At 63.8% G+C, this 135,077-nt stretch overlaps 6 protein-coding genes across 7 annotated transcripts in view; 1 reads left to right on the top strand and 5 right to left on the bottom strand.

Annotated features, from left to right (window-relative positions):
- Positions 1 to 2,451: 2,451 nt before the first annotated feature.
- Positions 2,452 to 12,478, bottom strand: LOC136992235 (shootin-1-like). Its single transcript, XM_067297264.1, has 16 exons — positions 12,442 to 12,478; positions 9,692 to 9,768; positions 9,377 to 9,437; positions 8,495 to 8,589; positions 7,447 to 7,564; positions 6,423 to 6,520; positions 6,098 to 6,179; positions 5,906 to 6,033; positions 5,525 to 5,671; positions 5,233 to 5,386; positions 4,998 to 5,115; positions 4,654 to 4,703; positions 4,374 to 4,492; positions 3,990 to 4,019; positions 3,380 to 3,566; positions 2,452 to 2,597 (listed from the first exon to the last, which is right to left on the bottom strand). Exons 1-16 carry the CDS (start codon positions 12,476 to 12,478, stop codon positions 2,452 to 2,454), a joined length of 1,647 nt encoding a protein of 548 aa, XP_067153365.1.
- A 756-nt stretch (positions 12,479 to 13,234) lies between these two features.
- ATP6V1B1 (ATPase H+ transporting V1 subunit B1) lies at positions 13,235 to 20,147 on the bottom strand. 2 transcript variants are annotated; one of them, XM_067297234.1, is made up of 12 exons: positions 20,094 to 20,147; positions 18,295 to 18,393; positions 17,748 to 17,841; positions 16,652 to 16,729; positions 16,193 to 16,332; positions 15,887 to 16,086; positions 15,627 to 15,750; positions 15,248 to 15,398; positions 14,522 to 14,614; positions 14,238 to 14,410; positions 13,522 to 13,651; positions 13,235 to 13,422 (listed from the first exon to the last, which is right to left on the bottom strand). In XM_067297234.1, the coding sequence occupies exons 3-12, from the start codon at positions 17,752 to 17,754 to the stop codon at positions 13,256 to 13,258; spliced, it is 1,263 nt and encodes a 420-aa protein (XP_067153335.1). In that variant the 5' UTR covers positions 17,755 to 17,841; positions 18,295 to 18,393; positions 20,094 to 20,147; the 3' UTR covers positions 13,235 to 13,255. The 2 variants fall into 2 exon arrangements, with proteins under 2 accessions (XP_067153335.1, XP_067153334.1); XM_067297233.1 differs by lacking the exons at positions 18,295 to 18,393; positions 20,094 to 20,147 and having other exon boundaries at positions 14,238 to 14,342; positions 14,532 to 14,614; positions 17,748 to 17,809.
- A 13,650-nt stretch (positions 20,148 to 33,797) lies between these two features.
- On the bottom strand, positions 33,798 to 57,327 carry VAX2 (ventral anterior homeobox 2). Its single transcript, XM_067297235.1, has 3 exons — positions 57,048 to 57,327; positions 50,982 to 51,169; positions 33,798 to 34,271 (listed from the first exon to the last, which is right to left on the bottom strand). The coding sequence occupies exons 1-3, from the start codon at positions 57,325 to 57,327 to the stop codon at positions 33,798 to 33,800; spliced, it is 942 nt and encodes a 313-aa protein (XP_067153336.1).
- Positions 57,328 to 69,797: 12,470 nt separating this feature from the next.
- Positions 69,798 to 90,312, bottom strand: SIGLEC1 (sialic acid binding Ig like lectin 1). The gene is made up of 21 exons (XM_067297236.1): positions 90,256 to 90,312; positions 89,478 to 89,837; positions 89,096 to 89,392; positions 88,350 to 88,613; positions 87,881 to 88,135; positions 86,936 to 87,235; positions 85,529 to 85,783; positions 83,777 to 84,079; positions 82,325 to 82,579; positions 81,187 to 81,486; positions 79,513 to 79,773; positions 78,203 to 78,505; positions 77,267 to 77,521; positions 75,864 to 76,151; positions 74,875 to 75,126; positions 73,940 to 74,239; positions 73,190 to 73,444; positions 72,385 to 72,699; positions 71,515 to 71,614; positions 71,099 to 71,171; positions 69,798 to 70,321 (listed from the first exon to the last, which is right to left on the bottom strand). The coding sequence occupies exons 1-21, from the start codon at positions 90,302 to 90,304 to the stop codon at positions 70,304 to 70,306; spliced, it is 5,058 nt and encodes a 1,685-aa protein (XP_067153337.1). The 5' UTR covers positions 90,305 to 90,312; the 3' UTR covers positions 69,798 to 70,303.
- A 14,986-nt stretch (positions 90,313 to 105,298) lies between these two features.
- HSPA12B (heat shock protein family A (Hsp70) member 12B) lies at positions 105,299 to 116,687 on the top strand. The gene is made up of 13 exons (XM_067298418.1): positions 105,299 to 105,468; positions 106,066 to 106,113; positions 107,455 to 107,552; positions 108,629 to 108,753; positions 109,378 to 109,564; positions 109,762 to 109,866; positions 110,005 to 110,121; positions 110,701 to 110,872; positions 112,257 to 112,343; positions 113,490 to 113,594; positions 114,671 to 114,929; positions 115,075 to 115,178; positions 115,620 to 116,687. The coding sequence occupies exons 2-13, from the start codon at positions 106,071 to 106,073 to the stop codon at positions 116,261 to 116,263; spliced, it is 2,046 nt and encodes a 681-aa protein (XP_067154519.1). The 5' UTR covers positions 105,299 to 105,468; positions 106,066 to 106,070; the 3' UTR covers positions 116,264 to 116,687.
- Positions 116,688 to 116,871: 184 nt separating this feature from the next.
- The window catches only part of ADISSP (adipose secreted signaling protein), a 20,292-nt gene continuing 2,086 nt past the window's right edge, over positions 116,872 to 135,077 (bottom strand). The window contains exons 2-6 of the mRNA XM_067298419.1: positions 132,004 to 132,118; positions 128,402 to 128,544; positions 123,372 to 123,510; positions 119,119 to 119,241; positions 116,872 to 117,916 (exon numbers count right to left, since the gene is read on the bottom strand). Of these exons, the coding sequence (XP_067154520.1) occupies positions 117,816 to 117,916; positions 119,119 to 119,241; positions 123,372 to 123,510; positions 128,402 to 128,544; positions 132,004 to 132,022 (525 nt within the window). The 5' untranslated portion in view covers positions 132,023 to 132,118 and the 3' untranslated portion in view covers positions 116,872 to 117,815. The remainder of the gene's footprint in view (positions 117,917 to 119,118; positions 119,242 to 123,371; positions 123,511 to 128,401; positions 128,545 to 132,003; positions 132,119 to 135,077) is intronic.

Below are 135,077 nucleotides of genomic sequence, written 5' to 3' on the forward strand. Positions count from 1 at the left end.
AAACCACAACCCTAAACCCATAATAGCAAAGAATAATAATAGTAGATGCAACCCGCAACGCCAGGCTGGGGCCGGGCTGTCTCTCCTTCCCCCTCCCAGCGCACAGCGTTGCAGCCGTCCTGCCGTCGCGGCAGACCCTCCTCCCTGCGCCGAGCCAGGCGCCGCTCGCTTCCAGCCCCGGCCTCGGAAAACGGGGTGAAATCCCCCTTCCCTGGCAGGAAGGTGCAGCCCCGGCGCCACGCGCTGCGATACCCCGCAGGGCCGGAGGGCTCCTCATTCCCACGCACCTAAACACTGCGCCAAAGCTGTTGGGAAAGAACTGCCCTCGCTGAGCAGCTACGTATCCCTGGGTATCTCCCCAGGGAATTATATACCTGGAATCGGGACTAAAACGCAGGGTCGGATGGTTCAGAGCAGGGGTTTTGCTGGGGGCAGCTGTGACCCCCGGCGTGAGCGTCCCTCCCGCAGCCCCACGAAAAGCAGATCTGTCCGACCTGCTCGATAGTCTCGGAGCTAGCAGCTAGGGAAAAAAAGGGCAAAACCCATCTCCTACGGATCTGCGGACTCAAAAGCAAGCTTACGCTTAAATGCCTCGTCAATCAGAGGAACCAGGATCCGCGAGCTCTCTGCAGACCCAGCCTGAGAACTGATTGTTGGACACGGACCGTTCTCGGCTCTGTTGCAGCTTCGAATCGGAAAGATCCCTTTGATGGGTGTCTGGTGGACCAGAAATGACCTGCACTGGGCCAGGAACGTTATCCCACAACCATGTGCGGGCTCATCGGATCCAGAAGGAGAGGGAAGAGCGATCCTGGTCCCACCGAGCCTCCTGGGCCAGGCTGTGGGCAACGTTGCACCCGCCAAGGACCAGCTATTCCTGGGGCAAATCCAGGATGGAGCGTGGGTTAGCTGGCTCCTTCGGAAAAGCTGAGAAGGGATGCAATTTAGCTTGGCCGTCGCCACAACCGTGCAGGTGTTTCTGCCAACTCTGAGGGTTTTTTTCCTTCGCCAGAAGCAAAATGTTCTTCTGGTCTGGGTTTAGCTAAGCTTTTCAGGTCACTTTTTGCTCCCTTCATCCAGGTTAACGTCTCAGGGGAAGACGTGGCTTTGGCATGAAAAGCCAAGGAGCTGCGGTGGGAAAAGAATAAAAATCACCAGCTGGCGTTTCTGCAGGGAAGCGTTTATCAGGGCACAGATAAAAGAGATTTTCCTGCTCTTGGTTCCTTCAGCCCCTTTTCGGGGCGACAGGATTTGACCCAAATGCATGGCTCATCTAGGCCTCCTTCACTCCTGGGAATCCCAAGGGAGACCCCAAAGCCTGCAGAGATGCTCCCCATCTCTGCAGACCTCCAGTCCAGACCAGCCCGGTCACCGGTCCTGGGTCTGCTGCCCACCCACCAGGTAGGGCCGAGAGCTTTCCAGGTTGCTTCACTGCCAACGGAAAGGAGGGATCATGCCCTCTCCTGAGCCACCGGCGGCACCTGCTTATGGGACGCTTAAGTCTTCCCACGCTGGTGGGAAGGAGCTGACGGACGTCGGCAAGGGAAGGGGACAGCACGCGGGCGGTCGCCCATGCAGGAGCCACGGTGCGGGCAGGAGAGCTTGCCCATCCGAAGAGCGGCTCGGTGCCGGCGGGACGATGGGCGCCCTGCTACGGTCCTGCTGGCCCAGGACCAGCTGGCAGCAGCCCTCCGTGTTTTCCCCCGTACATCCAAGCCCGGTTTCACACGCAGAGCTGAGCGTCCGCAAAGGAGCCGGCGGAGGAGTCGGGGCTCTGCCCGCGACGTGCTCCATCCCGTCCCGTCCCGTCCCCACCACCCCGTCCGCCACGGTGGTGGCCCCCCCAGTCCCTTGCCCGGCCGAATTACCCCGCGGGACAGCTGAGACGGAGCAAGCAAACGCGGGGCGTGGGGGAGCCCAGCGTGGCCTCGCTTTTAATTAAAGCGCAGGAGGATACAGGTGGTTAGAAAACCGGCGTAACAGCCCGCAGCAGATGATGTCCTCAAGGCAACGCCCGCCTGCCGTTGTCCCTGCCTTGCCTTTCCAGCGCATTCATCCGTGTTTAGGGAGAAGCAGCTCAAGTTTGTCCTCTCACACCCGGATGAGCCCTGCGGTGACCTTGCTTCGGACTTGCTTCTTCAGCTCTCGTCATCTCCTCGCTGCTCCGAACGCCGCCCATCAGACGAAAGAAGTACTTTCTCGAATCTCTAGCAAACTTCTGCTCCGGAGGTGATTTTTTTTGAGCTGTCTGCTGGGCTGGCAGAGAGGTGGCACCGTCCTGCAGCCCTGGAGGACACGTCCAGATGGAGACGCCCGGGGAGGCGGCAGTTTGCGGGGTGGCTGTTTCTTTGCTTTTCGTGGTCTCCCTAAGCGGTACGGACAGGTTGCTCTTCTCCTCCGACTTCTTGCAGACGCGTTTTTGCGGAAGGGCTGGCTTTCGGGTGGCTCCTTCTACGCCGGCTTGAACCTTCCCTCGACCAAGCGGACGGTGGGCCGGTTCTTCGGGAGGCTTCCCGCTGACCTGGGTCGGAAGCGGACCGCGTCGCCGTTCTCCTGCGAGCTCCTGGTGGACGGAGCCGCGCGCACGGCGCCGTCCCCTGCGGACAGACGGACAGGGACAGCACGTGGGGAAGGGCAACACGACCTCGGGGAGCGGAGCATGGAGAGCAGGGCAGAGCCCGCCGGGACGTGGGGACCTGCCGGCGCCCGGGAGCGGGCTAGCGGGAGATGGGGACAGGGAGGACCTTGGTGCATCAAGCTCGCGGTTTGGGACTGGGGACGCGTGCAGGTGTCACCCCCTGAGCTAATCCCCAGGGAAGCTCCTGCCCCTGGGAGGCTCCAACCCGTCCTGCTTCTCGCAGGTGAGACAAATCTCACCACGAAGCAGGGGCCACCCGTAAGTACCCCGTGCCCTTTCCAATGCCCCGAGTGCCCCGGACACACGCGTGGGGCTGGCAGAGGTGACACGGGACCTACGGGAGCCACCTGGAGCATCCGAGGGGGTGGATAATCCCTGCTCGGGCACCCGAAGCGCATCCCTGGTGGGATGCAGCAGGCTGGGTGCAGCCGGCACCGAGGGGTGCGCCAAGGGGTGAGAGCGCTTTGGCTCACCCCAAAGCGGTGACCCACATTTGGGGAGCCCTCGGCGCCCCTGACCGCACGCACCGGTCTCACGGGGCGTACGGGGAGCTGCGGCACGTCGGGAGGGCTCTGAGCCGCGCGGACCGGCCCCGCACGGACGATGCATTAAAACCGAGGGAGCTCTTCCCAAAGGGATGATCCGGAGGCTCATCCAGACGCTGGCAGCCCAGACCAAGCCCCCCACGTCCCCCCTGCACCAACCCCGACCCCGTACCAGGGCGAGAAGGGCTCCCCGCACCCGGAGCCTGCGCGGGGCTCCCGGCGGCGGCGGCGGCTGGCTCGGAGCCGGGCAGCGAGGCCGGAGTGGATGCGGAGGAGTCCAGCGCCTTGCGTCGCCGCTGCAGGATGGAGTCCAGCTGGCTGTCCCTGCCCTTCACGCTGCTCTTCCGCCAGCTCGGCGTCCTGCTCGTCTTCCTCATGGTGCCCTAGGAAACGACAGCCGAGACGCTGACGTCGGGATGTCCGGACCGTCCCAGAGACCCCCAAGGGGCAAATACCGCGACCGACCCCTGCCTGCAGCCCTGCACGGCCAGAGCGTCGCTGGATGCTGCTGGGGATGATGCCCACCAGCCCCGGCACTAACGACGTGGCTCCGTTAGCGCGGCAGGCGCGCGTCCGCCGGCGAGGGACCGGTTGTGTGCGTGCAGGTGGTGCTGCACGTCCGAGCCCGGGCAGACCTAGCGCAGCCCACGCGGGGCTGCTGCAAACGGTTGCAAAGGCATCGAGGTTCTTTGCACGACGCAAAAGTCAGCTTGGGGAAGGGCCCGGCGCCAAGGTGCGCGGCGTGGGGACAGGGAAGGTCCCATCTGTGCTGGTTTTGCCCCGGGGCTGGGGACGGCGATGCTCACCAGGATGCTCCGCAGCTCCATCGCGGCGCTCTTCCGCTTGCCGGCCGCTGCGGACGGACCCTGCGGAGGACGGGAGGAGATGCAACCGCGTCCGGCCACCCCGTCGGGTCCTGGGGGGGTGAAGGACCCCCCCTTCCCACGCCTTGGGACAGGCAACGCTGCCACGGCTCGGAGCTACCTGCCCTATAAACCCAACCCGCAAGGTGCAAGACCCCGTCCTCGCTCCCCTTTCCTTTGACATCAGTCCCTAAAAGGGGGCACAGGGAGTTGGATGCTGCCAGGAGCAGACGATGCCCCAACCCCGCTGAGTCCCGGGGCTCGCCGGACACCCGGAGACGTTCCCCCATGGGACAGGGGATGTCTGGAAGGGGCCAACGCCGGGACCCTGCGTACCTGGCCCGGGGGTGCCCGCTCCTTCGCCGGCCTCAGGACCACCCCGCTCTTTATCCGGTCCATCATCTCCTGCACGGCTCGAGCTTTGACATCGTCGGCATCCGGCTTGCCTGCGCGGAGGGAGGGAGGCGAGCGGGTGCTCTGAGCGGGTTTTTGGGGAGGGGGGGGGCCACGCTGAGACCCCACGCACCTCGTGGCAGGTCTCGGGGGCCCTGCCGGAGGACGCTGCGGTGCCAGGCACCCTCGGGTGCAGCGGGGCGGCCGGACTCACCGCGTTTCCCGTTTGCCAGCCCTTTCCTCTGCCGGATCGCCGAGAGGGGGCTGGAAAGCAGAGAGGAGCCTGAGTGCCCGGCCCCCACCTCCCCCCCAAAAATCGCCTGGCTCCCGCTGCCTCTGCCCCGTCGCGGGGCAGCAAAAAGCAATAAGCAAAGTCCTGCCAGCTCGTGTCCTCCTGCCTGCACGGCCTCAGCGTGGGCAAGGACCCGCCTGGGCGCCCCCAGCCCCCCCCCCCCCCCCCCGTGCAGCGTTGGACCTTCTGCATCTGCCCCTGCTGCTCCGGCAGCTCCCGGGCTGGCTGCGGGGCCGGCCGGGGACACCAGCGCCGCCGGTGCTTACTCCACGGGGACGGCGGGTCCCGGCGGTGGCAGCGGTGGTGGCGGCGGTGGTGGCGGTGGCGGCACAGCCGGCTCCAGGGGGTCGGTCCGCGACGGCAGCGTCTCCTCCAGCGCCCGCACTGCAACGGGAGGCGGCGGGCGCCGGTGGTTAGCGAGAGCGGCGCAGGGTGCCGGGGACGGCGAGCGGCACCGGTGCAGGGAGCCGGGGCGGGGGGGCACCGCGGGCATCTGGCCACCTTTTTGCTCCAGCTCCGCGAGCTGCTTCTGGGCTTCGTGCAGCCGCCGCCGCAGCCGCCCGTTCTCCTCCTCCGCCGCGGCCAGAGCAGCTCGGGCCGCGTCCAGCTCCTCCCGCTCCGGTCTCGTCTCCAGCTGCTCCTCCAGCGTCTTCACCTGCGGGAGCATGTGGGGCAGAGGCAGGGCGAACCGGCGCCTTCCCCGAATCCAGCCCCCGTTGAGGACACGGCTCCCGGGAGAGCCGCGGAGGGGGCGGCGGCGGTGGCGGGACCCCCACCTCCCCCCAAAAAAAACCTGCCGCTGATGCTCCTGCTTGGCTTCCTCCAGCAGGCGGGTGAGGTTGCCCACGTCCTCCAGGGCCCGGAGCAGCTGCGCGTTGGGTCCCACGCTCTGCATCAGGATGCTGCTCTGCCTGTTGGCTTCCTTCTTCTCCACCAGCATCTGCCCGAGGCGCCGGGAGGGATCAGAGGGGGACGGACCCCCCCCCCCCCCTCCGCCCACCCCGCGGGGTAAAAACGCCCCCGCTGCAAGGACGAGTCGCCCCTTCCTCTGCGCCGGGGCCAAGGCACGGGGTTTTACGCAGCGGGGCGCTCCGCTTTGGGGGCAGCTCGTGTCCATCCATCTCCCCCCGGCTCCGCTCGCAAGTGGCCGGCGAGCCCCGCGGCCCGGCCGTACCTGGTGGGCGAAGGCTTCGGCGTGCAGCCGCAGCTCCTGCTCCAGCTCCAGCTGCTGCACCGCCTCGCGGTAATCCTGCGTGACGATCTGCGACGCTGCCGGGGGGGACGGGGACAGCGGGGACTCAGCTCGGGCCGGCCGGCGGCACCGCGCGGCCAAGGGGGGCTCGCCGCAGCGCTCGCTCCCGCTCACCTCTCTTGAAGGACTTCAGAGCCCGCTGGTTCCTGTCCAGCGTCGCCCGCAGCGTCTGCTTCTCCCCGTTTTCCCTCTCCAGCTGCGGCGCAGGACACGCTCCTAGCGCCCGGCTCAGCCCAGCGGGTCCCGCCGTGCCCGGCCCGACCCCCCCCCCCGCCTCCAGCCACCGGGGACACAGCGGCTGCCTGCCGGGGAAGGATCCGCCGGGAAAGGGGGGGGTGTCTGCTCCCCAAAACGACTGTGCACAGCTCCGGGTGCAGCCGGGAGCCGGAGGGTCCGGCTCGGAGCCGAGGTTGCCCATCTCGGGGCTGCCGGCCGGTACCTGCTCCTGCAGCTCCCTGTTGTGGCTCTGCAGCTCCCGAACCTCCGCGGCGAGATCCTTCTTCTCCGCCAGCAGCCGGGAGAGCCTCTCCTGCAGGTCTTGGAGCCAAAGCGGGAGAAACAGCGTGGGAAAAGGGGACGGCAGCCCCCAACCCCGCCGCGGCTCCCGCGCCAAATCCCGGGGGCTAATCCCAGCTAGCGGGGGGCTGTAGCAAGCCCCATCCCACGCTGGGTGTCCCCAGGCCCTTCCTGGCCCTGTCACCAGTGTCCTCGTTGGAAGCCAGTTCCGGGAGCTGATCCGGGGGGGGGGGGGGAACATTAACCCGGCAGAAATCACGTTGAGTTTTCCAGTGGTTTGTGGAGCAGCAGGGCTGTGCTCAGGGATTCAGCCCTAAGGGATGCAACATCCCCCGGACGGGGGTTACCACTGGAGCGGAATGACGCCCCGGCCCGGCCCCGGCTCTGAGCTGAGCCATAACGACGGGAAAGTCAGCAGAAACGCTGAGCATGGAAAAAGAGGATGGAAAAGAAGAAGTTTGGGCAGCGGCGTTTTCATTTCATCTTTTTTTTTTTTCCCCGGTATCGTTTTCTTTTCGCTAACCCGCAACGAGGCCAGGACACAAAGCGAAACCGCGGGACCAAACCGGGCTACGTTTAGGTGACACCGGGCCCAAGGGAGACGGAAGCGGCTCGGCTGCCAACGCACCGTTGCTCCGGCAAAGGCCCTTGCACGGCACCGTGCCACCGGCCTCGGCAGCGGCTTGGTTTTCCCTGCGATTTGCTGATTTTACTCTCTGCTCAGCAGTTGTTAATTTGGGATTAATTTAGGGTACGCCATGATTACTGTTAATTAGTTAATTTGAGCGCGTCGTGAAGTGGAACCGCCTAGGTCCATGCGTCGCGCGCGTGCCGCAGTGACCCTCTCCCGATGGGCTAGGGCCGAATTCGGGCTTTGGAAAATGGTCCAAAACGGGATCACTCGGGGGGCGGAGAGGCAAAATCGGAGCTGGCCCAGCTCGTCTCACCTCGGAGCTGCTGCCCGTAGTGCCAGGCCGGATCGGGGCCGGGGTCTTGCTCGCCGGCCGCCTCCTCGGGCGGCAGCATCAGGCTGAGCCGCTTGAGTTTCGCGTTCTCCTGGTTCACCTGGGGGCGAGACGGAGCCCGGCCGTGACCGGCGGCACCCGGAGGAAGGGCAGGAATCGAGGCCGCAGGAGGGGACGCGCGGCCGCAGCCCGGGCAGCGCCGCCCCGACAGCTACATCCCGAACTGCCGGGAAAAGCCGGCGAGGAGCCCTGGTCGCGGACGGAAACTTCTCGCCCCGATGGTCAAATCCCGGTGCCAAAAAAAAAAAATCCTTCCCCTGCAGCAACGAGCTCGGCTCAGTGGGAAAAATGTTTCCCTGTTGCGTTTCTCCTTCCCGGCTTTCCGTTTTGGGAGGGTAGCAGGGAGGAGGGGAAGCGGGCAGCCGGGTGCCATGCTGCTCCGTGCCCGGGGTCGGAGCCTGGCGTGTCCGCGGGGCTCCCGGGCCCCGGAGGGAGCAGAGCTGGGAAAAAAAACGGGGTTTCCTCCGTGCAGAAAATGCCAGTGAAAATAATGGAAAGTTACTCCCTCTTCCAAATTTTTTCCATGCACAACATAAAACTGGAATTCTAATTCCAGCCCCATTTTTTTGCCAGAAAAATGACACATTTCTGCCTGGAGACGTTGCTGAAACATCCCCTCGAGAAACCCCAGGTCCGCTTTCCCGGCTGCGAGGCCTGTCTGCAATGAGGAGCACGGGATGTCACGGGGACATCGGGCTTGGGGACAACGCAGGAGACACGGTCCAGGCCAGAGCAGGAGGCAGCGAGGGCCTGGGAGCAGGATGCTCCCACGCCGCCGTGTCCAGGAGCCAGAAGAGCAGCGCTTCCGGATCAGCGCTTTGCGCTCGCTGGCTGTTCTACCTATTTCAGTAGAAACTTGTCACCAAAAAAAAAAAACCCCAAAAAAAGGTGCAAAGCGGCCACGAAGAGCGCGGGAGTGAAAAGCCGCTCGGCCCCGTTCCCAGCGCGCGGCGGGCGCCGCCGGCCGTACCTGGGCCGCGTACGCCTCGGCTTGCTGGCGACACGTTTTCTCGATCTCGAACTGGGTCTCCAGCGCCGAGAGCTCGGCCAGCAGCGCCTGCGAGGCTGTTAACGAGGGAAGGGGCCCGGGCTCAGGCGCCCGCTCCGGCCTCGCTTCCCAGCGCACGTCCCGCCCGGGCACCACCCGGACCCTTGCCCGGGGCTCGGCCGGCCCTGGACGCTAGACGATGGTGATTGCTACCAGCAAAGGGTGGGATTTGCTTTTCACTGGCTGCCGGTGCAGGCGACGTTTTCTCCCTTGGGAATGAGATCCTGGGTGCTTGGGATGAAGGAAGGTGCTGCGGCACCTGGGGGGGGGCTCACGGCAACTGGGGGGGTGAGGGGTAGGAGAGATGCGTATGCACCGTGGGAAGGGAAGAGGAAACCCCACGGGCTTCGTGGGAACCATCCCACTATGCCAGGCACAGCTTGACCGGGTCGAGTGGGACCCATCCCGGGGCCGGAGCGGTCTTCAGCCTGCTCTTACCCATCGCGCCTGCTGCTCTTGTCCCCGTGGGGAAGGACGTGTTTTGGAAAAGTCTAACCGGCTCTGAGTGCCACCTCCCCGAGGGGACATCTTCTCGGGGGTCAGATGGATTTGTCACGCTTGGCATGACGGGGCCGTGGCGGGTCCCGGGGCAGAGCCGGTTCCTTCCCTCTCCAGGGCCCTGGCTAGAGACTTGAGTGACGCATCTACCAGAGCTTTCCTGCTGGGGCTCCCTGGTGAGCTGGGGAGACCCTGGGTGGACTGTGTTTCTTCTCCTCCGAGATGGAGGTGGAAACCAGCACCCACATCAGAAGCAGGACCTTGCAGTGCCCGGAGCCGAAGAGGGGCGGCGGAGGGAGGACTCACCTTGCTCGAACTCGGACAGCTTCTCCTTCGCTTCGTCCATCTCCTGGATCAGGGTCAGATGCTGCTGGGGGAGAGAAGCGTTGCACAGCGTTTCGTTCGCACCGCGCCGCCGGAGCCCCGAGAGCCCGGACCGAGTCCGTGGCCGCTGGGACGCTGCCAGCCGCAGCGGGGGGGGGGGGGGGGGGATGCAGCAGCCCCAAGGTGCCCCGCATCTCGGCAGCTCTGGGTCACGCTGGCCAGAGGAGGATGTAAAACTGAACGTGAGCCTGTGGGAGATACCTGCACCATAGCCCCTTCTGCCTCCTCCTCCTCTGCCTCCTCTTCTTCTGCCTCCTCGTCCTCTTCCTCTTCCTCCTCCTCCTCCGCCTCGTTACCTTCTGACTCCAGGATGGCTGCAGGGGAACCGAAAGCACAGCAGAAAGCTGCTGTTGCAGGCAGAAACCCAAGGGATCTTCCTGCATGTTCGCACTTGCTTTTCTCAGCCTCCTCCTAGCTGGCAGCGCTTCGCACCGCCCTGCAGCCGGGGAAGGTGCTGAGCGCGGCCGGACACCGCGAACCGAAGGGGCTGAGGATGCTCAGCACCTCCGGAGGCCAAACGTGCGAGCCGGGCCTGGAGCAGCGCGGCCTCCGAGCGCGGCTGCCACCCAAAAAGGGGCTCTGCCGGGCGCCCGGTTTAATTAAACAAGCGATGGTTGGAGCTCATGCACCAGCCGGGACGTGGGCGCTGGCGCGGTGGCACCGTGCAGCCCGCCGGGGCGCCGGAGCTGCCTCCAGCCTGGTGTCGCCGCGTTGCAGCGCTCGCTCGCGGTTCCCGAAATCCCCAGCTCCCAGCGGTGCCCGAGGAGGGAGAATTGCAGATGCCGCTTAAAAGAAAAAAAAAAAAAAAAAAAAAAAAAACACCTCGAACTTCACTGCCAACCTGCAGCAGCTTGAAGAAAAAGGGTTTGGAAAACCGTTGTACGAAGCGTGTTGGGGTGGGAATCTCTTCGCCGTGTCCGGGCGCCAAAAAGGTGCGTGTCCTGGGCAAGGGCAAAGCAACCACCGGAGGAGCCGGTTTTTTAACCGCTTCAAAAGAAAAGCACAGAGCCGAGACCGCGAACGTCCCATGTCTAGCCCGGGCTCGTGATTTCTGCGTGACTGGTTTCCTGCCTTTTCCACGGTTTCTTCCCTATTTGTAAAACCTCTCTCCGCTGTGCGAGCAGAGCGGCCGGGGAGCCTCCCGGCTGCCAGCCCGCGGGAAGGAAGCCGTCTGCCCAAATCCAGCGCGATTCGACAGCAGGGTAAGGGAGGCCCCGCAGGTGTTTGTTAGACCTTGCCTGCGAGACCGTGGAAGTCGTGTCCTCATAAAAAAAAAATCGAAAACATGAAATCAATAAGGTAGAACAGCAAAAAAAAAAAAGGCTTTTGCAGGACATCTTGCAAAAATCAGAACTGATAATAACAAGTTCCTTAAAAAAAAAAAGGCAACTTGGACATGGAATCGACGGCGATCTGGAGTAAAAGGGTTGCTCAGAGAAGATGGGTGCTCGGAGGAAATAAGAGCGTAGCAAAAAAAAAAGCTAAGTGACCTTTTCTGGATGAGTTTCCTTCCTGAAACGGAAGCGCCTGTTAGAGGAGCTCGTTACAGAGCGGACGGACGAGGCGACCCGCAGGAAATCGCCAAGCCCAGGCAGCGTCCCGGTGCTGCTCAGGGATGAAACCGCGGAGCTGCTCACGGCGGCTTGGAGCCGCTGGCTTAGGGCGGCCCCTGGCCAAAGGGCTCTTCAAGAGCCTGAGCTGCGCCGGGGTGAAGTCCTCGAGGAGGCAGACAGCTGGGGACGGGCACGAGATGAAGGGCAGGAGCAAGAGGCTGGTTTACCCAGCAGTGGTGGTGGGACATTCCCCCAGGACCTGCGCCAAGTGGCATGTTTGTGTGGCAGGCGCAACGCGAGCAGAAGGAGATGAGCTTCAGAGGGTCCGTGGTCATGCTCTGGTGCTCACTGCCGTGGGAACCGGGGAAAACTTTGTCCGAAGAGACATCGCACAGGTTTTTTTTGGAGGAAAAGGCCACCACAGACCGTGAAAGACAAAGCCGCCGCTGCTGCCCTGGGAAGCCCTCGCCCTGTGGCTCGCTGGAGGTTGGAGACGTGCCTCCGCGTATCTGCCCTTGCTGGGCCGTGGCCTTGTGAAGCCCGGCACGGCCGTTTCTGCAGTGACCACCACCACCGGTGAGTCCCCGCGTGGGGAGCGGGCTCTGAGAGCAGATGCCTCTGACGTACCAAGGAAGGTGGAAAAGCTCCAGGGATGAGAAGATAGAACTAGAGCAATTCATGCGTGAAATAATAACATGGTTTTCCCAGCAGTTGTTGGAACCGCTGTCCTAAGGACGCGGTGGACTCACCACCGTCAAATGAGCATAGCTGGTTGCATCGAAAGGAGATGCTTCAGGAGGCCCAGAAGGTGCAAGCAGCGGTGGGAAGCTGGGGCTGAGCACCAGCACCAACCAGCTCCCCCCACGGAGCAGGCTCTGCCTCGGGGCCACGGTCCCAAGTCTCTCTCCCCCTTTTATTGCTTTACCCGGGAAATATCCGGGGGGGGGGGGGGGGGGGAACACAGCTAGGCGGGTCTGGGGGTGCCGCCCGGCTGGAGAGCGCGACGTCGCATCCAGATTTCACGCTTACGGGCCGTGCAACAGCCTGCAATCCTCCGTCTGGCAGGGGGGGACGAGCGGAGTTTGTCACCTCGACTGCACGAGCACACGCGAGCCCTTGAGGCAACGCTGGCAGCCGGGCCGCGCGCGTCCTGCAGCGCGGAGCAGCGGACGGATGGACGGACAGACGCGCACCGTGGCCGGGAGCCGGACGCACGTGCTGAGCTATAACTCGCCCTTTAACTCCCCTCTCCCTCGGCACGGAGAAAATACCCCCCCCCCCCCCGGCCCAGCTCTTCCCCAGCAGCACTGCCCCCAGCCAGCCCAGAGGCCCCGGTGATGGCCGCGGAGCCCCCCTCCGCCCTCCCTCGCGGGAATGCCCCAACCCCGCCGCCCCCCGCCAGCGCGTGTTTGGGGGGGGGGGGGGGGGTCTCACCTGCGAGCGGCCTCACGCTTTCCCCAGCCCAATCCATGGTGCCGGTCCAGTGCCCGCAGCCCTTCGGAGCCGCCTGCCGCCCTCGCCCTCGCCGGCTTTCCGGCCCCGCGCCCGGCCCAGGGAAGTGAAACTCTCCCCGGTCCCCGTGCAAGCTCCGCTGCCGGGGCTGCGCAGAGCGCTGCAGCGACCGAAACGGGATCCCAGCGTCCGCCTCCAGCCGGGGCCCTTCCTGCTCCTGCTGCTGCTGCTGGCAGCACCGGGAACTGAAACCCGCTCGCCGGGATGCGCCGCTTTGTCGCGCCGCCTTGCAGCAACGGCACTGGCCCGGCTGCCTGCATTGCGTCTTCGGTGCCCGCTGAGCCCTGCTGCTCCCGGGCTGCTCCGTGCTCCTCAGCACCGGCGGGTGGATTCATCCCGCCATGCCCCTCGCAGCTTCCCTGCATGGCACCTCTGGGAGAGCAGCTCCCGTCCCCCGAGAGCAAAGCTGCAGAGAGGAGCCGGGCAGGACGGGCACCGTCCCGGGGTGCTCGGGGGACACGAGGCAGGGAAACCACTCCGGGGGGGGGGGGGGGTATGTGCAAGAGCGCAGACCCATTTTTGGCAACCGCACGGTTTTTATTGGATTTGGATAAGGACAAGGCGTTTCTCGCATTTGGGGGATCCTGGCGCAGGGGAGCGGCAGAGCCCGCAGGCGCTCGAAGCTCGCGGCTGCTCTCTCCAGCAGCAGGAAACACCGGCCAAGGGTTTGCGGGAGGCAACGGGGCTGAGGCTGGCGCTGACCTTCCTCCCCCCCCTCGCAGCCGCGGTGCCGGCATCACAGCGCGGTGCCGGCGGGCTGCGGGGCCGGCGCCTTGGCGTCGCGCGGGTAGTACTCGGCCAGGACGCTCTCGGGGATGCGCTTCAGCAGCTGCCGCGGGAAGATGCGCAGCAGCTGCCAGCCGAGGTCCAGCGACTCGAAGATGCTCCGGTTCTCGTAGGGGCCTGCGGAAGGGGGAGCGGAGAGGCGTGGGGCGGGTGGGGGGCGCGCGGTGCGGGGGGGGGGGGGTGCGCGGTGCACGCGGGCTGCCCGGCGGCCCTCACCCTGCGCGATGAACTGCTTCTCGAACTTGTGCAGGAACTCCAGGTAGAGCAGGTCGTCGGCCGAGAGTGCCTCCTCGCCCACCACCGCCTTCATCGCCTGCACGTCCTTCCCGATGGCGTAGCAGGCGTACTGCGGGCCAGGCGGGCGCTGTCAGGACCGGCCCCGCGCACCCGGAGCGCAGGAGCCCCCCCGCTCCGACGACGGTGCCAGCAGGAGCAGAGGGAAACCCCAGCTTCTGCCCGGGATGCCGGGGATTTGCAGATGCTGCTCGGTCTCTGCAGCGTGCACGGTGCAAACACGGCACACACGTGGTGCAAACACAGTGCATGGTGCAAACATGGTGCAAACACGCTGCACGGTGCAAATACAGCACACACACAGTGCAAACACGCTGCATGGTGCAAACACAGAGCACACATGGTGCAAACACGGTGCAAATACGCTGCACGGTGCAAACAGCGCACACATGGTGCAAACACGGTGCAAATACGCTGCACGGTGCAAACAGCGCACACATGGTGCAAACACGGTGCAAATACGCTGCACGGTGCAAACAGCGCACACATGGTGCAAACACGGTGCAAATACGCTGCACGGTGCAAACACAGCGCACACATGGTGCAAACACGCTGCACGGTGCAAACACGGCGCACGGTGGGGAGGGTCTGAAGCGGCAAATGGCCCCCGTCCACCAAACTCCCTGCTCGGTCCTCACCAGCTGGTTGGAGACGTCCCCGTGGTCCTTCCTGGTCATGCCCTCCCCGATGGCCGACTTCATCAGGCGGGACAGGGAGGGCAGCACGTTTATGGGGGGGTAGATCTGCTGGCGACAGGCGGGCTCAGCGGGCGATCCGGGCTCTTTGCAAGGCGGGGGGGCTGCAGAAACCCCTGCGCAGCCGGTTCCCCTGCAGGGAGCAAACCCAGGCCCCACGACGCGGAGCCCCCCGCTCCCCCCCCCCCCCCCGGCAGACCCAAGCCCCTGCATGGCCGCCCGGACACGGGAACAGACCTGTCTGTTGTGGAGCTGCCGATCCACGTAGATCTGCCCCTCTGTGATGAAGCCAGTCAGGTCGGGGATGGGGTGGGTGATATCTGGGGGGGGGGGAGCAGGGTGCCGTGAGCCCCGCCAGCTCGGCCGGCTGCTCCTTGGGGCATGGCGGCAGCGGCCAGCGCGCCCCGAACGCGGCAGCCAACGGAGCGGCGCGTCCCCGGGGAACAGCAGCAGGGCTGCAGGCACGGGGAGGAGCGGTTTTCCCTGGCCCCGGGGCAACGAATTCCTGCTTTGGGCTTGTACGCGAGCGTGCACACACGGGTGTGCATGTACACGTACGCACGTGCCAGCTTGCACATGCATGCACATGTATGCACATGCATGCACACACACTTGCACACATGCGTGCATGCACGAATGCATGCTCACACACGCACCCCCAGTTTTGGGGTCACCCAAAACACGTTCTCCGGCCAAACGCAGCGTACTGCTCTGCTCGGGGGGAAAGAGCAAGCCAGGAACTTGCTCTATAAAAGCCTCCCAAATAAAACCACGAAAGGTCCCATGAAACCCCCCTCAAACGCTTGGGCATTCGCGCGCTCTCGCCCTGCTGCCGAGGCCGATAAGCTCCTCTCCCTGTGGCACGCCAGGAGCCGCGCTGGCTGGCTCCCGCCCGGCACCCGGGAACGCAGGTGCGGGAGCAGGGGCTGCAGCCGTCAGCCCGCGCCGCTCACCGTCGTTGGGCATGGTCAGGATGGGGATCTGCGTGATGGAGCCGTTCCTGCCTTCCACGCGCCCGGCCCGCTCGTAGATGGTGGCCAGGTCGGTGTACATGTAGCCGGGGAAGCCGCGGCGCCCGGGCACCTCCTCTCTGGCCGCCGAGACCTGCGGGACGGGACGGGAGGCTGCGTCGGGGGGTCGGGGGGGTCCCTGCTGCAGCGCTGCTCCTGCACAGAGCCGGGAGCAGCATCTCCGCAGGGGACTTGCCCCAGGGGAGCAATGCAAATGCAATGCAAAAAAGGAGCCGTTGCACCCGTCCGTGCAGGATGGGGCTGGGGGGGGGGGGTGCAGCAGACCCCCCCCACCCCGGGCAGCCGGGGGGTGCACGCTGACCTCCCGCAGCGCCTCGGCGTAGGAGCTCATGTCGGTCAGGATCACCAGCACGTGCTTCTCGCACTGGTAGGCCAGGAACTCGGCGGTGGTCAGCGCCAGCCGCGGCGTGATGATGCGCTCGATCCTGCAACGGGGGCGAAAGGACCGGCCCCGTGGCATCTCCTAAATCCCATTCCCACCCGGAGAACCCCCTCACCACGAGGCCACCAAGCTGCCAAATCCCAGGGCATCCGGGCTCGGGGGGTCCCGCGCTCACTCACGTGGGGTCGTTGGCCAGGTTGAGGAAGAGGCAGACGTTCTCCATGGAGCCGTTCTCCTCGAAGTCGGCCTTGAAGAAGCGGGCCGTTTCCATGTTCACCCCCATGGCGGCGAAGACGATGGCGAAGTTGTCCTCGTGGTAGTCCATCACGCCCTTGGACTTCTTCACCAGGCCGGCCTGGCGGCAGATCTGCGCGGCGATCTGCAGCGGGACGGGCACTGGGTTGGGGGCCGCGCCGGCATCCCGCACCCCCCCCTCCACTCGGCGGGCGGATGGGGAAACCGAGGCACGGGGCGAAGCGACCCACCTCGTTGTGGGGCAGGCCGGCGGCGGAGAAGATGGGGATCTTCTGGCCCCGGGCGATGCTGTTCATCACGTCGATGGGCGAGATGCCGGTCTGGATCATCTCCTCGGGGTAGATGCGGCCGTGGGGGTTGATGGGCTGCCCTGCGGCGGGGAGGCAGCGCCGAGCGGCGCCCGATGCCCGTCGTCGGAGGCGAACGCGGCTTTGCGCCGGCGTCCGGCTGCATCCCTGCGTGCTCCGAGGGGATGCGGCTGATCCGGAGCGCGTCCCTCCGCTGGCATCCCGCCAAAGGGGCCGGGGCTGAGCCCGCACCGCCGCCTGGACGGGGTGCCGCGCTGCCCGTGCATGGAGCCGGGAGCAGCCTTTGGGATCCCCCCCCCCCCGTGTGGAAGCAGGATGCTCGGCGCCTAAGGGTGAGCAGAGAAACGGCCGCCCCCGGGACCGCGGAGCCCCCGGCCTCACCGTTAATGTCGAGGAAGTCCTCGGCCATCACCGGCGGGCCGCTGTCGATGGGCTTCGCGGAGCCGTTGAAGACCCGACCTGCAAAGCCGAGGACAGGCACGTTCCCCCCCCACCCCGCGGCCGCGGCAGCCCTTCGGGGTGGTGGGGGGGAACGGTCCGGGTCCCGAGCTGCGGGAGGGGGGCATTCGCGGAAAAGCACAGCTTTGGGATGCTCGGAGGCAAATCCCACCAGGACATATCCCAGGGGGAGGGATTTCCCCCCAGCGCTTCCAGCTCCGGCCAGAGCAGACGCCTGCAACGCCGCCGGGGCTTTCTAAGGGGGAAAACCCTAGGAAGAGCGAGCACCCAAGGGTGCCACAGGATACCCCGACTGCTGCAGGTACCGCACTGGGCATCGCTGGGTACCGCACCGGGAATTGCCGGGTGCCACATTGGGCATCGCCGGGTGCAAACGAGGGGACCTGGCACCCAGCACGGCCGTGGGAACCTGCAGCCTTGCCGGTGCCAGCCGGGAGCGAGCGTGGGTGACACGCTCAGGAGCACCCAGGTCCCCGGGGAGACCTCTCAGTGCCACCCAAGCCACCGGCCGTCTCCTTTCCCTGGGGGTGCGTGGGCAGGGTGACGCCAGGACCTGCATCCCCGCATCACCCTGCTGGGCTCCGGGTGGGGGGGGACGAGGCTCCGAGCAGCCGGCTCCACGGGGGTCCCCGGGAGGGGGAGATCTGCCCCGCGTCGCCCAGCATCAATTAAAAACACCAATTAAAAAGCCACGTCCTCCCTCCCTCCCTCCCCACGGCACAGCCTTCGGGCCACTGCTTGGATGCTTCTGCCGTGACTGTGATGAGTTCTCCAGGCTCAGCACAGGCGTGGAAGATCCTGGGAAGCCCCTGGCTCTTCTCAGCTCAAAATAGTAATAATAGTAATAATAGTAATAATAATAATAATAATGTGACTGCATGCTGCAGGTAACACGGGGCTGAGCGCCATCAACACAGAAGCGACCAACACCAGCGCAGCACCAGGCCGCCGGCCCCCAAGCCCCTTGCACCACCCGTGCACCGAGATGCGCCCGTTCTCAGCCGGGAGCGGGGCTCACCGAGCATGTCTTCGGAGACGGGCGTGCGGAGGATGTCCCCGGTGAACTCGCAGGAGGTCTGCTTGGCATCGATGCCCGAGGTGCCCTCAAACACCTGCGGAGGAGCCCGGGGACGAGAGTGGCGATTAGTGAGGATGAAGGGCAAACGGCCCGCTGGGAAGGACGGGGCGGGATGGGATGGGACGGGACAGGTTGGAAGCAGCGGAGGGGAAGGGAGCATCGCTGCCGACCCCCGGCCCCCCGCGGCACTTTCCCTGCCCGTTAGCGCAGCAGCTCCGGAGAGGCGGATTTGGGGGCCGGAGCGGCACACCTAGCGGAGACGGGCGGCCAAAGGCACTTCGATCCGTATAATATTTGACGCCGCTTGGAGGAATTAACCTCCAAGGCCGCTGCTTTAATTAGATCCGCGCGGCCCCTCGGAGAAGCAGCCCCGGCCCGAGGCGCCCCTGCAAAAGGGGCTTGTGCTCGGAGGCGCTAAGGGGATTAAGAAGTGGGGGGGGGGGGGCGGCATCGGGGGAGGGGGGGTGAAGTTGGGCGCCGCGCTCACCTGCACGATGGCCTTGGAGCCCAGCACCTCCAGGACCTGCCCGCTGCGGCCGGTGCCGTCGGGCAGCGTGAAGTTCACGATCTCGGCGTACTGGGCGAACTGGAGGGGGGGAGCACGGGCGGATTGGGGCCGCGTGGCGGATCCGGCCTCCGGGCGCTGCTCCGTGCCTCAGTTTCCCCAAGGCACGCGCGGGGCTCCCCTCCCCTCCCCTCCCCTCCGCCGCGGGGGGGCCCTCAGCGCTGCCCCCCGGCACCGCGGGCCTGGGGCTCGGCCGGGGGCGATGCAAGGGCCAGTTCTCCCGTGCTTGAGCCCGATCCTGCTCGGAGTGAGGGTCCCCTCCGCGGCTGCAGGAGCGCGTGGGGCTCAGCCCCGCTGCATGCGCCGTCTCCGGCGGGAGGAACCGAAGAGGGTGGCAGAGGAGTGGGCTCACGTCCTGCTCTGGGGGCCTCCAAATGATGGCGGAGGCAGCTTGCTCCGGTGCAACACCCTGCTCCGCTGCAGCACCCTGATCCAGCACAGCATCCCGACCCCACTCCGGTGCAGCACCCTGATCCTGCTCCGGTGCAGCACCCTGCTCCAGCACAGCACCCTGACCCCGCTCCGGTGCAGCACCCTGATCCTGCTCCGGTGCAGCACCCTGATCCAGAGCAGCATCCTGACCCCACTCCGGTGCAGCACCCTGCTCCAGCACAGCACCCTGACCCCGCTCCGGTGCAGCACCCTGCTCCAGCACAGCACCCTGACCCCGCTCCGGTGCAGCACCCTGCTCCAGCACAGCACCCTGACCCCGCTCCGGTGCAGCACCCTGACCCCGCTCCGGTGCTCCAGGCCCCCCACCAACATCCACCTCCTCTTCCACCCCACAAATCCCAGCTCATTCTCAGCCTCCAGGCCCGGCTCCGGTGCTGTGAACTTTGGACTTTAATTCCTCGCTAAAGACCTTTGCATAAAGGGCAGCAAAGCACAGGAAGCGCCTGCCAGGGCCGAGCTCTGCAGCTGAGCTCATCCCTTCCCATCCTGCTGGGATCTGCGGGAAAGGGGCTACAGAAGCGGGGCCCTGGCCGACGAAGCCTCGCCAGGGACGGCGCCTTCGCCCCGGGCGCGCTCCGCTCCTGGCCGCTCCTCGGCCGCGGGGGCAGCGACGGGGACGCAGGTGACCTGAGCAGCCCCTGGGCGCCGCTATCGAATGTGCTGCCTCGTCCGGGGCAGTTCGGATCGGGGCGGCGTGGCAGGGACAGGGCAGCGGTCGCTCACCGCGCGGCCACCTCTGCCGGGCCAAGGCGCTCGCAAAAAGCCTGCTGAAGTGTCACCAAGGTGCACGGACTCACACGTGCACACCCACACTCACATGCATGTGCATGCATGTATACTCACACACATGCATGCATGCACACACGCATGCACGTATACTCACACACATGCATGCATGCACACACGCATGCACACACATGCATGCACACACGCATGCACACACATGCATGCACACACGCATGCACACATGCACGTGCATGCACGTATGCACACACACTTCCATGCACGTGCATGCACATATGCACACACACTTCCATGCACATGCATGCTCTCGCGTGTACGCATGCCCTCACACACACAAAGGTGCACGTGCACATGCAAGCACACACAGTCGCGTGTGTTCACACACGGGCTCCGCGCGCGCGGCTGAGCCCGGCGCAGGACGAGGCGCTGCACCGCCACCGCCCCTCGGAAGAGGCTCCGCTGCAGCCTCTGTCCGGAGGAGGGAGCTCGGCGGCCTGAGCGCCGCTCGGCGAAGCGTCTCTTACCTTAACGTTGTCCAGCACCACGAGGGGCCCGTTGACGCCGCACACGGTCCTGTAGGCTGCGGGGAGAAGGACGCGGCGTCAGTGGGGCACGTGCTCCGGGGCCCCCGCTGGGCTCTGACCCGTCCTGCCGCGGGGATCCGGCTTCGAGCCCTTTCCGCCCCCCCCCCCCCGGGTTTATCCCAGAACCGGGAAACCCTCCTGGATCCTCTGCTAAACGGCAAAATTTCCATTCTGCAGGAAACACCCATTTTACTGAATTACTGTCATTCCAGTCCAAATGGAAACATTTAAATAGAGGGAAAAAAAATTGCAGAGAGAAAAGGAACAGAAACACTCGAACGGGACACGCCGAAGTGATTGCAAAGGGGGGGGGCATTTTTGTGAAAAGAAAACGAAACTTGTCCCCCCAGATCATTTCCAACCTCGGGTGTCTTTCGTCTCATTTCTGCACGCGCCGCAGAAGCAAAGCAAAAAGACACCTCAAGCCAGGAGCGACGCAGCGAGAGCAGCTGGCCTCGCTTAACGCCCAAAGCCTCCACGCCGCCGCTCCTTGCCGGCAAACGCAAAGCTGCTGCCCGAGTCAGTGTTTTCCCCTTCCAACTGTAGGTTTCTCTTCTTCGCTGTATTTTCGGTTTAAAACACAACACGGCGGCATGGGGCGAGCAGGGCCCCCAGGAAAGGGGAGCGCGGCCGGAGCTGCCGCAGCACTGGGCATCCCCGCTCTACCCACTCGCTCGCGCACGCGCCGGCGCGGCTCCTCACCACCCTCCAGCACCTCCTTGACCTCCCTGGTCCTAGCCCAGCTTGTAGCCAGGAGTCTCCAGGCTGGCAGGGAAGATGCTTTTCCCCCCAAAAAAGCCTGGGAACCCTTTGGATGCGGGACAGGAACAAAAATCCCCCAACCTCGAACCTACCCGGGGGAGCTGCAACCCCCTTTTCCCCTTCCAGCCCCGCAAGCGAAGCCCCAGGTCTCCTCGTCCTCGCTGGAGAAGGTCTCACGCACCCTCCGAGCCCGGAGAGGGTCCCGCTAATAACAGCCCGGCGTCCCCTCCGTCCCCGGGAAGGGGAATTACCCGCATGGCCACCACCACCACCACCACCACCAAGGCGGACGCGGTCCCGGCGCCCAGGCTCTGCCTGCAGCAGCGGTGCTGCTCGGCGCCCGCTCGCTTGAGGAGGAGGAGGAGGAAGGCAAAGGAGGAAGGGAGGGCGGAGAAGGGCTGCCGGGGCCGCGCGCGCGCCTGCGAGCCCCTCGTGGAGGAGACACGCGAGCGTGGTGGGATTAGGCCAAGAAAACGAGGTTCCCGAGGGACACGACTGCTCCGAAGCGGCTACGAGGCCATCAGGGATGAACCCCCGGCAGGGGAAAGCCACCTGTGAAGTTAAACACAGGGAAAACAAATGGAAATAAACGGGATTACAAATCCACGTTAGCAGGGGAAGGTCTCCAAGGCTCCGGAGAGCAAGGGTCAGGAAGGAGCTCCCAGGCAGGGCGCAGGTGCCGAGGAACCGAGCGGGTTTTAAGCTGCTCCTTGATCATTTCACCGATGTGTCAAAACGCCGTAACGCCTGCCACGGCGGGAGCCGGCTTCGCTGACCCCCGAGGGCCCTTTCGTCCCGCTGCCCTCTCTTCTCACGCCGGCTCCTCCGGTTTGCTCACGATCCTAATAGGATTGGAGAGGTCCTGGGCAGCTGGCGGGCTTGCGGGTCTCCCCCCGCCCCGGCGGGGATGGGGACGGGTGGTCTGCGCCGCGGGTGTCCGCACCAGGCTGGGTTAAGGCCGCTATCGCGACGGACCCGCGGATGTTCCCTTCTGCGAAATGGGCTCCTGCTTGCCCAGCGAGCGGCCGAACGGGACGCTCGGCGCCCTGATACCCGGGGTGGGAGCTGCGGCCGCAGCCCAGCTCGAGCACCGGGGTCACCCTGGGTGGTGGGACCGGGAACGTGGATGTTTCCCTGGAAAACCCGGCCCCGGGCACGCGCCCACCTCCCCTGGTGCGGTGCTGGCACCTCTCCGCGCTCTCCGGGCCCGCGGGTCCACGCGCCTCGGCGAGACGCTCGCCTTCCCGGTGATCCCTGCCACTTTTGCAATTAGCCTTCCCTGCGGTCCCCAATTACGCCGGCCGCCCATTCAGCGCCGGGGGGGCCGGCGCTAAGCCGCCAATCTCCCCGCCTTTTGTCTCCTTTATTCCCAAAGTGACCATTCCGCCTTTTCTTCCCCCTTCCCCACTTCTTCACAAATATCCGCCGCTGCCGCTTCGCCCGCTTCCCTTCCCCCGGGAGGTTTTGTTGGGCTCTTTTCTTCTCGGCCTCCTCTTCCTCCCCAGCCCCAGCTGTTCGGAAACCACCCACACGGGACGCCGGGGCATCCCTGCCCCCCTGAGCGAGGTGGTCTCCGTCCCAGCCCCGACGGCTGCCAGCCCCTGCGGCACCCTCCTGCTTCCCTCCCGCCGCACCGGGCGGTCTGCTCCCACCAAAGGTGTCCGGGGCTCCGGCATTCATCAGGGAAGCGTTATTCCCATCATTTTCTCATGGGGAAACTGAGGCGATGAAGCCACCCTTGCCCGGACTCACGGGGAGTCTCAGCGCTGGGTTTCCCGCGTGCAGGAGAACATCTCGTGCTCTCACCACGCTGGTCTTTGCAGTGGAGCTGCCCTTCCTCTCCTCACCGTGCCTTGGCTTTTGGGACCAGTTGTTGGGCGATGGTCCCAAAGCACCAGTTGTCCACATAGACAAGGGCACAGGTTAACTCGGAGAAACACCCTCAGGAGGACACCAACGTGCCCAGGACAGAGGGGGGAATTTAACCCAAGGGTCACTGCGGTCCTCCAGCTCCACTGCTGGGGTCCTGGGCTTGCTCTCCTCAAACGCTGGCTCTCGATCAGCCAGAGGAGATCGGGACAGACCAGAGAGGGACTATGCCCGGGAAACGCTACAGAGCTTTGCTCCTCTGTGCCCCCAAAAGCAGTTCTCAGCCCTGACACTCCCTTCGTCTCATGAACTTCAGCCCAGCATCCAAGAAAAGGAAAACATCTACGGCGAGACTAATCCAACACAAAAACCCTGCCCAGCAAAACGTCGGCCCTAGAAAAAGCTAAAGCTTCTGAGACCTGTACAAGGAACTTTGCTAGATACCCCGACACCATGACGACGGGGATAAAACCCCTAGATGCGGAGATGCAGCCTTGAAAACGGACTCTGGAAGAGGAGCGAGAAGCCGCTTAAAGGGCAAGTCCCAGGAGGGCACGGCTCGCATAGCGGCTCAGTGGTACCTAAGCGCCAGGAGAAGGCATGAAAATACCATGGGGCAAGCAGATCATGAGAAGCGACGTGCTGAACTTTAAACCGTAAAACGCGTTCGGAGGCAGCCGAGTGCCTCGGGTGTCTCAGGTAAGGGCAGGCGGATGGGTCTCCAGAGGACGGACAGACGGAAGGACAGCTAGCAAGGCACGATTACAGAGGTGGAGACAGGAATGGGGGCTGGTACATGGAGACCAAAAAATGCTGAAAAAAAAAAAGCTCCGCAATTCTCTGTTCTTCACAGTTTCCACTGAAAAAGTCAGGTGCAAATCTCTCGGGAACAGGTCACCTCCCGCCCTGCTGCGCCACTGGGTGCACACGGGACCCCACCGTGCGCCTGGGACCCCGCTGCCACCGCGCGCCTGTTGCTCCGAGCGCGGCTCCGGCTCCGTTCCCGCGGCCACCTCCTGACTCGGGCGCTGCTCTGCAAAGAGCCCTAACCCCGATAAAAAAGCAAACCACAGCAATAGGTGACAGCGCGCTGAAAGGGTGCCGGGGCGATGCCGAAACTCCTCGCCGGGTCCCTAGGAAAAAGGGAGCGGAGGGATGCAGGGAGGGAGGGAAACCACCAGGAGGAGGAGGAGGAGGAGAGGGAAGGGGAGCCCCAGCTACCGGAAAACACTAATTCACATAATTAAGATGTTGAGCTGTTATGAACAAGCCGGGCCGGAGCGGCGGGGTGGGTGGGCTGCGGCCCCCGGCGAGCCGGGCGGAGGGGCACCGCCTGCCCCCGCGGAGGGGGAGGAAAAGAAAAGAAGAAAAAAAAAGAGAGAAAAGAAAGTCTTTCAACGTGGCCTTTTCCACACTCCCCGTCCCCAAATTCACAGCTCCTGTCACATGCAATCGCGGTGAGCCCCGGCGCTCACGCGCTCTTAACCCCCGCGGCGGAGGAGGGCCCCGAGGGCGGAGGAAATTGGCCGCGGTGACAAAGCCGCCGCGACCCAGCGACACCGCGGCGCTAATTGTTCCCCCCCCCCCCCGGCCGCCCTCTTCCCCCCCCCCCGACCCCCCCCCCCCCGGCCCGGCCCAGCCTGGCCCAGCGGCTCCTCCGGCCGGAGCTCCCAGGGCTCTGCTGCAAAGTGCCCACCGGCGGGGACGGATGGACGGACAGACGGGCGGACACCACCAGCGGACCTCAGGGAGGACGTGCTGACCCAAGAGCTGGGACAGATGCATCCCGAAACCTTCCCCGCCTGCGCCCTGGGATGCCCTCGTCCTCCTCGCGGGGCGGAGGGAGATGCTCTCCCCATCCCGCATCCCCCCGCAGCGAGCACCCGGCAGGCACCCGCTCGCGGCGCCCTTGGGTGAGCACCGCCCCAAAGAGCCGGCAGCAAAAAGCCCTCAGATAACCTCTCCTGCCTCGATTTGCAAGGATGCAATCTGGGAAGAACCCAGCACCCTAGGAGGGAGCCCCCAGCACCCAGGACGACCAACTCCAGCTGGGCCAAGGTCTCTCCCAGACGTTCTCCCAGGCCAGGCAGGGCTGAGCAAGCCGCGGAGAAGCGCAAAGCAAGCGCTGGTGGCCCGTCTGGCTTGCAGCCGGGTGGCATTTCTCCTGGTTTTGTTGCCCTGGTGCCATCTCACATAGTGTCACCAAGGGGGAAGGTTCCTCTTGTAGCTCGGGGCCGCCCTGGTTTGGCCACGACGGTCTGGTTTGGCCTCCAGGACGAGAGCTGCTGCAAGGGAAGGGCTCCACAGCCCCTTGCCACGTCCCCGAGTCACCCGCGTCTCAGTGCTCGCAAGCGCGTTCAGAGCCTCGACACCCCGAACCTTCTCACGCTTTCAGCCTCACGTGTAGAGCAAACACTAGAAAAGGGGAAAATCCGAGTCTTTGGCTTCCCCTCTCCGTGCTGAGGGAAGCGTGAAGGTAGGAAACGCGGTGGGAAGGCAGCGGTGAAGTTAGCCCAGCTCCGCTCCTCCAGCCCAGCCCAGGTACCGGAGAGGACCCCAAGACAGGGTGCAAATCCAGCACCGGAGTCGCGATGGAGACTTCTTGGAGCACAAAGCCTTGCTCAGCAGCCGCAGCTCTGCCTTCCCCCTCCGACACCGGGGATGCAGGCTTGAGCCCCGCTCCTAGTGACGGTGGCCAAGCCGCTTCTCCAGCGCTTGCCCCAATTTCCCCATCTGCTGCATGGGAAGAGTGATTCCCAGCATCCCGCCGCTCCGGGGACCTGTGGCAGGACCGGAGCAGCAGATCCGGACAGGGGGAAAGACAACAGTGCCACCAGGAAGGACCAGCCTGGAGATGCCTCCTGGAGGTCTCGAAGCTCTGTCCATCACCACCTTCTCCCGCAAAGGAGCCCAGCTCTCTGCTTAACTCCAGCAGCCCCCGCGCATCCGGGGCCGGCGGGCGCTTTCCTCAAACTTTTCCGACAGTCCCTAAGCGACCGCTATTCCCCCCCCCACCCGCCGCAACCTGCCCAGTGTCAGTTTGGGCAGCGCTGCCGAAGGCACGGGGCCGCCGGGGCCGTGAAAAGCCCGGCGGGGGGCCGCGCGCTATGCCACTAATTAGGGCCCCCGGCCGCGGGTTCCCATACACACCTGCACGGTCATGCGGGGAAGGGCAAAGAATGGCAGCGGCAGCCGAGCGTGAAGCGAACAAGGCGGCCCGGAGGAGGAAGAAAGGGAAAAAGGGAGGGGGGGAAGGAAAAAGGAGAAAAAAAAAAAAAGGAATGCTGGGCTTGCTCGCTGTCACGTTTTCTATCACACAAAACAGGGCTTGGGCCCTGGGCCGGTGGGGGCGGCGCGGAGTGGAGCAGGGCTGCCGGACCCTTTCCCGGCCGGCTGCTAACACAGGCACCGGCTGGGCCAAGGGCCTTCGACCGCCAAAAATAAATTAATAATAATAATAATAATAAATAATAACAACGCATCGCCGCCGGGCTCGGGATGGCTGTGAGTCCGCCCCGAGGACAGCTTTCCAGGCTGCCCGGATATCTCGTGCCGGGCGGGAAGCTGGCCGGTTCGGCGCCACAGGGGCGGGTGGCAGCCTGTTCCCGCACCGCCGGCCCATCTCCCGCTTCACACCCACAGGAGCGGCATTATACTGCCCTTAAGCTTCCAAGTGCCTTAAGCTCTATGGCAATTTGCTACCAGTTTGGGGGGCAATTCCACTAAAGTATCTTAGTTTCGCTGATAATGACCCAAACCCGCATCCGAAATGAGCGGTTCTGTGCAATACGCGTCCGCTGGGCGACGGGATCCTCTTCAACTGTTTCAGACTCCCAGTGAACAAATTCGGGAGCACCACGAACACCACGGAGGCTCCCTGCGACGCTGTGATTGGCACCGGAGCCGGCACAGCCGGGCACGGTGCTTTGCACAGGCGGCCGCCAGGTCCACGTGCGGCGGCGGCACTGAGCCCACGTGCGGCGGCAGCAGCAGCAGCGTTATTTGCTGGCTGTTTTTTTTTCTTTCCTTTTTTGCAAAGATGGGTCAAGCCAAAGGCCAGAAGGTGATAAGTGCTTCTTCCACTCGCTCGTGCTAATGGATTCGCAGCGCTCAGGAGCAGCTGCTAATACCTCTGCCGCCTCTCAGGAGAGCCGGCGGCAGCCGAGCAGCGGGCGGCGCGGGCAGCTCCGGCCAGGGATGCCCTCCCGCCCCTGCTGCCAGTCGCGGGAGTTGTGCCGGGATCCCAGGCGCTCCGTGGGGCTGCAGCACGGCCGCGGGGTGCACAGGGCTGCAGCTGACCCAGTTGCATACGTTAGCGACCTCTGCAACGCCGGGACAGCCCAGCTCCCCGTGGGTGCCGGGACCTGCCTCTCCCGTGTCTCCACCTTGCCCCAGTGCACGGCGCTGCACGGCGCGAGGGGACACGTGCAATGTCCCAGGAGCACGGACACGCTCCCAGCACGCGTCCCGCCACAGCCCCAGTGCCAGGAATCAAGTGATTTGGGGCAAAATGCAGCTCCCTCTTTAAAAAGCAGGGCGGGCACTTGGCAGCGCTCAGGGCAGAGAGGAAGAAGCTGAAGATGAGCATTTCTTCCTTGAAAAAGCCAAGAAGGCGGCAACAGCCTCCTCCAGGCTACTGCGTTGGGACGGGGCCGGCTGGGAGCCCGGGGCAGACCAGGGTGCAAGGGGGGCTGCAGCCGGGAGCCAGAGCCCCTTGCAGCCCGCTCCCCAACGGCCCTGCCGGCCTTCAGCCCCTGCCCCCTCCTCCTCCTCCTCCCAGCTGGTGCTGCAGTTTCCTCTTTACGAGCACAACGGGGACACGGGCGAGAGGCCGGATGGGCAGGAGAAAGGACCGCGGCTCCACCGGGAGATGCTCATCCCACTGCACACCCGTCACCCCTCCTCAGGGCAAAGTCCGGCACAAAACCCCACGGCCAGGGGGAAGAGGGGGCGGAGAGGGCCCCACGGCCAGGGGGAAGAGGGGGCGGAGAGGGCCCCACGGCCAGGGGGAAGAGGGGGCGGAGAGGGCCCCACGGCCAGGGGGAAGAGGGGGCGGCGAGGGCCGCGTGCCCGCTCGGCTGGCGCGGAGCCCTTCCCTTGCTCCTCGCTCCCCGTGTTGACAGCAAACAAGGGCGACCGGCGCCAGCCTGGGTGCAGCCGGCTCAGCTCAGCCTCGCCTGCCCGGAGCCGTCCGGATTGGGGCCGAGGACACAGAGCGAAGCTCTCCCCAGCCTTCCTGACCTTGCAGCGATGGCCCAAACCCTGCAGATTTGCATGCGTGCGCATGCACACGCGCATGCACTCTTTGACCCCCCCCCCCCGTGCACACCTCGACTGTGTCACCCGCACGAATAACCCTCAGGGTGCCGGGGCAGGGCTGGCTCTGCAGCCCGGAGCAGCACCCAGACCCCCAGCCACCCCGCCGTGAGCTCGGCCTCAGCACGGCATGGGCAGCCCCGAGGGCAGCGCGAGCCCCCCAGCTCTGGCGGCAGAGACCTCGCTCGGCCCCGGCCCAGCCCCTTCCCACGGCCACGCTCTGCATGGACCCCGGAGGCAGATGGAAGGTCCCCGTCCTGGAGAACGGTCCCCCCCACATCCCCGAGAGCAGCAGCAACCCCCCTGCAGCCCTTATGAGGCACGCACAGCTCCGTGCACCTGCGCTGGGGATCTCAGCGCCCTGCTCGGGGGTCTCAGCCGCCCCCGGAGGGGACCCGGCCCGGAGCAGCCCCGGCTCCCCCCAACCCTGCCCAGGCTGCAGCTGCCTCCGGAGGGGACCCGGCCCGGAGCAGCCCCCGCTCCGCGCTCCCCCCGGCTCAGCCTCCCCGGAGGGGACCCGGCCCGGAGCAGCTCCTGCTCCCCCCGCACTCACTGAGCCGGGAGCTGCCGGCGTAGCTGCGGGTGGCGGCGTGCAGGTGCTCGCGGAGCCCGGCGGCGGCGGCCGGTGGCGCTGGCGGCCGCCCCTTCGCAGCCATGGCCCGGACGGCTGCGCGCCGCCGCCCCGCGCCGCTTTTGTACCCGGCCCCGGCCCCGGCCCCGGCCCCGTTCCCGGCCCGCAGCACCCGGCCGGCTCCGGCCCCGGCTCCCCCCCCCCCCCCCCGGGCTCCGCCCGTGTTGACTGTAAACAGCGCGAGCGGCAGCGCCGGCCCCGGCCCTCACCTTGGCAGCGGGGCTGGAGGGCAGCGGGGGGGCCCCGGGGGTGGGGGGACGGGAGGGGGCAAGGGGAAGGGGGGAGTAGGGGTAGGAGCAGGGGTAGGGATAAGGGTAGGGGTGGGGATAGGGATAAGGGTAAGGGTAAAGATAAAGGTAGGGATAAGGGTAGGGGTAAGGGTGGGGGTAGGGGAAGGGCCTGGGGTGGGATTAGGATTAGGGTTAGGATTAGGGGCAGGACTGGGGTTATGCGCAGGGGCAGGGTAGGGGTAGGGTCGGAATCAGGAGCAGGGGTGGGATTAGGGGCAGGGTTAGGGTCAGGGGCAGGAGCAGGGGTAGAGGTAGGGCCGGGGAGGGGTCGGGTCGGGGTGGGGGTAGGGCTGGCAGTGGGGTCAGGGGTGGGTGTAGGGGTGGGGGCAGGAGCAGGGGTGGGGGCAGAGGTAGGGGTGGGGGGCAGGTGGCGGTAGGGGGCTCCGTGCCCCCTCCTGCTGGCCGGGCTGGGGTAGGGGGCAGGGCAGGGGGGCAGGCTGGGGAGGAGAGCAGGGGACGATGGCACCCAAAATACTTCCCTTCAAAGCCACCCTGAAGCCAGAAGGGCTGCTGATACGGTGCGGCAGGGAGGCAGCTCTGCCGCGGGGTGCCGGGGGCGGCACGGCTCCCGAAAGCGAGGCGAGAGGAGGCAGCCAGGAGGCGGGACATAACTTTTATTCACCAGAAGAAACCATGAGAAATCACATCATTCATTAAAGTTTTACATACGGTATTTTTGGTATTTCCCCCTACCCCCCCCCAATTTTACAAGTCAAGTTGTATTTCTGGGAGGCGGCACAGGAGCTGCCCCACCGGCCCGGCCGAATCCCCTCCCGGGAAAGGCCCGAAGCCGATCCGTGGGGATGTTTGTTCCGAAAGAAGAGACTTCAGAGAAGCAGCAGCTTTGGGTCAGATTTTGGGGGGGGGGGGGGTTCTGCAAAAGTAGCATTTGAGCTTAAGTTGTGGCAAGCATTTGCCATCTCGTTCCGCCGCCTCTCCTTTCCCACCGCTGGGCAACGGGAGGGAGGGAAGCGGGAGGAGAAACCCTGCAACGCCTCCAGCTTTGGGGGCTCTTTTGCAAACAAATCTGGCCCTTTCTTTCCCAGGAACGACCCCGAATCTCTCCCACCCTTGAAGGGTGTGGGGAGATCACTTCCCCTTTGCCAAACTGGATCCAAGTTTCCTCCCACGGGAGACTGAGCTGGGAGAAACGGGGCTCGGATATCCTCGGATACCCAGCTTGTCCCGGCTGGATCCCGGGCTCTCATGGGAGGTGGCTGCTTCAGGGAAAGAGGAGAAACCAAAGCCAGACAAGAGCTCGGGGGACGGATTTACGGCAAATCCTACCTGTCGGCAGGTTTTTCCCTGTCTGCAAGTACAAGAAAAGAGTTTCCCTGGAGCGGGACGGTTCGCTGTGGCTTCCCATGGTTTTGCTGCTCTTGCCCAATGCAGATCACAACTGCTTCCCGGGGGATACGGCCGCCCGGGAACTGCATCAGCTCGCTGCACGCTCTGCACGCCACCGTTTTCTTTCTTTCAGTAAGAAGTTTGCAGATCAGGGAGGGTGGAGAACGGCAATATAAATATAAATTAAGTGAGGAAGGGAAGGGAGTGGACTTCTGTCCTGTCAGAATCCAAAACCGCAGTCGAAAATGTCATCACAACATCAAACCTTGCAGCTCGTGCTGGTGGAGACGGGGTCGGGGGGAGAGCAAGGAGCAGGAGTGTGAATGCTTCCCTACCGGTTCCCCACGTCCCGGGGATTCCTGCGAATATCACCTTTAGGGAAACACAGGGCAGCAAGCCCGTCGCCGGCCTCTGCAGCCTTGGGCAAACCCCGCGTCCTGCCTCAGTTTCCCCGCCTGCGGCGTGGGGCCGGCGATGCCTCCTGAGCTCAGCAGAGCCGTGCGAGACACGGCCGCTCGCTCCCATAAAGTGCTCCAGAAGTGATACGATCGATAAATAACTATTTCATAGAAACACTTGATTTAAAGGAAGAAAAAAAAAATCACCGAAACCTTTTTATAAAATCATTTATTTTAAATATTTCCCTGCAAAACAGTGGGAGGGGTGGAGCGCTCCGGCTGAGGGCTGTGTCCTCCTTCAGAGGCTGGTGCACGGGGAGAAGCAGCAGTCCGCGGCGGGGAGCGGCGCTCGGGCTCCCTGCACGTGCGTGTGCAAACCCGACTCAGCTGCGGGGTTTGGAAACCCCACAGCTGACCCCAGTATTGCGCAGCGGTAATTAATATTACTGTCATTACTATGCTCCGAGCCACAGAGCAGCGGGGAGGCGGCAGGAGCCACCAGCCCCTTTGCAGAAACCCGCAGAGATCCGCTTTACCCCGGGGCTGGGCCTTTCTGGGAGGTTTCTTGTATTACTTTCATTTTCTTCCTCCCCATCTTCCCAAAATAACATATTTGTTCCAAGAAAAACAGAATGTGAGGATCTTTTAAAGCCGGTTTTCCTTCCACGCTTGCAAGCCTGACTCTGGTTCCAGCTTTCATTTTTCCTCCTTTTTCCCTTTCCCCCGGTGCTTTTTCCCGGCAGCGGGCAGCGGCGCTACCGCACGCCCCTGCCGCCGCATCGCACCGGAGCGATGCTCCCCGCGCCGCCGGGCTGCCCCGGGCCCAGGGCATTGCACGCACGGGGCTTGCTGAGAGATGACGTGCCCTGGTGCCTGCGCTCTGCGTCCTCTCCTTCCCCCACCACCTGCAGCCTGGTCCCCACCAGGCCAGGAGGTCCCCGTGCTCCAGTTTGGCCCCTTCCTGCTAGGTCTGCAGTTTGGGCGCGCGTCGGGGAGGAAGAGCCTCTCGGCAGCACCGGGGAGCTCCCAGAGCTGGGAGGTAGCTCAGGGCATCACCCCTGGTCCTGCCGAGGCGATGGCACCGCGGGGCATCCCGCCAAGGCGGCACCACCAAAGGATATCCAGCAAGGCGATGCCACTGCAGGGCATCCCGCCAAGGCGGCACCACCAAAGGATATCCCAGCAAGGCGATGGCACTGCAGGGCATCCCGCCAAGGCGGCACCACCAAAGGATATCCCAGCAAGGCGATGCCACTGCAGGGCATCCCGCTAAGGTGATGCTACCGCTGGGTGTCCCGCCAAGGTGACACTGCCGCAGGGTATCCCACCAAGGCAATGCCACCACAGGCTGTCCTACCAGGACAACATCACCACAGAGTGTCCTACCAAGGTGACACCACTGCAGAGCGTTCTGCCCAAGTGACGCTACCAGAGCATCCTGCCCAGGTGACGTTCACACCACATTGGGGCCAGGCACTGCCTGGAGCAGACCCCCCCCCCCGCAGATCCTAGAGGGGCCCCGTGCTGCCCCTCTCCCCAAGGACATGCAATGCCCCCCCCCTGTGCACTGCCCGTGGGGCTCCAAGCCCACCTTCAGCCTTGCAGGACTCGCTCCCCCAGAGACCCCCCTGGCCATCCACAAGCCATGCCCTGCACAAGTGCCGCCTAGCCCAGCACGCCTAAGGCTGAATGCCGCCCACCAGAAAGCCACCAGAAAGCTGTGGCCTTGGTCACACTCTGGGCTTGGGTCTCCTTTACAGTGGGAATAGCAGCAGAACAGCACCTGGGACTGCCCGAGGGTCTTTGGAGCCTGATCCTTCCATCGAAGTCACTGGGGCTCAGCACCTCACAGGATTAAACCCTGGATCTGCAAGGGGGAGGAAGCAAGAGGAGCACCGCTGCTAGACCAGCACAAGAGGAGCATTGCTGCTAGGCCAGCGCTCGGGATGGGATTCGCTTTGGTGCTAGGTCTGATGGCACCTGGACGGTGCTGGTGTGCGAAGAGCTCACACGTCCGCACCCCCTCGGTGGGGTTTCCCTGCTGGGGGGGGGCAGGAGGACAGCTTGGCCCCAGCTCTCCATGAGGAGGAGGTGCCCACAGAAGAAGGAGGCTGAAGGCTCCTCCAGCATCAGCAAAGGCTTCGTCAGGGCTTGGACAGCCCAGCCCAGCCTGAGCAGTCCCTCGCTGGGCAGCGCAGTCTAGAGAGGTGGGGTGAGGACGGGAGATGTTCCCCATCACTCCCTGCAGTCACCTGGGTTTTATAAACTCAGCCCAAAAAGGTGGCAGAAGCTGCTGGTGGGGGGGGGGGAGGCTGAAAAGACCATCAGCACCACCACCAACGCACGGACTTTCTTACGCTTTTGTCTCCCCTGCCCCAGGCTGGTGGTCCAGGGGGACCACGCAGCCCATGGGAGTCCTAGCAGATGGGACCTGGACCCTTTTGCCACCGGGATGCTCCGAAACCCCCTCAGCCGAAACACAAAGCCCTTCGCGGGGGGGGGGGGAACCGAGGCCCAGCGTCACGACTTGCCCGAGGCCACCGCAGCGGGGAGCGGCCGGGATGCAGATCCCGCTCCTGCCCTGCGCACCTCACCCTGCCCCGGACCGCACGGCTCCGGGCCCAGCATCGGCTTACGAGCACTGAACGGGCGATACCTGGGAAGGGGAAAGCCGGCCCCTCGGCGATCCGGCGGGGTCGGAGCGGGGAGCGCAGGCAGCAGTGCCCCTGGGACGCCCGGGGAAGCCAGGTCCAGCGGCAGGCGCAGCCGGAGGACGGGAGGGATGCCGTCCGCAGCCGCGCTCTCGTCTCCGCGCAAGGAAGCCCAGGTGCACGTGCACAAGCGTGTGCACACGGACACGCGCACGCACCCGCACTCCCGTCACCTGGGCGCTCCGTAAAACAGTCTCTGCGGCTGCGCTTGCAAAATAACTCCCCCCCCCCCCACGAAGGGCAGGGAGTGCGTGTGTGCGCGGGAGAGAGGGAGGGAGCGGGGGGGGGGGGCAGCATCTCTTTTGACACTCGTTTTTAATTTAAGGGCTCGGCTTCTTGCTGGGTAGAGAACCGTCTTTCCTTTCCAGGCGCGCGTACGGCTCGAAAGCGGAGGCGCCCAGTCCGTAGCCGCCGGGTGACTCGTGCAGGCTGCCCAGGAGCGGCCCGCCGAAGCACAGCGGGGCGGCGGGCAGCCGGGGCGAGGAGGACGAGGCCAGCGACGGGACCTGCAGGCTGAAGGCTCCCGGCCCGGGGGGGCTGCCACCGCCGAGACCAGGGGAGGTGGCGCCCGGCGCAGCTAAGCCGGCTCCGTTCCCAGCGGGACTCCCAACGGGATTCGCGCTCGGAGAGAGGAGGTTGGGAGGGGCCGGGACGGATAAAAGTCTGCCTTGCTCCAGGAGCCGGAGGATGTTACAGGTGGCGAAGGATTCGGAGGTGGAGGTGGAGCGTTTCTCAGAGTCCCTGCTCTGGTCCTTCTTCTGCTTGGTGCGCCGGTTCTGGAACCAGACCTTGACCTGGGGCAGGGAAAGCGGGGGCGAGGAGGAGCAGCGGGACGGGGCAGGAGGGAAAGACAGGCGTGGACGGAAAGAGAGCACAACAGGGGATTAGCGAAAGAGAAACAAGAACCAGGAGAGAGTGAGAGATATAAGAGAGAGAGAGAGAGAGAGAGAGAGAGACGTATTAAAATAAACGCCCATGTGCAGACCCATCCACTGCCACATGACTACGGAGATGGCGTTCCCGCTGCTGCTTCCAAGGAAGCAGCCCATTTCTGGAAGGGCAGAAGCTGCCCCTGGGGTCTCAGGCAGCGGGGCTGCGGGAGGGCCGGGGCGAGGGAGATGCCCCAGGGCCCGTTCTCCTAACCTGCGCTGGTCCCAGGGTCCCACCACCAGCCGAGGGATGGCTGGGCTCCCCTTAGCTGCCTGGCAGCGTGCGGAAAAACAGGAAGGGACCCAGGAGCCTGAGCCATCCCGTTGCTGCGTGGATCAGCTCCTGCGCTGGTGAACGCTCTCCTGGGCGGGCTGCTCTATGGGACGTGCTGGATTTCCCTCTGCGAGTGGTCCTTAAATGAAGATTTTGTCTCCTCCTAGGAGCCCTTCCCTTGCTGGCCCACGGCACAGGGCAGCTGGGGGGTCCCTGACCTTGCCGTTGCGCAGGGGGACACTTTGGGGGACTGCACAGTCTCTGCTGACCCTGAAATCTCTCGAGACATAGAGCAGCTTCGCAGGTCCAGACCCACCGGGGGAGACATCCCCAAGCTCCATCTGCCTCTAGCCCAACCAAGGAGCAAGGAGGGGCCACCGTGGGACCCCCCCCCGCTCCAAAACTGGAGAATCACCCGGGCGAGACGTCTTCCCCGTCTCCAGCCGTGCATCCCCCCCCCCCGAGGCACGTGTGTGGGGCTGACGTAGGACTCGGTGTCCGACCCAGGGCTGCCTCTAGCATCCCCTAACCTCTCCTCCCCGAGCCTAGGAGGCCAGGAAGACACTCCTGTCCCTCCCTGGAAGAACAGAGGGGTAGGAGAGACAGAGAGAGAGATGCAAGGGACAGAGAGACGGGCAGAGAGACGGACGGTAGGGGAAGGACACGAATGGGAAGATACTCCGATTAGACTGGTGGCAGAAGGGGGTGGCGCACGCACGGATGAAGAGCCAAGCTCCAGGTCTTGAATGTATGAGTAAATCCCAGTGCATCAACACAAGCCTTGCCCCCGTTCGCGCTGAGGCCAGCGGGGTCTCTAACTCATGCAAGTCATTGAAAAAAACCATTCCAGCAGGACGGACAGTCAGTCACTGACACAGCCCTGGCGCATCCCCCAGCACAATAGACCCACAGTACAGAGCTAATGGACCGTGGGGGTGGAGGAGGTCTCAGCCCCCCCGGCCCCTTTCCGGCATCATAAGAGGAGGGGTGTCCCCACAGCTCCTCCACGACCCAGCCTGATGGGCTGGGAGACTCCTAGAAACACAGGGCTGGAAGGGATCGCCCCACCGCTGAGTTTCTGCATCCGGATGTTTCTGCATCAAGTTCGCTCACCGCAAAAAAGGACCGTTTTATGCCTTCAGACAAGCCCACGGCCTTCAGCATGAGCAACCAAGCAGCCCCCAAAGTGGACCATGCCCTAGGAGAGAGCAGAAGGATGCCAGGACACCTCTTAGGCAGAGCGCAGCTGCCTGGAAACACCCAAATCATCCGATTCGCTGTGCATTTTTCTAGGGTCGGGGAGACGCCGGGACCACGGGGCTGAGCTGACATCCCCCATCCAAAGCGGATGCGGGAAGCAAGAAGTGGAGGGCTGGGGAGAAGCTGTTCCCCGACCAGCACACTGTTTGCTGCTCCGCTGAAGGCTACTTTGAGATAGAGCCAGGGTCTGCACCCAGCGTTAACCGCAGAAGTCCCCGTCACCCAAACCGCTCCCAGGGAAGGCCCTGGTCCCTGCTCCATGCCCCCCCCGCACCTCCGCGACCCCCTGGGGCTAGGGGCAGCACGGCCCGGTGAGCTGCTTTGGGGTTTCACCGGCTCCGTCTCCCACCGACCCATCTCACGCGGACAGCAGGACTGACGGGGACTCGCACAGAGCCACACGACCCTGTGCCGTTACCCAGCTCTTAACGAAGGCTCCATGCAGAAATACGCTCTTTATTCGAAAAAAAGTTGCCCCCTCCAGGCTAGCCCCATCCACTCAACCCTATGAGAACATCAGCTCAGAAAAAACCCTTAACATGCTAATATCTTTGAGGAATAGGAATTTTTCCCAGCGGCAGAAGGAAGGCGCTTCCCCAGCCTCGCTTGTCTTTGCCCCATATGTTACGCAGTCGAACTGATTCACCGCCGCTCTGTTATCCATGAAGATGGCAAGACGGAGCAATGCAGCTACAGGCACCTACCGACCGGCACCATCTGCCCCGGATTTTTGGACAGCCTAAAACCAAGGGATTTCAACGGGGACGCTTGCACGCCCTCGGTGCCTCACCCAGGACAGCAGCACACTGCCGTTCCAAGGAAATCGTTGCCGACGTAGCAAAACGAGGGGCGGCGAATTCAAAAGTCAAAATCTGCGAGATTAAATTATTGGTCTGGAAGTGAGCAGAGTCCACTGCTTGGCTAAAAACTGCTCTAAAAATGCATCTCCTACTTCTGCCAGAAATCAGCTGGGCTCTGCCTCTGACCTGGGCTAGCTGGGAATCTGCTCTCGTGGTCCTCTGCCTGGATGTGTCCCCGGGGTGCACAAGGCTCTGCACCCACGGTCAGGCCCCAAACCTGCATTTTTGTGACCCTTCTTTTAGAAAACGCTTGCCAGCAGACCGCACAGCCTGGGCTATGGGAGAGCTGCTGGCCGCCGACAGCCTGAGCCCGGCTGGTTTTCGCTGCTGCCGCTCGGGGCGGACGCAGCCTCAGCGGGCTGCAGACCCACGTCCAGGCAAGGGTCTTCACAGGCCCACGCAGCGTGTAGCAGCCAAGAACGGGGGAATAAAGAGCAGACCAGGGACGAGAACATCCTAATCTGGTCTGGTTTTGCACAGGGACCTCTGACTTTACCCGCCAAAGCTGGTCCCTAAATGGGCAATGCAGCAACTCACTAGGGGAAAACATTTGCTTCCCCCAGCAGGTCAAGTCTGAGCTTCATCGTATAAACGAGGCCTGAGTTCCTGCAAAAGGTAGCGGTCATCTGTTCTTCAGAGCTACAGGGATGGGACACGAGGTGATGAGCTCAAATTGCAGCAAAGGAGATGAGATGAAATGCAGATAGAGGTATATCGCTGGCCAGGACCGGGTGTTAGCGCTGGAGCAGTGTTCCCACCCTCCCAGGTCTTTCAGACCAAGCTCAACAGACACCGGTCAGGAAGGCACAAGCGGTTTTTCCTCCTGCCTTCATGTCCCACCCCAAAGCTTTCCATTGGTCCCCAAAAAGGCAGGAGCCTCAGGATGGGCACAGTTTCACATGGGGAGCCAAAAAAACTCAAGCAAACAGGGATACACATTCCTCCTAAAGTTGTAAAAGTGGCATTTACTGAGGTTCAGATGCTGCCTGGAGTCTGACACCATCCTTAGAGAAGTCCTTGCTCTGGTCCTTGCTCTGATGGGGCGTCCATGCAGACACCAACTTGAGATGATGCTCAGGGGATGTGTCCTCCAAAGTCAGATGTCAGTAGCTTGCCATATTCACTTACTTTAGAGCCAGCTACCCGAGCAGAGGCACAACCCCGTTACGGTATGTCCGAGAAGGGCGAGAAGAGCCATCAGAGATCAGAGCCAGCAAGTGTGCCACCCTCCTTGACGAGAGGTTTGCCTGGGAGAAGCACACGCACCTGCCAACCCTTTCAGGGTTCACCGGAAAAATGGCAGGACGAGATCAGCTGGGCTCCCCCGAGGCACCCACCGATCCCGGGGAGCGCAGACCCTGCAGTGCCCCTTCCACAGATTAATTAGCTCTGCCTTAAGGAGCTCATTGTGTTCTTCGCTCCCACTGCTCCTGCTGGGAGCCTCTCCCAGGACCAACCGCTTCCAGGCAGCAGATGCCTCCTCATCCCCAGCCTGAATATATTCTTGTCTCACTCCGCTTTTGCCAGGGTTGTCTGATGCCATTGATAATGATTGTACCCCCATTTTTAGTTTATAGATCAGAAACTTCCCATGGATCTCTTTCCAGACCTTTCTTCCAGTGTCCTAACTGAGCTCTTGTATGAGGTTCACCCTTCCCCAACACACCTCTGCGGGTCTTCTCTGAGCCCATCACCCTTGAACACCACGGCCCAAGCTGAACATGCTATGCTAGATAAGGTTTCCTCACGCTTCGTAGACTGACATGAGCTCTCCCCTATCTGTGCTGATGACAAATCAGATGAGCAGGATCACATTTGCCTTCGTGGCTAAAGTTCACGTTCCGGTTGTCATTAATTAGTAGATCCATGTCCTTTTCACCCTCCATTATGCTCAAGCACTCGGTTTCTATCATTGGAAACGTAAATAAGCTCAGCCAGATATGTTCCCTGACAACTCCATGAGTAATTTCCCTCCAGCTCCTGATTCTTCGTCTTTCAGCAATATCCTTCACCATTTCCCCTCTATTACAATTCATCCTCCGTACTGCAAATTCTCTAGTCATCTTTTGCTTCATTTTCATTCATAAAACTCACTATGCTGCTGGCTGGAGAGATTTTAGGAAGCCAAGTATGTGAGTTAAGGTCTCCTGGTAGCATAAACAAGCTTTTTGTTTGCTTGCTTCCTATTAGTAACTTCTTTTGATAAACTTTGCAGTCCTGTGCTTTGCTTGCATGAAGCATTTATCTTGTAACTTTGCCTTGCTGTAAGCATCACCTCCTGGCATATGGCCTCTCCTAAGATGGTCTGTCTCCTCTGGGGGCACTGAACCACCGTATCGAGAAAATTCACTTGTTTTTAAAGACCCTGTGATCCCAGCAAGAGGCAGGCAGCCCTCCCGAGCTAAAGCACACAGCTTGGCAAGCATGGCTGAGGGTAAATCGTCATGCAATAGCAGATGAGTGACAGGCACCTATAGGAGGTCTTTTCTATACCTTTACCAACAGTGTGGAAGAGGAGTATAAGCCCATGGTTTGTAAAATTTGAAGACAGTTGCTGGAATAGGAAAATGGAAAAACCTGATGGCGATGGGTCAGCGAAACTGAGACTTGGATTGCACAGACAAATAACATGCATTTGAATGTGACCGAATACGAGAGCATGTGAGGTCAGGCATCCACCAGAAAAGGCAGGTGACTCAGAGGATGGGGAGGAGGCAAGCTATGTGGAGGAGATGTCTCTGAAAGCCCTAGGAGACATGACATGCGAGAAACCTGGCAAGAGCTCGCAGTTTGATGCTAAAGCTACGAGGATAAGCACGATCTACAGGTTTATAAATCCATATGGGCGCATAAACAAGGAGTCCTGGTGCTGGATATTCATGATATCAAATACTGTGACCAGGTCTAGCATCCACTTTCCTGTAAGGACAGTGACCAGCTGGAAAGAACTTGGGATAAAACCCCTCGTGTGTTTTTGGATCTGGAAATTCTGCTTTTCTCAGTCTCTGCCGCATGAGAGGAGATTGCTAATAGCAGGGGACCTCTCATCAGAGCAGGCAAGGCAGGACATGATCCCTGGGCTGAAGCTAGGCAGACTCAAATGGGAAAGAAAGTGCCTGTTGATCACGTGGAGGAGCATTGCCCAGAGGATCACCATTCCTGAGGAAGAGGCGTGCTCGCCATCGCATTAAGCTGTTCAGTTAGCATGGGAAGTTTTACAGAAAGAGATGCCCTGGCAAAAAGTCAGATGAGCTGATCAGAATGGTCTATCTGCCTTTCAAGTCCATTACAGTCCTCAGAATGCATTAAAAAACACCAGCAACGTGTCACTGACCACGCATAGCTGCAGGCCCCAGGCACCCTATTTTTGCGCCCCCTCCATGCAAGCTTTTCTTTCCACCCATTTCTTCCATCACATCAGAAACTGAAGATGTGCAAACTTTGGAGCAAGGTCCATCTCTTCCTTACTGGTGGAGATGTTCCTCCAGGAATGCACACAAGAGACAGCTGACAAACCCACCGTTACTGATCTGATCTGTACCACATTCCTCCATGGTCCTGGGCTGAGTTTGGAGGTCCAACCCAGGACCTCCTGAGGTTTGAATTGTGACTTTCCCATAACAAGCTCATATCCCATTAATCAGACATCCCTGACTGGCTGAGAACCATGACCCCTCGCTTTAACCAGCCTCTGCCTGGAGATCTCTGGGCACCACCACGAAAAAAATGCCAAATCACGACCAGAACGTAAAATTGGGCTGTCATCAAAAATGGTATCAGAAGGGCCTCTGAGAAACCGTCTAGTCCGTCCCCCTCCCCAGGGCTGGACTGGTTTTGCATCTCCCCGATAGATGTTTGTCCATCCGTTGTCAGGCTAACGCCAAAGCAGTAACTGCTATCTGTATTTTATCCCTCTTCAGCCTGCTCACTCCAAACCTCATTCCAGGATCACAGGCAAGGCAATCCAGCATTTGGAGCTGGAAGCGGCACCTGACTGGCGTTGACCAAGAGCGGGGGCCTGCTGCGAGCCCTGACACTTCCGACTGGCGTTTGCTGGCTTGCTTCTTTGCACGTCCGCTTGGCTTCCTCCCCGGCTCTGAGAGCAGTCCATGGGGGTAAGGACATGCATAGGTAAGGACACGAGGACGGCCGTAGCGGATCAGCCTGTGGATCCCTCTGGCTCTCCGAGAGGGACGTTTGACCCTCAGGAGAAGAGGGTGAAGGCAGGCTGCTGTGGGGTGATACATCCCCTCCTAAACCCTCCCGGTTTCCAGTACTCAGCGCGTTGGAAACATCAGAGCAGCCAGGGCTCTGCATTCGGTAACCCCGAGGATCCGTCCTCTCCTCGAGGAATTCGCCTGGTGCCATTCCGAGGTCCCGTTCGGGAACAGAGCCCGTCCCTAACGGCGAGGTAACGACAGTCTTTAAGAGCTGACAAACCGCAGCATCGCGGGGAGGTCCCGGCGAGGCCACCCAGCCCCGCTGCCGCGCCGTGGCACCACCTGCCTCGCCGAACCCTTCCCGCCTACGCGCCCATCCAGCCCGGCTCTCTCGGCCTCCGGCAACGCCGTCTCCTTCCCCCCTCAAATGCCAGGGCTGCAAAGCCTTTCCTATCGAACGGTCTTGTCCTCGTGCTTCACCCGAGTCCTGCTGCCGCAGTGCACCGTGTCCCGGCCGTTCCCTCGGGCGAGAGGGAGGACGGCTGCTTCCCTTCCCCTCTACAGCAAAACCGCTGCTGCTCTCAACGCCGGTCTCCTGTCCTCCCTCTGCCTGCCCGTCTCGAGGCCGGGCTGAACAGCTCCAGGCCTTCCAGTCGCTCCTCAAATGTCACGTTAGCTACATCTGCGACCGCTTCCCTGGCTCTCCGCTCGGTAGGAAAGCAGGGGAGCAGCGTGTTCGGTGTCACCGGCTCCCGTTGCAAAGAGAAAACGATTCAAAATGTCACCGAGCGTCTGAAATTTTTCCAGCTCCGCTATGGGGATGTTCTGCAAAGACACCGGCTGTCCATCCGTCCGGCTGTCTGCCGACAGCGGGACAGGCACTGCCGAGCCAACCTCCCCACAAGCTCAGAGTGCCCAGCAGGACTCAAACATCTGCATTTTGAGGCGAGAACCCGCCTGGTTTTGTGAATGTTCACCGCAAGGGATTGCACCCTCCGCCAGCACGTGCCATCCTGTACTGACCGTCTTAAAACATTTAACGAACTGCAAATTCCCCCGACCCGCTTCTCCACCCAGGCAGCAGGGGAAGCAGCCCCAAGGGCACTCGGACCACCGTGATTAGGAGTGCGGGCCAGCAAAACCACCGCCGGGTTGCTGCTTCCAGCAACCTCCTTTTCCAAGTCCTCTCCGGGGAACCGACGTTCTCTGCTAAGAGCCGCTGCTTTTTTGGGCGCTGCCCCTCCTCGTCTGCACCCGCGTGTGTGCACACATGCACTCGGGCCCTTGCACTCTCCTGCAGGCAAACACATTCCCACGCGGTTTGTGTGCTCTCACGTGCACCACCACGTGTGCGCTCACAGGAGTGCATATGTGTGCACACATCCGTCCCCCCCCCGAAATAGCCGCATCTATTCCAGCAGCACAGGAGTGCATATGTGTGCACACATCCGTCCCCCCCCGAAATAGCCGCATCTATTCCAGCAGCACAGGAGTGCATATGTGTGCACACATCCGTCCCCCCCCGAAATAGCCGCATCTATTCCAGCAGCACAGGAGTGCATATGTGTGCACATGTCCGTCCCCCCCCAAAACAGCCGCATCTATTCCAGCAGCACAGGAGTGCATATGTGTGCACACATCTGTCCCCCCCCCCGAAATAGCCGCATCTATTCCAGCAGCACAGGAGTGCATATGTGTGCACACATCCGTCCCCCCCCCGAAATAGCTGCATCTATTCCAGCAGCACAGGAGTGCATATGTGTGCACACATCTGTCCCCCCCCCCGAAATAGCCGCATCTATTCCAGCAGCACAGGAGTGCATATGTGTGCACACATCCGTCCCCCCCCCGAAATAGCTGCATCTATTCCAGCAGCACAGGAGTGCATATGTGTGCACACGTCCGTCCCCCCCCGAAATAGCTGCATCTATTCCAGCAGCACAGGAGTGCATATGTGTGCACACATCCGTCCCCCCCCCGAAACAGCCGCATCTATTCCAGCAGCACAGGAGTGCATATGTGTGCACATGTCCGTCCCCCCCCCGAAATAGCCGCATCTATTCCAGCAGCACAGGAGTGCATATGTGTGCACATGTCCGTCCCCCCCCCGAAATAGCTGCATCTATTCCAGCAGCACAGGAGTGCATATGTGTGCACACATCCGTCCCCCCCCCGAAATAGCTGCATCTATTCCAGCAGCACAGGAGTGCATATGTGTGCACACGTCCGTCCCCCCCCGAAATAGCTGCATCTATTCCAGCAGCACAGGAGTGCATATGTGTGCACACATCCGTCCCCCCCCCGAAACAGCCGCATCTATTCCAGCAGCACAGGAGTGCATATGTGTGCACATGTCCGTCCCCCCCCCGAAATAGCCGCATCTATTCCAGCAGCACAGGAGTGCATATGTGTGCACATGTCCGTCCCCCCCCCGAAATAGCTGCATCTATTCCAGCAGCACAGGAGTGCATATGTGTGCACACATCCGTCCCCCCCCCGAAATAGCCGCATCTATTCCAGCAGCACAGGAGTGCATATGTGTGCACACATCCATCCCCCCCCCCGAAATAGTCGCATCTATTCCAGCAGCACAAGAGTGCATATGTGTGCACACGTCCGTCCCCCCCCCCGAAATAGCCGCATCTATTCCAGCAGCAGCTCGCTCTTTGAGCAAGATGTGGGGTTACATCTCCGTGCAGCTCCCCGAGCTGCCGAATAAGGACGTGGCCTTCTCGGTGCTTAGCACACAGACGTCCCGGCTGGGCACCGGTGGAGGGACGGAGGCAGAGCGAGACGGCGCTGGCGCCGATGGCAGGGCGCGTGCAGCACCCGCGGTGCACGTTGCCGGCACCAGCAGCCAGGCTGAGCCCTGCAACGCCGCAGCGCTGCTGCTGCAGTCGGCAGCTCGAGGGGCGCAGTGTGCGCCACGCTCACGGCTCATCCGGGGTTATCCGGACGGGGAGGTCCCCCGGGACCCGGCATCGCCAGGCGGGGAAAAGCGGACCCACGCACCCAGGTGGTGGCACCTGCCTTTTCTAACACCGTTGATTATTTAACAGCCCTGCTCGGGACTTGACCCAGCACTGGAGCGTGCCAGGAACCCGACTATCCATAGCTCCCGTCCGAGGCCGTTTTCCTAGCCGGCACTGGCTGCTCAGGGATTAGCCAGCTCGTTTCCCCAAGGAAAGGGGTTTTATAACAGCGCGGCAGAGGTGCAAACCACCTCCTTCGCCCCAGCCGTGGGGCAACGTGGCCCGCTGCTGGCGGAGAACATCTCCAGGCCCCCTGCCCGGGCCCGGCAAGCCCTGCGCAGGCATCGCCCCGTCGCTAATCCAAAACACGAGCCGGAAACCTGTCCTTGGCTTTGCTTTCGCTCTATAATTCGGGACCGTTTTGCGCTTCGCAGCAGAGCGACCTCACAGGACGCTGCAATGCACCAGGCAGCCCCTTGCAAACGGCAGCGAGCGCCCAGGGCGGCGCGAGACGGTGCCGGGCTCGGCGGGCACATCCGAAGGGGGAGGAAGGACCGCGCACCGCTGCCCCGGCAGCCCTGCCGGAGCGAGCACCGCGGTGGCGGATGCTGAAACCGGCTCAAGACGCTCTCCCCTCTCCTCCGAGCTCCTTGCAAAGGCCGCAGGATATTTTCCCACGCCATCAAAAACATCGGCGTTTCCGAAAGTAGCTGCACGGGAGGGAACACGGAGCCGGGAACCGGCAGGGGCGAGTCGCCCGCCTCCAGGTTTGTGCAAAACATCACCCGGCGCCAGCAGCCTTCCCTGAACGAGGCAGCGACATCTCCCCATCCATCCCTCGGAGCCCGGACGCACGGAGGGTCCTGGCCGCAGCTGGGATCTCGGGGCAGCGCCTGAGGTTTGCACCGTCTCGTTAGCGTTTCCCGCGCCGGCAGCACCGGGAAACGGGACAGCAGCAGAGCTGGTCCCGAAACGTCAGTCAAAACTGTTTTGCATCGGAAGCGGTCATTTCTAGGATATAATTTCCCTTAGATTTGCTTTGATTATATTGGAAAGAAAAAACCTTGTAAATTGTTCTGAAAATGCCCAACACGCTCTTGAAATGTTTCAGAATCAAAATTTGCAATGACATGTTCTGAAATTATTCTTCATTGCGGGGGCATTTGAGATTGAAAGCGCTCACGACAAAAATCTCAATTAAATATTTCACGTTCGTTTAAATTAAACATTTTGCTTAGTGCTAATTGAGTTTGGAGAACTGCAGAAGTAGCCAGATATTCCGATCTATCTCCTAATCCATCACGAGAGCATTTGCCTTTTCAGATAGACAAATATTTCTTAGACAGAAGCTCATGTTTTCCTGAGGAAAAAAAATCACTGCTTTTTGCTTTTTAAATGGGAGACGTTATCCCCAAACCAAACATTTTCTAGGCTTGGTCGAGGTCCTTTCTTTCGTGGGGCATTGCAGTTTTCAGCTGCAAACTGAGAGTTTTGTAGAAACCAGAAGCTTTGCAAAGGAAAACGTTTTGCCAAAAAAAGAAGAAAAAAAATGCATTTTTAAACGAAACACCGTTTCGGGGAATGATTCGCAGCCGGCTGTAATTTTTGCCCCCCACAACGAATGCGCCTGTCCTCGAAGCCACTGCACCCTGAGTCCCACTGGCCACTGGCCGCGTCGCCCCTGTTCGGGGAGGTCCCGGCTCCACGTCCGCGTGACCCCCCTGGAAACCAGCCGTATCCGCCGAGGGGTCCCGTTATTTCACCCCTGCTCAGAAACGGAGCTGCCCGACCCGTTCCTCTATTCAGCAATGCGGACGCAAGCTGTCACCCAGAAGCCAGCGCTCGTTGTCCCTATGCCTCGCCACGCTCCGGTTTGACCAGCTCCCAGAAATGCTTTGGAAAAGGGAACCCCCCCCAGACACGGATTTTGGAGGCTCTAACGGGAGGGCCCGGAGCGAAAGGGGTGGCAGTGGTGGTGGGCACCAGGGCGGCAGGTGACCCCAGAAGGTCTCGGGCCTCTCCAGCAGCCGTCTCCTGCCACGAGGTGCAGGGACCCGCATCCCTTCTGCATCCACAGGATGAGGCCGCGAGGGTGGAGCAGGCTTGGGCGGTGGGACACTGCCGTCGCCTCCTTAAAACCCTCTGCTCAGAACCCCTTCAGCCCCGAGATTTCGCAGCAGAAATGCTGTCGCCTTAGGAAGCCTATTGCAACGCCGACCCCGGCTTCGGCAGCACCCACCTACCTCCCGGACTAGCGCGTGTCGAGACCTGGAAGCACCTGAACTCTGCAGCCGGACTTGAGCCTTGCAGCAGAGTCCTAGCTGGGCTGCAGGTTCCCCCAAGCGGAGGGGGGAAATCACCGGCTGGGCAGTTACCTGCAGGAGAGTCGTGAGCAAAGCGCAAAGCGCAACGCAGGAAGGGTTCGAGAGCAGCTGGGTGGAAGCACCACGAGCCAGGGACGATACCAGGGAGCATCTCGCTATGCACAACGGAGCGTGATGGAGCGTTTCTGCCATCTCAGAGCTAGCTGGAGCAGCAATGTAGAGCGATGGACAGATGGATGGACGGGCAGGAGGACGGGTGCCCCCTCAGGAAAGAACACATTTGGCTATGGTGCCTTGGTCCGTACTTTCCGCATGGTCTGGAGAAGCAATTTCCAGCAAAGCCTTGGGAATTCAGCTTCCCGCTAGAACGGGGACTGAGGATACCCAAATCCCTCTGCCTTGCAGCAGGAAGACCAGCGTTATGGTCCTGTTTGCCCCTTATTCTTGGGGAAGCCCCCGACCCACAGTCCCCAGACCCAAGGTCTGGATGACTTGCACGTCTTCCAGGCAGCAGCTTCCTGGCAGTTCTCCACCTACGAGGACAGCTCGTGCCAGCGCAGACCACTCTTGCTGTCAGGACTGTTAGTTGTTAATGACTTGAGGTGCAGTTAATTTTTAGCGGCAACATCTTAATTGCACTGCTATAAATAGACCTTCCCGCCCCTTCTCTGGCTCAGCTGCTTTCTCACATACGTTTTGCGCTGAGTCTGGGGGGTCACAGTCCTGAAAGCCTGGCACTACGAGCACCCCACCCTGCGCAGGCACCGGGTGTCCCGGAGGATGCTCGGGGGGTGCCAGGCCGCTGGCAGCGTGACGGTGCTGTAGGAGAACAGCCTCTGCCAGGGATCTCCTGGGACCTTCGTCCTGAGGAGGTCCTGCCAGACGGCTCTGGCCAGACCAGCCGTGATTGAGCCAGGGCACCATGGTGGGGGAAACACCACGGACTTCCTAGCTGCCAGGCGGATCCGTTGCATGGCAAACAGCGTGGTCCAAGACCTCCCTGCTCTTTGTGCCGTCCCACTACACGGGGTGTCCAACTGCTATGTAGGAGCCAGAGAGCCCCAAAGTTCACCAGTATCTTCCAGGAGGTGCATCCCAATGGGACAGCACCAGGGAGGGTCCCAAGACCTGTCAGCTGTGCTCCTGGGCATGGTCTCCTTGAGCGAGAACATCTCTGGTGCCCAAGGCGCCTGCGTTTGGGGATGGGATGAGCTACTTCTCAGCAGAAGGACAAAGCTTGGAGCTAGGTCTTGTGTAGAGAGCACCTGATATAACAAGTCCTACGGGCAGCCTCTCAGACTGCCTGGGTGCCCGACGCTCAAGGTGGCCCCCGTGAGACGTGAGTGCCACGTCTCTGTCCTCACTCTAATGAGGACAGGAAGACCAGGTCACTCGAACCTGAGCCTGGCATTGAACTCGTGACCTAGAAAGCAAAGCCTCCTGGCCACCGGCAAATCCCCTCAGACAGCCCCATCTTCTCCTCTCCTCCCTGCCTGAGGATTTGTGGGAATTATCCTCCCCTGAACATCCCCCTGTGGTCGTTCTGCCGTGCGGGCTCCTCTGCGCGTTGCATTTTCCGGCTCGTAATGACCCTAAGAAGGGGCACTTTTCCCCTAATGCCTTGAAGAGGCATAAGGCAGTCCCCTCCGTAAGGCAGTCCCGGCTGGATGGACAGGGCAAGGCGTGCACCAGCTCCAGGAGGACACCGTGGTTGGAGCACGGGGCGATGCAGGGGGGAAAGCCGGCTGGCGCGGAGCGGCGGGCACGTCCGCAGGGGCTTCGCAGGCACCGACGCTCTGCCGGGCGGCGAGAGCGCCCCGAGGGCTGAGTCGCCTCTCCCTGGGTTACTCCAGGTTAATTCCCCTCTCCGGGGACCGGGGCGAGAGCCAAGGCAGCAAGAAGTTCTCTGCTGCCCAACGCGGAGGTGGAGCGTTTGGGCTTCTCCGCGCTTCCCTGCGACGGGTAGCAATAACCGCCTTCCTCTAAGGCTGCCAAGAAGCCGGCTCAGATCCCAAGGGAAGTAAAACAGGAGCCTCAAAGAGCCGTTTTTTTTCCTCAGGCGGGTTTTCTCAGGGGTGAAGCCCTGATCGGCGGACCCACTTACGGGGACGCTTGGCTGCAGCTCTCCAGCTGCGATGGCATCGTGTCTCTTCCTATCTCATCACGCTGTTTGCACCACTCTCTTCTTTTTGCAGAGAAGTGGAGATGAATCTTTTTTTTTTTCCCCCCCCGAACATTCGCAGCCATAAAAAAACTGCCTTGGCAGCACCTTGCTCTGTGCCCGCAGCTTTGCTCTCCCCTCGTATGCGGGCAGAGCATACCGGGAAGCGGCGGGTTCCCATCGCGCCGGGGATGTTCGCAGAGAGGAAAGTTTGGAGCAGCGAATGAGGGGAGAGCTGCTAATCGGGAAAGCAAGCGACAGCCGATGCAAGGAGGGGACAGCGAGGCTCTGCCTTGCTGCCACCGCCACCAGCATGGCTCAAATTTCAACCAAGACACAGCCACGAGATGCTGCTGGGTGGGAACCCGCCAACAAAACATTAGATGGGGCAATTATACCGTGAACTGCTCTAAGTACGGAGAGCTGCTCCCGGATAACTGGCTGGAAGGAAAATCCACCCAGAAGTACTAGCCATGCTCCGATTGCTGCCGATGCTGGATCCGTCCCTCTCTGAGCCAATGCACGCGGGGGACTCCAGGGGCAGGACCGGCCGATGCCGAACACCCAGCCCACTGGCTGCGCGGAGCCGGGTGCCCGGGAAGGGACGGGCGGCGGGAGGGGAGCTGAGAAGGTGCAACCGCTGCAGGGCAGCAAATGCTGCGAAAAGCACAGAAAGGGATTAAAAAAGACAGAGATGAAGGAGAGAGATGGGTGGGAAAAAAAAGGATGTGGGATGGAGAAGGAAAGAGAAGAGACAGCCGTGGCCTACAGGGTGTGAATTTTCTCACCGAGGGACGAGCGTGGCAACGAGGCACCAAACAAGCAGCAAATAACGAGACGTTTAGACCCTGCAGAAAGGCTGCGCGCTGCCCTGCTCCCGGCCTCGGGCTGCGGCACCCGGCACCCGGCACCCGGCCCGGCACAGCCCTCTCCTCCGAGCAGCCTCTCCGCCCATCCCCATGACCCTGGAGAGCGTCAGAGCCTGAGAATTTGGGGACCCTGTTGCCGAAAAGGGTAAAACGCCGACTTAGTTATGTACGGCAATATTTATCGGTAGTCTGAAAAAAGAAAAAGGGAGTCGTCTTCCCTCTTGATTTTGCCCTGTTTTTTTTTTTTTTTTGCGGAGGGAAAGGAATGAGTCACTGTCCCCAAAACAAGTCATTTCGCTTTTTCAAGGGAACACGAGGGATTTGGACATTTCGCCCCCTCCCTGCCCGCAGGCACCACGAAGCCTCCTGTGCAGGACACAGGCCACCGACGTGCTTTGCTCCTAACTGCGAGACGGTCGCGCCAGCCACCGACACGTCCTTGTACCTATCCCACAGATAGGAACCTGCTCCTTAAGTCTCCCTCACCAAAAGAGCCCAGAACCGCTATTTTTGCTGCGGCGCCGAGGCCCTGCTTCTACACGGCTCCTCCGCGCGGAGCACCGGGAATGCCTGAGCCTGGCGGAGCGGGAACGGCACGGCAGCATCCCGCAGGGAGCGAAAGGGTCATCCCCGAACCAACCCTCCTCGGCACGCATCGGCTCGGCACGGCGCACGGGAAAAGCCGGAGAAAGTTTTGTTCTGCAGGAGTTTGGGAAAAACTGAAATTATTTCCCACGCGCGCTAGGGAGAACAGCAGCCGTCTCCAAACCTGCCTTGCTGACCCGAAGAGAAGCAGCTTGAGCTGATGGGGTTATTTCTGCGATTCACAGAAGCTCTATTTTGCTCCTCAATAATTTCATTGTTATCCCTATTTTCGTATATATTATCTTTCGAACCAAAATCAGTGCAACTCCAGCAGATGCACCTTCTCCTTGGTACACATCCATACAAACTTCCGATCAGCATGCGACCCAGTTCACTTTTTCTTGCCCAGACCGTGCAATTCTGCCCAGCTTCCTCTGCGCTAGGTGAACCTCAGCAGAAGAAAATTGGCAAAAATCCCTCCCAGCCGGCCGAGGCAGCAAAGCTTTGCACATGGTCAGACACGGTGCATCCAAGCAGGCTAAAAGTCACCTGGTGGGTAAAGGGCCTTTCGCTCTGGAAGCCACCAAGAAGAGCTCCCCAAGCCATGCCGTAGCTTAGGGATTCCCCTGGGTCCCCTGGGAACGAGGGTCCCCTCGGAAGAGGAGGGTGTCGGATGGGGACGGCCCTCCAGAGCCCTCCGCCCAGGGCCGCTCTCCCCACGGACCACGAACCCGCCGCTCCTCCAGCTCGAGGAGCAGGAGAAGCCACCTGCTTCCCTGGGGACTCCAGAGGGAGCTGCGACCAGGGTGGAAACGGGGCTGTGACGGGTTTAAAAGAAATGGGTTGAGCGCGATGTGACTGTGTCACCGCGCACGCTGCTCCCAGGAGTGCACAGGACGTGCCGGGGACACTGCAGGGACGTGCCGGGGATGCACGGCAGGGACATGCCAGGGATGCACCATGGAGATGTGCTGGGGATGCACTGCAAGGACGTGCCGGGGATGCACCATGGGGACGTGCAAGGAAGGACCGTGGGGACGTGCCAGGAAGCACCATGGGGACATGCCGGGAAGCACCGCAGGGACGTGCCGGGGATGCCCCGGCCCTTACCTGCGTCTCGGAGAGGTTGAGCTGCCGCGCTAGCTCGGTCCTCTCCCTGCCGACGACGTACTGACAGCGCTGAAACTCCAGCTCGAGCCGGTAGAGCTGCTCGGCCGTGAAGGAGGTTCGCGTGCGCTTGGGCCGGTCCAGGTCCAGGCCCTTGGGCAGGACAATCTCCCGAATCGTCCCTTTGGCATCTAGGAGGGAAGCCGGGGAAAAGAGCGGTCAGGAGAAAAGGTCTGGGGGGGGGGGGGGGGGCCTGGTCCGAGATATCAGTTCCCTGGGGGAGAAAAACCTTAATCAAACAACCAGCTGCGCGCCGAGAATCGGCGTCTGCCCGGGAAGTCAGCTCCCGGGCTCGCTTCGGAGAGACCGCGAGAAATTCCCCAGGCTGGGACTAGAAGGGGACACGCTGCATGGCTTAATGGTCCCCTCCGGTCTCAAATGCTACAGATTTATAAAACTCCAGGGAACAGCAATAATTCTTCATAAAAACTGTTTGTTTTTTCAAGAGATGAGTAGAAACTAAGAAAGTCTTTAAAGGAAACAACGCATTTAAAGGCAGAAATAATAGTTCCCGAAAGCCAGAAGCACGAAAGAGTTTTACACACACACAAAAAAAATAAAGTTCAAGTTAACTAGATTTTTAATTTAATAATTTACTTTTGGTTTCCCTCCTCCCTTAGGAGTGCTGGAAGCTTTTTCTCTCTGTTAAAAATTTCCCTCTTTCCAACGCTATTTTCACCGCAGGAGTATTTTCAGTAAAAAGCGGCTTTCGGGGCAGTTCTCCGCGGTGCTTCCTAAAGGATCGGTCTTGGAAGCGCCGCGCGCCTGGAAGCGCTGCGGAGGCGGGAGCCGGCGGCGGAGCGGACGCTGGGGCTGGGGCTGGGGCTGGGGCAGGTCACGCCACCGAACTGCTGCCGTTTGCTAGAGCAACCTGCAGCAAAAGGGGCTTGGCGAGGTCTCCATCGGCTCGCGCAAGGATTAGGGGCTGAGGCTGGAAACCCTGCCCTGCCCATGGCACGGGACCCTCCGGGGGCCGCATGCAAACCTAGTCTAACCAGAATAACTTTGGTTTAAAAATCGGATGACCGCAGAAGTCTGCACTGAGGTCTCCAGGTAGCACGAGCTGAGTTGACGAAAACAGACCTGCAAGCTCCGCGCGCCGCTCGCAGGAGCCAGCGTGAGATCAGCGGGATTCGGGCAGGACCAGGACAGACCCGTAACCAAAAGGCCGAGCAACGGACGGGAACCGGACCGTCACCGAACGGCGTCAGCGCCAGCCGGCCAGCCCGACCGAGCGCCGTCCCCGCGGGCTCTGCAAGAGGTGACGGGCTGCCCGGCACCGGTGCATCGCTAATGCTTTACTAACCGGGAACCACGGAGAAAAACCAGCGCAACCGGGTTTGCACCCGGTGAATGATCAGCCAGGGAGTCGCAGAGCAGCTTGCGCTCGAACACGCGAGGATAAAGGAGGCTTTTGTCGGGAGCAAAACTGGAACAAAACTGTCGCACGTGGAGATGGATGAGGGCTGGGAAATGGCTTTGCAGCCAGCGAAGACCTCAGCTTCCCTCTTGCAGACCCGGCAGATTTTGCAAGGCCAGGACTAACCTTGCTCATGGCTTTACTTGGGGAAGCAAAAGCAGGAAGGTTTCAGCTCCTGCTTTAGCACCGGCCAACCCCGCACAGAGCCCTGCGCAGTCCGTGGTGCCGCTTGCGGTGCTCACGCTCCCGTTAACTAGCAGGCTCTGCGTGCTGCACGCGGCACGAGGTATTAAAAGGGATCTTGGAAATTCTCCCCCAAGTTCCCCCTTAAACGCCCAGATGACAGAGCCGAGTTTAAGCAAACCCGGGGACGTAACACTTGAGAACAGCGGTGCGCGTCCCTGGCGCCTGGCTCTGCGAGCAGCCCTGGTTGTTTGGGAACCTGGGGCCACGCGCCGTGACCCGGTGCCAGACCCCTCGGAGGCTCCCAGTGCACGGGGGAAGGCAGGACCGGGGGGGCTTTGCCCCTGCAGCCCAGCTCCAGGCTTGTCCGGCACAGCCCCGGGCACCAGGACCCCTCCCAGCGACGCAGACCAGACGGACGGGCAGACTACGGACACGCAAACTCTCAAGCTCCCCATTTCTGCTGCGTTACCCCCCCGCGATGCACGGGCTAAAAATCAGTCACAGAAACCACAGCGCGATCGCTACAATGAGCCCAGTCTCCAGGCCGGTTCTGTCCAGGTCAGGCCCTGGTTTCGGCATGTCCTTAGGGGCTCAAGGTCTCCTCAAGCCCTGGCGTTCGCACTAAGTTGCTTTCTCCTTCTGGCTGACCCATGCATGAAAGGATTATAAAACTGCTGGGGCAGGAAGGGGGGAAATAGCGGGGAGAGGCAGGGGAGGGGGCGACGAAGCCGGCATGGGGAAGAGCGGCCTGGGGAGCAAGCACGGGTTTGGGAGAAATATCCAGTTCCTGAAGGCGCTTTCCCACCGCTACATCGTGATACGTGTCCGAGGCACCGTCCCGTTGGGGGCAGCTGGATCTCGGCTGGGGCTTGGGACTGCAGAAAACACTGGGGCTTGGGGAGGACCAGGACGGGAAGAGGCCTGGCCGGGACAAGGAGCTCGCACCGGCCTCCGATCCACCGCTCCAAACCCTGCAGGTGGGCACAGGGCTGTCACGGAAAGGGAGTCGAACGGTGGCTTGGAGCAGATCTGCCCCAGGAAACGTGCTCCGGTGTCCCGGGGGTATCTCTGGCGGGGATTAGGATGCCAGCTGGGGAACCGTTTCGTGGCGGGCAGAGCGTTTGCGCAGATGATGCCCAGACCACGTCCTCACTCCGCTGTCCACGCCGAGGCTGCCCTGCACAACAACAGCCGGGGCTGCTAACAAGGAGCAGCTAACAGAGACGTTCACGCTTCCCAGCCGCAGCTGCAGCTATCTGCCCCTCCGCCCTCGCTGCTCTGTGTGGCACTGCCATCATTACGAGCGGTATTATTTATTGTTATTTTCCCTTCTGCCAGCTGTGACGGGGGCTGGACGCAGCCCTGAATGAAAGGGGGTGATTTGCGCACAGCCACAACACACAGCACCAGCTCGGCCGGCAAGAGGCCCGGAGGCCCCAAAACCCTCCGAGTCCTGCCGTGGCTGAGCAGGGTTTTGAGCAGCCCTTTGCCTCGCCAGCGGCAAATCCCCGGGGAGAGATCCTGTTCAAAAAACAAGGGGACGGTATCTGCCCTCTGCCTTAGCAGCTAAATAAGACGAGACACTTCACCTGGGCACAGCCAGGGGAGCAGAAGGCGACAGGGACAGGGCAGGTGCATGAGCAGGCAGCGGCTCTGGAGCACCAGCCATGGTGCTGGTTAACCGAGATTTTGCAGCCTGCACACACCGTACAGCACACAGCACACACGCACACACCTGCCAGCGCACGTTAACGCGCCCGTCACGCACACCAGTACACGCAGAGGACTCACATGCCCCAATATGCACGGGGCAAATCACACACACCAGCACGCACCGCTACGCGAAAGGGACACGTCCCCCCGTATGCGCAGGGACACATCACACACCGCAGTGCATGCAGTCGCCCTCCCCGTACATGCACCCCAGTAGGGGTGAGGGACGCATTGCACGCAAAAATGTACATTTCGTTTTCGGGGTTTCGGTACCAAAAGAGCTGCCAGCACATTTCTTCCCCCGGGGAAGGGGGAGCACGGGGGGATCCGCACCCCGGCGGATGTGTCCCCGCTTCCAGCGCCCTCCCCGCGCTGCAGCCCCCGGCTGCTTCAGCCGCCAACAAAGCGCCGTCGTCGCGCTGATGTCCCCTCGCTCCCGCCTGGGACGGACCTGCGCTGCCGGCCCGGCCCCGCTGCGGACCGCCAGCCGGCGCCTGCAAGCTCTGCCCGCCGCGACGGGACGGGGACGGGCGGCGCACGGCCGCCTCCTCGGGCAAAGCCGCCCTGTCGCGGCGGCTGGAGGCTCCGGGCCGCCCCAAACCCGGGGGCAGCGCCCGGGAGCGGCACCGAGCGCGGCGGTGCAGGCGGGCTCGGGTCCCTGAGCGGCTTGCAGGGCTCCCGCTTCGGCCCCGGCTCGTCCCGAGCAGCCTCTGGGGTCGCCCCGCCGCCCGCCCCGGCCGGGCGCACCGCGGCCGCCTGCGGGTCCAGCTCGGCTCCGCTCCGCGCCGCGCCGGGTCCGTGCTCTGGAAACGGAAAACGGGGAAAGAGGCGGCCCGTTGCCCGCGGACGGGCCCCGCCGGGCGCGGAGCAGCCGCCTCCCCGGAAAACGCCGAAAAAACAACGGAGCGCAGCTCGAAATACCCGCACGGGCCCCGCGGCACAACCGGGCCGCCTGGAGACAGCCAGCGAGGTGGGACAAAGCGGTGCCTCTCCCACCTACCTGCTGCCAATTCATCCCTGGCCTGGGGTGGGGGGAATAGTGGAAAACAAAACTGGAAGCGCTTCCCTGGCGCTGCCCGCTGCTTCCCACCCGGCCCCGTCTCCGAGCGAGGGAGACCGGGCCAGCGAGGGGGTCCGACCCGGCACTGCGGCCGCCTGCGGCCGCGCAATCGTGGCAGCGCGGGCGGAGGCTCCCGGGGAGTTTCGCCGCTTTTTTTCCCCCACTAAATTTCGTTTTATTTGCTGCGTTTCTCCCCGCCACCATTTTGTCCGCGCCCTGGCGGCTGCGGCAAGATGGTGAGACCGGCCGTTCCCAGGCCAAAGCCCCCCCGGGACGGGGCGAAGGGGGACCCAGCCCCCCTCCGCTCCGCCGGTTTCGGGCCCGGCCGCCGCTTCCCTCCCCGCCGCCCATCGCGGCGGGTCCCGTCGGGCCGGGGCGGAGGAGAGAGGCCTGAGCCCAGGCTCACCCGGCTGCACCGGCCGGGGCTGCCGCCGCCAAGGAGCTGCGCTGCGACCGGGGCCAGCCGCGGGCTGCGGCGGCCCGTTCCGTGCCCCCGAGCACCGGGCTGGCCTTGCCGGGGCTGCGGGGAGGCGGCGGGCCCGGGCTGAGCCCTGCCGGCTCCTCCGCCCTGCCTTTCCCCGCCAAGGTGCCCAGGGCCGCCGGGAGAAGGCGGCGGGGTGCGACAGCCGGCCTGTCGCCGACAGGCGCCTATCGCGACAGCTGTGCGTGCTCGCCGGCACGCAGCCGGGAAAGGGCCTGGGTGCGCGGCCCAGGCTCGGAGGGGACCCACGGACACCCGCGCTGCGGGGCGGCCCCGGCCCGGGGCTCCGCGGGGCTGTTTGCAGCCGGGGCGCCGCGCATCTCTCCGCGCCCGGGTTGCGCAGCCCCGGCTCCCGGCCGCGCTCGCAAACACACGCCGGAGCCCGGTTCGGCCCGGTTCGGGGGAGCGGCGGGTCCGGGGCTCCCGGCCGCACGGCCTGGCCTTGCAGCGAGCAGCGGGCCGGGCCGAGCCGCCGGCGGGGAGGGGGCAGCGGGCAAAGCCGGGGGCCTCGGCTCTTCTCGCCGAGCGGCCTCGGAGCCCCGCCGGGCTCCTGCGTGGGGAAGGGGGAAACGCCGAGCGTGTCGCCGGCGCTGCCCGGGGGGTGCCGGCCGCGGAACGGCACTGCCGGCCGGCGAGAACCGAGCCGCCGAAAAAGGTCGGGACCCGCCCGTCCTGCCCCGCTCCCCGCCCCAAACTTTCGGGGTTCGCCTCAAACGAGGCGGTTCCCGGGGAGCCCCGGCCGGCGGCGGGGTAGCGCGGGCGGCGGGGCTCCCTGCCCGCTGCCGCCGCCCGCGCCGAGCCCGCCGCCGTTCCCCCATCGCCAGCCAAGCAAGTGATATTACATATATTAAAAAAAAAAAAAAAAAAGCCCTTAACTCGCTGCTGCTCCGTGACGCTTTTCTCCTGCGACAACGCTTTAAAAAGCAAAGCCGCTTCCCTCTGCCTTCTCCCGCTGCGCGGGTCCCCCGAGCAGGGCGCGCAGCCGGCCGCGGCGACCCCGCGCTGCGCCTCCGCCGGCGCCGCTCGCCCCGCTGCTCCCGGGCCCCCCCCGGCCCCCTCGGCCGCAAAGCGGAGCCGGGGCGGCTGCGGGGTGCCGCGGAGCGGGGGCGAGCGGCGGCCCCGGGTCCCGGCCGCCCCCTCGGCCCTTACCTCGCACCAAGATGCGGCGGCAGTAGTCCGCCTCGCCGGCTCCCGACGGGCTCTCGGCGGCCGGGGCGCGCTCCTTGGAGGAGCCGGCGCTGACAGCCGAGGTTCCCGGGATGTCCTTGAAGGCTGCGCGGCCGCGCAGCGCGCTCTCCAGCTCCGCGCGGGTCGGCGCCTTGTCGTGGGCCCGCTCGGCGGCTCCGGGCTCCCCCCGCAGCACGGGGCTCCTGCCAGGCTCGGCCCCTCCATCGCTCATCCCTGCGGGCGCCGCGGCGGGATCAAACATCAGGAGGGAGAGAGGGAGAAAGAGGGAGAGAGGGAGAGAGGAGGCAAGACTAGGCTGGGGGGGGGGAAGGGAGGGGAGCTCCCCCCACCTTCCCCAGACCCCTTCCCCTCCCCGCCCCTCCCTGCCCCTCCCGCCCCCCCCCCGGGGGGGCTCAGCGCCCTGGCACGGCCGGGGGCTCGGCGCCCCCTCTCACCCCATGGCCGGGAGCTGCCCGCTCCCTCCCGCCTCTCTCCGCCGCCGCCCGATGCCGAGCAGCCCCCTCCCCGCCCGCCGCCCCTCTCCGCCGGCCGGGGGTGGTGCCGGGGCTAAAAAAAAGGAGTTAAAAACTTTGACAGCGGCAGGGCGCGTCCGTCCCCCCCCCCCGCGCCCTCCCCAGCTCCACCTCCCGCCGCAGCACCTCGCTCCGGGCAAACTTCAGGCGCTCCGGCTGCCCCCGGCGCCGCGCTCCCCTTCCATGGAGCGCCCTGCCTCGTCTCCCTCTGATGAGCGAAAAAAGCGAGGACCAGGCAACGGGAAGAGGCAGAGGCAGAGGCAGAGGCAGGGAGATGGAGGCAGAGACAGACACGGAGGGAGAAGGCGACGGAGAAGCCAGCGCCAGTCTCGCTGCCCTGCGCGCTGGGCTGGACATCGGCCGCTGATTCGCGTGCGGCGAAATCAATACCGGGAGATGGGGGGGGGATTTTTGGGGGGGGGGGCGGAGGGGAAGGGGAGGCCGAGGGGAGGGAGCTGCGGAGGAAGCGGCGGGGGGGGGGTGGGACCAGGGAAGACGGGCCCTGCTCCTCCGGCCCCTTCCCTCCGCCGCTCCGCCGCTCTCCCGCTGCGCATCGCCGGCCTCCGCCGGGCCGGGAGCGCGGGGGCGGCCGGGGGGAGCCCCGCCGCGGCGGGCGGCGAGGAGGCAACGGGAGGGAAAGGAGCAATTTTAAATTAACTGCCTGGCACACACGTAATTTCCTGCTCTCCCGGCCCGTGCTGCGGATTGGTAAACAAAGAGCCCCTCGGCGGCCGCTGCCCGGCGCACGCACCGGCCGCCGTGCACCGAGCCGGGCCGAACCGAACCGGGCCGGGCCGGGCAGCCCGGCGGGGCGAAGGCTGCGGCGGCGGGAGGCGAGGGCAGGCCGGGCCGGGGGGGGGGGGCTCGGCCCGCCGCGGCCCCGCACCTGCCCCGCGCCTCGGGGGCGCAGGAGCCCGGCGGGACGCGCCGAAATGGGAACGAATAAATAACTATTCGGTGAGCCGAGCTCGCCCGGCCCGGCTGCCCCGGTGCCGGCGCCGCGGCCAGGAAGGAGGGCTCGGGTCCGCTCCGGCGCCAGCCCTCACGGCGGCGGTGCCCGGGTACCCCGGTAATCCAAGGCTTCCCGTTTCTCGATGCTACGGGAATTACCGGCCCCCTCCCCGAGATCTTGCAGGATCCGCCACCAACCGTGGGAGAGCCCTTAAATCCCTCGGCCGGACACAGCCTCCCCGGGCCGCCGGCTCCTCCCGGGGACGGAGCCGGGGCAGCGGCCCGGGGCCGAGCGAGGCTCCGTCCCCCCTGCGCTGCCTCCCGCCCGCCGCCCCGACACTGCCCGGCCACCGGCCACGGCCCCTCGGGGGACCCCGACACCCCCCAAACCGCTTCCCGGCAGCGAGCCGCACCCGGAGCCTCCCGGAGCAGGTACCGGCCGGGCCGCCGAGGCCTCCGAGGGGTCTCCCGGGCCCGGGAGTCTCGGGAACCCCCCCCCCCGCACCCCTCCGGTAGCTCCGTTTTCATGGCCCTTACAGCGGGGCGAAACGCGGCGGAAAACCGGGAGCAACGGGGTTGTTTCACCTCCTGCCGCTCCCCGAAAGAGCAGGCGAGGGGCAGGTTGCAAGCAGGACCCCTCCTCGCCGGGCACTGAATCCCCTCAAATCGAAGCGGTTATAATGACGGTGGATTTAAAATAACCAAATTAGCAGTTAATCCAATTGCCAAGAGCCCAGCAGCCCCGCGAGCTCAATCCCCAGCGACCGGGACCTCCGGAAGGACACGGCGAAGCCTCCGAGCCCCCAATATTTGCCCGGGGCGGCGGAGGGCAGGTTCAGCAGGCGGATTTGCCCGGGGCTCCGGGGACTCGCTGCAGCCTGGACCGCGGTGCTGGGCATTTCCCGGGGCTGCGGGCGGGCTGCCCGGCGCTGGGATGCGCCTCGGCACGGCACGGCACGGTCCCCGGGCCCGGCTCTCCGGAGGGCCGCAGCGGCCGAGGTAGGAGGCGCCCGGTTTAGTGTTTTCCCGGCGATGGGGAGATTCAAGGCCTCCAAATTCGCTTGTGTGCGGTGGGCCCCGAGCCGCGGCTCCTTCCCTCCGGCAGCCTCTGCCCCCTTTCTTTCAAATAAAGGCAGAGTAACCAAAACAGCACAGAGAAAATAAAAATAAATTAAGGAGGGAAAAAAAAATAAACAGAGAGAGAGGGAGAGGAAAGCGTAGACGCGGCGAGGCTGCCTGCGCGGGGAAGGGCCGAGCCCGGCAATGCGGAGGGCTGGCGCAGCCCCGGCTCCGCTCCGCCGGCCGCAGCGGCTCGGCCCGGCGCCCCCGCGGCTCCCGGCGGCAGGGCAGGGCCGGGGCCGGGGCCGGGGCTGGAGCCGGGGCCGGGGCTGGAGCCGGGGCCGGGGCCGGGGCCGGGGCCGGGGCCGGGGCCGGGGCCGGGGCCGGGGCCGGGGCCGGGCAGCTCCGCTCTCCGCCGCCGTTCCCGGCCGGGCAGTGGTTCATTTCGTGCCAGGGGCGAACGATTCAAAACGAAAACCAGGAAAAACAAGGAAGACCAAAATCCACCCCGCGCTCTGCGGAGGCGATTCCCGGCGGTTGCATGGGGGTAAGGTTCCCAGGCTGATTTCTAACCGGGGGGAAACGAAGGGGAACCGCCGCCCAGGCGCTGCTGTAACGAAATGTCTCTTCCCCTGCGATCCCCAACATCTCCGAGCGTTTCAGCCCGAAGCGCCCCGCTCCGCACAGCCCAGACCTCCCCGCAGCGCGCAGGTCCCGCAGCCCTCCCCGCACACTCGCCCCGCGGCTCCCGCTCGCGCTGGCGCTGTTATTTTTGTCGTTATTGTTATTGCTGTTATTATTAGCAATAGTAATACGGCACTTGTTCGGAATGGGGCACAATTTGCTAAATAGCAGAGGAAGGGAAATACCCGTGTGCGAGCCGGCTCCGGCGCTCCGCCGATTTCCAAGAGGAGGCGAGGAGATCCGCTCTCCCTCCGCACGCCGCGCAGGACGGAGAAGAGCCACGGCGAGCATGTGGCTCATTTGGTTTATAATAATAATTATTATTATGTATATATATTAAATTATTATTGTTGTTGTTGCTGCTGTTGTTTTGGTTTTGGTTTATTATTGTTATTACTATTTCTATTGTTCTTACTAATGTTGTTGCTATTTATTTTTTTTTTATTTCTAACTCGGGCCGTGTGAAACAGAAACAATCCCAGGAAAGCCCGGCGGAGGCGGGTCGTGCTCGCCCTGAGCAGACACATTTTCCAGCTGCCTCTCGCTGGCATCGGAGACCAAAAAAACCTCCTTGGCGGTGCCCAGCGAGCCGCCCCGGCCGGGCTGCGCTCCCCGGACGCCGGGGCCCTCCCGTGCGGCCGGCCCCGCTGCCAGGCCGCTCTGCGAGGGGGAGGAAAAGGGAGGGAAAAAAAAAAATCCCTTCTTTTTTCAGCTTTGCATCTTGGAGGAAGGTCGGGCAGGACGGTGCTGTGAGCGGGGGCTCGGGGAGCCGCCACCCCCCGGCTTGCTGGAAATGAAGCCGGCGCAGAGCCGGGGCGGGAGGCCGGGGGTGGGCGCGCTGCGGCTCGGCTTGGTTCGGCTCGGCTCGGCTCGGCTCGGCCGGGCTTGGCACGGCTCGGCTTGGTTTGGCTCGGCTCGGCTCGGCGGGGCCGCGTTTCCCCCCGCGGCCTGCGCGGCCTGGACCCGGGCCCGGGCTCCGGGCGCGGATAATCGTTGGCAGCGAAACCGGGGCTTTTTCCGGGAAACAAACAAAACCCGCCGTTCCCGGGAAGCCCCAGGGCCGATGGCGCTGCGCAGCGCCCCCCCCCCCCCCCCCGGTGCTGCCGGGCTCACGCCAGGTTCGGCTCCCCCGGGCCGGGCAGCCACCGGGGTGGCCAGGGAAAAAAGGCGACCTTCCTCTTCCTCCTCCTCCTCCTCCTCCCCCCCCCTTCCTCTTCCTTCCCCCGTAAGCAAATGGTCTTTCCTCGGGAAGGGCCCCCGGGCCTGATGCCCGCCGTGCTCTGGGAGGCGCGGCCCCCCCGTGTCCCGCAGCCCCGGGGCGCCCCCAAAGCCGCCGCCCGCGAGAAACGAAATCTCTGGCGGAGGCAGCGAGGGAGCCCGGCCCCGGGTCGGGCCGCCCTGCCCCGGGGGAGGCCACGGCCGCGACCCCGGCGGAGCCGTGTCCGAGCCCGGCGGCAGCCCCGGGCAGCAGCCCCCAGCCAGGCACCCTCACCCCACGCAGCGCCCACTCACCCCACGCAACACCTCCCTCCGTGGGCCTGGCCGCAGGCACCTGCCCCGCCACCGGCCCGGGGTCCCCGCACGGCCGTGCCCACGGCCACGCGGTCACTGCACCGGGAGCAGCGCACAGGATAGCGGTGCACGAGTGCGTGTGACTGCACGGACACGGGGCGACTGTGCGTGGATACAACTTAAACGTGCACGGACACGCGGTGACTGTGCACGGGGTACAGTGCGTGTGCGCACAGACGCAGCGCGATGGTGCACGGGCACCGGGTGACGGTGCAGGGGTACAACGCTGAGTGTGCGCGGGGACGGCGCGACTGTGCACGGCTGTGCGCGAACACGGGGTAACTGCCCGGGGTGCAGTGTAAGCGCGAGTGGGTGCAGGGGAAATGTGCCCGGACACTGTGACTGAGCATCACTGCTCGTACACGGACACGGGGTAACCGCGCGGGGTAAATGCCGGGGAAGTGTGCGCGGGTACAACGCAACTGTGCACGGACACAGGGTAACTGTGCACAGCTACAGTGTGAGTGTGCACGGAAGCGGTGTCGTGCACTGCTGTACACGGACAGGGTAACTGAACGGGATACAGTGTACGTGTGCGTGGATGCGATGTGACCGTGCACAGATGCGGCGCAGTTTTGCGTGGGCAAAACGTGACTCTAGGCGGGCAGCGGGTAACGGCACCGGGCACGGTGTGCCCGGGCGGGTGCGGTGTCCCCGGGCGCCGCTGCCCACGGGCGCGGGGAGCGCAGCCACGGGACCGGTCCCGTCCGCGGACGCCGTCGGGGGGAGCCCTGGGGACCCCCGGGGGGGGGGGGTCCGGGGCTGCCTTCGCCCCGAGGCCCACCCGGCGGGCACAGCCCCGTCGTGGTCCCCCCTCCCCGGCCCCCGCCGGCGCTGATTTCGTTTGCTGATTTTCGTTTTTTCCGTGGAAACGAAGGCGGCTCCGCGGCGCCACGCGGGGCGGAGGGACACCGCTGGCAGCCCCGGGGAAGCCCGCTTCCCCCCGGGGCACCGCCGCTGCCCGCGCAAAGGAAACGAAATCACCGCAGCGCGGTGGGTGCCTCCGCCGGGCTCCCCTCTGCCGGTCCTTCCCCCCCTCCCCACCCGCCGGGGTCTCCCTCGGGGCTCCCGGCCTCCCCTCGCCCCCTCGCCGTCCCCCCATCGCAAAGCGACCGGCCCCGTGGGTCTCCTTCCCGCACCGCCGCCGGCCCTGCCTCGCTCCCGGTGTCCCCTCTGCCCGCGGTCCCCACGACGTGTTTTTGGGGAGGAAAACGACAAGCCGCGGCCGAGGCCGGCGCAGACCCCGCTGCCTTTCCGGGGCCCTCGGTGCCCGGGCTCCGCTCCCCGCGCCACGGCCGCGTTTGCAAGGCGCCGCCGGGGCCGCAGCGGGACCGGCCCGCCGGGAGCGGCTCGGGGCCGGCGGCGGCAGCGGGGCTCGGGCTCGGCAGGCGCCGCTGGAAACCCGCTCGGCCCCTCTCCGGCTCGGAAAGGTCCCCTCACCGCGGCCCTTGGGGGGGGGACGCAACGAATCCTGCCCGTCCCCTTCGTCCCCCGCTTCCTTTCGGGTTTCGCGGGCCCCGAGGCAGGGCCGGTTCCCCCCCCCCCCCCCCCCCGACGGTTCCCGACGGCTCCCGGCCCCCAGCGCCGGGGCTGCCCTGCAACGGCCCGGCCACCTGCAGAGCCCCACGCCCCGGGCTCCCTCCACGCCTGCGGCCCCACCGTGGGGCCACCCCAGCACCAGCTCCCCTCCCCTGGCACCACTGCTTCTGGGACTCCCACTGCCAGTATTCCCACTCCTGCATCCCTGCTTCTGGCATCCTCTCCCCTGGGATCCCTTCCCCCAGGACCCCTTCCCCTGGATCTGCACTCCTCGGATCACCTCTCCCACCCTGCTCTGGGGACCCTTGGATCCCAGCTCCTCGGATCCTTTCCCAGGATCTCCACTCCCTGCTTTGGCCATCCCTGCTCCCACCGGCTTGACACGGTGGTGCAGCGGCCCCCGGCAGAGGCCCGTCCCCGGAGAGCCCTGTGGACCGGAGCTGGCCTGTCTCCCCGGAGCATGCCGCCGTGTGGAGTGGGGCCAGCTCCAGACCTGGATAGTTGAACAAATAAACACTCGGAGGGGGAACAGGAGAGCTCGGAGGGAGCCGGGGCAGAGCGCTGAGCTGAAAGCGGTGCTAATACACGCACACCCCCTGTGCACTCCCCAAACCCCCGAGCAGAGACACCTAAACACACCGGTGCGCAAAGCTCGGCACACCCCTTCCCCAAGCGCACGCACACCCTTGGCTTGACGGCCTTCCCCGGAGCACCTTCGCCTCAACATGCGCCCGCGTGTCCTCAGACCCCCCCCAGCCTCAGCAGCTCTGTCACACGTGGGAGGCAGGTTAGCAGCGCCTCAGTTTACCCCCCCCCCCAGGTGTGCACAGGACCATTGGGGATGGTGGTGACATCGGAGACAAGCCCCGGCGTAAAGATATCCACGGATGAGTGTCTAACTGGAGATGTCCATTGCAGAGACCAGGCCAACAGAGGAACACAAATTGTGAGGAGCCACCTGGACATCAGGATCCCATCCCTGCAACAACACGCTTCCTAAAAGGAGAAGGAAGGAGAAAGAGGATGAATAAAAGTCCAGGTTCAGTTGTACCAAAATGCAGCTGAAGTATATTTTGCACTGGAACAAACTGCTCAGAATTTTGCAGTCCTTAGTTCTGGTTGCTCTTGTGCCCTCTGCACATCGTATCCTGCCCTTCAGCTGCTACCTCGATCCCGGGGCCCGGGGATGGCCACGCACAGCCGGCCGGTGACAGGCACACGTGGCTTCAGCAGGGCCTGGGGTGAGGGGGCGCTGGGTTAGGCGGGGGGCAGGAGGATCGGGGCGCCAGCCCACGCACACGCGTGACGAGGTGTCTGTGCTGGGCACTGCCAGGTGCGGGGAGGAGGCAGCGATCACAGCCCGCCGGAGCTGCTACCGCGTTTCTGTAATCTCGACCTTTCCGGTTTTCCCTGCCTCCTGCCCTGCTCTGTGCTTCTCCATCCTCCCAGACCTCCGGAAATGCTTCAGGACACTTGTTTGCTGTGGTCCCCAAGCCCAGGCAGTCCCCAGCACCCTCCCCTGGTGACAGGGTCTCCATAGCCCTGTGTCCCTAACACGCCGCACAGGGCTGTTATGAGCTAAAATAACCATAAAACAAGTCCCTCTGGGCTGGCTTCTCCCTTGCCTGGGGGAAACGGCTCCAAAATATATTCCTTTCTCCAGGCACCATCCCTGCTGCACACAGGTGATTCCAGTTAATGAGCAGTAAATCAATGCCGTTGAGCAACTTGTCAAGCCTCATCCATGGGGCCCTGGGGTGCACCCAGGAATGTGGGTTTCAAGCCTGGTCCCGGTTTAGCAGAGGATCCCTACGGATGAGGAGGGCCCTGCTAAACCTCCTCCTCTGCAGTCGGTGGGAGCGACGGGGTCCTGACGGCGTGAAGCCAGCCCGGTGGCCCTGCCCTGGTGATGCTCCCACTGCATCTCGGCAGACACTCGGAGACTCCCGTGCATTCACCGGGAAATGCCTGCCCAGGGCTGGGGGCACCCAAGGTGGGGGCACATCGCTGCTGCCCAAGCTACCGGCCACTTGAGGAGGGTGACACTCGGCACCGGCTCCATGGGACAGAGGGGATGTGTCCAGCATGGTTCCACAGGTGGGAGGGCATGGTCTGCTCAAAGGCTGGATCCTCTTAGCCCCCTACTTCCACTTCCCCTCTTTCCATGGATAGGGGCACCCCGCAGGGTGCTCCAGGGCTAAGCGAGAGACCCGTCCTTCCTCCCCATTCCCACGGCGTGTGGGACCAGGAGGCGAAGGGGAGGTGACGGGTGCTCCAGGAGGAGCATCAGGCAACGGCAAGCCTTGCTGCCGCCCAGCTTGCAGCTATCCGTGAGCTGCAGAAAATTGTTGACGGTGGCGAGGAAGCAGCAGGATCGGACTTAGCAGATAGATAGTTACTGAGTGCTAAGTCTTAGGGAGAGAGGACGTGCTAAGAGCCAGCGCAGGCATGGAGGACGGGTGGCTCCGACCGGGGCAGGGGACAGGGCAGAGCACCCACCGCTCGGGCTGGGGAGATCATCCGCTCAGAGCGGGACGTATTTAGTAGCTAATGGTTTCCCTCGGGTTTACGGGGTAAATCCTAGGAAATGCAGAGCGGCACCACGAGGAAGGGCAGCGTGGCCTCGCCGCGCAGCTCTCGGCTTCGCAGCTGCAGCGCGCAGAGCAAGCGTCGCCCCCGCTAGCGCGGGATTGACCCGCCGCCTCTGCATTGTTCGGAGCTGCTACCGCCGCAGACCCGGCAGCTTTCTTCCGCCGGGGAGCAGGTCACAGGGCAGGGGATGAGGGACACGTCTGCACATGGGCGTCACGCATCTGTTCACACATGGAGCGGGCTGGCTCATTTCCTGGCCGAACGGGGCCTCCCCCCCCCCCCCCCCCCCCAGTCTTCGAGCCCGGCAGGGCAGCGATAATAATTGCAGCAGTCATCAGCATCACCGATGTGCTGAGGCAAGTTCGGATCACACTTGCGGACAGCTCTGGGCGAGCGAGGCGACGCGAGCGAACCGAGCCCCCTGTGCGCCTGGCAGTCGCTTCCGATACGAAAGCCGTGCGCGTTTCAGCCGGCCCGGGAATTACTGTAAGCAGCAAATCAAAGCACGCGCTAATTTATCCAAGGAGAAATGCCTAGCGCATTTCTGCAAGGTCCTCCGCCTGACGGCAAATCCGTGGCCTCCAGTTCACCTTCTGACCTGCCGTTGTTCCCTTGCGCTGCTTTTAAACCATGTGACAGGAGGATTTGGCTTAACACGTATTGCTCCAGAGGTGAAGGAGCTCAGCGAGACCGGCGGTAATCGCTGGCTACCCGCCGGCTGCTCAGGGGCGGTCCAGGAGCGGTGGCTCTGGATTAAGGAGGGAACGCGCCCTGGTCCTCTTCCAAGCCCCGCTGCTTGCTGGCTCAAGCAGGGCTCTGCATCCCCTTCGTGCGGGTCAGCGCAGGGCGTTTGCCGAGGTTTAGCGCAACTGGAGCAACCCCTTGGCTCTCCCTCGGTGCTGCCCAGTGCCTGCCCCGTTCAGCCCGTCTCTGGGCTGCCCTCGCTCCCTGGCCGGATGCCGGTGGGATCTTCTCTCTGCCTCTTCTCCATGGCTCCTGGGAGCAGGATCCGCCCGTTGCCCTGGTGGGAAGCACCTGCATCTGGCCTGGGCAGCAGCTGGGCGCTCGAGGGGCCCTACGTGCACGCTGCACATCTGCCCCGGCCCCCCGCCGAGCAGCTGGGCACAGCTGGCAAGGGTTGACCTGGTGTCACGGGGGGGGAGGGGGGCTGCCAGCAGGAATTAAGGAGCCGCAGGCCTGGGGGAGGCATGAGGCGGAGGAGGGGGGAACCCAGGGGTCCTGTCTCAGAGCCAGGGGCTCGATGGGGACACGAGCAGTGTGGTTAGCAGGTGGTGTAGTACATACAGCGTGGGCCGGTCTGCAGAGGGGTCGGCGAGTGCAGGCAGGCAGTTACGGGAGAAGGTAATTTCCAGCCCCGGGGGGTAGATTTGCCCGAGTTACCCCTGCTCCCGCTGAACTCGCCTGTCTGCACTCGTGGGTTAGCAGACGATCAAGGTTTAACCTTGCTTCCACCAGATACTCCGAGAGACCTCGGCAGGGAGGCAGCCGCCGCTGCCGCGGGTTCGGGAGGCGAGAACGCCTCCAGCCAGCCGACCTGCCGCGCAGGGGTTTCAGCTCTGCTCACATCTGCTTCGCTTCTCCCAGAGCTCTTCCAGACACAGGCTGAGACGGTGGGAGCAAAGCCAGCCCCTGGCTTGGAAAGCGCAGGTCCTTGCCGGGGCACTAAGGGGAATCCAACCGGGGGTCACTGAACGGGGCTGCTGCTCCCGTCACGGTGAGCTGGTGGGCAACAGGGACATTTTTCAGTGCAGAAAATGAGCTGCACGAATACCCGGCTCATGTAAATTGGGGTTATGCACTTAAGCTGTCTAGCAGTGAAGGATTTTTTTTTTTCCTTATATCAAATCAGAATTTCTATTTCTGCAGCCTGTGTCCTTTGCCCTTGTCCTAGAGGAGCATGGCTCCAGCTCCTCCACAACCCACCTTTACGCAGCTGCAGGTGGCAGCGAGACCCCCCCCCCCCCGCCCGTCCCTTCCCGTTCCTCCAGCTCCACGGCCCCAGCTCTCCCAGCCCTGACCATCTCGGGGGCCTCCGCTGGCCTTGCTCCGTTTTGTTGCCGTCTCTTTTGCACTGGGACCCCCAAAAGCGGGCACCGTACTCCAGAAACAGCCTCCTGAGGGCTGGGCAGAGGGGAGCAACTGCTCCCTTTGGCCTGCCGACTGCACCCACACGAGTCCATCCGTCCATCCGTCCCAGCAGTGAATCCCGCCGTCTCACCTGAGCACGTGGCGCCCCAACTCTAGGCTTAGGCTTCCTCCCTAAGTGACACCACCAAGCGCCTGAAGGAGGGTGGGCTGCTGGAAGGGGCTTTCCGACACCGTTTGGGAATGGATGGAGAGGCAACTGGGCGTACAGGTGCTGTCTGTATTTTCACATACACCCCCCCACCCCAAATTGCAGCCTGCTATTCCAGTACGTAAACAAGAAAAGCAAACCAGCAGGATAACGTGGGATTAGGAGTCCACGTGAGCAAAGCATCGCTGCAGAGAGCCCGAGCTGCGCTCGGAAAGCTCCGGAGCTGCGAACAGACGCGGTGGCGGAGCCCGGGCCGGCGGCGCCGCGCGTGAGGCGGCCGCAGAGTGACACCTAACGGCGGCGAACGGAGGGAGGGAGGACGCGGGGACCAGCCCCGGTGGCTTTTCCTGCCCTCCCCGAACGCAGCCTCCACGCAGGCAGCAGCATTCGTGGCAGCGGCGAGCGCGGGCCGGGACGAGGCGAGGTGCGGCCCCTGCCAGGGATTTGCCTAGAGCCGCGCTCGGGCCCTTGCGGAAGAAGAGGAGCTAGAGGAGAGAAGGAGCAGGGGAAGAGCTGGCTCAGAGCACTTAGCGTGTGCTCAGGAGGAGCCTGGGGCTTCTGCTGCAGCGCCTGCAGCCCGCCCAGCTCTGCCCCAGCCTGCCCAGCTCCAACCCATCCAGGCCAGGGAATCCATCCACACCTGGGAGCTTGGAGCTGAGGCAGCCTCCAGCCCCAAGCTCCGGGGCACGGACCATGGCAGGGGATGCTTTTGGCCTGTTGAACATCTCTGGCCTCAGGCTCAACAGATTGCAAAGACAGATGCCAAGAAAACAGGTTGCTGTGGCAGTGGGACTGTCTCCAAGCATCACGTCCTGGATCTTCCGCAGAGCAAGCAGCGTACGTGTGCCTCGAGCCACAGCTGCAGACCAAGCGATTGCCAGCTGCTCCAGGGTGGCCGCAGACTGGCTTTCGAGGACACTGTTGAGAACAGAGCAGGGGAAGAAAGCAAAGGCCAGCACAAGAGAGTCCCTGCAGGAATCAGCCTCGCTCAGCCCCAAAGCTGCCAACTTCCCACCACTCTCTCCACCGTCTCCCAAAGCAACATGGAGAGCCCTTCTGGATATTGCACATCATCGTGTGCGAGAGCTTTAGGGCCAAGCATCTGAGGTAGCGTGGGAGCTGTCCCACAGCCCACAGGTCTTGTTTTTTCCAGGATGAAACAAGCTACGTACCCTGGGCTGGAGCATATGGGGTGCTTGAGGGCTCAAAGCCAGTTGGGATAGTGCTGGAGGAAGGCGTGATGAAGAGGGGAGGGTGCCCCTTTTGGGAGCTAGGCTGATCCCTTGCTGATCTCCCACCAGCAGGCTGAAGCAGAAGGTTGGATAGGATCCCAGGGGAGCCCAGGGAATAATTCTGGCCCCTTTTGAGGTCGGCCATCACTGGGTGCTAAATCTCTTTCCAAGTCCCTCTGAACAGACACAGACTGCTCATTGCTCCGTGTTTTATTTCCAGACAGACGAGTAGCACAGGGGGAGGTCCTGCCGCATGGAGGCTACATGGCATCACAACCGGGCAGCACCCTGCTGCGATGGTCTGGGCCAAAGGATGGCGGAGATGAAGACGTTGATGCCAGGCTCTTGCCTCCACCCCAGAAATATTCCTCTTGGATTTTGCAGCCAGAGAGGGGCTCTGAGCAGTCACAGCTTTCCTGTGCCTGGCACACATGGTGCACCATGCACGGTCACGAGCTCAGGAGACCGGGCCCGGAGTGAGAACAACATCCATGGTAAGGAAGGGGACAGGAGAGTGGGAGAAAGGGGAGGACAGGATGGATTGAGAAGGCAAGGGCTTGGAGGGAAGGTGGAGTTGGAGCTGGGTTACCCAAGAGCGGTGATTGCCAGCTCAGGCCACAGATGAGTATTTTCCACACCAGCTCTCAGTCCACAGGGCTGGGAATTTGCATCATTGGCCTGGATCCGGCCAGGCAAGGGAGGTCTGTGCAGTTCCAGCACAAGCTGCTACAGCTGCTCCTGGGCCAAAGAGCCACCAGTCTAGGAGGCTCCATCCACCTGGAAAAGGACCCCGTGGGTTCAGCACCGGCTGGGGAACCCTTCCCCTGGCAGAACCTTGAGCACCAGGGAACCACAAGCAGAACCAAGAACATCTCCTAGAGATGGGCCAACATCCATGTGCTCTTTGAACCCCTCTGGGAGTAGTCTGCAGGGGGGAACTGATTCTCACGAGGCTTTGCCTCCCTCTCCTGCTCTTTCCCAGCTCTAGGAACGAGAGCCACAGCCAGGGTGGCAGCACCTAACACAGACTAAAACTGAGCCCAGGCTGGGCCAGATTCCAGCCTGTCTTTGAGACCTGGATCAGCCAGCGGGTGTGATTTGGCTTCCTTAACCCCCATCCAGACTTGAGCATCCAGACACCTTCGTGGGCTGGACCTACATCCTCCCACCAGCGCAACACCTGAAAGCTCTTGGGGACTTTGGTAACTGTTGTTCCCAGCAGCACCAGAAAAGTCCTTCTCCAGCCATTGCCCAACACGTGTTTCATGGGCTGCAGTCAGCCTGGGGAGCTGGGGAAGTTCACGAGACCTCAAAATAGGTGATGTGGGGAGAAAACTGTCAAGGAGGCCTGGGTCAGAGACGAGGGCATGGCGCAGAAAGCTTCTGGGAGCAGCGAACCGTGGGGCGAGTCCGGGAGCCTGCAGGACCAGGCCCTTCCCAGAAGCGGTCTCATGCCTCCCGCCTGCTCTCCAGCACGCTGGAGCCCACGGTCTCCTCGCAGGGATCTCCCCAGAGCTCAGGAAAGGGGTCCCAGTGCCCCAGCGCGGGTCCTACCTGCGCCTGCTCCCGTTTACTGTTCAGTTCCAAGGTGTCCTCAGCGCTCGGCAGGCCCCAAATCTTCCTCATCCTAGGCGGGAAGAGGGAGCGAAAGAGAAGCGTGGTGGTTATCATTAAAAAAAGGGTATCGCAGAGGCGCAGAGGAAAGCCCAGCGAGGTGCGGTACCCGCCACGGGGCAACCTTCTGCCATGGGATGCGGCTGCTGCCACGGGATGGATCAGCCAGGAGAAGCTCAGCCAGCAGCTGCGCGGGGAGCTGTGCCCTGCCGTCCCCACCACGCTCCTCGCTGCGGATCCGCGGCCCCCCCCCCCCCCCAAGCAAAGCACGAGGGCTGCAGCTCTCCCTCCCTCCCGGCCCGGTCCTGCCCCTCGCCCCAGCCCACCCCGGCAGGACGAGGCCAAAGCAAGGTTACCTGGGCCACAGCCTCGCAGCGGCGAAGGCCACCGCGGCGGCGCAGATCAGCGCGGTGAGCAGCCCCGCCAGGACGGTGAACGCGAGGAGGTGGGAGAGCGCTGCGGGCAGAGGGAGAGGACGGACGGTTGCTCCCAGTGACCCTGCTCCCCGCCACGGCGGTGGCAGAGCCGCTTTTCTCCGGTCCGGATTGCTCCGCGTGGGCCAGCACGGCTTGAGGCAGCCGGGGCAGAGGGTGACGTCCCCGTCCCCCCCTGCATGCGCGTGGGTCCCCCGCTGCAGCCGTTCCCGGGGTCTGGGGGCAGCCGGCCAGCGAAGCAGCCACGTGCCACCGCTGGGGCTGAGCCGTGGTGGTGGCTGCTCCCGGTGTGCCGGTACCCGCTGCACCGGCCCCGGCTGGCACGTGCCTGTGCCACCCCGCTCTGGATGCGTGTCCTGTCCCCCGGGGGACCAGCCCAGCGATAAACAGCATCACCGTGCTTTGCCTTTCGTTGCACCAGTTCCTCCTCGTGCTTTTGCTGGGTCTGTAACGTTCAACTCAGTTTTCTGCTCCTAGGGTTTTGGTTTTTTTTTTAATAGTCCTTAAAAAGTAGCCGTCAGACCCTTCAAGAGGAAAAACTCCTCGGACGGAATTAGCTCCTTCTAAAAGGAGGGAAACTTAAACGCTGGGCAGCGACAGCCCCGGCCGCCTTCCTCCCTGCCTGCAGCCGCACACTTTGGCCAGTCGCCCCCCTCGCCCTAAAACCGCCTTTTCCGCTGAACTTGCTGCTTGCAAAGGGACGCACGGAGCAGGGAGCAGCGTGCCACGGCATCGCCAGGGCAGGATCCGTCGTGTCCCCCCTCTCCGCGGGGACGCCGCAGGGTTACTCACTGCGGACGTCGAAGTAGGCGCTGGCGGTGGCGTTGCCGGCGGCGTTGTCGGCCACGCAGGTGTACTCGGCCGCGTCCTCCGGCCCCAGGCCCTGGATCTCCAGCCGCAGGGTGTTGTAGGAGGCAAAGGCGCGGAGCCGCTGTCCCGCGGTGGTGGCAGTGGCGGCGGCGGCGGCTCGGCTGGAGGCCAGGAGGTGGCCGCGGCGGTACAGGGCGAGGGCGGCGCGCGGGTGGCTCTCGGCGGTGCACACCACGATGCCCACCTGCCCGCCGCGGTTCTCCAGGAAGGTGCGGACGGACAAGCCCCGGGGGGCGTCTGCAAGGGGGGGGGAGATGGGGCTGGCGGGGGGGGGCTACAGCACCGGGACCCCCCCACCGCGGCACCTGGAGCAAGGGGCTGCCCGGTGCGAGCCCTCCCCAGGGCTGGAGATTTCACCCCCATCTCCAGTTCGCCAGCCCCTCCCTGGCCTTCGGCCTCGCCTGGTGAGTCCCCTCCAGGCTCAGAGCGTGTTGGCTCCAAGTTTGGGGCTCTCAGGGGTGGCTGTGATCACCAGCTATGCAAAACCCACTGCCGGCTGCCCTGGGTCTGGAGGGGGGAAAAAGAGAGAGAAGAGGAAGGAGGAGGGGGGAAAAAGAGAGAGAAGAGGAAGGAGGAGGGGGGAAAAAAGAGAGAGAAGAGGAAGGAGGAGGGGGGGAAAGAAAGAAGAGGAAGGAGGGGGGGAAAGAAAGAGAAGAGGAGGGAGGCCAGGCTGGTCCCCAGCCCACGCGTGACTCAGGGGGATGCCACGGCACGGGGGCAGGCTCACAGGTCACGCTGAGGCTGGCCGGGGCCGAGGCGGCGCTGCCGCGCGTCCCGCTCGCCTGGCAGCGGTAGGAGCCGGCGTCGGCACTGGAGACCCGGGCGAAGACGAGGGAGCCGGCCGGTCCCTCCTGCAGCCACCGGCCGTTCTTGTACCAGGTGAAGTTCGCCTCCTCCCCGACCCACGGGGCCGCCGAGCAGGTCAGGGTGGCCGCGGCACCTTCGGGGACCTCGGGCGAGGGCTCCATGGCGATTCTGACGGCTGGGGAGGAGGAGGAGGAGGAAAGCCGGAGGTGCCGGGAAGCCGGGATGAGTGCATGGGATGGCCCTCACCACCACCCATCTCCAGCGCTCCCAAGGCTACGCCTGCAGAGGCTGATTTTAGGGGAGCTGCTAAAGCCCCCCCAGACATAACCCTGCCTCCTATCAGCCATCGCCACCCCCAGCCTCCAGGCGCAGCTCCAAACCCCACGGTCTCCCTGGCTCGTCGCGGCTGGCCAGGGACCCCCATGGGGTTTCACTGGCCAACTCCATCGCCCCAAACCCCAGCGCACCCCGGGCTCCCGCGGCAGCGGTGGAGGCACGAGCACGGGGCAGCACGGGCACAGCCCCCCGTCCGGGACCGTGCAACGCTCAGCTCGGCATCTGCCCCCCAGTTTCCCTGGGGATCACGGTGCAACAGCAGCAATCCCGCTGCCGGTCCCCGTGCTAGGGCCGCTCGCGGACGAGGACGCGGCGGTCCCCCGGGGACACTCACGCTCCGCGGCCAAGCGCACGGACGTCGAAGCGGCGCCGTAGCCGTTGCTGGCCGAGCAGACGTACGGCCCCTCGTCCTCCGGCACCACGGCTCTCAGCTCGACCCGCAGGGAGTTGGGCGACGCCTGGACACTCAGGCGCGGGTCGGAGGCGCCCTGCGTGGAGGCCACGGGAGCCAGGTCGGAGCCCCGGCGCAGGGTGATGGCTGAGGGCGGGTAGCTGTCGGCGGTGCAGTGCAGGATGGCCCGCCGCCCCCCCGGGCTCTCCAGGAAAGCTGTAAGGGACAGGTCCCGGGGGCCGTCTGCAAACACAAAGACAGCGTTTGCCTCCTCGAAAACACCCTCCTGGCTCTGGGGATGGAGCCTGGCATCAGGGAACCATCGCTCTCTTCCCAGGTGGGGTTTTCTTTTATTCCTGTCTGCAGCTGGAGGGGAAGGGGCGCAATCCAAGCCCTGGAAATGCCCGTGCCTGAAGCAGCCCTCTCCCGAGCCAGCGCAGCTGAGCCGTCTCTGCAGCGTTGCCGAAACAGCATCGCTTCACACAGCTGCAAGGGTCCAGGCGGAGGCACAGGGCACGGTCATGCAAGCCCCTGTCCGTGCAAGCTGCAGATATCCCTCCCCTCCTTGCATTCCCACCCCGCGGACCCCTGCGATGGGAGCCCCGGGCCAGCAGCGGGGCTGCAGGGTGCCAGGGGTCCGAGACACCGCGCGGTGCCTGGGCATCCACGGGAAGGGGGCAGGAGGCAGCAGGTGGCGACACAGCCCTTCCCTTCCAGCTCCCCGGCAGACCGGCAGCAATCCAGCCCCTTCTGGAAATGGCCTGGATGGACCCCTGTTGCATGGGGGACCCCCCCAGCGCTCCCTGCCCGGGCCCCGCGGTTGCATCCCCAGGCTTGCAACGGGCGCCGTGCACGGCTCCGGACGGCCGCTCACTCACAGAGCACGCGCAGGGCGGCGGGCAGCGCCCGGCGGCCGCTCTGTCCCGCGCCGGCCTGGCAGGAGTAGGCACCGGCGTCGGCGGGCGACGCGGCAGCCAGGGCCAGCGTGGCGGTGGGGCCCTCTGCCAGCCACCGTGTGTTCTTGTACCAGGCGTAGACGGTGCCCGGGCGGGCGCCGGGGGCCTCGCAGGTCAGCGTCACGCCGGTCCCCTCGGGCACCTCGGCCGCCGGCTGCACCACCACCCTGACGGCTGCGGGGAGAGCAGAGAGCTGCACGGACCCAGCTCCCCAAAACCCCCGAGCCCCCCAAACCCAAGACCCACGAGCTCCCCAACCCCCCTGAGCCCCCCAAACCTCCAAGACCCATGAGTTCCTCAAATCCATGAGCCCCACAAGCTGAGCACCCAAGCGCCCCAAAACCCCCGAGACCCACGAGCTCCCCAAATCCCATGAGACCCATGAGCTCTGAGCCCCCCAAGACCCCACAAAGCCCCAAGACCCACAAACTCCCCAAACCCCCCCCCAAGACCCACAAGACCCCCACATCCCACAAGACCCATGAGCTCTCCAAGAACGAGCCCCCTGAGCCCCACAAGACCCCTGAGTCCTGTGGGCCCCCCCAATTCCCCCTGAATCCTGCGAGCTCCATGAAACCCCTGAACCCCACGAGACCTCTGAGCTCTCAAGCCCCCCAAGCCGTGGGTGCAGCAGTTGCCCCATGGGATTTCCCTGCTCCAGGGAGACCTCACACCACCCCTTTAACAGCAAGGGGCAGCGCCAGGTGGAGGCTCCGGCTGCCCATCCTCGCCTGCAGGCGGGAAAGGTCTTCTCCAGCGCCCCGAAACCACCGGGCTCCTTCATGCATGGATGCCTGGGCTGCCCAAACAGCAGGAAGGGCCAAACGCACGCCCCTGCCCTTCCCGCAGCCCCTTTTCGGCTGCCGGACAGCAACGCCCGGCATCTCGGCCAGGTGCCCCGCCAGACTCACGCTGCAAGCGGAGGTGCAGGGAGGTGCGGGAGCTGCCCAGGGGGCTGCGCGCCCGGCACTCGTACTCGCCCTCCGCCGCCGCCGCCGTTGCAGTCCCCAGCTCCAGCCGCAGGGCGTTGGGCTCCGGTCGCCCCGCGCTGCCCCGTGCCGGGCTGGCGGCCAGCACCTCTCCGGCCCTGCGCAGGGTGAGCTCGGCGGGCGGGTTGCTCTCCACGGCGCAGGCGAGGATGACCGCCGGCCCCTCGCCCGTCTCCAGGAAAGCCTTCAGCCTCAGGTTCCTCGGGGGGTCTGGGGAGGAAGCGAGAGGAAAAAGAGAAGCTGAATTGAGGAAAACCACTCGTTTTGATAACTCAGAAACGTCCGGGGCTTGGCAGAGCGGTGCAGGGATGAAATTCCCGCGCCCGCAGCACTCGGCAGGTGGCACTGGCCGATCTCGCTCTCCGCAGGGCTGCGAACGCGGGCGATGATGCTTCTCCGCTGGGTTTGCTAAGCGGTGGGGGGGGGTAACGCGGCCCTTTTTCGGGGCGCTCTGCCTCCTCCCCCAGCCCGGGGCTGCTGCAGCTTCCTCCAATCTGGCCGTCGTTCAAAATAACACCCGGGATAATTCTCTGAGCCCATTTTTATCCTGCAACGCCGTCACTCGCCGCCACCCTGCAGCGCTCGTGGTTGGGGGCACATGGGCCGGCCCGGCTCGGGCTGCCGCTGCCATCCCGCTGCTCCTGCTCCCGCTCCTGTCACCATCCCGCTGCCCACGCCGCCCTCCCTGGAGAAAACCCTTTTGCCCAGCAATTCACGGAAACCCTTATAGCGAGGCTGGCGGAAAAGCCACACAAAAGTGCATTGCTATTCAGGCCCGTAATGCCAAGATTTTTCTTTTTTTTTTTTTTTTTTTTTTGGCAGCATCCATCTTCCCTTCCCCATCCAAAATCAGGAGGAGGGAGAGAAACAATAAACTCAGTGCCTAGGCCTGAGTTTCTCTGCAGGGTTTTTCCAGGAGAGCTACTCAACCACAACAGATTTATAAGTTAAAGACATCTCTTTCTACCAAAAAGGAAAATCTTCCGTTCTGACTTGCAACTACATTTTCTTGTGCGTGTCTTTTTTTAAACAAGGTCTGTTTCTCATTTTCCAAATCAGGAAGAAAAAAAAAAAATCACGCAATGTTTCTTGAAAGCCAAACATTTTTCTTTTCCCACTCTCAACACAGAACGTGAAGTTGGGGAATTCGGAGAGAGGGAACTTCACTGAAATTTCCTGCGGCCCCTGCGTGGGGCAGTTCACCCATTCTGGATTTCCAGGCATGGGCCTGGGGGCGAGAAGCTGGGCTTGGTTAGGACCCGGGACTGGCAATAGGGCCCTAGGTGGGAACCTGGGGAGGTTTTGCAACCCGGAAAAAAGCTTACAGAGGACGTTCAAGGTGCTGGGGGACGAGCTCCGGGTGCCCTCGGGGGTTTGCACGGCGCAGCGGTAGGAGGCGGCGTCGCTGCTGGCCACCCGGGGGAAGGCGAGCGACGGGGCAGGGCCGCCGCTGAACCAGGCGTTGTCCTTGTACCAGGTGTAGCTCGGCGCTCCCCGGCCGCTGCGGGCCAGCGCGCACGTCAGGTTCACGGCATCCCCTTCGCGGACGTCCGGAGAGGGAGAGATCCAGACCCTGGCGGCTGAGGCGGAAGGAGGAAGAGAAACAAAACTTGGGCAGAGCGACTTCTGCGGGGGCAGAGGTGTTTGCAAGACGGGCGGGCAGGAAAGCGGTGGGTAATTTGATGGGAGACCTGGCACAGGTTGGCGCTGCCGTTTTGGGCTGTCGTCCTTCCAGACAAGAGGCCATGAAATCGCCTTAGCCCATCTCTGCAAACGCTCTCCCCACCCAGGACAACCCGGGGGTGACGATGAACGTGCTGGCATGGCCAAGGCTGACAATAACCTGGATGGGAGCTTTCTAGAGCAAAGCAAGATCTTTGCATTGCCTCTAAGAGGGAGCCGGAGCTCCTTCTCCATGTGGATCCTTCCCCAACAGCGTGCAGGAGACACACACAGCTGTTCGGGAATACAATGCATTTCTGACATAACCATCTGCCCCTCCATCCCTCCCCATAAACACTTTTCTCTATTTCTTCCCACTTTCTATACTACCTATCCTATTCTCTCTTTCTCTCCACTTCCCTTCTCCATAAGCATCCTCCAGCTTGCTCACGTCCACCTGCACATCTTCATGCCAGCCTCACTGCGTCCATCGCTCCCTCCACAACTCATGCACCCGGCATCTGGGGCCTCAGTCCCAGTCCCGTCCCCGCTCCCAGCCCCATCCCCGGCCCTCGAGGCAGGACCGGCCCCACACTCACTCCCTGCGGTGAAGTTCCCCGCAGTGCTCGCGTTGCCGTAGGCGTTGCTGGCCAAGCACACGTACTCCCCTTCGTCCTCCATCACCACGGCGTGGATCTTCACCCGCAGGCTGTTGAGCGAGGAGGACGCGCTGAGCCGTGGCGGGGCCGCGGGCTGGGGCTGCGCGGTGGAAGCCACAAGCACGTCTCCCTTGAAGAGAGCCAGCTCGGCCGGCGGGTTGCTGTCCACGGTGCACTGCAGGATGCCCAGCTGCCCCTCGGATGTCTCCAGGAAGGAGGTCAACATGGGCTCACGGGGTGGATCTGCCCAGGCGAGACATTGTGTGTATGTTGAACAAACCCTTTGCATGCCCTCATCCTGCCCGGTCTCCACCTCTGGTCCAGGTGGGCTCTCACCCCCTCCAGGTCCCATGTTACATTGCCATCCCCATGCGGATTTTGGATACCCCAGGGTGCTTGGAGAGGCTCTTGACACCCCTCTTCTAGCACCCAGCTCCAGCCCCAGGTCAGCAGCATCCCACACTTGCAGCAGAGCATAAACCAGACTTTCCCTTTCCCACTTTTTCCCCTCCATCCCAGAAAGACATTATTTCCCCCAAACTGAAGTCTTGAAAAATTAAGGTAAATTCAGGTCAGTTGAAAACATGTCATTTTAACAGAACTGAAACAATCATTATTGCAATTTCCCCCTCCATTTTATGTGATATAGCATGCAGATGAGACATGGGATGGCCACACCATTTCTGATCAGAAGGTACTGTTTGAAATGGGATGTGTTTGACCGAGGTGGGTTTTATTCCAGACCAAGGAATTCTCCTTTATGGAGGAGATATGTTTCTATAGAACATTCTGCTTTCAACACTGTGCCATTTCTAAGGGTAAAGGATGTCTCATCTTAAAATTTGCAGAGCCCTGATCAAAACCCAGCCTCTTTCTGTGCCTGGGACATGGGGCACCGGGGACAGCACCAGCAGTTAGGGCCGTGCAATGCCACCACAGCTGGCTCCAGCCTGATATGCTGCCTCGCAGCCCTACTTGAGCCCTGCCTTGCTCCGGCACCCTCCGTGTCCTCTCCCCAGCTTCTCCCCTGGCTGCTGCCATGTGCCTTGCAAAGCAGCGCATCAAAGCAAAGCTCGTCCCAGCACTGAGCCAAGCCCTCTTTGCTGTCCATCCATTGCCCCTGGAATTAGACCAGATAACCCTGTTGCCTGGATGCTGCCTGCTCCCTGCCTCGAAACACCAAGCTCTGGGATGCACCCTGCTTCCAGTCTCACTTTTCCCTCAGTATTTCCCAAGGTGATCCCACTTACAGAAGACACGCAGGCTGATGGACGGAGAGATGCTGGTGCTGGCTCCCGTGGGACTGTGGGCTTTGCAGTGGTAGGAGCCCATGGCTTCACTAGAGATATGGGGCAGGGCAAGGAAGTTGTCTGAGCTTTCTTGGATTTGCTTGCTGTTCTTGTACCACGAGTAGATGGTGTCCTCCAGTGGGTCTCCCATCAAGTCGCATGTCAGGGAGACTTCATCGCCTTCAGTCACCTCCGTGGATGGCACAACAAGGACTCTGGCCGCTAGAGCATGGAGATAAGCCACAATCAGTTCAGAGAGCAGCACAGCAGGGTTTGGTGGGGACCAGTTCCTTTCCCTGAGCAGCCCCCAAGACAGGCCTGTAACGACAAGCTGGAGCTCGCGATGGGCTAGGAGGTGTCACAGAGCTGCACGAACCAGGTTTGAAAGAGCCTTCCTGAGGCCACCCAGACCATCTCCACACCCCGAGACTGAACTGACACTGCCCAGCAGGATTAACTAGCATGCAACAAAATCTGAACCACATATCTTGTATAATGATGATGAACCTATTGATGCTCCTGTTATAATCAGTAGAGGCCATGGATGCTAGGCAGCATTGGTGCTGGCAGTAGACATGTCCATGCAGACACATGCATTTAGATCTATCACTCAGAGAGCCAAATCCCAACCCAGAAGTCCAGAAAATGAATTCACTTCTGGATTCCTGATAAATTCCCTGTACGTCTAAGGTGTTGGCCAACCGCAGAGTTTCAGGGTCTGGGTGCAGAGCCAAGTGTTCCCCAGTGTCTGGGTCTGGAGTGCTGATTCTGCACCAACACCAGCCCTCAGCAGCCACGGAGGCCTCTTTCCGCCTTCCCGGGAAGCCATCCATGCAGGCGATGGGCTACCAGCTCATATCAGAGCCCCTGGGCACAGAGAGCCCTTCCTCACCGTGGAGACACGATGCTCTGCATCGAACACTACCAGGAATGAAACATCCCACCCGAACCATTTCTGAGGATATGGGCTGAGGAGTTCTAGAAGTCACCTTAAGAGGCGACAACTCGTCAGCTGAGCTGCAAAACAGAGCATGCCAGACACTGGCTTATGCTGGCTTCTATATAAAATGCTTTAACATAAACCATTTCCCTGCTGTGATTTGCGGTGAGCAGGAGCACACCCAGCTGTGGTAGCTTAGCTGTTTTGGGTTGTCTGGTCATAGCCTGAGATGCTCAGTGACATTTCTCTCAACTGCTCTCATCAGGGGGACAACTCCTGGAGTACTATCTCCTCCCATCGGACAGCAGCATAAAGGCAGAAACACGGAGAAAAGGTCACGTTTCATGTTAATTCTCGCCTGCCACAGAGCGGGTCATGCTTCAGCCCACCTTTCTCACAACATTTCCCACCGCGTCAGAGCATGCAAGGATGCACTTTGAGGAGGTACGTCGTGCCTTGGCTGGCGGGATCTTTCCAAAGAGGTCTTCCCTACCCTCCCCACTCCCAGTCCTGCTGCGGTGGGGTGATCACACCTCAAGGGTGTGAGCAAGGTACCAGGTCTGCTGCTGCCACCAAGATGGAGACAGCTGGTCCCCAGGATGGTGCCACCTCCCTGCACCATGGCGTTGGGCCTGGTGGTGAGCCCAGCGCGGCAGGGCATCAGCGAGCCCACCGCGACGTCGTCCCGTACTCACTCTGCACACGGAAATACAGGCGATGGGACACGGTGCCGTGCGCGTTGGTAGCGACGAAGCGGTAGCTGCCCTCGTCCGACAGCGTGATGTCCCGGATCTCTGCTCGGAGGGCATTTGGGGAGGTCGTGACGCTGACCCGTTGGCTGGGGCTGCTCCCCGGGTCGCTGGAGGCCACGAGCTCGTCTCCCTTGTAGAGGTCCAGCTGGGCAGGAGGGTTGCTCTCCACCGAGCACTGGAAGATGGCCAGCCTTCCTCTCTGCGTCTCCAGAAACAGAGTCACCCGGGGGCCCCTCGGGGGGTCTGCACAGGATGGAGAAACACTGTTTTGGTGCCAGAACTGTTTTGAAGAGTTCTCACGCTGCTCCGTGGCTCATGCATGACTACCAGGCCCCCCCGCACGTGGACTCTCGCAGAAACCAGCATCCATCAGAGGACTTGCAGAGAGACAGCAACAAACTGAACCTCCTTCGAAAGGGGAAGGAAGGTTTCTGCTGGCCAGGGTGTTGTCAGACCAGGAATCGCAGAGGGACCACTCGGTCTCCACCTGCAGCAGATACCTGCACGGGCTAATGCTACGCAGTCACTCTCAAACATACACATACTCTGCCGTGCAGCTTCGCACCTGCCTGATCGCATATACATGCTCGGACACGCACTGAACGCAGACTTGTTCAGTGGGGAAATAGAGACGGCGGCAGATATCCCCGCTCAAGAGCTTTCCTGGAGAAGCTGCGTGACCAGCAAGGAGCAGAGAGGCCCCTTGTTTTTGCAGCTGGGCAGGGGGAAGCAGAGACTTGGAGGCTGCAACAGAAGCACTCGTGGGTTTTGGAGAGGCCAGGAGAGCGGTTGGATGCAGAAAGGAGCAGCACAGGGGTGACTGCAGGCAGGAGGAGAGGGGCAGGCTCGCTCAGTGGCTCCCATTCGTATCCATCCATCCATGCATGCACAAATACGCCACGTGCTCCCCCTTATTGGCTTCCTGCAAAGGCGCATGTGTGCTCACATCCCTCCCGCGTGCCTGCACCAGCTCAGCAAGAGCAAGGGCTCTTCCCGCTCTTCTTCTGGTCACAGCCACACTCCTTCCCTGCCCCAGGGACCTGCTCCTGCAGGAGCCAGGATATCCCAGGGCCGCACTCACACAACACGTCCAGGGAGACCGCAGCCGAGCTCCGGCTGGTCCTCTCCGTCGTCGCTTTGCAGTAGTAGAGCCCAGCGTCCGTGCTGGCCACTTGCTGAAACGCCAGGGAGGCCGCCGAGGCCTCGGCGAGCCGCTGGCCGTTCCGGTACCAGGTGAAGTTAGGCAGAGCCGAGGAGTCGCTGCTCACCCAGCAGGTCAGGTTGACGGCTTGGCCTTCCAGCACCCGCGAGGAGGGAGCCGCCTGGATCCGGGCAGCTAGGGCACGGCAGAGGCAAGAGCGATTCAGAGGCGGCCCCGGGAAAGCCAACCGTGCTGCAGGCTCATCCGCAGGAGCTTTGCAAAGCCTGGGGCATGCCGGCACGCGGGCGTAGCGTGGGCAGTCAGGACATTTAGTCGTGACCGTTCCAGGAGAAGGCAAACGCCAGCTAATCCTGGCACGCCAAGATGGGGACAGTTCTTAAAAAAAGAGACCTCGAGGCGTAAGGAGAGGCAAGCGGGAGCTCCAGCGCGTTACGTGCGTGCGCAGAGCGGCTGGATGCAGATGCGAAGGCGCGCGGAGGCGTGGGAGCGGGTCCGTGCCTGGCGGCGCGCATGCAGGCGGTGCGTGCGCAGTGCCGGTGCGTGCCTGCATTGCTCCCGAGCGCGGCACGGGAAGCGCTGCCGCCAGACAGCGCTCAGCATCGCGAGCCGCGAGGGGCTCCAAATGCTCGCAAGGTTTGCCAGATGTCTCCGAAGGCGGCAGCAGCCGAGCCAGTCGCGCCAAACTGGCTGTCGCCTCTCCTGCCTTCCCAGCAGACAGCCGCCCACCCCTTTTTCCCCCCATCGTGTGCGACACAGTCGTGGCCCGCAGATGCTTGCGATAGCTAGTATTTCATCTGCGCGCAGGGAAGCTGGTTTTAATTTCCCCCGAGTTCAGTCGCAATTCGAGCCCGAATTGGACGCTTACGGCTTTGCAGAAAGCAGCCTCCTCTGGGAAATGCAACGCACAGCGATGCGCGGAAGGCCAAGACGTCTCCCTTCCCCTTGCTCCCCACAGCAAACCCCAGCCCTCTGCCTCCTCTGGGGCTAAGGCAGCATCAGAGGGGCCAGGTGCCAAACACCATCCTCCAGGACCCGGTAGACGGGGTGTCAGACAGCCACCCAGGGCCCCAACAGCACAGGGGTTAATGCACCCGCAGGAGATGGCACTTGTGCAATCCCACACTGTCCTTAATCTTCCCAGGCTTTTCTCTTTCTCTAGGAATTCCCTCCCCTTCCTCCCGTCTCCCAGGATTTTCCTAGAGAGCATTCAGACCTTCTTCTCAGCCCTCTAGCTGGAAGCTCTTCTACGTTCCCCTTACAAGACCAGCTCTCCATCCTTCTCCCCAGTGCAGGGATGTGTGGTACCTGGGTCTGTCCTGACCCCCAGGCCTTCCCATTGCCCCTTCCGCGACACCCCAGCGCGACGCTCACTCTCAGCCGTGAAGTCCATAGAGGCGCTTGCGTTGCCTTGCAGGTTCCTTGCCAAGCACACGTAGGTCCCCTCGTCTTCCAGCACCACCTCACGGATCTCCACCTTCAGGCTGTTGTACGATGGGGTCGCGTGGACCCGCGGGTTGGTGGCTGCGTGGCAGTCCCCTGTGCAGGCTATTGCTTCTTCTCCTCTCAGTAGGGTCAGTTGGGCCTCCGGGTCACTGTCAACAGTGCACTGAATGATGCCCAGGTGCCCACCCTGGGTCTCTAGGAAGGAGCTCATCACAGGTAGTCTTGGCGGGACTGCCAGGGTAAAACAGCATTGCTGAGAATATTATCAATCCCTGAGATTACGAGAACCCCAAGAAATCCCCTCTCTGCTGCTGAGGACCATCAGACAACTGCGGATGTAGTCACTAGTTTCTCATGCTACTTGAGATGCTCTTGAGTATCCCACCCACCCTCCGGCTGCCAGACCACAGGGTCCCCGGGCACAGCCGCCCGCTCTGTGCAAGGGACTTGCATCCCCCAGGAATTCTTTTTTCCCCAGCTGGGTTGAGCTCAAGGTCCAAGCTCAGGTGTTTGTGCTCCCACTACTGGCCACGGAGCCGAGGGAGCGACTGATCCGGCTCACCAAATTGGGTGCAGGCGGCAGGCTGAGCCTGGCAGCTCCGTGGCCACCACCGATGGCCGAGGCTGGATCTCTGGTGGCTCAGAAGAGCTCAGACTCGCACCCCAAGCAGGGTGTCTGCAGCCTGGAGCTGCATCTGATCTCTGCCCCCTCCTCCCCGGCACCAAGAGCAGGAGCGGGGCGGCTGCGGGAGATCCCGCTCCAGAGCCCAGAGAAGGAAGGAGCCCGGGTCTGTTAACCACAGGAGGCAATGCCACGTGGCTCCAAACCTCCGGACAGGACCTGCTGGGAAGCCCACAGCCTTGTGCCTCCTCTCCCAGCACGCGCCTTCCCTCCCCTCGCTGGGTCATGCAGCGGCAAAGGGGCAGAGGCTGCAGCTGGGAGAAACACGAGCTGTGCAAGACTCGGGGTTACCGCTACTCCGAGGTCTGCTTTAACGACCTCCACGAGCCGACGCATCCGACAGCCTCTCATCCGGGAGCGGCTGCGGAGCTCCTGCCGTGACGGACCACGCTCAAAAACGCGGAGCGTGGTCTGCAGAGAGCCCAGCGGTGCAGGCGCCTGGGGCCCAGCTCTGATGGATGTTTCCTACCCTTATGAAAAAAAAACACCCCTCTGTCAGGACTTTCCAACTGTATCTCTCCGGGTTTGCTCTCAGGGAAGACTATGTTTTATAGCACAGAAAACAGCTGGAAGGTGAAATCAAACTGGAATAGCGTGATTTTATCACAGCGAAATGCAGGATCAGGACGACCTTCCCTGTTCCGAGAAACTGAACGTAGTTTCACAGGACATGTTAAAATTGTTTGGTTCTTGGGAATTCTGAAATTCTCTGGATTTTTACCATTTCCCACCCCCTCCCCAAAATTGCAAATTTACCTCCAGAAGGGAAATTTCTGAACTCTGAACATTTCTACTCAAGAGCTCTTCAGCTTTTTGCCTGATGGAAAAAGCCTGGCGCCGTCAGTGTTAGCTAGAGCAGCCCAAGCTCAGCGTGCAGGTGGTGGGAGCAGGGCGTTCCCAACGGAGTGGCTTGGATCCAGGGGCTCCCCGCGTACTTATCCATGCGCTGGGGTCATCCCTGGGGGATGCTCACCTCCTCGCGGGGAGAGGGCACTTACAGAGCACGCGCAGGGGCACGGCCGCCGAGGTGTCGCTGCCACCGCCTCCGCTGCTGCTCCAGGCTCGGCAGTGGAAAGCGCCCGCATCCCGGCCGCGGATGGACGGGAAGAGCAGCGCCGCCTCTGAGCTCTCCGCCAGCCGCCTGCCGTTCTTGTACCAGGTGTAGGTGTCCGCGGGCTGGGCGGCCTGGCACGTCAGGGTGACGGCGTCCCCTTCGCGCACCTCCGCCGAGGGCCGGATCAGCACCCACGCAGCTGAGGGAGGGGTGGGAGAGACGGGCCGTCAGGGAGGGAAGGGAAACCGCTGCCGCGAGACCTCTGCCCTCCCCGAGGCTCTGCCGGAGCAGAGGTCCCGCGCCCTGGTTTCCTCCAGCGGGCTAGCTGCAGCTTCAGCCAACGAAGCCACGAGGACCCTGGGAAGCAAGCGAGACGGAGATGTCACCGTCCGAGCCGTTTGCCCCAGGCTCGCTGCAGCCCCAGGCACTTCCCCGGGATGCAGTCTTGCTCCCACCTTGCTCAGACCATTTGCTCCTCCACCAGCTGAGGCACTTGGACGGAGACATCTCAGACTATTCAAAACAAAGCCAAGCCAACTAACCCCAACACCCAAACTGATGTTCATTCCCTTTGGAATTGGAACTTCAGGGACATTTTGTTTCGACATCCTTTGGGACTGGTTCATCTTGGGCTTTCCCCTCTCCCTCTGAATGCGGCTGAAGGAGCCACGTTGCCCCGTGAACTCCAGAGCTGGGGAAGCGGCCAACGGCTAAAGGGAGGAAGCAGGAGGAACTGCTCCTGCTTGAGATCGGTTATCGCTTGGGGCTTGCGGGGAAAGGGAAGAAATGGGTCTGACAGACTTCATTACAGGTTTTGTGGCATTTTTAAAAATAAAATTCAAAAAAGTCTCCAGCTTCGCAAATGGCTTCGAAATACCCAAAGCCTGTGGAAGTGCTGGGAGGAGGGCACCTGCCCCAAGCGTGCCATGAGCTGTCGCTGCTTCGGACACACAGTTTAGATGGCAGCAGATGCCCCTCCAGTGCCAAGCTGGGGAGATGATCGGTTGATACCGGGGGCCTGGGTCCCTTCTGAGCTCCTGCACCCACTCGTTGCCTTCGTCCTGGCACGTCCCCATCATGTCCTGGCTCCCTGAGGTTGGACTGTGCCTGGGCACACGTGGCCTGGAGGAGGTTGGGGCACTCCAGCAGGTCCCAGCCAGGCTTCAGGATGGCATAGCCCATCCTGCTGGGCAGAAACCACCCGGATGGACCCCAGGTTTCATCTGTGCCTGGAGAACCTTTGGAGGAGGGACCATGCTCAAAGACCTAGGGACAGGAGCAAGCCCTCAGGGAAATCAAGACTTTCAGCAGCACCTTTCCACCGGGAGGCAACCAGGATGATGGGACTTACTCCGGGCAGTGAACGGCCTGGCAGCAGTGGCATTGCCGTAGGCGTTGCTGGCCGTGCAGCGGTATTCCCCGCTGTCCGTGGACACCACGGCGCGGATCTCCAGCCGCAGGGAGTTGCGGGAGGTGGTGATGCTGAGCCGCTGGTTGGGCGCCGCGTGGGAGTTGGTGGTGGCCACCAGGTTCCCGTCGTGGTAGAGGGCCATGGTGGCCGGCGGGTGGCTGTCCACAGTGCAGTGCACGATAGCCAGCTTGCCATCCTGCATCTCCTGGAACAGGGCAATAGTCGGGGTCCGGGGCGGATCTGTGGGACAGGGAAAGAAACCGCTGGCTTTGCCGGCCCTCAGTACAGCAGCTGGATACAGCAGCTCAGGAGACCCCAGCGCAGCGTCCGCTACCTGAATAACAAACCATGTGTCACGTTTAAGCCCAGCCCTGCCAGCAAACACAGCTGCTCTTTGGAGCTGCTTTCTCACTTACGTAAGCGGGTTATATTTACTCTCAGAATGTCAAAGCCAAACCCAAGACCATTTTATTTTTCCCCTGACTTGCAAAAGCTCAGGAGCGGTTATTATCATAGCTGGCTCCTCGCTTTGCAAGCTCCGAGCTGAGTTTATGGCCTGTAACGGAGCAGTGGATGAGCGGTAAATGTTGCAGCAAACGGACAGGTCGCCGTTACAGAGAACAACTTTAATAACTTAATAATAGAGAACTTTTTGGTATCTTCAAATGTTGTTCGTGCCCGTAAGTCGTTGCCACCGTAGCATCTCCTACTGTGTTCTCACAACCACCCAGAAGGGCTGAACACCCCCGTTCAGTGATATTTAAGGTGTTTGGTGCAGGCGTTTTTTCTCTTGGGGGTTTGTACAGCACCCGATGCAAAGGGACCCTCGTCCATCGGGGACACCTGGTCCCTGGCAGAGCGGTGGCAGCGGCCACGGGCACTCACATGTCACGCTGAGGCTGACGGCCTGGGACGTCACGCTGCCCAGGTCATTCTGCACCTTGCAGGAGTAATAGCCCGTGTCGCCGACGGCCACGTCGTGAAACACCAGCGAGTGAGCGGAGCCCTCCTTGAGCCACACGCTGTTCTTGTACCAGGTGTAGTTGAGGTCCTGGTTCTCCCTGCCGGGCACGTCGCAGGACAACGCGGCCGTGGTCCCCTCCCGCACCTCGGCCGCCGGGCTCATGGAGATCTCTGCGGCTGGAGGAGACGGGAGCGTGTTCAGAGCCGCCCCCGGGACAGGGAGGAGATTCCCCACTGGGCAGACCCGATCCCAACCCCTCAGGTGCAACCAGGCTGGAGACTGGGGAGAGGAGATCCCTCCAGCCCCTGGGGTGGCAGGGCAGCAACGGAGGTGGCCCCCATCCTGCACCCGACAGCGGGGTTTCAATCTCCGACTCATCCCAGTACTCACAGAAGACGTAGAGGGTCACAGCCGGCGCCGCTCCAGACCCGACCGAGTTCTCGGCTTCGCAGTGATACTGGCCGTAGTCCTCACGACGGACGTGCTGGAGGGTCAGGACCTGCTCGCTGGCCACGGCCGCGCCGTCCTTGTACCACCGGTACGCGGTGACCGGCGGGTAGCTGCTGTTCACGGTGCAGGTGAAGGACGCCGTGTCGCCCACACGGATGTTCTGCGTGGAGGGGTTCAGGGACACCTTGATGTCCTTAGGGACATCTGCAGGACAGACAGACGGAAGATGGGCAAAGCTGAACAGGCAGCAGGATCTGCAGGACGCTGCCATGGACTTTCCTGACATCTGTATCTGAGGGTCACCCGGGAAGGGAGGTCTGAGCCGCTCTCCTCCGAGCGGACAGGCCATCCCTGGAGCAGAGGGCAGCTCTGCTCGGATGAGAACTGAAAAAATGGAGCAAGGTCTGATGGCAGCAAAGGGGGACACAAGTGGCTCCAACCCCCCGGGTGAGGAGGGATGTGCTCGGAGGAGGTGCTGCACGTCCAGGTGCGTCCCTGGGACCTCTGCCAGCCCTAATTATGGAGATGGGTGTGAAGCTGCGAGGAGGAGGATGGGGAGGAAGGGAGCTGGATGCAGCCCTGCTCCAACTTTTAGCAAAGGCTTCCTGGCGGGGAGGCAGGAGAGACCCAGGCACGGCAGCTGCAGGAGAGGTGGCAGCTCTGTCCTTCTGCCCTGCCCCACGTACATCTCACCCGCAGGATGACCTCCCCCGTGGCCTTCTTGGACCCCAGAGAAACTTCGCAGAGCAGCTTTTTGGAGTGGTCCTTCCAGGAGAAGGAGGTGTTGAGTGTCTGGCGGAGATACACCCCGCCGGTGTCCAGCTGGACACTGGTGGACACAGCGGAGACCTGCGCGTTGTAGCCCCTCCAGTGCAGGGCGACGCTGCTGAAGGGGCAGACGTAGGGAGTGGAGCAGCGGAAGGTGGACGCAGCCCCCTCGGAGATCTCCTCGTTCGCCGCAGTGGTTGGGCGCTCGGGGTCATCTGGGGACGCAGAGCAGAGGGCAGGGGATGGGACATCCGCACAGCGCCCGCGGCCGGGGCGGGCGGACACGGCGGCAACACTCACCCGACACCGTCAGCATCATGTCCCGTGCAGCCGACCACCGGTCACCGTTCACGATCTCGAACCTGAACCTGTAGGTCCCGCTGTCCTTGGTTGTCACCTCCCTGAGCAGCAACGTGCAGTTGTGCTCAGCAGGGTCCCCCAGGAGCCTGGTGCGGCTCCTGAACCTGCCGTCCACCTCGTCTTGGGCCGCCGAGTGGTAGACCACGGTCTTCCGGCCATCGAAATCCTTGTACCAGATGGCCACGATGCCGGCGCTGGCCGAGACGCTGCTGGGGTAGCTGAAGGTGCAGGGGATCACCACGCACGAGCCCGTCAGGCCCTGCAGGGCTTCGGGGTAGGTGACGCCCCACGAGCCAAGGACTGCATGGGAGAGAAGGAAACGGAAAAGGGGGGTCAAGGCACCAGCAAAATTTTCAGGGCGGCCACCGCTCGGTGCCTTGGTGGCACATCCATCAGTGACATCATATGCGGTTCTCAGCTCTCCTCTCCCATGGGTGATAAATGCCCGTGGATGGACCGCTGTGAGTGTGGGAGAGGAGAGCGATGCGTGCGAGACAAAACCTTGCAGGACAAAGTCCCGAGGGGGAAAAGGGGGATGCGACTGGGAAAAGCCTGGCTGGCAGGCGATGCTTTCCAACAGCGAGGTGCACCAGCTGGCTTTGGAAAGCCAAGTGCCAAACCGCCAGCAGTGGGAAGGAAAAGTCTCCCTCCTTGGCCAGCCGGCTCCCCAGGGCGGGCAGGAGGCACGACCTGGCCATCGGGACACATGGCACCGTACCGTGCGGGACGAGGCCAGCCAGGAGGATGAGTCGTGGGACCGGGAGCATGGCAGTCCGGTGGGGGCACCCGCGAGGTCCTGGTGGGAGGGGAAAAGAGAGGTTCACGCCATGAGATCCCAGAGCACGGGGAGTCATCACGGTTAGCATTTAGCAAAGAATTTCCCGGCAGCAAAAAGAGACGGGTCAAAGGCCCTTGAGATGTGATACAAACTGGTAAAGCCCGTTTTTTCTCCCCATTGCACTGCCACATCACACCTCAACCCGAGCTCTACCAGGAGACGCGTCCCCTCTCTGCAGTCCACCGAGCCTCTGGCCACAAGCTTGCCCACTAAGGACTGCACGGGGACATGTATCCCCACTCATTCGCGTCGACCATCCACCGTCAAAACTTGGTAATTGCAGGATATTCCGTTTGCAGCCCCACGGGCGTCGCTCCAGGCTCGCGCCGCTGCCCCCAGCGAGGGCTGGTTTGGCCTCGGGCTCCACACCGGTTTGCTGAACTTACTCAACAGAGGGAGTAAAGGAAGAATAATACAATGCCGAGGTGGCGAGCGTATGTACCACACAGGCATGGAATAGAGCAAATGCTGGTTATGTGAATAGGGAGTGAAAAAAAGAAAAAGAAGGGGAAAAAAACACGGAAGAAAGGGGGTCACTTAAAAACATTGCTGATGTTAGGTTACACGGTGCAGCCAGCAGTCAGGCTTAAAAATCACTGGTCACTCGAGCCTAAAAACCCTTTCTAGCTCTTCACTCTCTAATTCAAAACATCTTCCTTATTTTATAAGGTAGCATAGGCACTTGAGATAATTTACCCTGCTTTACACTGTTTCGCACAACCGGGTAGCTTGCAAACAGATTTTAGCTGCTAACGTATTAACTGCGTGGCAGAAACCGCAGGTTTGGCAACACAAAGGTCATTAAATGACTTTGGCAATTAGGGATGATTTCTGTTTTATTTGACCTTTAGCAGAGAGGGGGTTAGGAATTTATTTCGATTCTCAGCAGGTCGTTTCAACGCCGTTTCATTCTTTTCGCACTCTTCCTACTGATTCTTATTTTCTACGAGATGGGATTTATTAATGCAAATCTTGTCATTATAAATTTTGTCTTGAGCTAGGAGCAACGAAGGCAGGGATAATATTTTAAGTTAACGTCGATCATTAAAAAGGGCTTATATTGTGTTTTTATGGCAGCAGGGTCTGTGGAGCTCTTTGATTAATAGTAATCTTAAATTCTGGCAAACTTAAAAATAAAAGAAAAGGGACTTGACAGCTTGTTCCCGGAAGACCTCAGCTACATCTAAGCAAGACGAGACCTCGGCAATGCACACAGCCCCTGTTAAAAGCTTCCCAGTAGCGTAGCCTCACCGGGCACGTGGTTTAACGCCTACCTGTCCGCGGGCGAGGAAAGCGTTTAAAGGTGCCGACGGCCTTTGGGAGCAACGGGTGGTTTTGGCTCTTTTCCCGTGGAGCCGATGCTGCCGCCGAGGAAGCGTCGGCTGCGACGTTCACCCACGCGCCGGCCAGGGAGCAAACACTGGCAGAGAGACGGTGGAAGAAGCAAACCATCGGACACCGCAGTTTCGATTTTAACTAACGCCAGCCACGGTTAGGACGAGAGTCCCCGCGCGCTTTGGGCAGCGACTCCCTGGGAGCGACCTGGGACGCCTGCGCTTACTTTCCGATGTCACATACGGGTGGGATGGTTTTAAAAAAAAAAAAAAAATTGCAGTTAATGGGATTAGTGGCCTTTTTTTTTTACAGAGCCAGAGCAGTAAGAGCACATGGGGGAGGCGTGCATGCCAGCGAGGGCTCCCTGCAGCGGGGGGTCCCGGGGGTCCCCTGCCCCAGCCAAGAGGCGAGCGGCTCCGCCAGGCCAGAAACAGCCGCAAGCAGCAAGGGCTGCCGGTCTGCAGGGCGAGGAGGAAGGAAATGCCCCGTGCGCGCACCCCGGCTGTTTCTCAGGGTCAGCTTTTCAGCCCGGATGCTCACACCACGGACAAGTTTCATTTCTGCTGCCTGGCTTCACCCAGTTTCGTTTTCTCCAGCCGGCGTGGTGCCACCAGGACCCTCCATCAGAGGGACCAAGTCTTGCACAAGGATGCAGAAATTGCAGCGTGAACCTCAGCCGCAGCGCTGGGCACGGAGCTAGATCCCCCCTCAGGTTAAACCTGCCCGGGGTCCATGGTCCAGCAGCACACGGGGCGGCTCGGATGCTCTTTGGCTGCTGGGGATCTTGATAAAAACCTCACGCGTGCATGGATAACCCAATGGAGGTTTAGGAGAGCAACACTGTGCAGAGCAAGTTAGCAAGATAATATGGACTAGACGAGAGTATTGAGGTGTTATGCACTGGAAAGCAGGAAAAAGCCATCATCTAGCAAAGGACCCTCTAAGTCTCCTATGCACCTATTTCTGCACTCACGCCGAGCTGCCGCCTGCCTGTCTCTGCAGGCTGGGGACAACAAACGCAAGAGATATCGGTTATTTCTTCCAATCTCCATTGCCATAGAAACGTGGCAGCTCAGGCAGAGCACAAGAAGGGGCAAAGCTCCGCTGTTCTTGTCCTCAGCCTCCATCGCCTCGCGCCACCTCCCCGAGCCCGGCGAAGGGGAACGACGCGGATGCAACCGCAGGGCCAGCAGGCAGCATCCCCAGGACACGGGGTGCAGAGCAAACACCCGGTGCCTGCCCGGCTGCAGGAGCCACTCACCTTAGTCCCCTGCTCCGCAGGACCTGGCTGCGCCCGGCTCTCCCGCGGGCCGGCACGAGGCACCGCTGGTGCAGCCGCTCCGCCTGGTCCCACGCGCCCTACAAGACCCCGGCAGCGAGGGTCACCTTTGCACCGCAGGGTGCTGCACCTCCCGCTGCCCCCAGCATTCCCGGGAAGCAGGAACAGTACCTCTGCGCACAGGGAAAGAGTGCTCCCACCCTCCGGGACCTCCGAGCCGCAGCATCCAGAGACGGCGTCTGCCCCGGACTTGCTCCAAGGAGAGCTATTTATCCCGTGCACAGGGTGAGGATCCCAAAAGTGCATCACTTCCCCGTTTAGGGGTTTGTCACTGCCTCTGATTTTGGGAAGTGGCCGACGTCGTCAGCTATTTCTCGCCTCTTACACTTGCGGCGCTGCTTCGGGGCAGGCGCCAAGGTGGAGGCAGCGCAAAGCGGAGCAGCCCCGGCTCTCGGCAAGCACCCAACTTCCACCGGCTGCAGTCTTCAGGGGCCGGGGGCTCTGTGCCAAGGCCGGGGGGCTGCAACTCTCCCCATGGATTTGCCCTTCCCCAGGCAGCGCTGCTCTCCCGGTGCAGACAGGCTGCCTGTCCCGGTGCCTGCAAGGGGCTCATGGAGAAACCCAGGCACCCCAGTCTAAGAGGGACATTTGGAAGACAGGATTTTTTGCAGGGGGAGATGCCCCAGTCCCTGGAGGTGCCAGTCTGCCAGGTCCCGGTGGAGCAGTCCTGGCCACCACCAGCAGCAGCTCCAAACCACGCAGCCACACTCCGTGGCAGTGGCTTCAGCATGGCATCCTGTGCTCTGGAGACGTTATTCTGTTATCACTTGGCGAGTTTTCAGTCCAGCATGCCCAGAATAAAGGGACGACTCCGCCAGCTCACCGGGAGGGGGTTTAGAGCTTGCCACCGAGGCCATGTCAAGACACGGGGAGATGCAAAGCTCCTGGGGTACCCGGGTCCGGCGGGAGCGATCCTCTCGGGTGAGGATCCTCCTGGAGGAGGCTGCAGATGCTCTCCAGAGGAACAAGCTGATCTCTGGCAGTTTTGGAGCGGGATCCAGGTCCAGCCTTTGCAGCAGGTGCTGCAAGGAGCCTGCACCGGGGAAGGACGGGACCCTGACTTTATGGCGCAGGGTTAGCTCTGGGTCCAGCACGAGTGGCCAGGAGCATGGGAAAGTCCCCTCCCGACCTTGGACCGCCATGTGTACCCCGCAGCATCCCGCGCAGGCCCCTCCGCAGGGCCGTGCCCGTGTCAAGCTTGGCTCAGCTGCCTCCACGTGCTGAGCCAGCACGGCAGGAGAGACAGCTGCGTCCAGCCTCCCGGAGCAGCCGCTCGGGATGCACAACCCTCCGCTGAGCGCCGCTAACACACCCCAGCTCGGCGTGCGGAGAGCCCCTGCGGCGCAGCACGGCACGGCGGCTCCCGAGCTAGCGGAAACCCGAGTCTGCACATTCCTGCAGCGGGAGGCGGCACCGTGCACGCTCACCCCGCAGCGTTTGGGAGGCAGCCGGGCTGCGTTTCCTGACGCAGCACCAAGGTAAGAAGCCCCGACTCTGGCAAATGCGGCCGCATGGTATCTGGGCTCGAGCCAACCGGTGCCGGGAGCTCCGCAAAGAGCCAGGCTGGAAAAGCTCGTGGCGGCTAGACCCAGTTCCAGGCCTTGTTCTGCATCAGCCTTCTGGCCTCTGCTTCCCTTTTCACCCATCTGCCCGCGCTTCCTCGAGCTCTCTCCGCTTCGCCTTTGCGCACCGCAGCTCTTGGCCTTTTGGTGCTGCAGTCCCCCAACTCAAGATGCGGGTGTTGCTGGGCCCAAATGAGGTTTCTCACCCTCCCCGGCTTCTCAGGGCAGCTCTATTGCAAACTGGACCCCACCAGCGTCTGGCAGCGTGAGCCAGGAGGCATTTGGCCCAAGCTGGGGTGGCAGCCCAGGCTGCACAAACACAGACTGCAGCCAGCTCCTGCAAAGCAGACTGGGCATCTCCACCCAACGGTCCAGGGAGTGTGGAGTCAGGCCAGGTCTGCAAGCAGAGCTGGGAAGCTCTCCAAGCATGGTAGACAGACCCAATTCTGCTCTGCCAAGACTTAGGTTTGCCAAAGTCCAAGTTGACAGCGCCTTTTGAGTCTCTTCCAAAGAGCCATTTAGATATCTGCATTTCTGGAAGAACCAGCTTTGGGGCTAGCACCTGCAGAACCAGCCCAGGAGCCTCATCCCTGCTCTGTGGACATGTCCTCGGGGTCAAAAGACCTCCTTGCTCTCCATCTCCACCAAGGTGGGACAACCCGAGTTGCTCAGCAGACATGACTGAGCAATGCAACACCAAAACCAAGTGTTACTAGGTGGCCGCCAGCTCTCACATGCATTTCCACCAGCTCTAAGCTTGCACCCCACCTGCCCACAGCCAGCCAAGCTGCAGAGATCCAAGGGCTTCCCCAAATCAGTGACACGAGCTGCAGCAGAGCTCGCTCTCACCCTTCGATCACCCACCAGCACCGTGCCATGCATGCAGAGGGTGCCTGCCTTGAAGAGTCCTCTGCGCTGAGCCTTTATGCTGAGAGCAGCATCCAGTTCCTCTTTCCAGGTCCTGGGGCATGTTTCTCAAGGGTGATGTCCATCCGCTAAGGGGAACTCTCTGGGGAAATTGAAACAAATGAGCCAAATTAGTGAAAGTCTGCAACACTCCAATGCAATGCACACCACGTGCCCAAACACGGAGGGGTGGCAGTCGCTGCCGCTCAGGGACCAGTATCCTCTGGGGAGAGCAAAGCTCTCCCACCTTGCCCAGCTACGTCTCCCCCAGTGAGATGTTTCCTGGTGTGGCTCCAAACACATCTTGTGTCCCACCACGTGTCCTAGGCACTGACAGGGACTGCACCACGCTGTGCTTGGCCGCCTGGGCTCCCCCCCCCGCCTGCGGACTGTCCCTGCGGCTCCCTGGGAATGCAGCCCTCGGCATGGCAGCTCGTGAATGCACAGGGCCACGAGTCAGCCCAGCCACCCCCACAAATTTCAGGGAACGCTTTCAAAGTTGTTTATTTTCCACTGTGTTTTGCAGCTTTTCAGCTTTTCTCCATCACTCCCAGGGCTGGGAACCTACTTTTCCTTCAAAACACCCCATGAGCTGTGTTTTATCACGCACCCTGCAAAGTGCATGGTCAAATCCCGAGAATCGGCAACCTGGGAAAGGCCACTCGGGTCAGACCTGACGTGCACTGAGCAGGTCGCTCCCAGCTTGACTTATCACTACGGGCAGCAGCAATTCCTGGCCTCCAGGTTTCTCAAGACTCCTACTGCAGCTCAGGGCCTCCTGCACACCCCAACATGGGTGTTCCTGCTGCCCGTCCTCACCACCCTGCCTTCCTCCTGTCTGCAGCAGCATCATCCTCCTCCTCCTCCCCCCGCTCGGTGCAGAGGGACCAGCATGGGATGGATCAAGCCTTATGTAGGGAGCAAAGCACCCTCGCAAAGCAGACGGAGGCTGCAGGACAAGGAGGGACTTGAAAGTCCTTCCCCAGCCCAGCAGCGAACCCGCAAGCCAAACCGCGGCGCGACGCTTGCCTGCGGGGCCGCGTTGCACCAGGAGGATGTTGCTGCCCCGAGCGCCGCAGGCAGCACGCCCGAGCTGGGGTTTCGCCACGTGCGGGAAAGCAGACGCTGGCTTTGGGAATTGCTCTGTGGCAGCCCTTGAAAATAGCAGGTCCCTAGGAGGAGGCCAGGGGACACAGAAATCCCCAGGAAGGGGGATTCTGGAGCTGGTGCCTGCATCCGAGCAGAGGCTGCCGGGTGGATGCTGTGATAAACCTCCCCGGGCAAAAAAAAAAGCAAGGGGGAAGAGGTGGAAATCAGCAGCGGCCGGGCGGCTTGCTGCTTCTCGCCGGGGGAAGGCGGCTGGCCAGCATACCAGGGCGATAAGGGGCCGCCTGGGGGCATCCCAGGAATTTGAGGTGTGGGCTGCCGGGAGGGAGAGCGGAGGAGAGCACGGACGGGAAGAGCCGGCATAAGTCAGCCTTCCCGCCGCAGGATTCCCCGCCAGCTCCAATACCTGCTAGCCGAGATCGCCCGCCCAGCTGCGCTCCTCCGGGCTGAACCCTCCGGCCAGGCTTGGAGCCGGGTGGATACTGGGACCCCCAGCTCCCGAGCAGACCCCCGACATCCCTCGGAAATCATGTCAAGCTGCAGCTTAAAGAGGGAGGAGAAGAGCGCTGTGTCATTGCAGGGAGCCGTGGGAAGGCCGTTCCCATTGCCGCATCTCCAAAGGACATGGGAGATGGACGGAAAATGGCCACGCGCAGCATCCGCACGGCTATTGCCCTTCGGCCACCCCCAGCCGGCGGGGGGTGCAGACCCCCGCCGAGATTTCAAACCTCCAAATTTGCCCCTCGAATTCCCATCCGCAGGACACAGCTGGGAGGAGGAGGAGGAGGAACCCGGCACGGAGAGGAGGGAGCGCTCAGGAACAGGGGTCAGAACGCCTCTGCCTCCCTCCCGAAGCATCGCGTCGAACTTCCTGGGGCGAAAGGCTGAAAGAAAAGTACTAATAAAATAAATAGCTGCTCCGCTGAGAGACAGGCAATAAAACTCCGGCTGGCCGAGTGCCGGCGTCACTGGGCTCAGCGCTGGCACCTGAGTCAATAGAGACTATTTTTCTTTCGGAAGGGGGCCGGGAAGAGGAGTGGGGCCGGCTCGGCGCTGTCCCCAGCTGGGAACGCTCCGGGGGAAGGACAGGCTGAGCTGCCACCAGGACAGGGCTGCCCCGGGGGTACCGGACATGGAACAGCGCCGGCGCTCGCCCCACGCCTCTCCCAGACCCGTGCATGAGCCAGGACCCGCAGACGGGTGCTGGTGCTCAGCATGCACGTTCCCGGCGCTGCAGCCGGGCCCTCGCTCGTGCACGTCGATGGATGCGCACGGATCCCCACTAACGCTCGCTGCACCACGAGGGTGCAGCCGGCAGGTATTTAACTCACGCAGCCCCGCGGTGCTGCTTCGCCCTTGCAAAGCAGCTCGCAGCAGCCCCCGCGGCCGCCGCAGGGTCCCCCAGCCCCGGGAAGCCGGCTCGGCTCCGGGTAAATGTTGTCTTTGGCAGCGGCAGAGCGCCGACGGGGCGCCCGCTCGCCGCGTGAGCGATAGCAGCAGCATGCCGAGCCCCTCGCCCGCTCCCCTCCGCCTCATCCAGGAGGCTTTTCCACGCCTCGGCAGCTGGGGAAGAGCAGGGCAGACGCGTGCGCCGGGACCGCGGGGCAGAGCGACTCCCTCGTCGAGTTTGGCCGCGCAGGCACGTCCCGTTAAAATAAAAACTTTGGCTTTGGATCGCCCTGGAAGTCGCCGTTTCTTTGCTTATTCAAGCCGTCATCTCGGGCTGAGCTGTCGCTCAACTCAAATTAGGTGTTTTGTTTTGCATTCAACGCCTCCAGAAGATTTTAGCATGAAAATAAAGCAGAAGCAAAGCAAGCTTTTTAAGTGAAAATAGACTCCAAGTCCACAAGACCAACTTTTAAAGGTAGAAAATTCAGGACTGAAACACTTCAAGCATTTTGCATCGCTGATCCCAGAGGTTTTGTTAGTTCAAGGAAAGAGCCTGGGTTTCTGCAAAAACAGACGAGAAAAATCTACTTAAGTTATTCCTGCAACGCAGGGAGTAATAAAGTACGATGTAATACGATCTGACACGGCAAACGCATGAGCTGCGCCTGCAACGGTCACTTATCTCTGCTGAACACGTTGTTTTCCTCCCGTTCAGCCCCCAGGGACGGTCGTTCCCTGTTACATTACCTGCATGGCGCCTCGGCATGGAGCAGGAGGTTGCTCCGGTCCCGGGATGCTCGCTGGGCTCCCACCTAACAAGCTAAGAGCTGGATTCAAAACAGCTTTTCCAGGTCCTGCCAGGTCTCAGGCTCTGCGGCAAAGGGACCGGGGAGCTCCCCGCCACATCCGGAGCCAGCCGCGGCCCCGCAGACCAGGATGGCTGGCAAAGCTCGGTGGGAAGCGGGATGCAGGGTGCTGTGCTGCATGCAAACCCTCCGGATAAGCAGGATCCCTGTACCGGGGTGGGAGCCGGCTGCAGAGCCCCTCTGCAGTGGGGAAGCCAGAGGTGGCTGGAGTTACAGGATTTTTAGCTTAACAGGGTTGCTTTAACCCAAAACAACCTGTGCAGGGGTGATGGGGTGCTCGGAGGGGAAAGCAGGAGATACCAGGAAGCGGAGGAGTCCCGGCACCCGGCACAGCAGGAGGGAGGGATGCAACGGCCACACACCCTGCTGCAGCCTCGTCCCAGCCAAAACAGGCTCAGCAAGCGGGAGCAGCCGTAAGCACATGCAGGGCAAAGCCAAAGGAGGGCCGGGGACCTGCCACCCCGTCCCAGCCGCACCAGGGATTGGCCACCGCTGCTCCATGGGATGTCCCCACCGCCCCAGCAAAGCCAGGGCAGGGTCCCCTCGCAGGGGACCGAGAGACAAGGACTTATCCCCGTGTGCCACAGGGTAAAGGGGACGCTCGAGGAAATCTGCGCCCCAAAAACAGCCGCTTTGGGTCTGCCCTGCTGACACGCACGGACACCACGAGCAGAACGGCCCGGGCACCGAGACCCTTCCCTGCGCGCTGAGCCGGGGCGGACGCCGCGCTGCAGAGGAAGGCGAGGTGGCTTGGCTGGAGGGCGCACGGCTGGCATCGCCCCGTCCCGCCGGAGGATCCCGCCGTCTTCCTGGGCATGGGGCCGCGCCACCGGCAGAAGGTCCCCGGCTGCTCCGCAAAGGACCCCGAGAAAAGCCCTGGAGAGAAGCAGCCGCAGGAGAAGGGATCCAACCCTCGCTGCCCAGCCCAGCCTCTACCGCGCGCTGGGGCTGCCGCATCCTGCCCCAGGTGCCCAAACACCCCCCGCACCTCGCTCCCCCCCCCCCCAGCAGCCTCCTGCAGGGCGCGGATGGGCCCCCGCAGCAAAGCGAGGGATGGCTGCACCGCGACGATGCAGCCCGGCTGCAAGCTGAGACCTCGCCTGGCCCCGGGGACGGAGGGGCAGCCCCAAAGCACCCGCAGCCGACAGCGCCAGGGCTGGAAGCTTCCGCGTCCCCCGAGGCCAGCACGCCGTTCCTGCACAAGCCACTGCGCTCCTGAAGGGCTGTAACATCGCCCGGGACAGACAGGGCCGTTCCCGGCAGGAATTAGGGTTGGAAGCGGGAGGAGACGCGCGAGCAGCAGGGGGGAAGGACGAGAGCAAGGACAGGAAGCGAAAAAGGGAACATTAACTTTGCTCCCATCCTCCTCTCCGAGAGCAGGGAGATTTCCCCGGCTGCCGAGACCACACACGTGATGCCGAAATTCTCCTTCCTTCGGCAGCAGGGAGGTTGCTCGGGGCCTCATCGGGGATCACATCCAGAGGGTCCAACGCTGGGTCCATCACAGCATTGGTGCGGCTGGTGCTCCCCGCTTGCACGAGCGCTCCCCTCCCAATGCATCGCAGCCTGGGCGCCGACGGGCCACCCTGCAGCAGCAGTGCTCCTCCCCATCGCACCTCCACCTGCCCCAAATCCATGCTGAGGAGCCAGGTGCCAAAAAGCCAGCACCTCCTCCAGCTGACAAGCCCAATGCTCTTGCTCCCAACTCCCCATCCTCCACACCTCATGGCTTGTCCCACTGTTTTCAAGGTGTATTTCATAAATCCCTGCACACATTCTCCTCTGTTATGCTCATTAAGGAAAAGCCTGCTTTGTTCTCCATCTTACCTTTAACCATCACGCTTTCCAGGAGCAATCCTTGGCATATAGCAGGGTACCACTGTACTTGCACTCTCTGGGCTCCTTTTCAAGCATGACTGTCCAAAAACCACTGAAGAAACCCAGCACCCTGCACTTGAGCCTCTTCCATTGCAGCAGCAAGCTGGAGGGCCCCACAGTTGTCCGAGGAGTTCAGAGAAGCTCCCCAGGCTGCAGGCACCCAGCAGCACCAAGCAGACCTCCAGCACCATCCTCCCCATTGCACTGAGCTGAGCTGCTCCTGTCCTGCCCCAGTGAGACTTGGGAGGACACTGAGCTCCTTCAGAGGAGCAAAGCCCAAGGACAGTGATGAGAAACAGCAGCTCCTGCTCCCAGAAGGCCTTATATAGGGAAGTCCCTCCCTCTGGTCCTTTCAACACCTCCTGAAGCCACCCGGGAGCTGCTGGGGCAGGGTGGGTTCAGCTGCCCGTGATGAGGAGGGGAGTGAGCTGCTCCTCACCTCCAGCCAGGTGGGACAAGGAGGGTTCATCTTCAGCAATGCCATCCAGGTTCCTTCCTAACAGGGGTGGTAGCAACGTGGTGGGGTGGGGGCTGGAGCGGGGGGCTCCATCCCTGGGGGGGTTTGGGGCTAGACAGGGACACGTCAAGGCTGGGCCGAGGAAGGTGGCCCTTGCTGGGCAGGGGGATGGAGCAGGTGGCTCCTCGGGGACCTCTGAGCCTATTGCCAGGACTTAGACGCGTGGCATCGCCTGTCCACCCGCACGCGGTCTTAGGGGACACGTGAGCTGTGCCACCAGGGCCGCAGGTCCCCAGTGCCACGGCTGGGACATCTGCTTGGCTAACGAGACGGGTCACCAGCCGGTGCGGCACCCCGGACACCCCCCGCCCGGACACGGCTCCCCGCACCCGGAGCGGCAGCCTGCTCCCGGGAAGCCCCAGCCCGAGGCCGCGCGCCCGGAGAAGCACCGCGGGGATAAGCGGCACCGGCGGAAAGGGCCTTTATTTGGTGGGAAACGGGTTTTCAGCTTGCACAAGAAGTTTTGCGCGTAATAATAACAGTAACTTTGGACTGAAACACTCTGCTTTGGGGTTGGGTGTTTTTTATGTTTTTTGGAGGAGAACAAGCAGTTTCTGCCAAAACTATCAGCAATAAAACGTAGGCTTTAAAATCCAAGTATCTGGGAGGGATTCAGAGAAAGCGGTTTAAAGGGGAGTTTTCCAAGCGGGCCACCCCCCGCTTTCCTCTGCGTGTCTGCGCTGCCCGGGGACTGGCCGTCGCTCCCGATGCATCCCACAGCTTGGGATGCCGCCGAGCCGGCGGGAGGAGAGCAGCGGCACGGCGATGCCAGGGCAGGGCCAGCCCGGACACCCGGCACCGAGAGCGGGCCCAGGAGTCCTGCCCCGGCCCGGGACAGGGCAGAGGTCTCCAATGCAGAACTGTTCTGCAGCGGCCCGGAGCATCCCACCAGGACCCCCGTGCCGGGCTTGTTTTCCTTTCCCGGCAGAACCCCCCGGACCTGTTCTCTCCATTAATGTCTAACGCACGATCCCGCTTGGCTAATGCTTTCCAGGCGCCCCGCCGGAGCGGGCTTGGAGCTGCAACAGGCGGCGTGCGAGCGTAATGCACCGCCGCGTGCCGGGGCCGCGGCCCCTCGGAGGACCCGGCCCCGTCTGCATCCCGAAGCCGGGAACGCTTCAAATGCTCAGCGCCGGCAAGCTGCACCCCATGCGCCTGCGGATGAACGGGGCTCCAGGAGTCGAAGCCTTGTGCAAGCCGACAGCAGTAACCCCGGTGCTGGGAAGGGGCCCAGGCGTCCGGCAGCCCTGGCACAGGCTGGCGGCGCCGGCTGGGTCGGCGCGGCTCGAGCCGGGCGTTCGGCATCCAGCGGGAGGCGGCGCCGGGTGCGGAGCCGGGCAGGGGAAGAGGTGAGGCCGGGAAGGAAGCTGGCATCAGCGCAGCCCGGCCGGCGGCGGGGGCCCGGGGAGATTAAAGGTCCTCGCGGCCGCCGCGAAGGTGCTGGGCTTAGCGCGATTTCCTGGGGAAGCTGGGATCGCGTGCGGGCGATGCGCGGTCTGCGGGCGAGCGCGGCCGCACAGGGCTGCACGCGGCTGGGACGCGGCGCGCGGGTGTGCAAGGCCCCGTGCGGGGCCATGCCGGTGGCAGGGCGCACAGGACACCCTGGAGCAGGGGCAAAGGCACACGAGCATAGGGGCTGCTCCGCTCCTAACGTTGCCCCAGGAGAAGAGGAAAAGGAAGAAGAACAGGTGCAAATAAACCCTTTATCCAACGCTTCCCTCCTCGGAGTCGGCAAAGGCTTCCCAGCAGCGAGCCTGGTGCAGATGGGGAAACCGAGGCACGGGTGGCTCTGGCCGCAGCCGGCCCCGGCTCGCGGTGCTTTCCGGCTGCCCCCGCTTTGCACGGGAAGGCGGGACGGGCTGGCGAACCCGCGGCCTCGTGCAGACGCCCGGCCTCGGTCGTTCGCTCTGCATTCGGCCGAAGCCCGTCAGCGCGGGCCGGCACCGCCGAGGGGCGACGCTGCCCTCGCTCGGGCTGGTGGCACCTTCCTCGGTGGCCCGGCTGCCTTTTGCACCCTCCCTGCCATCCGGCTGCGCATCCCAACCCTCGAGGGCCCCGTGCCGGGGGGAGGGCAGTGGGCGACGCGCGGAAGGGGCTTTGCACAGGCTGCAGCCCCCAGGAGACCCTGGCAATGCTGCGATGATGATGATGATGATGGGGGGGGGATGATGCTCCCCCCGCGGGTGCAGGCGCGGGAAGGGCTGGCACCCTGCATTGCTCCCGCTGGGAGATGCCGCCCCCCCCTCGGAGGGGCAAACGGGGCTGGGGGTGCCGGGGCTCGGCAGCAGCGCGCTCCCCGCGGAGGGAACATCCAGCACCGGGCGCGGGGCTGCGGGAGGTTCCCCGCTCCGGTTCCCGGCTCCGGTTCCCCCTTCTGCTCCGGCTCTTCCTGCCTCTCCGAGGCCTTTCCTCAATGGCCGGAAAAGGCTACCTCATCCCTTGACGAGGTGCCAGGGGTGCAAACACAGGCGTCGCCCCTCCGCCCCGTCCCGTCCCCTCCCCTCCCGCTCCGGGCGGGCGATCCGGGGCAGGGAGGGACGGCGACCTGGCGGCGGGGCCGCCTCGCATCCGCAGCCAGGTCCCGCGGCGGAATGCGCCCACCCTGGCCGGGCTTCGCCCCGCGCCGCTCTCGCCACCCCGCAGGGATGGAGCCTGCTGGGGCCCTGCCAGCTCAGCACCTATTTGGGCACTTTCTGGGCTCTCCCCGGCTCCTGAGCCTCCGCGCGGCTCACGCACCGTGCAAACGCCACCGAGTTCATCCTATGCACCAAATTCATCCTATGCACTGAGTTCATCCCATGCACCGTGCAAATGCCACCGAGTTCATCCTATGCACCGTGCAAATGCCACCGAGTTCATCCCATGCACTGTGCAAATGCCACCGAGTTCATCCTGTGCACCGAGTTAATCCTATGCACCATGCAGATGCCACTGAGTTCATCCTATGCACCGTGCAAACGCCACCAAATCCTACCCGCATTGCAAAGCTCCGCTGCTTAAACCCAGCGCGGCTCAGCAGCACGGAGGGAGGGCGCAGGCAGCACCCAGGGCGCGCAGGCACCGCCAGCACCCGCCGGCAGCTCAGCCGCAGCCACGGGAAGGGGTGGGAGAAGGGGCGAAAGCGGCAGATAAAGGTGCGTGCTTGAGGACGGAGGGATGCGTGCATGCGTTTAACGATGAGTACGGGGACGGATGGCTGCAGGGGTCTACGGAAAGGGGTGCAGACAGCCAGACAACCAGCGTTTTTGACGCGGCAAGCGGAAAGCCCTGTGCCTGGGAACAGGCGCAGCCGGAGACGTGCCGCGAGCAGCTTGCAGCGCCCTGGCACCGGGGGCTTTGCGTCCACCGTGTTAAAAGCAGCCGTGCCTCCATCGCGCCCTGCTCCCGCGCGGCCCTGCTCAGGGTCCTGCCCCCCCGGCTCTTCGCTGCCCGCTGCAGCCCCGCGTTCCCGTGCGCCGCGGATTTTCTCAGCACTGATGTTCGGGTTTCCACCGCTAAAAGAGTCCGGCTTAGAGATGGGCTCTGTGCCCCTCCATTCCCCATGACACCTGGATAATCCCTTTGGGATCCAATTTGCACGCGCTGTATTAATTTCATATACCTCTGCAGGTCTTTAATCAGTGCCTGCACTCGGGCTTTCGGGGCCTCCGTGGTTCCCTCTTTCCCACCGGGAAGGAGCCCAGCCTGCCCGAGCCGTTTCTCCTACCGAAACTGCCCTCCGCACCCGCGGCCTCGGGGCTGGGCCGAGGAGCGATAGCCCCATTCCCACTTCCCTGGCCATCCCGGCCTGCAAGGGAGGGTTTTGGGGGTGTCCTTCTCGTCCCCCCCCATTCCCGGCGCCCCGTCTCCCGGCGGTGCCGAAGCCTGGCTGTTCCGGGCGCCGGGGAGCCGCGGTGCCGGTGCCGGCGGCCGCCTGGCCCAGCCTCCTCCCCGCTCCCACGTCGGCAGCTGGAATTGCAATTTGAAGCGCTGCCTGGGCTGGGCCGGGGCGCGGGAGTGGGAGTGGGAGGAAGGCGCTCGGGGAAGCCAGAGGAAGCCGGAGAGGCGGGCGGCCGGCACGGCACGGCACAGCACGGCACGGCACGGCGCGGGAGCCGCGGCATCGCCCCGCCGGCAGCGGGCAGGGGACGGCGGCGGGTGCTGCAGCGGGACGGGACGGGACGGGACGGGGCAGCCGGCGGGACCCCGAGGCGGGTGAGGCGCCGGGGCCGGGAGCACGGATCCGGAGGGGATGGGACATCCCTGGCTCTGAGGGTGCATCTGGGGACAGGGGGGGCCGTGCTCGGGGACCCCGCCGACGCCGCGCGGGAGGTTTCGGCGAGGAAGCGAAGGGTTTCAGCCCGGCCACTTTCCCGGAGCATCCGGGGGCTTCCCAGCGCCGTGGCTGCTTTTGCTCCGTGGGCGCCGGGCCCTGCAAGGGGGGAACCGGAGCCCGCAGCCCCCCCCCGGGCAGAGCCCCCCCCCACACACCGCCAGGAGATGCCGCTTTCCCTGCCGGAGCGGGACGACCCCTCGCCGCCCGCTCCGGCCTTTCCGCCTTCCCCGAAGCTGCTCCCGGCTCGCTTCCTTCCCCCGTTTCCGCGAGCCCCTGCCGAAGCGGGAATAGTAGGAAGCCCTCAAAAAACGCTGCTCCTCGCCCAGTTTGCAGGGAGCTGGAAACCCCCCCCCCCCCGCTCGGCCCCCCGCCTCCGTCCTCGGCGGCTTTCGGTTGCTCTCCCGGGGGGGGCTCGAGCCCCGGTGCCGGGGGGGCGCGGGACGCCGGCCCCCACGGTTGCTCCTCTTCCCTTGCAGCCGGGATGGCGACGCTCCTGGAGCCCGGCGTGCAGAGCCTCCGCATAGGTAAGGAGCACGGCGTCGGGATTGGGGGGGGGGGGGATCTCCGCAGGGCGGCCGCGATGCTCTGGACCCCTTTCCCATCCCCACGGACGGACCCCGACCCGCAAAACCCCCCCACCCACCCCCTCCCCGCGCCCCTCTCGCGAGCCGCCGGCGCCCGCCGGTAACCAGAACCAGCTGCCGTAACCCGAGCCAGCGCGGGGAGCGCCGGGACGCCGCTGCCTGCCGCACGCGCGGGGGGCGAAGCCCCCGGATTAACCCCCTCCACCCCCCCCCACCCCCTCCGCCGGGTGCAAACGCCGGGATTCGGTGCAGAGCCCCGGCGTGCCGCCAGCCCCCCGGCTTTGCAAGGAAAGGCGCCGCCCAGAACAAGCCGCCCCGAGCATCTGGCTCCCGGAGTTTCATCCGGGAGCAAATATTCCTGCCGCAGCCCGGCGCGCTCTGGGGGCAACGTGGCCGTGCAGTGCCGGGGAAGCGGCCGAGCTTCCTCCGTTCCTCTAATCCCAGCTTGCAAGTAGGGCTGGTTGCTCCTTTTGGTGGTTGCAGTCCACTCCGTTGCCTCTCTCCCGGTGCCCTTTAAATGCACAAGGCGGGATTCGTCCCACCGGAGCTGGCACGGCGGCGAGGGAGGTGTCTCCCCCCGGAGCAACCCCCCCGAGCCTCTTCAGAGCCAGCGGAGAGACGCCGGGCTTGCAGGCTCCTCCGGCTTGTTTTAGACATCGGCCTCGGGAGGAACCGTCTCTTCCCCAGCGTGCCGCTTCCCGGCCCGCGATGGAGAAGGGCGTTAGCCTCCGCCTTGTCACCGGTGCCCGTCCCCACCGGTGGCCCGAATCCTCCTCTTAGCTCCGCAGTGGAGTGATGCCGACCCATCCTTCCGCTGAGCGAGAGCCGGCCGGTCCCAGGCCCCCGGGAATGTTTCCTTGGTCCCGCGGCTCTTCTCCGACTGCCGCCCCCATCCTACGGGTGGGCGCGAGCCCCGTATCCGGGGGGAGCATCCCCAGGGATCCCCCGTTACAGGCCTGACTTGCCTCCCGGTGGGACGTCCTCGTCCTTCTCCTCGTCCCGCCTGCAAGCGGCTCCTCATTTGCTAATTTTATCCGTGCTGATGAGCCCCTTCCCCATGCACGCTTGAGAAAAGTGTGGAAACTCCCCCAAAAACCAGGGCTGGCCTGGGCGGCCCCCGCAGCCACCTGCAACCCCTCGGCTACCCGACCGGCACCGCCTCCGTCAGGACGGACATCCCCTGGAGAAGGGTCCCCCCCCCGCCCCCGGCTCTGCAGGCGCCTCGGCTCGGTCCCGTCTCCGGTGCCGCCCGCCGGGCCGCTAACGCCGCCGTGTCCCCAGGTGCCGACGGGGAGCGGAGCCCCACGCCGTCGCCGCCCGGCTCGCCGGGGACGCGCCACAGCTGCAGCATCGCCCCGCTGACGCCCTCCCCGTCCCCGGTAAGGCCCCCGCGGGTCCCCGGCGTCATCGTCCCCCCCCCCTCCGCCGACACCCCTCGCTGCCGCGTCACCTCGCTTTGCTCGCCGTACCCGTGCGCCCCGGGCACCGCTCTGCGCGGGGGTCAGCACGCCCGATGCACGCCTTTGCTCTGCTTTTTACCGGATTGACCCTTTTTTTTTCCAACGACCCGAGCGCTGCGCTCTTAGCACGGCGGAGCGCAGTGCAGCAGCGCAGAGAAAGGAGCCCGAGGAAATAAGTTTAATTCTTTGCAAAGCTGCTGGCAGGGTCTCTCCGGCGGCGCTGCGCGGTCGCTCCCGGTTTGCTCTTGCCCGCGTGTTCCGGGGCTCGGGCTTTGCCGCGAGGACGAGCACGAGGTGCGTGTAAAGCACTCTTCTCCCTGTCCGGCGTCACCTGAGCGTGCATATTTTCCAGGCAGCCGGTTCATCCGTGCTGATAAAGGTCCCTTTTCGAGGCTGGCTAATGCACTTATCATATCCGGATGCATTAAAAAGTTAACGAGGGCTTTCAGGCTTTGCGCATTTGCACCGCGCGCCTGGGGAGCCGGCGGCCGGCGGACGCGGCACCATCGCAGCCAAGCGCACGGGCGTCCACGGCGTCACGGGCATCTGCCGCTGCAGACGGACCCTCCTGCTCCGGGGCCGCCCAAAATATTCTGCGTTTCCCGTAGCGGCAGCCTTCGGTAGCCACGAGGTGCCACCGAGGCCGAGAGCGCAGGCCGCCCCTTTTCCTTGTGGTTTGAACCTTTCCAAGAGGAGAAATTACCCAGTGTCGTAAAACCACAGAAAATAATTTGGGAAGCAACCGCAGCCGGTCGCCGAGCGCAGCGCTCTGGCACGGGATCGGCCGCATCGTGCCGTTGCAGAGCTTCCCGTCGTCAGAAGTTAACCTCGCTCTGGCAGAGATGAGTCCCAGTGCTTCCAGGCCCGAAACAGGGGGAAAAATTAACCGTTTCATGGATTTTTTGTTTTTTTTTTAATCCCTTTCTCTGGAGCCCCGGAGGAGATGCTGGCCCCGCGGCAGAGCCCTGCCCCTAACGCCCTCGCTTGCCTTTCAGAGGAACGAGGCTCGGGCCCCCTGGGCCGCCTCCTTCGCCGTGGTGGTGGCCATCGACTTCGGCACCACGTCCAGCGGCTACGCCTTCAGCTTCGCCAGCGACCCCGAGGCCATCCACATGATGAGGTGACGCGCGGCCGGGATCCGCCGGGGCCCTTCGCCGCGCCGGGAAGTCGGCTTGGCGAGAGCATCGCGGGCTGGAAGCCGCCTGCAAAACGGGTCTTGCGCCGCTCGCGGGACCGGACGACGGCCCCTATTAATTGGTCTCTAATTACCCGCGTGGGCGGCGGAGGAGCGCTGCGGCCAGCTCGCACGGGTGCATTGATCGTGCACCGGGGGCTCCGGCCTTCCCGGAGACTTCGGCCCCTTCCTTGTTCCCTCTTCCAGGTGTTTGAGGTTGGGTCTACGGGAACAAGCCCTGCCTGGCTCTGCCTGGCTGCCGGCGCTCTCGGAGGGCCGGGGATGCTCGGCAAGGCTCTGCCCGGCGCCGCAAAGCTCCTGGCCCCGGCGCCGCTTTGCCGTGGGGCAGGCGCGAGCCGTGGGGGCAGCCTTGCTCCAGGGACGGAGCTGCGTGCCGGCAGCATTCCCGCGCACCGGCCGCTTCTCAGCCCCCGAGCAGCACCTGCGTTCTGCCCCGGCCCGGGCTGCCCCCGGGGGAAAAGGCACCTTTCCCTGTCCGATACCTCCCGGCTGAGCCCGGGGGCATCTGGTCGGCCGGTTCCCGACTATAACGGAGGCTCCTTTCTGCAGGAAATGGGAAGGGGGAGACCCGGGGGTGGCCAACCAGAAGACTCCCACCAGCCTGCTGCTGACGCCGGAGGGCATCTTCCACAGCTTCGGATACACGGCGCGGGACTACTACCACGACCTGGACCCCGAGGAAGCCCGCGACTGGCTCTACTTTGAGAAGTTCAAGATGAAGATTCACAGCACCAGCGTGAGTCCCTGCTCCTGTCCTCGTCCCCCCCCCCCCCGACCCCCGGCTGCAGCGCTCCGGCTGGGATGGGAACGGCCGCGGCGAACCCACGCGGGTCCCGGGCCGGCCGCTCGGCACGGAGGAGCGGACGGAGCTGTGCCGGGATGCAGCGCCTGGCCCCGCGGCATCTGTTCCCTGTTACCGCTCTTCCCGGCCAGGACCTCACCATGAAAACGGAGCTGGAAGCCGTGAACGGGAAGAAAGTGCAGGCGCTGGAGGTGTTCGCGCACGCGCTCCGCTTCTTCAAGCAGCACGCCGTGCAGGTGAGGCCGCCCGGGGCGTCCCCGTCCGGCAGACGGAGCAGGGACCGGGCAAAGCGCCCGGGCAAAGCGCCACGCCGCTCCGACCACCTGCCTGAGGCATCCCGAGCCTTGGCTGAGCCGTGTCCTCGCGTCCGGCAGGAGCTCAGGGAGCAGTGCCCGTCGCTGCCGGAGAAGGACGCGGTCCGCTGGGTGATCACCGTGCCCGCCATCTGGAAGCAGCCCGCCAAGCAGTTCATGCGCGAGGCTGCCTACAAGGTGAGCTCTGACCACCTCCGAAAGGATGGAGAAGGTGCCGCCAGCACCCAGGAGCACCGGGATGCTCAACACCGGCCAGCAGAAGAGCTGGGTGCCGGGACGCGGCGCACCAGCCTTGCAGCTCCCGGCAGCACCAGGACAGGGTGCCGGAGGGGAAAGGGGACCTCCCGGGGGATGCCCGAGGTGCCGTGGCCACCCCCGGGGGGGGGGGATTTGCTCCGTCAGGTGCTCTCGGCAGCCGCCAGGTCCCTGGGAAGCGCAGTTAGCTGGGAAGCGGCTTGGGGTAACTGTGCACCCTGGCGTTGGGAGCAGCCGCGGGGAGGGGGGAGGCAGCCCCCGCGCTGCCTTGGGGGGGACCTGGTGCACCGGCGCGGTGCAGAGCACTGCCGTGCAACGCCAAAAACAAATCTAGAAGGCTAATCTTAAAAAAAAAAAGAGATCCCGTGAAATCTAAATAGGCAGGAGCAATGCCCAAAGGCTGCGGATGGGGAAAGTCCCCGCTGGGTGCAGCCGGGAGGCCAAAACGTGCCGGTGCGCAAGAGGTGACTGCTCCGCGCCGGCGTCTCTGCGCCTCTGCAGGCCGGTCTGGTGTCCCCGGAGAGCCCGGAGCAGCTGCTGATCGCGCTGGAGCCCGAGGCAGCGTCCATTTACTGCCGGAAGCTTCGGCTGCACCAGCTCATGGAGCTGAGCTGCCAGCCGCCGGCCAACGGGCTGGCGCCGGAGCGCGCCGTCGACTCCAGCTTCCGGCAGGGTGAGCGGCGGCGGCGGCGGCGGGCTGGGAGTGGAGCGGCTCGCGGGAGGGGAAGGAGCCCCCGGAGCGCAGGGGCTGGCGGCCAGGGCGGGGGGGGGGATCGTCCTTCGTGCCCCCAAGCTCGGCCCCGGCTCCCCGTCGTTGTCCCCCCGAGGCAGAGGAGGAGCAGCCTTCCTCACCGCGGCGGGGGCACGGGGCTGCTCGAAAGCCAACGGGGAACTCGGGAAACAGCCCTGGAAGCGTCCTTCCCCCGGGAAGCGGCCGAGCAGCTCGCCGCCCACGGCCCTTTCATCCGCTCCTTGCCGGCCACCCTGGCGGTCCCCGGACCGACCTCCTCCTCTTCGCCTGTCCCGAAGTTCCCAGCTCAAACCGTTTCTGCTGGCTCAGCTATATCCGGCCTTTGATTCCCGCGGCGTATTTCTGCCGGGCCGCGGCCGCCTCGGCTTCTCGCCTTCCCCCAGCCTGGCCCCTCCGTTCGTTCGGGCCGAGCCCCCGGCCCGTAAGGACCTCCCCGGCCGATGCCGTCACTGCAGCCTTAGGCCAGCGGCGGGGGGTATCCAAACCCGGATATCCAGCTCCGGAGGCCGGGCTGAGCCCCCTCCAGCCAGGGGGGAGACGTCTGCGCTGCTGGAGACCCACCGCCGAGCCGCAGCCCGTGCGGAGCTGCCTGTGCCGGAGGCACGGAGAGGCTCGGACCGCGCTCAGCCAGGGCTTTCCCTGGGCACGGTGCCATTCGGGCAGCCGGGACGGAGCCCCGGAGCTGGGACCAGGCTGCGGTTAGGGGCCACGTTTTGCACCGGGCTGGTTGTCAGCGAGGAGCAGAGGCCGGCTACGATCGCTCCGGTCTTTGCGCAGGGATTTCGAGGAGTCGCGTCCCCGAGGCTGCTGCCGCATGCGCCTGGGGCTGCCGAAAACAGGCCGGGGCAACCCCGCCTCGTGCAAACATCTCCCGGCCCTTCCGGGCTGCTTTGATGTTCCCCCGCCCCGGGGAGGGGGCAGAGGAGAGGAAACTCCACCCGGGCTGGATCCGTCTGGGAATAACACGGGAAGAGGCTCGCGCGGCAGGCGGCGGCGCCCAGAGCCGCCAGGCCCGGCACGGTGCCGCGGGATGGGAAGCAACCGGGGTGCTTTCTCCTCCATCCGGGATATCCTGGGGGATCCGCGGGCAGCGCAGCGGGATGGCGGCCGAGCCGCCTTGCTCCTCTCCCATCCCGGAGGTGCCAGGTGTCCCAGCTGGAGGGGAGCCGGTGTCCCCTGTGTCCTTGCACCGTTGTCACCGTCCCCCGCCAATTCAAGCCCTCGGTGCCGTTCCCTCCGGCAAGTGGGGGCCGCTCCCGGCCCGCAGCCCCCGGGCTCATGCCGGCCCCTGCCGCTCTCCCTGCAGCTCGGGAGCAGCTCCGGCGCTCCCGCCACAGCCGCACCTTCCTGGTGGAGTCGGGCATCGGCGAGCTCTGGGCTGAGATGCAGGCAGGTGAGGCGCCGTGGTGGCACGTGGGGGCGGCCAGCTCCCCCCCCCGGCCCCCGCAGCAGCACCCGCAGCACCGCCGGGAAAAGCACCCGCTGCGATGCAGCGCAATGGCTTGCTCATTCCAGTCGAGTATTGGGATGTCTCCCCCTCCCAAACTTTTCCAACACCTATTTTTTGGGGGGGGATGCATGCTGGCTCGGCTGCATTTTGCACTGGGGGGGGAAATGCATGCTGGCTCGGTTGCATTTTGTACTGGGGAGGGAAATGCATGCTGGTTCGGTTGCATTTTGTACTGGGGAGGGAAATGCATGCTGGTTCGGTTGCATTTTGTACTGGGGAGGGAAATGCATGCTGGTTCGGTTGCATTTTGTACTGGGGAGGGAAATGCATGCTGGTTCGGTTGCATTTTGTACTGAGGAGGGAAATGCATGCTGGCTCGGCTGCATTTTGTACTGGGGAGGGAAATGCATGCTGGTTCGGTTGCATTTTGTACTGGGGAGGGAAATGCATGCTGGTTCGGTTGCATTTTGCACTGGGGAGGGAAATGCATGCTGGCTTGGTTGCATTTTGTACTGAGGAGGGAAATGCATGCTGGCTTGGCTGCATTTTGTACTGGGGAGGGAAATGCATGCTGGTTCGGCTGCATTTTGCACTGGGGAGGGAAATGCATGCTGGCTTGGTTGCATTTTGTACTGGGGAGGGAAATGCATGCTGGCTCGGCTGCATTTTGTACTGGGGAGGGAAATGCATGCTGGTTCGGTTGCATTTTGTACTGGGGAGGGAAATGCATGCTGGTTCGGTTGCATTTTGCACTGGGGAGGGAAATGCATGCTGGCTTGGTTGCATTTTGTACTGAGGAGGGAAATGCATGCTGGCTTGGCTGCATTTTGTACTGGGGAGGGAAACGCATGCTGGCTCGGCTGCATTTTGTACTGAGGAGGGAAATGCATGCTGGCTTGGCTGCATTTTGTACTGGGGAGGGAAATGCATGCTGGTTCGGCTGCATTTTGCACTGGGGAGGGAAATGCATGCTGGTTCGGCTGCATTTTGCACGGGGGGGGCGGCCTGGCGGGGCGGGTGCGGCCGTGGCCGTGGCCGCGCTGCCCCCCGGCGCCCCCGACGCCGCCGCCGTGCTGTCCCCGTCCGCAGGCGACCGCTACGTCGTGGCGGACTGCGGCGGCGGCACCGTGGACCTCACGGTGCACCAGATCGAGAAGCCGCAGGGGACACTCAAGGAGCTGTACAAGGCCTCAGGTGGGGAGGGGACCCGGGGCCCCCCCGAGCCGGGCTGGGGGCGGCGGGGGGGGGCAGCGCTGCTCCGCTCACGCGTCCCCGCGGCGCCGTCGCTTGTCGCCTGGCGCCACCTGGTGTCAGCGCGGGGGAGGCGGGAGAGAGACCGCGCACGGGGGTGCGGGGGGGTCAGGTGGGACGGGGGGTACGGGGGGGTCAAGTGGGACGCGGGGGTGCAGGGGTGCCGGGGGGGGTCAGACGGGACGGGGGGGACGGGAGGTGCATGGGGACGGGGGTGCGGGGGGGGTTCAGATGGGACGCGGGGGTGCAGGGATGCTGGGGGGGGTCAGATGGGATGGGGGGGTGCAGGTGGGATGGGGACTGGGGGGACAGGGGGACTGGAAGGGTTCCGGTGAGACAGGGGTACTGGGAGGGTGCAGGTGGGACAAGGGGACTGGGGGGGGGGGGTCAGGAGGGAGGGGGGTGCTGGGGGGTTTCAGGAGGGAGGGGGTGCTGGGGGGTGCAGATGGGACAGGGGGACTGGGGGGGTCAGGAGGGAGGGGGGTGCTGGGGGGTTTCCAGAGGGAGGGGGGTGCTGGGGGGTACAGGGGGCACAGAGCCTGGGGGATACAGGGGGTCTGGGGGTGCTGGGGGGGACGGAGTTGCTGGGGGGGGGTGTTCGGGTGGGATGGAGTGCCGGGGGGGTTCAGGTGGGATGGAGGTGCTGGGGGGGTGCAGGGGGGGGCAGGGGTGCCAGGGATGCAAGAGGGACAGGGATGCTGGGCTGGGGGGGGGGGCAGGTGGGATGGGGCTGGAGCAGAACGGGAGGCTGAGACACCCCCCCCACCCCCCGGGACGGGGACGCCGAAGCCCCCCCGATGTCCCAGCACCTCGGCGCTGCCCCCTGCAACCAGACTCGGGCCGGGGTTGCCGCCCGCTCTTGCCCTCCCGGGTGGCGCGGAAGGACGGTGCATGGACGGGGGGGTCCGTCCCCATTCTGCCGGGTCCGGCACGTCGGGGCTCCCCGCACCCCGGGGGGGAGGTGGCTGGGGACGCGCGCGGTGGCACCGCGGCCTGATGCCACCGCCACCGCCGCCCAGGGGGTCCCTACGGGGCCGTGGGGGTGGACCTGGCCTTCGAGCGGCTGCTGTGCCGCATCTTCGGGGACGACTTCATCGGCACCTTCAAGGCCAAGCGCCCGGCCGCCTGGGTGGACCTGACCATCGCCTTCGAGGCCCGCAAGCGCGCGGCGGCCCCGTCCCGCTCCAACCCCCTCAACATCTCCCTGCCCTTCTCCTTCATCGACTTCTACCGCAAGCACCGGGGCCACAACGTGGAGACGGCCCTCAAGAAGAGCAAGTGAGCCGGGGGGGCGGGGGGAGCCGGGGCGGCGGGGCCAGGCCCCGCGTTTGGGGAGGAGGAGGAGGACATGGGGCCGGGGGACGTGGCGGGGATCCCAGCCACCCCGGCACGCCGCCCCCCCAGCCCTGCCCGCCCTCCCCAGCGTGAACTTCGTCAAGTGGTCGTCCCAGGGGATGCTGCGGATGTCCTCGGAGGCCATGAGCGAGCTCTTCCAGCCCACCATCAGCCACATCATCCAGCACATAGGTAGGCGTCCGCGCGAGCCCCCATCCCTGCCCGCGTCCCTGCCCACATTCCTGCCCGCGTCCCTGCCCGCGCCCCTGCCTGCATCCCTACCTGCATCCCTGCCCATGTCCCTGCCCACATCCCTGCCTGCATCCCTGCCCACATCCCTGCCCGCATCCCTGCCCACGTCCCTGCCTGAATCCCTGCCCACATCCCTGCCCATGTCCCTGCTCCCATCCCTGCCCACATCCCTGCCCGCATCCCGGCCTCCCCAGGGCCCCTCTCCGCCAGGTCAGGCTTTGCTGCAGCCCCTGGCGTTGCTGCGCCCCAACAAGGCTGGAGCGGGTCCCCGCTCCCCCAGGGCGCCGGGCAGAGGGGCACCTGCACCCGGGCGGCCCCAGGGACGGCACCGGCCCTCCCGCGGCCCCCCCAGCCGGCCTGACAGCCCCGCTGCGTCCCCAGGCGAGCTGCTGAGCAAGCCCGAAGTGCAAGGCATCAAGTTCCTGTTCCTGGTGGGCGGCTTCGCCGAGTCGGCCATGCTGCAGCACGCCGTCCAGGCCGCCTTCGGCGCCGCCTGCCGCGTCATCATCCCCCAGGACGTGGGGCTGACCATCCTCAAGGGGGCCGTGCTCTTCGGCCTCGACCCCACCATCGTCCGCGTGCGGCGCTCCCCGCTGACCTACGGCGTGGGGGTGCTCAACAAGTTCGTGGAGGGCAAGCACCCGCGGGAGAAGCTGCTGGTGAAGGAGGGCAAGAACTGGTGCACGGACATCTTCGAGAAGTTCGTCTCCGTGGACCAGTCGGTGGCGCTGGGCGAGGTGGTGCAGAGGAGCTACTGCCCGGCCCGAGCGGGGCAGCGCAAGACCATCATCAACATCTACTGCTGCGCCACCGACGACGTGGTCTACATCACCGACGCCGGCGTGCGCAAGTGCGGCACCATCAGCCTGGAGCTGGACGACGTCGACGAGGCCGGCGGCGCCAAGCGGAGCCGCCGCGAGATCCGGGCCAGCATGCAGTTCGGGGACACGGAGATCAAAGTCACCGCCATGGACATCAGGACCTCCAAGACGGTCCGAGCCACCATCGACTTCCTCTCCAACTGAGTCCCGCGGTGGCGGCACGGGGCGAGGGACGGGGACCGCGCCGGGGCACCTGCCCCACGGGACGCTCGCCGTCACCCCAGGCAAAAGGAGCCGGCCCTGGGGTGGAAACTGCTGCTTGCCTCTGCCGCTGCAACGCCCCGGAGGAGACAGGGGCTTTCCAGGGAATTGGGGCTTTCCAGCCTGTCTTGCATAGCAGCACCTGGATGCTCCCCACGGGATCCTCCAGGCCGGGATGCTTTTGCCTCCTGCGGCGGCTGCCGACCCCGCGGCACCCGGCCCGTCTCCAGCCCACGCTCCTTACACACAAATATCCCACAGCCACGGCCCCGCGCCGGCCAAGCGGTGAGGCCGAAGGAGCTCGGAGCGGCGCTGGCTCGTACGGAGCTGGCGGCCCCGGCCCAGCCCCCGCGTGTTAGCCGTACTTTGGGAGGACGAACCGCCCGTCCACGGGAGCAGGGCGCCGCAGCCCCCTCCGCGGCTCCCAGGCGGGTGCAACGCAGGCAAACGGAGCTCGGGCGTGTTTTCAGCTGAAGTTTATTATTTTCCTTTATAGATTTTTGTAATTAAAAAAAAAAAAATACCCACACATAGACACACACACGTGTATATATATATCTATATATCTATATATTTATATATATATAGGCACATAAAATCTTCTGTTGCTTTCCAAACTGAACCACTTTCCCTGGTCCTTGTACTACGTGTCCTAAAAACACAAACAAACGGAAAAAGCAAAACCCAAAATAGCTCAAGACCATGTTTAAGACGTGACAGTTTGGACCGGGGGTGTCCGAAGGTGGCGCTGGCACCGGTGCCCCGCGCCTCGATCCCGAGGCAAAGCCCGATCCCGAGGCAAAGCTGAGCCTGCGGGTTGGGCTCTGCTCCCGGCGCGACCGCCGCGGCCGGGTGCAACCGTGCAGCCTGGCGCGACGGCGCTGGGGGGGCTGCGGGGTGCATGGAGGGGACCGCGGGGAGGAGCTGCAGGGTGCATGGGGGGAACCGCGGGGTGCACAGGCCCCGGGAGCAGCCCTCGAGCCCCCCCCCCCCAACGCCTCTTTGGGAGAACGGGAAAGAAAACGAAGCCGAAAGCAGCAGCAGCAGCAGCAGCAGCAGCAGCAGCGGGGGGGCGAGCGGGTGCCTCTTTGCACCCTGTCCTTGTCCAGGCCACCGCGGGGCTCCCGGCAAGGGACGCGCCCGCGTTTCGGGAGCCTCTCCCCCACTTTGGGGCACGGGCACGGGCACAGCAGCATGACGGCTCACGTCCCGAGCGAGGCACGAGGAGGCAAGGCGGTGCGAGGGCTGGGCGGGCGACATGGCTCCGTCACAAACCCGCCCCGGCTCTCGGGGAGGAAGAGGGGGCAAGCGGCAGGAGCGCGGTGCCGGACCTCGCTGCAAGCTCCGCAGCGGCCACGAAGCAACGGCACTTGGGATCCTGCCGACGCTTGGGGGCCGGGCTGGGGGTCTTTTTTTTTTTTTCCTTCTTCTTTTTTCTTTTTTAAATTCCAGCTCAAGCTCGGGCGGTGCAAGGCCGCGGGAGGCGTCGCGGCGGCTAGTCGAAGCCGTGCCAGTCGCTCTGCTCCGAGTCGTACTCCAGCTCGGCGCCGATGCAGCGCACACCGTCCAGGAGCATCGGCGTGCCGTGGTGCCGATCTGCGGGACAGGAGCGGCGCGGTGGCGGCACGGACAGAGCCCCACGCCACGGGGACCCTAGGTGCAGGTGCAGCCGGCGGGACGGAGATGTCCCAAAGCTGCAGCTGCAGGCATTGCCCCCCCCCGCCCCTTGCACCATCTTACCGGACAAGAAATGTCACATCTGCTCATTCGGCTAATTAGGAATCGATAGGAAGGAGCAGGCGCCCTTCCCAAGGGCACATGGTGGGAGGAAGGAAAGAGAGGCTGGAAAAACACCCCGGTGCCGGAGCCTTCAGGGACCCAGCTCCCGCGTTAGGGGACAGCGGAGGGGAGCAGGACCGTGGGTGCCGGTGCCACTGGACGGGCGTCTGGCCCCGCTGTTGTCCCCAGCGGGATTTGCCCAGCCCGGTCTTCAGCCCCTCTGGCAGCGGAGGCTGCAGCCCTCCGTTCTCCTTCCCTTATCCGACCCCTTCCTGGTCACGCCACGCCCGGCCTGGCCCTTTCCAAGGGTTTATACCAATGTGAGATGCAAAGACAAACCCTGCCTGGGCTTGATTCCGAGGCAGCCGAAATACCAGGCTCGGTGCTCTCCAGCCTGGCCAGCGATCCGAGGAGGCGGCCGGGAGGCAGGATGGGTCACGAACCCGGGCTGTGGTTTCCCACGAGAGGGCCCCGACTCCCCATTTTATTTAGGGTTTTAAGGAAGGCACTGGTGGCAGGGAAGGACGAAGCCAGGGCGGTCCATCAGCCACAGGCTCAGCAAGGAGCTGGGAAAGCCGGGAAAGTGCCCGACCGGGCACGACCGCAGGTGCGGAGCTCGTCTGTGGCTCGCGCGGCCGAGTAATGGGATGTAATTACCTCTGGGGGAATGGGAGCTCCGGGAGGCCGCTCCTCGGAAGGGAACGGAGAGCAACGCGCAGCCCCATCCGAGGGGATCCGCAGGCGGCTGAGCCCGGCCGGGCACAGCCACGACCCGGTGCAGAGGCCGAGCGCCCCGGAGGCTCGGACGGCGGCGTGGTGCCGGAGGCAAGAGGGGGCCCACGAGCGGGGCTGGAAGCCGGGAGGACTCCGGCCATCACGACGGAGGCTCCGCACAGCGTGCCGGGGCGGCGAAACCCCGGAGCCGCTCGGACGGAGGCGCCAGGGCTGCAGCAGCGGGGTCTCCCGGACCTCCCGGCCTTGCACCCCATCGCCAAACCCCCCCCCACGGCGGGACGTACCCATGACGCGGGCCTGGACCACGACCTTGAGGCAGGCGCCGGCGCCGGTCTCGCTGGAGAGCAGCATCTCCTCCCTCAGGACGCCTTCCCTGTGGGCCGTGTACTCGCACTTGACGCTGTAGCCTGCGCGGGGACAGAGAGGGGCGCTGGGAGCCGGGCCGGGGCGCGAGGGCCGCCGTCCCCGCTCCGCGCCTCCGTTTCCCCCACCTGCAAAACAGAGAGGAGGAGGCTGAGACCTGGCAAAACTCAAAATGTCATGCAAAGCCCTTGGTGCCGGCCGAGCCGGTCCGGGCAGCGCCGTGCGTCCCCCAGCGCCGCAGCCCGCTGCAAGGCAGCCGTGCCGAAAGCAGGCGCAGCGTGCCAGACCCTTCGTGGCACTGGGCGGATCCGATAACGGCCAGAGCAGCCGTCACGGCATTCCTGCCCTTGCAAGGAAAGTCCCCGGCAGACCTCAGCCGCGAAACAAGCCGAAAACGCACCAAAGCGAAGCGGCGCCCGCATCGCGCCACGCCGCGCCCGAACGGCGGCGCCCAGCACAAACGCCAAGCGCAGGAGCAGGACGGGCGGAGAGGAAGGTCGCGGAGCCCGGGAGAGGCGTTGCAGCCGGAGCGGCCCCCATAAATCACGGCTGCCGACTGATGCAGGCGGCTTCACCCCGCTGCCTGCAGCAGACAGGGTACCGCCGACGTTTTGCAGCAGCTCACAGCGGGTCGCGGGCTCCGCGCGGCTGTCCGCGCCCTTCGGACCGCGCCGTGCCGCTCTCCGACGCGGCAGCCCGGTACCCGTCCAATGGGGCGAGAGGGGATCCGCACCGCTCCGGCCAGCCAAAACCACCGGGAGCTCCCAGCTCCCAGCCCACGGCTTTTTTCCCCCTGCTTGGTGCCAGGGTGGAGCGGGGGCTGCTCGGGTCCGGCTCTGCCATCAGCCGGCGCCAGCGTTGCAAGGAGACCGGTGAACCCCCCCCCCGAAAGGAGCAGCTCGGCGTGAGCGGGGGCCGCGCACCCCCAGCCCCGCTCCGTCTCCCGGCGCGGCCGCCCATTCGGAGCCTGCAGAAAGACGCATCTGGCAGAGCCGGAGGATGTAATTTCCTTCAATTCCAGGGAGAAAAGGGAAAAAAAAAAAAAAGAAAGAAAGAAAAGAAAAAGCGCAATATAAAAATAAAGGGGAGGCGGAAGAATAAATTGCTCCGGCCTTTCAGCTGAAGCGAGGCATTAGTCAAAGCTCGGCGGCACGGGGACGCGCGCTCGCTGTGAGTAAGCGCCGCACGTGGCTCGGCCGCCAGCGCTCGCGTACACGTGGGGGCTGGGGAAGTTTCAACAGCAATAAAAGTGCCAAAAAAAAAAAAAAAAAAAGAGAAACCCCACCGAGTGCCGATTTGCAGCGCGGGGCTCGGGCTCCCTGAGCGTTCCCGACAGCCGCGTCAGCGCCGCGAGGTTCGGCCGCGGGGCTTGCAAGCACCGGCCCGTGCGAGGGGGAACGGGGCGGACGGAGAAGCAGGAGGGTGGGAAGGGCGACGGCTCGGGAACGGCTCCTCGACGCTCCGCGGTGGAGACGTGCAGCCCCCCCGCGGCTCCCGGAGGCCGGGAAGGGCAGGCGCCGCCGCACGGGCTGCAAGCCCCCGGCTCGGCGGTGCTCGGGCGCCCAGGGCGAGCGACGACGCTCCGACGACTCCTGGGGCCCGGGGTCACCCCGCGGCAAACCGCGTGCATGCAAACCCCAGCACGCACGTGCAAAAACCAGCGCGTGTGCAAACACCAGGGCACACGCAGACAGCAGCCACTCGGCTCCCGGATGCGCCCGGGGCTGGAGCCGGTGCAGACGCAGAGACGATGCAAACACAGCTGCTACCGCACACGCGCTCCGCAACAATCCGCGTTTCGTCATTAACCGTGCGGATCCCCCCACGTCGCTGCCACCTCTCCCCGCCGAAGCCTTCACCCAGCGCAGGGTTGGGGGGCTCTTGGCAGCAGCGGCTCCGGCCGCTCTGGCCCCACTGCGAGAGCCTGGGGTCCCCGAGACGGCTCGGCCCCACGGGGCGCCCAGCTGGTAGAAGCCCGGGGCTCGTGGACAAGGCCGGCGGAGCGGGAGCGTGCCGAGACGGAGCCCCGCGCAGAGCCAGCGCCGTGCTCCCATGGCTCCACTCGCGCAGCGGCTGGAGCCACGCTGCAGCTTTTCCCCTCCAACCATTGAGGAAAATCGGGCTCGGAGCAAAGGCGCCGACCTGTGCCCGGAGCCAGGACGTGCCGCCCCTGTGTCCATCAGGGCTGGGCCCCGAGCAGAGGGGCTGGAAGTTGAGCAGGATAAATCCCAGCCGGGCTGCACCGGGGAGCCCCGCGCCAGCTGGCAAAGCTCCCCGCTCCGGTGGCGAGCCGGACTCGCTCACCCCACGACGGACACGCTGCTGTTTGCCTGCAAACGTGAATGAGCTGAAAACAGACATTTCTTCCCAGATTTGGGCCAGAAAGCACCCGAGCTGCGAAGGGAAGAGGGAGGCAGTGGGAAGAGCCCGATCCCGCTGCCAGGAGCGCCGCGGGGAGCATTTATCCCCTTCGGAGGGGACCAGAGGTCCTGCCACCACCTGCGGCTCCCGCCCGGCGCCGTGACCCCTCTCCAGGATCCCGACTGCTCCTGGCAGGCCCAGAGTCACCGAGGTCTCCGAAGGGCACGCCGGCTCCGATCCTCACCCCGCCGGGAGCCCCATCCTTGGCAGCTTTTGAAGGATGCGCTGGCCCCAGGCGAGCGCCGGGCTCCTGCGAGGCTCCAAGCGAGCAGCGCCTAAGTGCTCGGCTGGATCAGGGCCAGCGGCGCCGGGAAGGGCTGCGCATCCCGTCCTCCCGCCAGCAGAACGCCCCGGGCGAGACGCCGGAGCGCAGCCAGGAGGGGGGAGGCAGACAGCCCCGTGGGAGCCGGGAGGGGACGGAGCCGCGGGAAGGAGCGTGCAGCAGGAGGAGGCCGGCGGAGCCGCGGCACAGGCACAGCGCAGAGCGAGGGCTAAAAATAATAGCACATCTGGACACTGTTCGGCAGGTTCCTGGATTAAAATGCCACAAAAGCAGCTCTCCAAGCGCACGGGTCGGGGTCAGGCATCTCCCAGGAGGCGCAGTGGAAACACGGATTCCTTCTCCATGGAGTAAAACTCTCCGACGCAGCGCCAGAGCGGGACAAAATCCAGCACGCGCGGCCTCCGAAGGGCGCCGGGGAGCGTCGCTGCGGCCGGCGGCCCCGGACTTCTCTGCAAACCCCCCATGGGTGAACCCATTCCCATCCCGAATTATCCCGACTGTCAGGGAGCGCTTCCCAACAGCTGAGCTCATTGCCGCCGCTGCCTTTATAAAAGCATATGGTGTCGGGACTAAACATCGCCCTCGGCATTAGCAGCTCCCGCACGGTGCTAGCGGTACTCGCTCCCGACGCTCCCGCGTTCCGGCTGAGCCACGGTAGGGAACGGGCACTAGGTCGGCCTGACACTGCAACGCCAGCAGCCATCTCCGGGCTTGGGAGAGACACGAGGCTGGAGGTTTGGAAAGGGCTTCGAAGGATGATCGTTCATCAAGGTCCCGTGTGAAACATCCCCTCGAGATTAAAGCCGTCCGCCAGCGAGTCCTCCACTCCGGGGCTGCCGGGGGCACTCCGATGAGGGACTCCGGCTCCCCGGCTTGTCCCCCGAGCAAGATGAATATTCCCCCCGCTGCAAACGGCGGGGCAAAACGGCCCCGAGGGTTTGTCACTTTGTGCGGCACCAATTTTCATTCTTACCTTTCATCCTGCCCCCGGCTGGGAATCGGGCTGCAGCCGGGGAGGTGGCGGGTCGGTGCCACCCCGTGCGCCCGGGGAGCAACGCCGGGACAGGAGCAACGCCGGGATGGGCACGGAGGGGAACGCGGTTCGGGGGTCCGGCCCTCACGCGCATCCGTGGGGAAACCTCGGCCCTGAGCTGGCGGCACCGTCCGCAGCCGGGATGCAGAGGAGCAACCCCGGAGCCCGGCACGGCCGCGAGCCGCTGTCGTCCTCCCAACCATCGTCCCCCCCCTGGCAGCTCATCCGCGAGCACGTTTCATCCGCGCTCCTTGGAGGACCCCAACGCGAGCCGGACGGCTTCTCCCACCCGCGGCTGCTCCCGGGGGCTCGTGCGGGGCTGGAAGCCCCCCGGTCACTCGCAGGCTGCGCTAACGCGAGGAGCGGGTCCGGAGCGCCGGAGGGTCCGTGGCTGCAGCCCCCCGGGGCCAGCCGGCACGCGGACGGGGACCTCTTACCTTCGGACACGGGGGTGATGCTGATGACTTTCAGGTTGAGGTTGGGCAGGGGGACGGCGCAGACGTCCTTCCCCAGCCGCTGCACCGGCGGCAGGAGAAAGGTGATTTCGTACTTGTGCAAGATCTTCAGGAACCCGACCTGCGAGGGGGCGGAAGGAGAAACGCTCAGGTCGCTCCGCTCCTCCGGCCCCGCGCGATCCCGCGGCGCTCCGACCCACCGACCCTCCCGGGCACCCGGCGTCCGGGCGCACCCGGAGCTTTGCCACGGCCCCCGCGGGCGGAGGGGACGGGATCAGGGCCAGGCTGGCAGCAGCAGGGCGGGGAAGGGCCGTTTCACTAAAAAAAATAAAATAAACCACACAAACAGAAAAATGGAATGAAAACACCTATTTGCGCTGCACTAAAGCGGCGAAAATAATGAGTTCTGGGCAAAGCGCTGTTAATAACGATCCTTCGGTATTTTGGGAGCAGGAGACCAATTTTCCGGGTCTAATTTGCAAAACGTTCAGCTGCTGTTTCTGGTCTCCGAAAGCCCAGGCGCTTGCAAGAGCCGGCACGCAGGCGTCGTTTATTCGGCATCGTGACGAAGCCCAGAGCCTTTTCGCCGCGAGGACACGAGCCGAGGGAGCCGGCCGCCTGCCGCGGCGAGGAGCGGCCAGCCCCAGGGGCCCGGCTTGCCGGCTCGGGAGCTCTCCGACGGTTTGCCGCATGCGGAAGCGGAGCGCGGCAGCTACAGCGGAGAGGAGAAGAGCGAGCGGATCCCGCGCGCCGAGCGGGTCGGCGGCCGGAAAGCTCCCCTGCTCCGCGGCAGAGGACGGCGCAGAGCGAGCAGAGCCCCGGGACGACCCAGGTCCCATCCTGCACTGGCCCAGCCACCGCCTGGAAGTCACCAGGACCCAGCTCGGCCCTGGAGCAGCTCCATCACCTGAGCCAGAGCAAAATAAAAGATAAATTAATCCCTGCTGTCCCCTGGAAGGAAACGCACTGGCGTTCGCGCTGGGGACCGCAGCACGTGCCGGGTCCCCACCTCCTCTGGCCAGAGGGCTTTACAGCCGGCGACGCTGTTCCTCCACGCGCAGGGCAGCGCCGCAACGGGAAACCGACAGCTGCCTCGCCTCGGCGCTGGCATTTTGTGTGTGTTCACGCACACAAATATATAAATACACATATAAAATGCAAGCACATGCAATACAGAAACCAAGGCAGAGTGACAACAAAGTCCAGCTTCGGGCGTTTGTAGGCCAGCGAAACATCTGTGGTTATTGGCCCAAAAGAGATTTTTTTATCCATATCAGCGAGGACGCGAAGCTCTCCGGCCACCTCTGCGCACGCGGGGCGAGCGAAGCGCAGAGGAGCCGCAGCACCGAAGGTCCGAACCCCGCAGAGACTGTCCCTGCGCAGGGACGCTCAGGCACCAGCTCCCGTTGGCGCTCTGCTATATTTAAGAGAAAAGCAGTTAAATGCAACCCGACACCTCCGCCTCTCCGCTCGCAGCGTGTTTTGGGCACGGTCGCAGCCAGGAGCAGGGCTCGTCCTGCTCCGCCTTTAGCGGCGGCCTGGAGCGGCCAAGACGCGGCCGTGCCGCTAACTCCAGCGGGAGAACCGCCGCCACCGGCTTGCCCGCGGCCCATCCGTGCTGGGAACCGCGCGCCGCTCTCCGGGAGCCCCGGCAGAACGCTGCGTTTCACAGGCTGAGAAAACAACCGCCGTAAGCGGCAAGTCGGCAATTGCTAAGCAATTCGCAGCAATTTTTAGGGCAATAACCCATCATCCGCCCTGCACAAACAACTGACTCAGAGCTCAAAAGGGAATCGCAAACGGCTCTGCTTCGCACGACACCAAAACGACGGGGCTTCGCCTCCCGGGGAAAGGGCGAGCGGAGAGCGGCGGCCCCCGCGGCCCCGTCTCCCCCTCCGCGCGGGCACCCAGGGGGGTTCTTTGCAAACGGCTGCCCATTCCCTTTCTCGTCTCATCCACCGCGTGACCCTCCAGGAAGCGTCAGGACTGTCTGGTTGCTGCCCACAGCAGCCGAGGAGCATCCCGCGCCGTCCCGGAGAAGCAGGAGCATCCCAGAGCTGCAGCAGCGCCCGCGCGGGATGGAGTGGGACCCGCTGCCCCTGCAGCCGGCTCACACCAGTGCCCAATCTTGATGGGCACAACCACATGCATGTCCCTCGTCCTCTGGGCCGAGCACCCAGGAAAACCCCCTATCCGCATGGAAACAGACTGTTTTGGACCTGCACTGATTTTTTTCCTGCAGGCAGGAAGCCAGGAGCAAGCAGAGCTGCAAACTTTTGGCTTCAAGTCACCCTGGGGCTGCAAGAGCAGCAGGAGCAGCAAGGGACCCTCCTCTCTCCCCATCCCTGCACCGTCCAAGGGAGGGAGCAGTGGAGACACTTCCCGCCACTGGCTCCGATGCTCCCAAGACCAGGATGGGATCCAGCTCCCGGCGCAGCTCTGCAAGGCCGGGAAGGGGCCTGGTGCCATCCCTCGATGGAGCCGTGGCCGCCAGCGCAGGGCACCCGGCCGGGAGGATCCCACACCGCCATTTCCCCATCGCAGGCTCTCCCTGCTCCCGTGCACTGGCACCGGACCAGGCACCGCTTCCGACTGCCGGAGCCAGAATCCATCTTCGCTCCCTTTTACAACCCCTTGGACGGCAGCTTTCCACCGGCTTTGCTGTCGGCTTCACGCCAGGTGTGGCAGCCGCAATAAAACGACTCTGGGCAGAGTACGAAACCCCGGGACAGCCCTTCCTTCCGCCTGGGACGCGGGCTGCTCCCCCGCGCCGAGGAGGACGAAGGTGGTCGGGCCGCGGCTCTTTCCCCCTTTTCCTAGCAGGGAAACGGCAATTCATCCGCAAAAGCCTCATTGCACCTTTCCCCAAGGCCAACGCAGGACGCGGCGGGAGGTCACATCCCGGGGATGCAGCAGCTCCCACCTTCACGCCGGAGGCTCCAGGAGGGCAGACAGCCCGGAGCCCAGGGACACAGACATACAGATGGGCGAGCTGCAGATCTGCTCAGACTTCAGGCCTCCAAGTCGCTTCCGCGGTGCCAGTTTCAAGCCAAGACCTGGCTCCCGTCAAAGCTCACAGGTCTCCGGTGCCAGAGCCTCTCTCTGCGTCCGGGGCTCAGCGCCAGTTTGTCCAGTGAGGAAGCAGCGATTCCCTGTGGCCCCCGGATGCTCCCGTCGGATGGCCGAGCCCCAACCCTACCCGGCAGCCGGAGGCGCAGCCCCGGGATGGCAACACACGCTCGGCTCCACCAACTCCCCTGGGATGCCAGAGGGAAATCAGGGCCAAACGCAAAGTGTTATTAAACACAAATCACTGTTCCCGTCACCTCCGCCAGGCCCCAGGCTGGTTCGGGAGCTGCTATCAAATCCAAGCCGACATTAAAACCCTCGTGAGATCACAGTGAGGAATTTCAGCTGATTCAACGCATCTATTATTCACAGCCATCCGCGAGCGTGCTGCTGGGAAGAGCTGTCACAAGCCCACGTACGTTCCCATTAATTCCAGACCTGAGGTTTCCTTGGGCACCGAGCACGGATAAGTCACGGGACTCCAGTTTGCAAACAGCCCCCGTAGCGCAATGAATCTTGCAAAAACGAAGCTCCGGAGCTGGCTGCTCGCCTTCCCGTACGGCTGCTGCCGCTCTCCGTAGGTCGGCTGCTGTCCCGAGACGGCCCCATGCCGAGCCCCGGCACAGCACCGCCGGCACAGGGCACGGTTTTGGTTTGGGGGCATCCACGCAAACAGCCCCTTTCTGCCACCTCGGATACCCGGCAGAGCAAAGCTCTGTCCTTGGCTTGCAGATGGGGAAACTGAGGCACGGAGCCCGGCTCCCGTGGGATGCCTGGCTCCCGCAGGATGCCTGGCTCTCTGGAAGCACCGGTCGGACAATCGCTCCCAGTTTCTCCGCAGCCACGAGTGCAGTTATCCCTCTCCCGTCACGTGGAGACCGCAGCACGGCTCCGGGCCGACCAGAGGCAGCAGGGACAGCCTGAAAGAACAACTTCCAAGAGGGCTGAGGCAAACTCTTCCCATGATTTCCGACACTTTATCCATGAAATGCAGCGAGTTCCCACAGCAGATGCCCAGCTCAGGAGCCTGGACGCCCTTTTCCACCAAATCTTCCTTTACTTGCGATTTGAACGCAACCAGCAGCGGCCAACTTTGGGCCAGAGCAGGAGAGTTTGGCTCCCAGTGGGGGAAACGGATTTTTGGCTTGATGAAGGCAGGGTAAAATAGGAAAAAGCATCTTAAATAACGTCTGCTGGGAAGAGAAACACTGCTGCGGGAGGGAGGGAGGGAACGAGGAGGAGCGGCACCGCGCCGTGCTGGGGCGGACGGGCTTGGCAAAGCCGGCGAGCGCTGCCGGCACCTCGCACCGCAAGCCCAGCACCGGCCTCTCCGCGAGCTTGTCTGCTGGCAAAAACACACGGGCGAAAGGAAAACCCCGACTTGCTCTCTGGAGGGCAACAGGGAGCCGGGGGGAATCGCGGCCCGGACAAGGCGGCTGCAACGGAGACGGGCAAAGCGTCCTTGCTGCTGGCCTTTACTCCCAAGGTTAATTCTCGCTTGCTCTTAGCGGGCAGCGCCTGGCTTCCCACGGATGCCTGCTCTCAGCCGAAGGCAGCCCCACGGAGAGGCTCCCTAAAGGGAAAAGGGGAGAGAACTAGGGGGGAGCGTGCGCACAGCACCGGGGGGGGAAAGGCGTCCTGCCCACGCGAGCACCAGCACCGCAGACCGAGAGGGGACGGAGCTGCCTGCGGCCCTGGGACCAGCCTGCCTCCTCCGGGAAAAGCCGGCAAACCTGCAAAAAACCGGCATTGCCTCGCGGGCACGGACCCGTGCGGAGACACGAGCAGCCCTGTGCGACCGCGGGGACAGGGGGTGGCACGGGGCTGCTCCGGGGACCCCCAGCCTTTGGAAAAAGCCCTCCCCGATCCAACCGCCCGCAGCTCGCGGGGCTGCAAACGGGCGCTGCCGATCTCACCGCCCCGGCCGGTCCCGCGGCTCTCACCTTCACGAGGAAGTTGCCGTCCTTCTCCTGGGTGACCATGACCACGGAGTCGTGGAGCTTCTCGTCGAAGTGCACGTGGCCGTGTGCCCCCTCGGCGGGCTGGCTGGGGGCGAAGCGCACGCCGCCCGCCTTCGCCTTGGCGCCTGCGCGGGGACAAGAGAGGAGAGAGGCCGCCGTCACTCCGCTGCCGCCCGGGGACGCGCGCGGCTCCGGGTCCCCCGCTGCACGGGAACGGGGCTCGGTCGCGCGCAGCCCGGGCTGGGTCACCCGAGCGGAGGGGGAACAGAGCTGGGAAACCTGCAGACGCAGCAGCCCTCGGATCGCATTTGAGGCCGGGGGTCTCCGGCTGCCGAACTCGGAGCAGGCACGGGGCAAAAGCCGTCAGTGCCGTGGGCTTCGAGGGGGGCTGGCGCAGGGCAGCGACGCCAGTGCAAGGGATTCCCCAGCCACGTTTCCGCACCTTCCTAGCTCAAAGACTTTGGAGGCTGGAGCCGGTGGAGGGTGTTCCTCATGCTCTGCTCCGAGTTATCCCTGCCAGCGGGAGGCCCCGGGAAAGGGGCTGCGGCGCAGCGGCACGAGAGCCAGGCGCTTGGCGAGCGCGGCATTCCCAACCCCAATCCCCTCTGCGCCGGGGTTGCAACACCTGCGTTTCCCCGCCGTTCGGAGGCGCCGAACCGAAAGGTTTGCAACCATCCCGGCGTGGGTCTGGCAGAAGGATCCTCGGCAGCGACCGCCTCGCTGCCCCCCGGGATCCCCAAGGCCAGCGGCAAGCAGCGGGCGACCCGGGATGTCGCAGCGGCGCTCGTTTCCCAAGCGGCTCGGCACGGAGGGCAGGGAACGCTGCCAGGCCCTGGAAAAGGCCTCTGCGCCAGGGAAAGAAAACGCAGCCCCCGAAGGGGCCGCGAGCCGGGGTCCCGTGGTGCCGGGGTGCACACGACGCACGGGGCAGCCGCGGCCCTGCAGCCACAGCCCGCGCCGGGTGAGACCTGGAGAACCGCCTGGGAAAGGGCCCCAGAGAGCCGGACGGGGCGGGTGCAAGCAGGAAGGACGCCGGGAGGCCGCAGCAGCAAACCCCACAGCAAAACCCGTCGCCGCAGGAGGCCAGAAACGCAGCCGGCTCTGCAAAGGGGTCGGGAGCGCTCCCGCAGAGCGGCTCCAGCGGCGCAGATCCCCCTGGGGCTCGGCAAAGCCACCGGCCACTGGGAGCGGGGATGCAGCACGTCTGTCTGCTTGCAGAAGGATCAAAAAGGGGACTGACGGACAGACAGGTGGCAGCTACCTCCAGGCCTCTATTCCCACGTCTCCTTCTCGCCGCTCCTGGAGAAGAGGGTCGGGGTCAGCAGCGAAGCTGCTCTGCCCCTCACGGGGACGCCCACGTGCCCAGGGATGCGGAGCCGGCCCCCGGGGTCCCGCGAGGCCGAGCGGCAGGTGGCAAACCCACTCACCAGCCACGCCGAGCGCATCCATCTGGCAGCGCGTGCGCGCGCGCGTGGAGCAGATTGCTGCGTCCTTAAAGAAAAGGCTCTTTGTGCCGCAGCAGGCTCTCCAAATTACCGAAACGCAACAGAATTAATAACTCGGCATTGTGCAGCCTGAGCAGCTTGGCAAAACCCACTGCTCCGCGCGGAAGAATTAAAAAAAAAAAAAAAAAAAAGGGATCCGAACGCTTGCAGGGCAACACGACTGCGTGCAGCCCGGGAGCCGCCTCGCCCTCGGGAAGGGGATGGGAACAGCGCCGTTCCCAGCTGGGGACGGGCGAGGGGTATTGCTGGGAGCTGGATACGGCTCTCTGGATGCTGGGCTGCGAGACGGGTCGAGCCTGAGCCACCCAGACTGATCCCAAACGGCAGCTGGGGAACGCACGTTGCAGCCTGAGGGTTCGCGCTGCGCAGCCCCTCGGCTGCAGTGGGCTCCGGCGTCGGAGGAGCCGAGCCCTCTGCTCCACCAGGAGACCAGCACGGAAAATCCCGCGAGCTGCGTTTGTCAGCGGAGGGGAGCGAGCGGGCGCCGGGCACGCCGCTCGGGGCGGCCGCCAGCCCCGAGGGCAGCTGTCCTCGCAGAGCCCGGTTAACTAACACGGGCTGCACCGGCAGGGCGAGCGCCCGGCCGCACGGGAACGAGCCCGGCGAGGCGGCCAGCAAAGAAATCAGATTAGGGATTAAATTTAATCGCGCATCTTCCATGCATCCAAGCGGCGAGGGAGAGGCAGGCAGCAGGGAGAGTCGTTAACGCTGGCGGCTGCGTGAACCAGCCCGGGGCAGACTCGTGGAGGGGGGGGGGGAAACCTCCCGCAGCGAGGAGCCTCACCTTCGTCGCCGCAGGAGGGTCCCCGAGACCCGGCTGCCTGCAGCCAGGTCTGGATCCCACACTCTCCCCTGCTCCGTAAGGCCCGTGTCGCGGGGTCCCGGAGCAGGAGGGGAGCCGCGGCTGCCCGCAGGCTCCGCTGCGCTCAGGGTCCCCCGTGGCGGCACAGGGCAAAGGGGCAGCGAAGGGCTCCACACCCCACCGACCGCGCGCGTGGGTCCGGGCCCCCTTCCCCAGCCCCAGGGCAAGGACGGAGCAGGACCGAAATGCCGCCCGGGAACCCCGCGCGGTGGCTCTCCCCGGGACACGGCACTTGCCCAGAAGCTGGGAAGGGGTCGGATCACGCACGCATGCACACACGCGCCTGGGAGCGATCCCAAACCACGAAGCTGCGGGGGTCCCCGGCGAGCCTTCGCCACGCTGCTGCCCCGAGGGTCCCGTTGGACAGCACGAGCCCCACAGCGCTGGAAATACGGCAGCGCAGGGCACCCGCTCTGTCCTTTGGGATCCCTACAAAGGGCCAGGAGCCAGCTCCAGCGCTGGGAAAGCTGCCGACGACTGCTGCAAACAGGGCAGGGGCCGGCTGGGGAACCCGGCCCCTGCAAGAGGGGGGGGCGGCCGGAGGCACTCGCACGCGGACGACCCGCCTGGCTACAGTTCAGCAGCAAAAGCCGGACCAGCCACCCGGACAAGTCTTTAACGCAGGAGGAAAAAGGCTCCCGGGCTCGGAAGGCCCCTGGGGATGACGAACGACGCGCGATGGAGCCATCCCACGACCCTGCTCGTTCACCCCGGGGAAGGAGAGGCAGATATCGGAGGAAGCGAGGCGCCAGCGGCCGCGTTGAGCGGGGGGAATCACGCCCAGCGGGAGCACAAAGAGCCGCGCGCTCTTTGTCTGGGCGGCTCGGCGAGGCGCAAAGCCGGCCGCCGCCGGGGACAGCGCGCCAGCGTCCTTCCCGGGTCACTCGCAGCACCCCCCCAGCCGCCTTTCGGGGAGACGGCCGGGATCCGGAGCCGAGCGGCCATCCCGGAGCGGCTCTGCCCTCTGCAGCTCCCACGTCCCGGCAGGGCAGCGGTTCCCGAGCCGTGGGGCAGCTCCGGCAGAGCCGGCAGCCCATGCTCACCGTGCCGGGGTGCGCGGCGCTGCCGAGGGACGGCGGGTCCCGCTTCGGCGCGGGAGGAACACCAAACTTTGGGATCCACAGCCGGCCCCCCGGGAAGCAGCCCCGTGCTGACAGCCGGGTCTCGGCGAGCAGGGAGCGAGCGGGCAGGAGAGGGGAGCGACGCCGGGAACTCACCCTTGCTAGCCGTAGCCATGTAGCCCCGGAGCAGCCGTCCTCGCGCGCCACTTCACAGGGAGCAGCAAACGGCCATGGTCCGAGGCGCGGCAGCAGGTCCCCGTCCGAGCCGGAGCTGCGGAGGGAGGGAGGGAGGGAGGGACACGATTAGACTTTGGGCAGGTCGTCAGGGAAAGTCAGGCTGCGGCTGGCGACCGACCGGGGAGGGCTGCTGCTGCCTCCAGCCGGCTCTGGGAATCCGCCTCCTCCGGGTCCTAGGGCCCGGCCAGGCGGCGCGGATACGGCACGGCAGGGCCGCAGGAGCCCGCGCCGCTCCGGGCACCGTCCCGGCACCCACGGCCGCGCGGCGGAGTTTCACCGCGGCTCAAGAAAGCCCCTTTTCCGCGAGCCGGGGCCCGCGCTGAGCTTTAACCCCGGTTTATCGCTGCTGCCATGAGTCCAAGGCACGGGCAGGGCAGGAGCAATCGGCAGGGCAGGAGCAATCTGCAGGACAGGCGGCTCCTTTTCCTGCCGCGCCGCAAGCTCCCGGCGTGACTCAGGTCACCTCCGGCTGAGCCACCTGCCGGCTCCGGCTCCGGTCTCACGTGCTCGCGGCTCTCACGGATGCAGCCCGGCGCGGCAAGGAGCCTGGCCCGGCGCAGCCCCGACCCCGATGCTCAGCACCACTGGGCACAAAGCGCTCCGTGCCTCAGTTTCCCCACCTCACACCCAGGCAGCTGCAACGGCTGCAACCATCAGCGAAGCAGCCCCGGGAGAAACAAATCCCCCTCGAACCCAGCGTTTACCTAACGCTTGTCTTTTCTCCCCAAATCGCCGCCGTGACCGCTCGCTTGGTCTTTTCCTAAGCAGCCCCGGTCGGGAGAGCTCGCGCGGCAGGAGCCCCCGGGTGCCTGCCGCTGCCCCGGCCCCGCGCAGGGAGCCTCCTCCCGCCCCCCCCCAAGGAGTCTCATCATTCCCTGACTCACCAGCCCCAATTTGGAGATAACCCCGGTGGTTTCCGTAGCTTCCGATCCTTAAAAGCGAAGCGGAGCCGCGCAGAAGCAACAAGTCACGAGCGTCCCCACGGGAGCGTGGGCACAGCCATTCAGCGGGGCCGGCGCTCGGCACGGGCAGGACGGCCGCTCCGCTGCGCCCGGTCCCAAACTGGCAAGCGGATGCGAGAGCTGGAAACACACCGAAGAGGTGGCAAAACCAGCCAGCGCACCCGCGTCACCCTCACGGCGGCAGAGCCAGGATGCACCCGGAGGCAACGAACGCCGGCCTCGGATCCGGCATCAGGCTCCGGAGGGTTCCCAACTCCCAGGGTCAGCGAACTAGGAGCTGCCCTGCTCCAGACCCTGGGAAAGCGGGACCGACCTTGTGCAAGGCAGGATCAGCCTCGCGTGAGGCGGCCCCGTGCACCCAAGCAAAACACAGGGCAGCCCAAATGCAACCGGAAAATCCCAGACAACCGGAGAAACCCCGTCCCAGAAGGAGACGGGGCTGGCGGGAGGTTTAGCCGGCACTTGAGCTCCTGCCCCTCTCCCAGCTTTCCCCTGGGATACAGGGGAGCAAAGCCTTGGAGCAAGACCCGGGACCGCAGGGGTGCCGCAGAATCGGTGCGGGTTTCGCCAAAGGGCGGGCGCGCGGGTGCCAGATCCCAGCTCCGGCGGCTCCCCTGCTCCCTGCAGCCGCCCCGGCGCCTCCGTTTGCAGCCGGAGGACGGCATGCCGCAGCCCTCTGCCCCCAGACCAGCCCGGGGCACCGCGGCACCGGCTCCCAGCACGTTCCAAGCTCCGGGGCAGCCCGGTCCGGCCGCGCTGCAGCACTCAGAGCAGAGCGGCGCGATCTGCCCAGGACACAAACCCGGCATCCAAGATTCCTTTTATCCTTATCTTGTTTATGATCTGCTGGCTGCCAGAAGCAGCGGGGGGGGGGGGGGTTAACTCAAAGCCCATCCGTTTTGCTGAGCACTTCTTAAATTCCACAGGGTGGTTTTTTTTTGAAGACGACTTTTAGCAAGGCATCCGGCTAACGCAGGAGAGACAAGGGCAGAGCAAGCCGGTCCCAGCGGCCTCCCTGCTGCTGCGCTTGGAGGATCCGCATGAAGGGCCAGCGGTCTGGGCGAGCCGTGGCGCCCGGCAGCGTCGGAGCCGTTCCCGTGCCAGGACCACGCTCCAGCGCCCGGTTTCAGCCTGGGACCTGGCCCGGAGACGCGTCGGCGCTGCATCGCCCGGGCGAGCGCAGCTGGCCCCCCACGCGCGGGGGATTTACCCAGGGTTTAGGGGATTTGCAGAAGGAAGGAGCCGGATTAGGGCAAGGAGGAGGGAGACGGGCGGCGAGGAGGAGTCACGAGGGAGGAAGGAAGGTGCCGCAGAGCGCGGAGCGGTCGCCAGGCGGCTCAGCCCTCCAGACCAAGCCAAAACCCTCCCGCGCTGCAAGTGGGGCACAGTCCCGTCCCCCCCATCGCTGCTCCGGCTAACGGGGAGCCGCCCCCAGTCGCACATCTGGGCACAGCTGGGCAGGAGTCCAGCAGTCCCAGCCGCCTCCGACCAAGCGCCGCTGCTGTCTAATCAGCTTAAGCCCATTCATAAATCTCCAGGGTGGGATTTTGGCTCCTGGGCAAGTCCGCGCTCCCGAAAACAGGCAGCGGCGGAGATCCTCCACCTGCACCACCCCGCGCGCATCCCCACGGGTGCTGCGCCGGCGGCACGGCCGGGGCCGAGGAAGTCGAGCCCGAGCGCTAAGCGCATCCCCTCCGCTCCGCTTTAATGGCTCGCTCCTAATGGACCGGGCTCAGTAAATAACTGTAATTGCCCGTCCTTAATCGCGGTCCGAGCGGCGGCGCGCGCAGCGACGAGCGGCCGAGACGCAGCGCAAACCCATCTATCGCGGCGAGTGTCTCCCCGGGGCCCCCCGCGACCCACCAGGGCCGAGGACGGGTGTCCTGCGGCGAGCTGCTCCGCCCAGCACCTTGGTCTGGGAAACGCAACCTGGGAGGAAAAAGCACAGGAATGGGGACGTTTCACTACCTTAGAAGAGCTCGGAGCAGGGCGACGCTCCGGCTGGCGCCGCAGAGCGGGGAGGGAAGACCA

Source organism: Apteryx mantelli, chromosome 5 (genome assembly GCF_036417845.1).
Source record: "Apteryx mantelli isolate bAptMan1 chromosome 5, bAptMan1.hap1, whole genome shotgun sequence".
Classification (NCBI taxonomy): Eukaryota; Metazoa; Chordata; class Aves; order Apterygiformes; family Apterygidae; genus Apteryx; species Apteryx mantelli.

Bases quoted from the DNA above. Each gene is read 5' to 3' on its own strand.
- LOC136992235 (XM_067297264.1), bottom strand. From the start codon at position 12,478: ATGGATTGGGCTGGGGAAAGCGTGAGGCCGCTCGCAG. The intron at 9,438-9,691 runs GCAGAGGAGGAG...CTCCCCCAGCAG, and splicing joins AGGAGGCAGAAGAAGAGGAG to CATCTGACCCTGATCCAGGA. The intron at 6,034-6,097 runs GTGAGCGGGAGC...GGCCGGCCCGAG, and splicing joins TCTGAAGTCCTTCAAGAGAG to CTGAGTCCCCGCTGTCCCCG.
- ATP6V1B1 (XM_067297234.1), bottom strand. The intron at 14,411-14,521 runs GTGTCCGGGCGG...CCGGCTGCGCAG, and splicing joins CAACAGACAGGTCTGTTCCC to GGGTTTCTGCAGCCCCCCCG. The intron at 13,652-14,237 runs GTGAGGACCGAG...CCTGGCCCGCAG, and splicing joins GGGACGTCTCCAACCAGCTG to TACGCCTGCTACGCCATCGG.
- VAX2 (XM_067297235.1), bottom strand. From the start codon at position 57,327: ATGTTTGATCCCGCCGCGGCGCCCGCAGGGATGAGCGATGGAGGGGCC. The intron at 51,170-57,047 runs GTAAGGGCCGAG...CTTCCCTCCTAG, and splicing joins CCGCCGCATCTTGGTGCGAG to ATGCCAAAGGGACGATTCGG. The intron at 34,272-50,981 runs GTAAGGGCCGGG...TCCCTGCCCCAG, and splicing joins TCAACCTCTCCGAGACGCAG to GTCAAGGTCTGGTTCCAGAA.
- SIGLEC1 (XM_067297236.1), bottom strand. From the start codon at position 90,304: ATGCTCCCGGTCCCACGACTCATCCTCCTGGCTGGCCTCGTCCCGCAC. The intron at 85,784-86,935 runs GTAAGTCCCATC...CCCCTCCCTCAG, and splicing joins CAGGCCGTTCACTGCCCGGA to CTGCGTGGGTGCTGATCCGG. The intron at 78,506-79,512 runs GTAAGTGGGATC...TCGCCTGGGCAG, and splicing joins CATCAGCCTGCGTGTCTTCT to ATCCACCCCGTGAGCCCATG.
- HSPA12B (XM_067298418.1), top strand. From the start codon at position 106,071: ATGGCGACGCTCCTGGAGCCCGGCGTGCAGAGCCTCCGCATAG. The intron at 107,553-108,628 runs GTAAGGCCCCCG...CTTGCCTTTCAG, and splicing joins TGACGCCCTCCCCGTCCCCG to AGGAACGAGGCTCGGGCCCC. The intron at 109,565-109,761 runs GTGAGTCCCTGC...CTTCCCGGCCAG, and splicing joins TGAAGATTCACAGCACCAGC to GACCTCACCATGAAAACGGA.